Source organism: Hakea prostrata, chromosome 1, assembly GCF_041222555.1.
Source record: "Hakea prostrata isolate BN-2017 chromosome 1, UWA_Hpros_2, whole genome shotgun sequence".
NCBI classification, from domain to species: Eukaryota; Viridiplantae; Streptophyta; class Magnoliopsida; order Proteales; family Proteaceae; genus Hakea; species Hakea prostrata.
This window is the reverse complement of record NC_142600.1, coordinates 69,320,892-69,465,070: the sequence shown is the minus strand read 5'-3', so window position 1 is coordinate 69,465,070 and position 144,179 is coordinate 69,320,892. Positions and strand designations below refer to the sequence as shown.

At 37.0% G+C, this 144,179-nt stretch overlaps 4 protein-coding genes, 14 non-coding genes and 1 pseudogene across 20 annotated transcripts; 2 read left to right on the top strand and 17 right to left on the bottom strand.

The window, feature by feature from the left end:
* The first annotated feature begins 7,803 nt into the window (after positions 1 to 7,803).
* LOC149029645 (uncharacterized) lies at positions 7,804 to 18,861 on the top strand. The gene is made up of 4 exons (XM_089141988.1): positions 7,804 to 8,468; positions 8,939 to 9,175; positions 9,305 to 9,522; positions 18,167 to 18,861. Exons 1-4 carry the CDS (start codon positions 8,223 to 8,225, stop codon positions 18,339 to 18,341), a joined length of 876 nt encoding a protein of 291 aa, XP_088998114.1. The 5' UTR covers positions 7,804 to 8,222; the 3' UTR covers positions 18,342 to 18,861.
* A 1,758-nt stretch (positions 18,862 to 20,619) lies between these two features.
* Positions 20,620 to 28,111, bottom strand: LOC149029644 (putative aminotransferase ACS12). The gene is made up of 4 exons (XM_089141987.1): positions 27,395 to 28,111; positions 27,132 to 27,269; positions 22,195 to 22,355; positions 20,620 to 22,096 (listed from the first exon to the last, which is right to left on the bottom strand). Exons 1-4 carry the CDS (start codon positions 27,893 to 27,895, stop codon positions 21,250 to 21,252), a joined length of 1,647 nt encoding a protein of 548 aa, XP_088998113.1. The 5' UTR covers positions 27,896 to 28,111; the 3' UTR covers positions 20,620 to 21,249.
* A 6,377-nt stretch (positions 28,112 to 34,488) lies between these two features.
* Positions 34,489 to 42,458, top strand: LOC149029643 (protein TPX2-like). Of its 2 annotated transcripts, XM_089141985.1 has the most exons (18): positions 34,489 to 34,905; positions 35,581 to 35,730; positions 36,681 to 36,770; positions 37,100 to 37,268; positions 37,803 to 37,905; positions 38,530 to 38,580; positions 38,740 to 38,837; positions 38,949 to 39,024; positions 39,144 to 39,206; positions 39,341 to 39,424; positions 39,594 to 39,646; positions 39,902 to 39,977; positions 40,061 to 40,126; positions 40,335 to 40,397; positions 40,507 to 40,581; positions 40,694 to 40,738; positions 40,840 to 40,946; positions 41,886 to 42,458. In XM_089141985.1, exons 1-18 carry the CDS (start codon positions 34,734 to 34,736, stop codon positions 41,902 to 41,904), a joined length of 1,560 nt encoding a protein of 519 aa, XP_088998111.1. In that variant the 5' UTR covers positions 34,489 to 34,733; the 3' UTR covers positions 41,905 to 42,458. The 2 variants fall into 2 exon arrangements, with proteins under 2 accessions (XP_088998111.1, XP_088998112.1); XM_089141986.1 differs by lacking the exon at positions 41,886 to 42,458 and having other exon boundaries at positions 40,847 to 40,939.
* A 1,434-nt stretch (positions 42,459 to 43,892) lies between these two features.
* On the bottom strand, positions 43,893 to 50,129 carry LOC149029642 (uncharacterized). Its single transcript, XM_089141984.1, has 27 exons — positions 49,801 to 50,129; positions 49,344 to 49,482; positions 49,145 to 49,216; positions 48,986 to 49,057; positions 48,807 to 48,878; positions 48,639 to 48,710; positions 48,453 to 48,524; positions 48,294 to 48,365; positions 48,046 to 48,117; positions 47,887 to 47,955; positions 47,718 to 47,789; positions 47,526 to 47,597; positions 47,374 to 47,445; positions 47,215 to 47,286; positions 47,037 to 47,108; positions 46,889 to 46,960; positions 46,724 to 46,795; positions 46,574 to 46,645; positions 46,406 to 46,477; positions 46,246 to 46,317; positions 46,079 to 46,150; positions 45,934 to 46,005; positions 45,782 to 45,855; positions 45,550 to 45,681; positions 45,135 to 45,473; positions 44,668 to 45,035; positions 43,893 to 44,575 (listed from the first exon to the last, which is right to left on the bottom strand). The coding sequence occupies exons 1-27, from the start codon at positions 49,895 to 49,897 to the stop codon at positions 44,222 to 44,224; spliced, it is 2,940 nt and encodes a 979-aa protein (XP_088998110.1). The 5' UTR covers positions 49,898 to 50,129; the 3' UTR covers positions 43,893 to 44,221.
* An 8,317-nt stretch (positions 50,130 to 58,446) lies between these two features.
* LOC149029641 (growth-regulating factor 7-like) lies at positions 58,447 to 59,966 on the bottom strand (annotated as a pseudogene). Its single transcript, XR_016172738.1, has 3 exons — positions 59,803 to 59,966; positions 59,371 to 59,724; positions 58,447 to 59,212 (listed from the first exon to the last, which is right to left on the bottom strand). The product of XR_016172738.1 is annotated as a growth-regulating factor 7-like (transcript).
* A 12,604-nt stretch (positions 59,967 to 72,570) lies between these two features.
* On the bottom strand, positions 72,571 to 72,642 carry TRNAG-UCC (transfer RNA glycine (anticodon UCC)). The gene has a single exon. It is a non-coding gene; the product is annotated as a tRNA-Gly (tRNA).
* Positions 72,643 to 79,313: 6,671 nt separating this feature from the next.
* On the bottom strand, positions 79,314 to 79,384 carry TRNAG-GCC (transfer RNA glycine (anticodon GCC)). Its single transcript has one exon. It is a non-coding gene; the product is annotated as a tRNA-Gly (tRNA).
* A 3,382-nt stretch (positions 79,385 to 82,766) lies between these two features.
* TRNAG-GCC (transfer RNA glycine (anticodon GCC)) lies at positions 82,767 to 82,837 on the bottom strand. The gene has a single exon. It is a non-coding gene; the product is annotated as a tRNA-Gly (tRNA).
* A 284-nt stretch (positions 82,838 to 83,121) lies between these two features.
* Positions 83,122 to 83,193, bottom strand: TRNAG-UCC (transfer RNA glycine (anticodon UCC)). The gene has a single exon. It is a non-coding gene; the product is annotated as a tRNA-Gly (tRNA).
* Positions 83,194 to 86,378: 3,185 nt separating this feature from the next.
* Positions 86,379 to 86,449, bottom strand: TRNAG-GCC (transfer RNA glycine (anticodon GCC)). Its single transcript has one exon. It is a non-coding gene; the product is annotated as a tRNA-Gly (tRNA).
* A 1,049-nt stretch (positions 86,450 to 87,498) lies between these two features.
* TRNAG-UCC (transfer RNA glycine (anticodon UCC)) lies at positions 87,499 to 87,570 on the bottom strand. Its single transcript has one exon. It is a non-coding gene; the product is annotated as a tRNA-Gly (tRNA).
* Positions 87,571 to 96,185: 8,615 nt separating this feature from the next.
* On the bottom strand, positions 96,186 to 96,256 carry TRNAG-GCC (transfer RNA glycine (anticodon GCC)). The gene has a single exon. It is a non-coding gene; the product is annotated as a tRNA-Gly (tRNA).
* Positions 96,257 to 97,508: 1,252 nt separating this feature from the next.
* TRNAG-UCC (transfer RNA glycine (anticodon UCC)) lies at positions 97,509 to 97,580 on the bottom strand. Its single transcript has one exon. It is a non-coding gene; the product is annotated as a tRNA-Gly (tRNA).
* Positions 97,581 to 100,363: 2,783 nt separating this feature from the next.
* On the bottom strand, positions 100,364 to 100,434 carry TRNAG-GCC (transfer RNA glycine (anticodon GCC)). The gene has a single exon. It is a non-coding gene; the product is annotated as a tRNA-Gly (tRNA).
* An 11,816-nt stretch (positions 100,435 to 112,250) lies between these two features.
* TRNAG-GCC (transfer RNA glycine (anticodon GCC)) lies at positions 112,251 to 112,321 on the bottom strand. The gene has a single exon. It is a non-coding gene; the product is annotated as a tRNA-Gly (tRNA).
* An 884-nt stretch (positions 112,322 to 113,205) lies between these two features.
* TRNAG-UCC (transfer RNA glycine (anticodon UCC)) lies at positions 113,206 to 113,277 on the bottom strand. The gene has a single exon. It is a non-coding gene; the product is annotated as a tRNA-Gly (tRNA).
* A 13,687-nt stretch (positions 113,278 to 126,964) lies between these two features.
* Positions 126,965 to 127,035, bottom strand: TRNAG-GCC (transfer RNA glycine (anticodon GCC)). The gene has a single exon. It is a non-coding gene; the product is annotated as a tRNA-Gly (tRNA).
* Positions 127,036 to 127,913: 878 nt separating this feature from the next.
* TRNAG-UCC (transfer RNA glycine (anticodon UCC)) lies at positions 127,914 to 127,985 on the bottom strand. Its single transcript has one exon. It is a non-coding gene; the product is annotated as a tRNA-Gly (tRNA).
* Positions 127,986 to 132,436: 4,451 nt separating this feature from the next.
* TRNAG-UCC (transfer RNA glycine (anticodon UCC)) lies at positions 132,437 to 132,508 on the bottom strand. Its single transcript has one exon. It is a non-coding gene; the product is annotated as a tRNA-Gly (tRNA).
* Positions 132,509 to 144,179: the final 11,671 nt, after the last annotated feature.

Genomic DNA, 144,179 nt, shown 5'->3' with positions numbered 1-144,179 from the left:
CAATTAAACTATAGAATGTTCCATCATTCAATTTTAGCTTAAAACTTCAACTCCTTCAATTGATGTTTTATCATCATTTCCCATATATGTATAAATAGCTTCTCCTATCACCTATTCTCTTTAGCTCCTTGAACCCCTGCAAGGTATTGGAAACATGCACAATTGCTCCAGAATCAGTCCACCAAAATTCAAATTTAATAATTGTAGTATTAATTTCATCTAGAATCAATGTTGCAAATATACCCTAAGGTTGCTCACCATTAAATCTTAGGAAAAAATAACATTGAGACCTTTTACATTTAGGCTTCTTGCAAAAATAGCATGCAACCTGCTTTGACTTAAATTCGATAGCCTATCTTACATTAGCTCTCTTATTATTTTTCCAATCATGCCTCTTGTTGTTAAGTCTCTTCTTCTAGCTTTTCTTTAACAACATGAATTGCATATTCTTTCTTCCTCAATTTAGCATCTTCATGACCAGTAACATTAGATAAAAGATCATTTACAATCCAACTTAACCTAGACACAAGATAGATTTGTCTTACAGTTTCATAAGAGCTAGACAAAGAAGATAAGACTGTAGAAATCTTAGTTTTTTCATCTAACTGGTCTTCCTTGCAAAGCTAACTCATCAGCTATTACAATCATACTACTCACATGTTCTCTAACATCTCCATCTTTAGACAATTTAATTCTAATAAATTTCTTCCACAAACCCTCGATGTGTTGGCTAGATTTCTTGCCAAACTTTAATTCAAGACTATCTAAAATAGCCTTAGGAGAGGGACTGTTCATATAACCCACCATACGATGAATCCATCATGTATCCCAACATCAAATGTTTATTGTCAACCTCAATTCAGAACTTATGAACATCCTTTATTGTCTTAGAAGAGTATGCACCAAACATAGCAAGACAATTCTAATTATATAATCCAATAAACAAGTCAATTAAACGCTTCCATTCAGCATAATTGAGTCCAGTTAAGATACAATTTTTCATAATATCAGACATATTTAGAGAGCTAGAAGAACATGTCATCTATCTATAAGTATAAAACATGCAACATAAGGAGAAGACTATGACCAACTTGCACAAAACCATAAAACTAACATTAGACATATGCAACAATCACAGGTCCTTAGATGTCTCAAACTTTTCCTATATCCAATGGGCGCAAGGAAAAATTCGATAATCCAAGAACCACATCAATCAATTTTTTTTTAAACATTCCAATAGTCGATGAGCGTAAGGAAAAGAATAAAATTCAAATTCATTCATGTCTTATCTGATGGGTGTCAACATAAAAAAACGATATACTTCTCAATTGTCGTAGCTCATTCATGTGATTTACCGATAGATGTCATTATATCTAAACATTGAATAATCAACAAAACAAACAAAACAGATATATCTAAATGTTCAAACCCCTGCTCCCATTGAAAATAGTTAAATTGGGTACATGTAGCAATTTAGAAATCAAATATGGTCCATGATTACATTAACAATTGATATGGAAACAATATAAATTCAGTTTATATAAAAGAAATAATAAAAACAAAAAATTAGGAATATCATGGGTTGTGTCATTCACATAAATATAGCTTTGAGTCAATATCAATTTGGCTTGATGGCTTGGCTTGACTCAAACCAAAAAAGTGGCTCAGCAATTAAGAGACAATTATGGTGAATACGTACAAGAAGTAGCCTTTCATTTTCATTTGAAATGATTTTTTTTTTCTTTCATTAAACTAATACTCTCAAATTCCAATAGAACATTTATTACAATGAATGATAAGACATTGAATCAACACAATTCTTTAAACTATTATTTTCAAACTCCCATTCTTATGACTCTTGAGTTCTTTCTTTTAACCAACAAACAAAACCTACATGACAAACAATTATACCTTTGGATCAAAATAAAGAATCTTTAAAGTTAAACAAGAGCAACTTATATAAAAGAAACACAATTTTTAAACCATTATTTTCAAACTCCCATTCATATGATTATTAGATTCTTTCTTTTAACCAACAAACAAAACCTAAAGGACAAACAATTTATTACCTTTGGATCAAAATAAAGAATCTTTAAAGTTAAATAAGAACAACTTATATAAAATAAAATAAAGAAATCTATAAAGAGCCATCATGCTTGTGCTATTGGAAAAGCTAGCTAGAATACGATATAGAACTAAGATTATTTAGTGTAAAAAGGAAAAAAAAATTTGTGATAAAATTACTATAGAATCAACATACCTCTTTGAAGATGTATTCCAACAATGTAGAATTGATATAGAAGAAGAGAGAAGACCTTGCACAAGTGAATCAAATCAATGTGAATGATTTCCAATCTCCAAGATTGTCTAAAAATGTATTGTGAGGCAAGTGGGTAGGAGATAAATTTGAACAAGTCCAGTGTTACCTTTAGCCCTAACACGCCCCCTAGAATTAGAAGATGGTTCTCATGGGTGCTAAAGGTGAAGTACGGGGATGGACCTTCTAAGTATCTTGGGCTCCCCACGGAGTTTGGGGTTTCTAAGAAAGATTTGTTCAGAGATATTGGACTGAAAGTAGACAGAAAGATACAAAGGTGGAAGCAAAGAATGCTAAGTCAAGTTGGCAGGGAGGTTTTAATTAAATCTGTTGCATGCTCTATGGCATCTTATGCAGGTTCTCACTTTGATCTTCCAACATCCCTCCATGATGATGTAAGGAAGTCGGTCTCAAACTTCTTTTGGGGTCAAACTAAGGAGGAAAGAAGGCAACATTGGGTCTCTTGGTCTAGGCTATGCAAATCAAAGGAGAAAGGGGGATTGGGTTTTCGAGATTCTCTTCTTCACAATAGAGCCCTCCTTGCAAAAGTTGCATGGAGATTGTGGAAGGAACCAAATTCTTTATGGGGGAGAGTTATGAAAGCTATCTACTTTCCTAATTCATCCTTTATGGAAGCGAGATTGGGTAACAAACCTTCATGGGGTTGGAGAAGTGTGCTGAAAGGTAGAGAGGTGCTAGAGGCAGGTTTAAGATGGCACGTTGGTTCGGGGGAAAACATTGATATTTGGCAAGCTAGATGGATTCCCAATCTCCCTGAATACAAGGTTCAATCGAATAAACCTCTTGCATGCAATATTAAATGGGTATCCGAGCTGATTGAGGCAGGTAATCACAGGTGGAACAGACGGCTTTTGGATCAGTTGTTCAGTCCTAACGAAGTGGCTGCGATTATGAGGATTAGGATCCCTATTACCCCCCAAATGGATGAATGTGTTTGGATTGGTGCGCGCAATGGTATCTTCACAGTGAAGTCGGCATATCACCTTTTGTGCAATCTTCGAGATCAAAAGATGATTAGTACTGCCTCCTCTTCTCGGATCCATAGTTGGGAGCAGGTGTCATCTGAGGTGTGGAGAAGTGTTTGGGATTGTAAAACAGTGCCCAAAGTGAGATCTTTTCTTTGGAAATCGCTTGCTCAAGGTGTGGCGACAGGTGAAAACATGAAGAAAAGACAATATAAGATTGATCCAAGCTGTAAAACGTGTGGTGCCTTAGTTGAATCAATTGATCATGTGCTTCTCGATTGCCCTTTAGCTCGTGCTACGTGGTTTGGAAGCAAACTCTCATTTGTGGCCCCTTCCCATGTTCAACCAACATTGTCTGAGTTCATTCAAAGTTGGAAGAAGATTCATTTTCCAAACAAGAGAGCTAAAGTAGAAGCCCTTAGTCTTGCTGCATATCTTTGTTGGAACCTGTGGACTTGTCGAAATGATCTTACTTTCAATGGGAAAAGATGGACTCCTCAGGAGATAATCAGCAAGTCTGAAAGGATGCACTTTGAGTTTTGGGAGGCACAGACAAACACACTTGGAGCGGTGGTCTCAGGGATCCGTATAGATCGGTGGGTTCCTCCGGTGGTAGGTGCTTTTAAAATGAATATTGATGCAGCGTGGAAGGAGGATGGGCAGTTGGGTGGGCTGGGCGCAATCCTAAGGGACCATATGGGTCGTCCTATTTGGGCCATTTCAAATGTCGCCCCTTGTGGTTCAGCCCTAGAGGGTGAAGCCCAAGCCTTGCTGTTGGGCCTTCTCGAGTTAAACGGGATTCAAGATGTCCGGATCATTGTGGAATCGGACTGCGCTAAGCTGGTGGACTTAATCTCCAAGACTCATTTTCCCCCTCCTCTTGACTTTCGTAGTGTTATTGAGGATGTGAGAACCATGTGGTCTATCTCAAATTTGGAGATTCACCTTATTTCTAGAAACACTAATTCTGTAGCTGATGCTCTAGCCCAGCGGGCCCTGCCTTTGGCAAGGAGGACAGTTTGGCCCTTAGCTACTCAGTGGCTTCTTGATCTTTGTAATCTAGATGCTTCTTGGTTTTCTTGCCCTTTGGCTAAATAAATTAGTTTTTAACCAAAAAAAAAAATCAATGTGAATGATGAAAGTTGAAGATGATCACCATAATATGAACCACGAATGATATCAAGGATCTCACAAGCAATCAGGGTGTTTACCCTAATTGGACAAATATATCATCACTTGGTATTTTGAGCTTCTAAAACAAAAGATCCATTTGCCTGTGTGACCTTGAAATATTTATATCTTTAGGGTGAAGATGACCAATCATAAGTTCACCCTAAGTGAGAGGCTAGCCCCCTAGTGTTCATATCCAGAATGCATTTAAAGCTTACCTTGACAATTACTAGAAAACCCCCAAAAGAATTAGGGAATAAAATTATAGAACTATTATTATATAAAACAAAACAAGATTGGTTTTGCAAAAACAAAGGAGAAAATAAATTAGTTTACAAATAGATAAAAAATAATTTACAAAACTACTTTATCAATAAATCCTTTCAAATGGCAGTGTGCGTTCATAATTGTTAAATCACTAACAATGTAGCACTAGTCACTAAAATCAACATTCAACATACACATAACTTTACATGGATGAACTCCACAAACTCAAAGTGTACTAACCATAGAGAGACTAGTCTTCATATCTCCCATTGTCTTAGCAATTTTAACTTGCACCCTTTAAACTCATCAAGTCCAACAATGTATGTTTACACAATAATAAATTATAATGGGTGCAGTCAAATCAACGACTACAAAGTGGTTCAAATTGGATGATCATCCATAAAACCAATCCAAACAATCTAACGGACCAAATAACCACATAAATCATCATAAATAATAAGTGCCACATATAAACAAAATAACCTTACAAATGTCCAATGTGAATGTACAAGTAATATAATGACATCTTTTAGGCCACACAATTCCTACAAAATTCAGACAATAACAGAAAAGAATTGATAAACATAGAAAACGAAGCAAAGAGTGTCCCCTGTCTCACCATTCGACATTACTAGAGACATGAATAGCCCGAGTAGGAAGGGAAAGCGCATTATCTGGTTTAATGAGCTTTAACAACTGTCCCCACAAAAGGAATTCAACAGTAGAAGTAGCTCCACAAAAGGTTATGGTGAGACTTACTCCGATGAGAGCTATTAAGGACCTTTGGTTGCACAAACATTACCGAAATTAGTTTTCAAAGGCTTCTTGATTTGACAAAGTGTGGTTGTCGATAGTAGTGAAAGGTGAGTTGAAGTTCGTTGGATTGACGAGTTGTTTGTCCATGACTGATGATAAGGTGCAAAGATTTTGTGAGAAACTGAAAAATCGCTATTGGCATCGTTGGAAAACCAAAAACTCGCATAAGTGGGGACAACATGCTTAGGATTTATGGACAATTTGACGTGCCCTGCACCAACTCCCAGGCCAGTGGAAGTTAGGTGTGTTAATTCAAAGACTGGTCCAGGCCCACCTAGCTAGCCCAATTATTGTTAGCTTACTTTATACTGGGTTGACTAGTGAAGACCACTATAAATACCACAAAGAATGTCAATCTGTGACCCTCTTCATCAAGAAGTGTTGGTCATTACCAATTGAGCCATCATCCTTCACTAAAAGTTGATACTTTTGCCATTCAATCATTCCAATTTAGTGTTCTAACCCATACAAATGTGCAACCTAACTCATCTAATTTACATCCTTAACCCCTCCTCAAAATTTTAATTTAAAGTTAACTTATGGCACACTCTTAAACGTTCAAAAGTTATAAATAGGTCCACAAAATTAACACCATCATAAACTCTCTTGGGTCTTATTGCCTTTACATAGAAGGTTGCCACTACTATGCTAAAAGCACATCCAATCTCCGTTTAGATAAAGAAAAATTGCATGAAACAAATAAGGAGGAAAAATTGCTCTCAAGTTTCTAAAGGTTCGAAATGTCCTTTCACCTGTTGTATCAATTTTACACGGATTTGCGTGATGTTTCAAAGATGTCCCTTCGTATTCCTATTTCAAATTTGGTTGGAAATAAAAGTTTCATTTACCCTAGGAGTCCCTATACTTGCCATTGTGATGAATTCGCCGAAGGAATCTCTTCACACACACTCTCTCTCTCTCTCTCTCTCTCTCTCTCTCTCTCTCTCTCTCTCTCTCTCTCTCTCTCTCTCTCTCTCTCTCTTAATTTCTAGGTGATAAGTTAATTTGTTAAGGCGATAAAGCCGAAGAAACAGTGTTACATAGGGACTGCAACCAGGAAAAGGATGTGGGCCAAGAAGTCAAAACCAACTCGATAGTCCAAGTAGAATGATCAGCAACTCTTTTGATTCAAGATTCCAAATGCTACCCCAGATCCATTATGTCAAGGATAAGGGGCATCTCTTCACACACTATGATGATCTCATGTTAGTTACAAATCTTACTAGGGAAGGCCCAAAGTATGCTTTCCTCTAGGAGCTCCATTCAACTGTAGAACCTCATGTTGAGCAAAGCATTCATCAACTTGCAATTGTTAATCCAAATTCCTCCACCATCACTACCATTATTTGGTCTGAAACTTCCAACCTCCTTCTATGCTAGCTGTGCTTGCCATGGCGTGTATTATGAATTTTAATTGCTCAGTCAAGGAGGTAAAGTCCTATCTCAAGCTTAAATCCAGCTACTCTTTTTGTTCAATGATTTAGATAGATTCGACTTGAAACTTCAGTGCATGTAAGCCAGCATGTTACATGTTCGACAATATTCCTCAACCAACCATGATTCAATTTAAAGGGGCTTTAAAAACTTTAATAGACCTTTCACCTTTATTCTCCTCATTCTTCTTGCTTTCAGTCTTTCAACTTGTAGAAGGTAGAAGATAGAAGATATTCCTTTCAAATATCTACCACTATTTAACCGGATTAATTAGTTGATTTCATACAATCTAATCGACAATTAAGATACTAATTAAGAGCGATTATTGTTTGTTAATGTTAACAGGGAGTGAGTGAGTGACGCTAGAACCGATATCCTTGTGAACCTGGACCGAAAAATGACCTTCTAAGTCATGTGCGACCACAAGTACTATAGGCGGTGATCAAACGTTAGATGCCAATCAGACGATTCTAAATTGGTTGGTCTTACACTTAGCGGTAATGCCACGTGTCAAGTTCCCCACGTTTCAACAAAGTAATACAGCCTGGCATTGTATGGTGAACGCGCAAGCTGTGTTCCAGAGATCGACACGTGGACCTCGTTTTTTGGATCGAAAATTTTAACATTCTGATCCGGTGGCTGTGATAGATAACTTATATATCGATACGTGTTTTTTGCTTTTATTTTATCAAATCTCGGTTGTTGGAAATATTTGTATCCAACGGTTTTTGTCAATCGTTTGTTTTCCTTGCTTTACGTAATAAGTTAAAAAATAAAAATAAAAATAAAAATAAAATCCATCTAACAGTCTTCTCTCTCTCTCTCACTTGCTTTGTCCGCTTTCTTTAAAGCTACGATTTCTCGCCGGTTTCTGCTTCTATTCTCTGATGATCAGAATGTTGGATCTTTGCGATTATTAAAAGCGAAGATTGATTCTTTTTGTGATTCTATGGTCGGATTTATGGTCTCTTTTTCCTTCTTGTGAAGGAGACGAACAAATTGTTTAGTGTTAATCTTTCCGGAGATTGAAGTGCCTGTGCATGAGGCAAATCAAATTGTTTCTTTAATTTCTTTTTAGGGTTTCTTCTGCTTCTTCTTTAGAGATTTTGAAGGTATCGGTTTTACATTCTTGGGATGAATTTATAGCTGAACTTATTATTTATTGGGATTGGGGTTTCGTGAATCAAAGAGAAATTGAACTTGGTACTGGTGGTGCTGAATTTAGCGGAGCAATGACCTATGAAAGCGATGATACTGTGGAACCGGAGCTGAAGCAGAAAATGGTTGACGGTAAAGGAGATTATGTGAGACTAGGGTGCTACGATGATCGTGAAGACGAAGAGTACGGGGCGGAGCCTCCATGTCCTAAGAACAGATGCTTTATCTGGTGGTGGGTGAAAGTAGTTTCTGTTTGCATTTTTTTGGTGGCGCTTGCCGTTGTTGGCATCATCTGGGTTGCTCCTGTTGTCTTGAATAAGGTAATTGTTAGTCTTCTCTCAAAAAAGTTCCAATATTCTTCAATTTCGTATATTCGTTGTAATTTATAGTTCTCATGTTGTCCGTAGTTGTGCTATCCTCATGTTATATGTGCAAACATTTGCCAGATGTTTTTTTCGATATATTTTATATTATCCCAGTTTTAATTGTGAAAAGGAAATCTCTTCGGTATTTCTCCTACAGAAATATATCATCGATTACTGTTAAGTAAGGTGGAAAAAAGCGTGTTGTGGTAAAAGTATGATTCTTTGCGCGCTTCCTTGATGCTGAAAATTAGTTATGAGCAATTTCTTTCAGTTGTTTCAATTATATAGATTCACTTGATCTAATTATCAAAGGGGAGCCTGTGACTTAATTTCCCTATTGTGAGCTATAGTAGATTTCTACTGAATGTTAGTTTACTTAATTTATAATTATCAACAGGAATCCTTACTTATTTTGTCATTGATAGGAGGTTATACCAATCCTAAATTGGGAGATGAACACGTTCAGCACACCAGTACTTGTGGTTGTACTCTTTCTTTCTGTGGCCTTTTTTCCTGCATTATTGTTGCCATCTACACCTTCTATGTGGGTTGCTGGAATGACTTTTGGTTATGGATATGGGTTCTTACTAATAATGGCAGGAGCCATTGTGGGTGTGTCATTGCCGTATTTCATTGGTTCTTGCTTTCGTCATAAAATCCATGTGAGTATCTAAGAGACTGTATACTGAATATTTTACTTGCACCAGAGAAACAAAGTTTTGTTTGGTTTTCTTGTTAGTATTATCCTTTTTTTGAGGGGTGCAAAGTTAATAGTGATGAGTTTTATGCAGCGGTGGCTGGAGAGCTGGTCAAAGAAAGCAGCCTTTATTAAACTAGCCGGTGAAGGAAATTGGTTCCATCAGTTTCGAGCCGTCACCTTACTCAGGATTTCCCCATTTCCTTACATTATATTTAATTATGCTGCTGTTGCAACAAATGTCAAGTATGGTCCTTACATCTTGGGGTCGTTGGTAGGAATGGTGCCTGAAGTTTTTGTTACAATCTATAGGTACAATATCTCTTCCGTGACTTTCTCTTTAGCATAAAGAATCTGTGTAAGTCATCCCCTTTATAGGAATATTGGAAGTGACAACCTTATTTTAATTATTATATGTTCATGCTTGAGCTAATGTTCCTTATGCTATATGCATAGATAGTGCAAACATACTGCATAAATGCTTACACTTGAGTAAACTGCACCTTCCCACCCCTTTCTCCTTTTACAAGTATGCATTTATACCGAACAAAGATGTACAAGGGGAAGTAATCACTTGAATCAATCTGATACATGTTATTGGTAGGATAAACTCCCTCTCCTTTCAGGTTCCAACTATTCCAACTACTTTATGTTCTGTGAAACCAAGATGAGTTCACCAAGGACCAATTTTCTGCGAAGAAATCCATTATGGGCTCTCAGGGGTCAGGAATGCTCAATGGGGGATGAGCCGTGCGAACGGTGTCCAGGCACTTTGCTCAACTGGGGCCTTGGATTCCTTGCTTGTCTTCTTGGTGTTGCCTTGATTGTTAGCCCTCTCAGTGCCTCGGCTCCCCTAGATGGTGTGGCAGTACTGGCTGAACTACTGTCAAGTTTGAGATTTAAGAAAGTTCAGAAAACAGGGTCTTCTGTGTGATGATGGAAGTTAGCTTTGTATGTAATTTTGGTAAATCTATCTTTTACTACCTCACTTTAAAAGCAAGAAAATGATAAAACCCAGCAGAAACCAACTTCAGTTCAGGTGAGAAATCCCCCTTAATAGGAACCTTTCCATATGAACAGAGAGATTCCCAAGCCTTATGCCTATTGGATCAATTCAATAAGCACCCAAAATAACAAGCAAAAAGATAATATTTAGTAGGTATGGGTTTATTTCTAGTTGCAGATCAAATACCCTGACTAGGTAATGATTTGGGTTGTGGGACTGTAGGGCATAGGTTGCCTATAGAAGGGCAATATATGCAAGAATGTTTGGCCAAACTGATGAAAATTGATTGACTCCTTTGTAGTTTGATACAAAACAGCAACAGAAAAGGGGGGAAATTAAAATAGGAAAATTAGAGAATTATGGAGTCAAAGGTAAGGATGTGGATCAACTGTACCTGAGAAGGGAGTTCAGAAAAGGGAGAAAAACCTTCGCACACAGCTTTGGACAGCCACAGGATAAGGAGTTCCATTGAATTCCATAGTCCAACTGAGAATTGTTGGCTTAAATGTTTCATGGTATCAAACAAGAAGTCAAAATCCTATCCCTAAAGCTTAAAACAAAACTTGACTCTAACTCTATTTTACCTAGTTCAGAAACCGGATTTATGTATAACTGGAGTCTTACTTTCCTATGATGACTCTATTAACTTGAATGAGGTAAATAAAAGAAGAAGAAAAATAACAAGACAATCCCTAGTTAATCATTTGTGGAACTGCATGATTTCGTGTTTGAGCACATCAATTATGTTACTCTGCCTGAGTTTTCTGAGGCAAGAGGACCATGTCTTGACGATTACATCCTTACTAATCATGAGCTATGGGTAGTATTTGTTTGGGAAGAAGTTTATATTCATTATACTCCATTGATTCCTCAACTTGTTGAAACTTAAGATTTAGCTTTTTGTTTTTTGAAGTGATCAGAGCTGATGCAGTTCAAGGGAGAGAGTTGTTCATGTGTAGGACTGCTTATGATACTGTTCACGTGAACAGTTGTCGTAGACTCACAGTACTGTGCAGGACTGCGTATTGGTCATGTTTAAGCCCACTGTCTCAGCCTTATTCTGCCATTGAAGTATCCATTGATCAGCCTATTTAGAAAAATAATTTTGACATTTATGTAGGGGCCCCAGGAAAGGAGTCCATAGAGGAGGTTTTGTAGATATAGTTACTGGTGGGAGCCATCATCTGCCATTTCATAGGAAATGATTCAGGATTTGCTGCCTTGGGAGAATAGAAACTTTAGGAGATATTTGTGGGGTCCATTGGAGATATTTAATTTTAGATTTTATTGATGTCGAGATGCAATTGCCTTAGCCTTGCTGGACTGACATGAGCCACTTTGGAGGCCCAAAACAAGTTATGATCCTAAACTGGTTTGCTGTCTGGCAAGGGCTGGTAGTTACATAGTATACAATATTCTTTTAGTTGATTTGAAATGGGTAGAGTATATTGGAGCTTGATGCAAATTCATTACCAAATTGGGCTTCTTTCCTTGGAAGTTAGGACTAAGTTTAGGATTTGGTCGTTTTTGTATTTGGCCTTAGTCCATGTAATTTGCCACTTTGATGGGCCTAATATATGGTACAAGGCAGAAAATGGGATTTACTTCATTAGTTTAGTTAGAGCCATATCTTGAGTCTATTTCCTTCATTATTCACTTTCCTAGCAGTTTAGGTTACTAGTGAGTTGAGGATTGGGTCAGGCCTTTCCTTTTCAATATAATAGTCTTTTAGAGTTATTAAGAATCCTTTTAGGGGTCAAAATTAGGAATTTTAGAAGGTCTGGTATATATAATGTGACTTTTTATAAGAGCTTGGTGCTATTGAGCAATGTATACGGGATTGCTGTCACAGTTTTGGTTTCTTCTCTTCTCTTCTTTTCTTTCCCCAAGAATATTTTTTATCGTTCAAGGCTTCAAGCTGATGTTCAAGAGTCTCTTCGACAATAATAAGTTAAATTATACACAACCCCAATTCTTCTTCCTTTTCTAACCTTTTAAACAAAACCCTATGTCTCCTTTTTTATATGTATTTTCGTTTTCCTTGAACCCTAATGATGCAGCCCCAATTTGATGAAGGCCACTTATTCTAAGATCTTGTAAGAAAACCAACTCAACCAACTCATATGGGACAGAAAAACAGTTTCTTTAAAATTTTGGTTGTGGGTTATGGGATGGATTATGGCGTGATCTCAACTGGTTTTGGACTGGTGGACTTTGAATTCCCTGGTTAGGGTAACCGGGAAGAATTGATCTTAAGGATGATAGGTGCTAGTTTTTGAGAGATTCAGAATGGTGGTATATATGGTGGGATGGGGCATGGTTCTTGAGATATGGGATAAAAAGTTATTTGAATTGGGCAAAGCTTGGAGGGAATTTGAAATTGGATGCTCAAGATGGGTTTAAACTGGAATCTAAATTCATTAGGGTTGGGGGATGATGTACCTCAAGTGTGGGATGGATCCAACTGTTAGATTGTTGTAGACCTGACCTTCAATTTGGGGACTTGGGAACTCCAAAACTTCAAGAAAACCCAAGAAAAATAGATGAAGATGTGATCGGAGAAGGGGATTGGCGTAGGCTGCCAGTAATATCTGAATGGAGCCTTAGGCATGAAATTATAGATAGATAATGAAGGTTGAAGTCTGTTCTTCGACCAACCACAGTTGTCTAGGCTTGATTTCACCTTTAGAGCCTTTCTCAGCCTTGGATCTTTTATTCCCAAATTGATAGAACCAGAACTTACAAACATGAGGAATTACTTGAAGAGAGGCTTCTTGTTCAGTTTCAATTTTGTCTCTCCCCGTCGGTGCTAGGATCTATTTATACATAATATGGAGTCCTAATCTAATTTAGACTCCAAGATGGACTCTAATTTTAATTTATATATTAAAAAAAACACTAACTAAAAATAGAAATGCATCGACTTAAGACACCTAAAATAGGAACAAAAATATAAGAAAAGACAATGTTGCTCTTATAACTTAAGTTAGCCAGAATTTACATTAATAAAAATAATTATTTAACCTATTTTCGTAGTAAGCCTGGGGATAAACTTTTGGGCCCATGGTATAGGCTCTTGACCACAGAAACATATCAAACAAAGGCCCAATACCCGTATCTACTAACGACCCATTAAAACCTAGCCAATTTTCTCTTGGATCTGAATTATCTAGCCATTAAAACCTATCTCCAGCTTAAACCAACCATTAGAATCCATTTAGAATCCATTGGAAATTCATCCCACAGAATATCCCTATACACATTATTCCTTCTCCCTACCAAGATTATACATCTGATGACATCCATGATCCTAGGTGTTAACCCCTTTTTTGAATTTCCAAATTCCCCAAGAAGCCTAAAAGTCAGACATCCATGCCAATCTAACCATCAAAAGTGTCCCAAACTTTAGGGTTCATCCCCATATACCGTTATTTAAGTTACCTCTAAATTACAACCTGATCCAACCAATACACAGTCTATTTCCTCATGTATCCCAGCCAACTACCCAAATATCCTAAAGCTGTATCCTTTTTAATAGAGTGGATGACTGGCTCCTAGTTGAATATCTATCAATCTAGGACTACATTGGAGCGTCTTTTGTAATTTATGACTTATTTCGGAAGTTTCTTATTTGGGTTGGTTCCATCTTAGTTAGGTTTCGTAAGACTATTTTCTTTTTGTTGATTGTCTTTGTATTAAAACAAAGATATGAAGCTTTGAAGAAGTGAGTTTGAGTTTATGTGTGCGGCTGGTTTTGTGTTTCTCTCCCGCTGCAACTCTGGTAGTCCTAGATCCCCTTCTTCTCTTAACCGCATCCCCACCAAGTCATCATGTAGTTTTTGTGGTCACTTTACGAACTAGGTTTTATTTCTTTGTAGTTCAATACTAGGAGTTTCTGTTTTGTTTCATTTTTTTTTTTTTTTTTTGGTTCTATTTTTGGCAAGAGGAGTTTCTATTTTGTTGCAATGCTATAGTTTTATAGCATTCAAGTAGCCCAGGGATGCTATAGGTTTACTAATTTATAATCTGATTTTACATTATTATAAGTAAAGAAAGGGTGATTCGTCTCATCAGTTTTAGTAGCTAAAAGAAATGGCTTGACCATGTGTGCTGAGTGTTTCAGTTGCTGTGAGAAGCATGTCTGGTGAGAGACCATTGGTGGGAGGCCCATCCCTATTTTTTCTCTTTTCTTTGTCTTCCAACTGATATTTTATCCTGCAAAGTTCAGCAATCATATCTCCTTTGCCATGGGCTATTTTCAGGTAATAATGCGCTTGCATTTATGTTAAAATATCTCATTAGTTACTGACAAGCACTCAAGCACACGCAGCAAAGAGTCTAATTACAGAGAAGCAAAATGCAAGAAAAAACAGTAAAGTGAACTATTTACCTAGAGAGCAGCAGTCCCCAACCTGAACCTGCTACAGCAACGTCACAAATCTTCCTCGAGTCTCCCCGAACTCCTCCCCTGCCCAGAAGAGAATTACATAACAGAATGCCCCTGTCCAGTCAATTCGTACTCTCCACCTGTCCCCTTATTCTCTCCCCAATTGAATATGAATAGCTGCCTAACTGCTTGCCCCCTTTCCCAGCCCCTCAAGTGTAAACTCGTGTCATCAGTGGCTCATCAGTTACTGTGTTGGAATATCTGTTGTTTCTAGTCCAGAGTAGTGCATGCATTAGGGTATTTTGACAGTAGCATCCATTGAGTTTCATTTTTTGACTGCAGATTATATGCCCATTGGATTTGGAGTCCTTTTATAAGTTTTTCCTTCTTTGGTTTAGTCCCTTCTTTCCTAGTAATTCCATCACATCTGGATCATGAGCCATAGATAGTGCAGTCTTGCATACAATTTTCTATTCTTCCTATCTTACTTTCTGATCTGTTATTTCTCTCAATTGCTAATCAATAATACGTGAAGTTGAGCATTCAATAAGCATCTCAGGACATATTCATTCAGTGTGAACTTGAATCCCAGTTTCATCTGGGGATTTAATATTAAGTCAATCGGTTGTTCCCTAATCTGTCCAAGTAATTCTGCTACTGGTTTTCAGTAGATTTGTTGGTGTTATTCTTTTCCAGCTGTTATTGCTGCATCGTTTGGTATCAAGAGCAAAACCCAAGGATGCAAGAAATGCTTGCTGGGAAAGGAGGGTCCAACGGAGACTTAATCACAGCCCCAAAAAAACTGTGTTTAACATAGAAAATAGGGAAGTTGGTTCTGATTGGTTCCCAAATAACCAGAATGGCATATACAAACCTGTCATAAATACTTAAATCCCTGAAGAAAAGCTTTCCTCTATCCTTCTTGAGGATCTTTGTTAGTGATAGCCAAGTTTCGGACAGTTTTATTCATGAAGCTCCTTGAGGCCAACCTTTCTTTCTTTGCACCATTTTCAGTTGGGGTTTGGACGCTCAAGTGGACAAGGAGTCCAGATTATAATACCCAACAGATTGTCTAGGGTAAGATACATTTAGTTCCAATAATAACAGTCTTTCTCTTGTTGTAATTGGATTTGGGAATATCATTTGTATTGTCAGCTGAAAACAGCTGCAACACATATTCTTTCTACAACAAGCACAAATATATGTTTTTAGGAATCTGATTATTTAATTCAGATTATGAACCTTCATAGAGAATGAAAAATGATATAGAAGTATGCAAGATGCAACAAGGATATCCATATGTTTATATAGACATAGAAAAGCCTGAACAGAGTGCCTGGAGGCTTAATCTTGCATATGCTAGAGAAAGTTATCATGTAAATATGTGGACATAACTGAAGGAACGTATGATGCTGTGGCAACGATTGCAGAACTACATGGGAGTCAACACATTGCAAGAAGGCTTCATCAAGGATTGGCCATATGCGCTTACCTATTTGCGCTTATCATGGATGATTTGAATAGAGACATACAAGACAAGGTCCCTTGTATGGTTTTTGCTTTTGATATTGTGTTGATGAATGGTTACTAGCAGAAAATAATGCCACGTTGAAACTTTGGAGGGCAACCTTGGAATCAAGAGGTCTAAAGAAAAGTAGAACAAAGATGGGTGTATACTGCATAACTTCAGCCACACTAGGATGGTTGATGATGATGAGATGAAGATGCCTCAAAAGTGAATATTTTAGATGTCTGGGTTCAATCATAAATAAATAATATGATACAGAGGATGATGTTAATTGGAGAAGGTTAAAATAGGATGGATGAAGTAGAGAGCATTTAGAGTGTCGTGTGATTGGCGTAGTTGTTAATGCTTAAAGGGTTATTTATGGGGCTGCCATACAGCTGACTGTAATATTTGGTGTAGGATATTTGGCAGTTCAGAATCATAGATAAACAAAGTCTAGGAGATCTGAGGATGTTTTGATGGATCTGTGACAAAACTGGAAAGCATATAGTACGGCATGACAATATTAGGGCTGAGTCAGGAATAGCTCCAATACATGATGAGTTATGACAGAGTTGCTTGCAATGGCATGACCATCTTGAATGGAAGCCTCTGAAAGCTCCAGCCACTCAGTTTGGAGGAGTAACTAGATTCAAATTGAACGAAATAAAAGTGCCAGGGACAGACCTTAAGTAACTTGAAGTGAAGAGGCGAGGAAAGGCATAGAGCTTAGGTCTTATATGTTGTATCATTTCATTTAGAGCTGATTGGAGAGCAAGGATCTATGTAGCCTACTCCGTTTAGTTGAGATAGCAATGTTGTTGTGTCTGCTAATGTTGATGCTTATTCAATGAGCGTCTCTTAGAATTATATAAAAGAGTAATAACATTGGTTCAGATGAAGTGTAGACAAGTTTAACCTTTAAAGCATGAGTTCTATTGAGAACTTATGTATGCTTTAAGATTATTTTATAACAGCTTCAATGCATCAGCGGTTTGTATTTTCTTTTTGTTATGTATAAACAGAAAATCATTCTGCTTGTTATGTGAAAACACAATTATTCCTTTTGTTTTGGAAATCTTTCCTAGAAGGCTAGAATATAGAGAGTAGGAGCAAGAATACAAATTCAAATAACACTTTGTATGTGGTTGGGTGAATATGATTGGACAGAGCTTCATCTGATTCTTATTAAAATATACCTACTTATCGCCAAAATACTTCAAAATTCGGCATATGATCTTTGCAGAGGATACTTATATATGGATTACTTGTAACTGGGAGAGTAGTTGGAGCATTTGTAGATGACCTTGGGGTCAGCCATCTAGCAGACTTATCAATTTTGTTGGACTTCATGGTGTCCCCTAATTCCTTTCCAGTTTCCAAAGAATTTATTCCATGATGCCCAGTCCAATCTAGGGTTCCTCTATCTGGGGACCCCCTCCACCTGGCTGCCAGCTATAAGAAAAATTCAAGTCTGAAAAATACCGTATGGAGAAGACTTGCAACGGAAATAGGAGACTGAGAAGTTGTCTCTTCACTGCACCAAATGGCGTATCCAGTGCACAAGGCTCCTGCCACTGAGGAGTCTTGGGAGGGTCATAGTGTGTGCAATGTTACCCCTTCTTCATGAAAGTCATACTCATTCAAACCTACAACCAGTAGGTAGCGATGGAGCGTACCCTTACCATTGTGCCAAGGTCCATCCTCAGATTATTACCACGCCTACACGGAAAAGAAAATTTGTGTGCCAAGAGAGAGAGTTTCAGTGATCATTTTTTGCCTCAGGTTTTATGAGATTTTTTTTTTTTTGGGGGGGGGGGGGGGTGGGGGTGTTGGTGAATAATACCCTTCTCATTTAAGTCTCAGATAGATTCTTATATTAATGAATGTGTCTTTTTTATTATTATCGCCCTCTTCTAATGTTTTTGTGCTAATGTGGTTTAGTCTGAAAAAATGTGACAGCCACTTCTGTAGGTGTGATAATCATTGTTAGTTTTGTTATGAAATAATATCTTCCGTACATCTCTCTCAACCTGTGCTTGTATTTGTTTAACAGTGGCATCCTAATACGGACATTGGCCGAGGCATCCCAGGACCAGAAGTCCCTTTCGGCACAGCAGATCGTCTTCAATGTCCTTGGTTTCTGTTTTACGGTGGCTACTACCATAGTTATTACAGTTTATGCCAAGAGGAAGCTGAAGGAACTGCAGGATGAAGAGGATCTGTCATAATAAGAGGGGCCTGGCTTCACTTTTGAGAGAATTTCTTCCTTGGAAGTTCAATCTGTTGCTAAAACTAATTCTGGGCACATGCTGGGTCTAATTTTTTTCCTTCAATCACCTGGCTTGGCCTCTTGAGCGGCATTGCCAATTTGTTGTGGATGGTGAACCAGAAATGCCTGCTGGGAGAAGGCATACGTTGTGTAGGTGTATATAGGCATATTATTGTAAACGTTCAAAGTGAACATGGCTCACCTCTTCCCGTCAAGGAGTGGGAAAAGCAATGAACTTGGTAGGACGTTCAATGTTCCACAATGTAATTCATGAAAAAAAGTTTCATTGTAGTCAAAGCTATAAATAGAAATTCTCTGGTGTTCTTCAAGGGCTTGGTTCTTGTATATCACAGCGTCACAGGGAAGATAACTTAGGAAGTTCAGCTTCATCAAAGTATCAAATCTGTCCTTTTTAATGGTTTTCTGAACCATATGAAATGGGTCGTTTCAATTGTATCAACCCATCGTTCTACTTTTGGCGAAATAGGGAAGGGGAAAGGAACAAAACAACCCAGGTGGGGTGGGGTGGGGCTAGGCTAGAAATTTAATCTCGACTCTAACCTTAACGGTGTCTCTGACTCTAACCCTAACCCTGATTGTAATCAAACAGTACATAATGTTATATTCTCATCACTTATTAGAAGATTGGTCCAAGTGGTAAGCAGCTTGGTCAATGCAAAAAATCACTGCTGGGAGACTCACCCACCACAGCCAGGTGTGCGACTCGGGTCGAACACGGGATTAGTCAGGGCAAAGCCTTGGAAACCGAGGTTGGCAACCCAAAAAAAAAAATAAAAAAAAAATACTACTGGTCATCAACAATGTAGCTAATTCTGTCTGAATTCGTTCTTGATGGGAATCTATATGAGCATCTTAGTTACGCTGGCGCCAGCAGCAGTGGCAGAAGAAGGGAGCTGTACTGATGTAGGAGGATCCAGATTGCTCTTGAAACGGCAAGAGCCCTTGCTTACCTTCACCATAACTGTAAACCTCAACTGCTGCATCTTAACATCAAGTCCTACAATTTACCTTATGGAAGGTTTGAGACCAAATTGTACGGATATGGGTTGATCAACCTACTGGTGGATACGTAGCACCAGAGCTTTAGGCTTAGTGGCAAATGTCTATAGCTTTGAAGCCATCTTACAACAAACTGTTACTGGGAGGAAATCAGTGGAAAGTACAGTAGCTACTGAGCTGGTGATTCTGTATGAGTACGTTAAGGAATTGGAGAACGGGACAGCTTCAAAGTGTTATCCATAGAACTTTGCAAGGGTTTGTAGAGAATGAGTTGATTCAGGTTATTTAAGTTGGGGCTCATCTGTGCCTCTGCAGTTCCTTCCAGGAGACCCAGCACGACAGAGATTGTTCAAGTTCTGCAATCCACCAGAATTGGACATGGAATCAACGATTATGAAGTTGGTATAGATTAGACAAGAGAAATATTCCTTTTAATTCTTTGTGTGACCATCTGACTTAATATACCAAAAGGCCAGCAAGAAGATGTTGCATAAGCTGAACATTTTCTGACATTGATGTTCACTACATGACGCCAGAAAAAGGTTAAGCCCAATTACCAGCAGCCAGCTGCAAGTCCGGGTACTAGGTTCATGGTTCAGTTTCATTTCTATGGGAAGAACCAGGATTCCAAGATATGGTAGGAGTATAACTCTCAGGCACATGCAGTCAGTTGTTTCAGTCACCTTCAATTGGGCAAAAAGCCTGGTATACCTTTCCCTTTTCTCCCCCAGAAACAAGAGTCCCATGTTGGAAATAATGTCTCAAAGGAGAACAGATAATGGTGAAGAGAAGGAGAAGGGATGTCTGCGTTGCAATCCTGATGCGCAGATTTTGACACAGATGCCGATTGCTGTTCCACAGCAACAATCCCCAGCAAATGGAAGTCCTTCACATGGAATCCTAACCTTATCATCATCCATGACTGACAAGAGTTACAAGTAGCCATGGGCAATGAAATATACAAGACTCAAAGCTTCTTGGAATTCCTCGATTACAGTCTTGAGGTTGACTACAACTTACACACGATATGACTACCATGCTTGGCAATTGACAGAAGGGAACAGAACCTAGCTTTGCTCTAATATCCAAACCAAACATCTATTTTAATACCACTCAATTCTGTTCTTGATTTTACCTTTATCAAGTTCCATTCCATTGAATAAATCAAAAGGTAATTCAGTTAGCAAAAATAAATAAAAGAATCATAAGCAAATTAATTTTTCAATAGTAACTGCAGAGCAAATTCTATTCTTCTGTTGTCACCTATACAGATTGGTCAGCATTCATTCACATCAAAACCTGGTGGTGCAGGGGGCTACTAAAACTGTCTGCCCAGAAAATAACTTAAATGGCTTACAGTGAACAGGACAAGTAAAATCATCTATATTACTAAAAAATCATCAAGTGAAATGTGGAAAAGGAATCCTTTTAACTCTTGCCCAATTGCATCGATGGTAGGAATTCATGAAGAGTGCTTTCCAATGCTGCTGCTCTGGGACCAGTGGCAACAGGATTTATGACCTCCGGAGGAGAAAACAAAGGTAGGTGCTGAATCAATTGTAAATATATCCCTTCTAGTTTCATGCCCAGATGAAATCAGCTCTTGGTTATAATAATCACCCAACTTTCAGTGTTTTGTCACTGGACCCACCTGTACAAAAGCTCCGACTTCTATAATGCAGTCATTTTTCTAAATTCCTACCTGGTTTCTTATGTTGCAAATTCAGAAGCAGAAGTTACATTTGCACATAAAACTTCCAAACCATCAATAGCAGTTTTTCCCACAAACTGATATCCATAGGTGAAGTAATCCCATAGCTTGCATATTTCAACCAAAAGCATTTCAGCTATGACTTTGTTTTGGAGACTTTCTGAATCCGTTCCATAACTACAGGAATATCCTTTTCAGCTAAGGTAGTAAAACAACAACGGAACCATCCAGGTTCAATACAATGGCAAGATGATCCAGGAGTTACATTGATCTTAGCTATATTCAAAAGCTTATACCACAGCTCGACCTCCCCTTTCTCACTGTAAGATCGTATTAACCCACTCATATTTGCCCAACAATAGAAGCCCCCACTGCTGTGCATGCACTCAATCCCCAACTGCTTCAACCCTTCCACAAATGCTAAATACATAGTTCGAATCCTCTTCCTATTGGTGTCAATATAATGCTGGATAAATCTTGTGTCTGAAAGCATTGCGACCAATAGACGTTGAGTGGGAGCCGAAATGGAAGAGAACCTTGATAGCTTTTTCGCTGCAGCGAGCACATTGTCATTACAGGAATATATAACCCCCACTCTAAAGCCAGGAAGGGAGAGATCTTTGGACAGCCCATATACTATATGAATCCTGCTCCTATCAAAGTCTTCTGAATCAAGAAACCTGGCTATGCTCACAAATTCTTGATCTCCATGGGTGGAACCTGCAAATATTTCATCGGAGATGATATGGATGTTCTTTTCTTTAGCAAAGTCCATGAGGCGATACAGGGTTTCCCAACTCATCAGATTGCCAACAGGATTTGAGGGGTTTGAAATAAGAACTCCACGGACTTTTAACCCCCTTTTCTTTGCCTGGTCGTATGCAAGGTCAAGAGCAGTGATACTCAAACTAAAATTATCAGTGCTGCGACAAGGGACGGGAATCAGCTCAACCCCAGTTCGCGATTTTATATATCTGTCAAACCTGCAGAACTTGAATCCAAGTCAGTTTCATGACACAAACACACATAAAAGAAGTGTTTAAACCATTTGAGAAGTTGCAACTGGGAAAGAGACAACTACCCTGAGTAATATGGCGAGGGGACAAGAAATGCATTTCCAGCATCAGCCAGGCAGAAGCTTAGTATCTCTAGAGCAGGAGCTGCACCAGATGTTAATACAATCCGCAATGGGTTAAAAGAAACTGATCCTTCCATGACTTGGGACATGAATCCTGCCACAGCCTGCAGACCAGAGAAATTGGTTACAGTATGGAGACTGAATGTTCCATAGCAGGAATACCTCTAAAGTTACAGCTTATCTACTCAAAGCAATTTCATGCATTGTGAACAGAACTCATCCCACTTTGATTGTAAGGTAATGATTACTAGATTCTGACAGAGTCATAATGTTGAAGCTGGCGAACAACCAAAAAAATAAATGCAGACACTGAACTATATTTAATAAATAATAGCAATAATAAACCTCAAAGAAAACGGTTGGTTTTGCATCATTACAAGTATTATTTTGGATTAGAAGGAATATCATGAATCGTGTTTTTATTTATCTATACCAACTAGATCAGTTCCATGTAGCTCATGACATCTCTTCAGTATAAATTCACAGCACTTGGGTTTTGGGGGAAGGAGATGGACCTAAATCTAGAAAGTCCCACAGCAAGTGATGGAACCTGATAATCTGACTCAAGCTTTTTCGTCTGGTTAAAAAAGCCCATCCAGCATGTTCACTTATATTCCTGTCAGTAATAATACCCGACACTCCAGCCTTTGCCCAAATAAAATGACAACAGCGGTTTGAAATTCCAGAAAAATATTTCAAATATTTCACATGATTGAATTTCCACTAACACATTGCATATGACCTCCTAATAGTTGTTGAGTTTTGTTGGAACATGACAGCTCTTACTCATTTGAGATACTAAGCTTCTGCCTGGCTGATGTATGACTGACTCTGTCAGAATTTTTAATCATGCTAAGTAAGCTTCTACCTAGCTCATGTATAACTATAGAGGCATAAAACTGATGAGTCATACTATGGAATTACGGAAGAGAATAATTGAAACTCGTTGAGACTAGAACCGCTATCATGGAGAACCAATTTGAGTGTAAGTAAAATCTTCATATGGTCTTTATTGACATAGAAGAAGCTTATGATAAAGACCCTAGAGCATTAATTTGGCAAGTACTAGAGAAAAGAAAGATTGGAAGTAAAGTGGACATAGTTAAAGATATTTATGATGGTTCAGTGAAAAGTGTAAGAACGGTGGGGGGACAAGGTGGTGAATTCTCAATTATAGTAGACTACATCAAAGAACAGCTCTAAGCCCACAATTATTTTCACTTATAATGGGATAATTTGACCAAAAACATCCAAATGAGGTTCCTTGGTGTATACTTTTGCTAATGATATTGTATTGATAGATGAAACGCAAGTAGGGATGCATACCAAGTTAGAGTCATGGAGAACAACTTTGGAATCAAAAGGCTTTACAATAAGTAGAACAAAGACAAAATATCTAGTGTGTAGCTTTGGTTGTGATAAGACGGATGATGAGGCGGGTGAGCTTGATGAGAAGGAGATTCCACAGAGCAATTATTTTAGGTACCTTGGCTCAATTATAGATAAAAGAAGGTGATATAGAAGATGATATTTTTTAAATAATTAAAATAGGGTGGATGAAGTGGAGAGGTGTGTATGGGATCTTATGTGATTTTCTTATTTCTTTAAAGATCAAAGAAAATTTTTAGAGGACAATCATATGACCAACTAGGTTGTATGGTGCAAAGCGTTCGGCTGTTAAGAAGCATCATAAAGATAAACTCAGTGTAATAGAAATGATGATGCTAAGATGGATGAGTGCCAAAACTAGGAAAGACAATGTAAGAAATGATCATATTAGAGCTGGTCTGGGAGTTGCTCTAATAAATGATAAGCTCAAGAAACTCAATTAAGGTGACACAATCAAGTTCAACGGAAGCCTTAAATGCCCCTGTACAAAGAAGTGATTTAATCCATATTGAGGGAATTAGAAGAACTAAGGGCAGACCTAAGATAAACTTAAGAGAAGTGGTGAGAAAAGATTTGCATAGATTAGGCTTTGTATATAGTATAACCTCAAATAGAGCTGATTGGAAGGCAAGAATCTATGTAGACGACCACATTTAGTTGGCAAAAGACTTGTTGCTGTTGTTGATGACGATGATGACAGCTCTTACTCTATTCAAGTTGGATGTTCAATGTGCTGGAAGACAAAATCTCTCAATTGAAATAGCAGTAGTCTCCCTTCCATGTGGATATAAGCTCATTCCTTTCTGCTAATGTAGAGAAAGTTCATTGGTTGGGGGTAGACAATATGAATCCTAGGTCTAAACCAATCACCTTCCTTACAAGATCCCAAGCAAATCCAAGTAAAAAGTTTGTCAGAAGTCAATATCTCAGATTAAGGTCAAACTCTGAAAATTGCTCAAATAATTGAAATAGATGATATTAGAAAGTAATTAGAGAATGCCAACAGCTGAAACAGAAATTACAAAAGAGGAGAAAACTTGTTGCTCAAGATCAGAAAATCCAATCAGCCTACAAAGCTGGTTATGTGCCTCTTTATGAAGTAAATCAGCAGATGAAAATTTTGACCAGCTCCAAGCAGACACATCTGCTGATGTTGACGAGTCCTAATGGAAGTAAGGATAAATCAAAACAAGTAAATCTAGGAGCTCCATGACTGACCTTACTACAGATCTAATACACCCAACAGAGACTCAGTATATGTCTATCAGAACAAACAGAGCAGCAAATAACAAAATATCAGGTGTAGAGCAGCCTTCAGAATAGCAAGAATTGAATCCAACTTGTACTAGGAGTGTATCATTCAGGCAGTAGATTCAGAAACCTATAAACAAAATGGTATTTAGAATCTTGACCATGAAGATTTTCTGGAATCAGAACAACATGAATCAGACTCGTGGAAGACTAGATTCCAGCAATCCTTGTATAACTAGGATAGCCTTATTCCAAGGGGGTGGGGGGAAAGAAGGATGAGAACCATGATTTCCCACCAAGAACAAACAACAAAATCTCACAGGCCCCCCAAGGATCCAGGATCTCAAACCTCTAACTGAATCAAACAGCACTCCGTTCAAAGAGCTAAACACTTATTCATCAAATCACCTGCGAGCAAAATGCTCTTACAAGCTATTTAAGACAAAACTTAAATAGTCTTCATTTGAATAGGAAAGTAAAATCCTATTTCTAAGCAACATAGATAAGAAGTATACTAAATTTATTTATGTATGAATTAAGTAGGCACCGTTCAAAGATGCCTTACAGAGAGAGAGAGAAGAAAAAAAAACTTTCTTAGCAGTTCATGTTATTGATTTACCTATGCATTATACCGGAACTAGTCACCTGCAGAACTAAATCTCATAAATCAATGAAGCATAGTTCAGGCAGTATATAGTCATTAGAAGGTTGGGCCTTTTCTTGAACAAATTACTTAAAACAGTAAAGAACCCAAGCACATCACATCAAGACACAAGGAATACAGACTTCTCATATATTATTCAAGGAGAAACATGACCTTGAGATAGTAAAAAGCACATAAATCTCCGATTTTAATGATGATTGACTGGGTCCCCTTACATAACCATAATATGGCTCAGAAATGAAGAACAGTAAAAATTGCGTGGATGTAGAACCTGCTCCAGCCAGACCCACCAGAATGACTAAGGTGATGACCTTTAGGTGCTTCAACTGTGGTATAGGTAGAAGAAATGACACTTGTCTTACAGTAATCCTAAATTCATATGTTAGTCCATGGTTATCTCCTCACAAAGTGATGAAATCATCTTCATCACCGATATGATCAAAGAGACAACCTGAATCCTGCAGTGAGTCTCATCTCACAATTAACAACGTCAGTTACACAATTATTTTTTCTTGTCCCTCCCCATTCACACTCTGGTAAAACACATAATAACTATCAAGGTGTCAAGATCAATAGTGTTCCCAGTGGTCTAAGCTTTTTATGCCTATGATACTGAACACTTCAGTGTACATATATTCACAGGCAATACAACATTAGTATCCAAGCACATGGCAGCAGGGACTGATTCCTGTGGTTCCTCCATCTGCTGCGGGTGTACACCTAAGCCACCAGGGGCTTATCACCTTCTTCCCCGAATTATTTTCATTTTACCAACGAAAAGTATATAATAATTCACAAATCCAGATTGGTAATTGTTCTCCGATAGCATCCACTCCTATAGAGAAAGCTAAATCATGCCTATAGAAGTTGAAGATTGTGCTAAAATAAACGACAAGATTGAAACAGAAGAAAATGACTGCAGAATGAATAACCTTTTTCCCATTTTCTCTTGTAAGCATAGTATCCTACCAAGCAACCCAACTCTGATGCAGCAGACAGAATTGCAACTTGTAACTTAATTTCTTCTACACCAAGATTTAAGGTTTCAAGCATTAATCATTGCTTGGACAGATCATTTCCAATATGCATCTTGCAGAAAACTCACCTAGCAGACACTAGATCAGAGAATTCAGCATTAATGATGTTGTCCTCTCTTATTCTGGGTTGTTTAAGATTTTTTGTTTTAATTGTGTCCAACACATTACTTAATCTATTACTGATAGGAAGTTGTCAAACAACCTAATGGAACATCAATGAACAAAAACAGGTGATGGTTAAACTCACCATTCATATTTCTGCAAGTTTAACTTGTACGTAAAATGGTGAAGTTAAATAAGAAATCTGATATTCGTATCCAATTGGGAGAACAACTATCCAAATCTTCAGACAGGGAAACACAACAATACCATAACAGGACACTACAAATTTTAAATAGCAAGTTCGAATTGATTAAACCTCCACAAGCGCCTCTTGGATTTAAACTGCATCATAAAATGAACTCAAGCACAGAACAGTGGAATGATTGGAGTCCAATAAAAAAATCCAAATAGTACACCATTGAACATGTAGTTCTTACCACTTTCAATTCCATCAATCCATCAAACGGCTGATACGTGGCAATCCCATGAATACTCAAATCCCCACCTCCCTCTGCACCTATTATTGAATCTTTAACATGCTCTGCCAGCCAATCTCGAACCAAATCCAAGGACAACTGCAACACGAAAAAAACGAAAATATAAACTAAGAATTTGTCCAACTCCAAATATACGAAACTGAATAAGCCCAGTAACCGATGCGGAAACCAAAGCAAAAAAAAAGTAGACAAAAAAGGAATACCCTATTCTCCGCCAATCCGAGCTGAATAACACCATTTGGATTCTTCACAGCGTCATACGGATCGTCCATCACCTTCTTGGGTCCCGCAGAGTATGAAGCATCAGCAGATTTCGTAAGCGAATTAGCTCGAGAAGATATATAAGCCGGGCCAGTCGATAACCTTAAAAAGAGATTGGACGGAGATCTTTGCAACCCAGAAACCTCCACAAGCTGTCCCGGAGACGGAGACGGAGACGGGGAAGGAGGAGCCGAAGACGGAGACAACGGAGACGATGACGGAGAAGACGAAGGTGGAGGAGAAACAGAACGATTCCTCCGAAAGTATAGCTGCAAACAATAAAATAGAGCGCAAGGGATAATTGATCCAAGAACCAGGCCACCACTACCTTGAACTAACCCCTGTAAGGGAACTATTATCCTCATGGCCGTTCCTCCTCCACCACTGTTACTAGCGCTGAGACCTTCGTCGTTTTCCGTGCTTTGCTGGAAACGGGTCTTCATATGATCAGTTCAGTTGCAGAAACCATGGAGAATTTCTTTCACCAGATTCAGATGCGATCAAACAGAAGACAACAGTAGCAGTAGCAGAAGGAGTGACCACTGAGCAGCGAGAATTTTCCCACTTGCTGCTTCCAAGTGTTGTCGTAGGAGAAATGTGTGTTAATGGTGGCCGAGAGTGAGAGTGAGAGTGACATTCGAGAATTTTGAGCCGTTCTCTTCGGAGAGGGAGGATTGGTTCATTGGACGGATTCTGTTCTTTGATATTTTCATATTTTGAGGCTGAGTACATTTACTTATATACCCCTCGTGCACTTCTTAATTAACCAGGTTGGGACAAGTTAGGTAGGTAAGGACTGGGCCTTGTTACGCGCCATTAACAAAATTTTGAATCTCTTTTCGGCTGCTCCCTCCAATTCCAAAGCCCAAGGTTTCAGAAATCAGTGCAGCGAGCTAAAGCGGTCCACACGGATTCCGGTTTAAAATTATTGGAATCCAAAGAACCGGTTCATATATGGAGGGCTTTATGGTAATTTTGACCAGTGTTTAATTATTAGTTTATTTATTACTTTATTAGGTAGACAAGGATCTCGTTCTCCGCTAGATTAAGATCCCAATGAATCTGCTCCACAGACAAGAAGAACAAAGAAGCTGGCTACACGTGTCGAGGAATATCATAATAATATATGGACCATATGGTCATCAGGTCATGTGGATTTAAGTTTTGGACTCTTTCGCCCTCTTGAAAGTTTCTTCCCGTGTACGTTTCCAGTCATAGACGCTCGCTCGTTCTTAACAAAAATAAATAAATAAATAAATGGAAAGGTCATAGACGCTCCGAAGCTAGATGCCAAAGCCTAATTTTGTCTTTTCCTATGGGCCACTCTTAAGTCTTAACCGGTAATCACACTAAGACTGGCCCACATTATTTTGAACCAGCCATTAAAAAATAAAAACTCAAACACCAGAGAGGTTATTTCTTTTATCAGAGTAATAATAATAATAATAATTCGTCTAGGATCCTCACCAGACCACAAAAGCTCATTGTCATCTAGGCTAAATTTAGCTACCCAATTTTTTAACCAGATTTGGATTCGGATTCGGATTCAGATTTGATTGGTCAAGTCCAGCCAAAGAAGTCATCAACGGCCAAAACAAAATTGAACAATCTACTGCCAACGGGCCAAGAGCCAGATTTGACTGGCTAACCACTCAGCACTGTTGGCGAGGTTCCCATCATACAAGGTGATTGGGGGGGTGTCATTATCAATAATTGAGATTTTGACATGGTAATGAGCTTTCTACACTTGTATGGTCCAATGGATTTGGTAACCCCACAGTGGTGTGAGGCCCAATATGTTCCATGGCCGTCTAGTATTCAACAAGATAATCCTCTAATTGGTAGTATTATATTAGGGAGCAAGAACTATTACTTATATTACACAGTTATGTGACTTCCTCACTAAGAGGTGCTCGTTATTACCGATTAAACGACTCTTTGATAGTCTCTCTGTTGTTGCTTTTGTTGGTGTTTGATTTGTCATTCAATGGATATCTGGTTTTGTTTCTTTTGAACTTCCAACTGAAACTGAATCCAACATTATAATTGACATATATGTGAAGAAAAATGACACATATAGAATTGCATATTCTCTTGTTTGGTTAAAACAAGGGTTTCATACCATACTCATTTGAATCAAGATCCTACTATTAATTACCTTGATATTCCTTTCATCATATATTTAAAAGGTGAGCCTACCTCCTAACATGAGGTGGACTTGACCCTTTTTTTCTTCTTTCTTTTGTACACCATGGCGTCAAGTCACTTATACTCTTCTCCGTATGCAAACCTAAACTAATTTCGCATCGACTTTGTTAACCTTCTTGTTCAAGATCATGAGATGAGAGATCTTCCTTCGACTCCAAAAAAACAGTCAAGCAGGAGGCTCTTCTTCAACTATAAGAAAATTTTAGATTGTTGTTACACATTGTTGCGTAAGATCGTGTGAAACCACGGTTTGACCACCGGTCCATATATGAACCAAATAAAACCATTAGTTTGGCCCCGTATGTCGGTACGTGTGTTTCTAAGCAATCACTATTTGGGGCCGAGCAACTACAAATCAGAACTTCCCCTTAGGACCTCCACGACACTGCCTAGTACATGCATTTGATGTGTGCGAGCCAAACAACCCATATCACACCCTTTCAACCTCATCAAATCACATCCTACATGGTCATGGACTCTAAAACTTTCCCCACTTGACTGGGACACTATGAAGGCATCAACTCCTTGTAAAATTTGGTATAAATACCTCCACCCCATGCATTAATGAGATCCATTTCTTCTTTATTTGCAACAAAATATTTTCTCTAAGCTTCAGTAAAAAAAAACATGTTTTTTTTGGAGAGAGATACTATTTCACTACTTGAGCCACAAGTATCTAACAAATTCATACCTAACGATTTTCCACAAAGTGTAATAGCAAAACGTATAACTTGCATAATTTTTTCCATTTTCCAATTCGATCAGTTGAAAATATATGTCGTCATGAAAAGGGATTAAGTGAAACATAATTGATAAGGTGGTTGAGTTGTGGAAACACTTGTTTTTTCCATATTTTGTTAGAACCAGAATACTAGAGGCACCGTATAGACAGATCAATATCAGACAATAAGAAACATAATCACAAAGTAGTATAATCTTATGTCAGAAACACTTATCCGAATGAAACAGAATAAGTGAAAATCATAACAAGGGAACTCGAACAAGGTGAGTTGAGATACATGAACAATACTTTTCCTTAAGGTATTTGAACGCCCCCTTAAGTGTATATCAGATTTGACCTTGGTGTCCAGATGCAAAGGTTTGCACTCCAACAAATTCTACTTACAAAGTATATACGAAGGTAGTGTACAACACAGGGAGGGAAGAAAGTAAAATTGAATCACTCTTCAAAACACGAATTTTTCTTGCTAAAAACAAAGAGTAAACTCTTGCTTTAATTTCTCATATATATTCCTAAACTCGCCTCATGCATGCGATATATATTTAACTCTCTATCGGCATTTACCCCACTTAGGAGCAATCAATGTATATATACTTTATATTATCATTAGCTCCATCCGATGGGGACTAAACAAATATGGTAAATTATGTTATATTATATATGTCAAATTACCAAAATCCTTGGATTGGAATCTTTACATCCAGAAAAGTCATACATAAGTAAGAATCAAACAAAAGTTCTAAAACAAAACTAGAGAAATAGAGTTTTAGCATTTTTGAAACTTATCTAAATAGTATATTATATTATATTATTTGTTTTTTAAAACCAAAATCCAACATATTTTGGACCTTAACTCCATGGAACAATAAGCTATTGCTAAAACATGAAATAATTGAAATTGAAATCCTAGATCAAAACATTATGTATGAATGGTATGAATTGCCTAAACGAAAATTAAAGAACCTGTGGATACCGGAAAAACTACAAAAAAATTTTTTGTCTGAGGTTCATCCGAGCCAGCTTGCGCACACCTCGATTACATCCTTAGGGGGAGTTTTGTCGTCTACAAGGGTCGAATCCATGACCTCTCCACTAAGAAGTATGGATCGATCTTATCATTCTACCAACTCTGCATTGACAATTATTATCAACCAGGTAAAAGAATTCGTTGTAAAACAAAATATGTTTTGACCAGAAAAACCTTTACTTGAAATTTTCTAAGTTCTTTTTCCATACTTCATTCTAATTCCATTAAATTTTAAATCCTTAAGTCTTACAACTAGGGTTGGTCTTGATTCCTTATCTGACTTGGGTGTGGGAAGTGATTTCTTGATACATAATGGTCGACTCATCAGATTTAGTAACAACACACATGTACTCAAAATGTCCCAATACATTTCATTTGAATTTCCAACAGCCCCTACAACTTACTAGAATATGAGAAGACAGAGAAATAAATGTCATTAATATTTTCCCCTTAAGTTGGTCTTTGGACTTCTTCATTTATGGAAAAGCTCAGTTTTTGGTTGAAAGCTATTAAATTTCAGGTACCACAATTGGGTTTGTAATGTACCAAAGAATCCAAGGAACCAAGCAAATCTTTGTCACTTGAAGCTCACGTTTACTCTTATTCAAATGTCCAAATAATGCCCAAACCGTTCCCTTCTTTCACGTTTCATTTTTGTATGGAATCTCACCTGTTCTATGCAAAACTAGACAACAAAGTCATAAATGTATGCATGTTTGTATCTCCATTTATTTCCCATTAATCCAATTCCCATGTTTGGAAAGCAAGAAATGGATAGGAAAAGAGACAAAAGAAAAATAATACCAATACTTAAAGGTGATGCTTGATATATAGTAATCAACCCCATTGATTTTAGAATTAAACAAACAATAGTTTTGCTTAAAGATGGAGCCAGGTCACATTTTTTGAAAAGATACGCAAGAAATTTCTTTAGGGCCTGTTTGGTTACATGAATACAGAGATTTCAAATTTCTAGATTCATAAATGCGAGATTTATACCGGTTTGATTGTGAAAATCTCTATATTCATCTTTTACACTAAGAACGTGAATCTGTAGATTTATGGATTTCATCCCTACTTTAAAAACGCTAAATATTTGTTTATTCACAAAAATCATAGATGAATCCACATATTTCATTCAACATATTTGGTTAACCAAACATTTAGTTTTATAAATTATGACTTCATAAATTTGAAATTCATAGATTTGAAATCTCTAGACTCATCTAATCAAACACACCCATATACTCTTTCAAAATATTTAGATTTCAATTTTCATTTTAAAAAAATCTCTGATTCATGTAATCCAAGCAAATCCTTAAGACTTCAAGTTACATTTACCCAAAAAAAGAAAAAAAACTCAATTTCTTTCCCATGCGAATCATAATATTTTCGCATTTAACAAACACCCGTTTGAATAGAGCACACCAAAACCATATTTTCAAAATTTAAACCGGAATTTCATGGATGTGGCCGGGAGGACACAAGGCAATATCCACAAGTCAACTAATTCTCACCCCTTAATACCTGACCGACTGGCCCACCTTTGGAGTTTTCTTATGTCTTTTTATTTCACATGTCATCTGGGAAGTAACGTAGCTTTTTACGGATACAATAAATAGGTAAGGACAAATGCGTCATTCGGTGCCCTACAAAAGGCAATAAAGCCGTTAGGTGGAAATTTTCTCATTTCAAACTATCGATAAAAGTACGATTTCGCCCCAGGAAAGAAAGTTTTAATAATCTTTTTTCACGACAAAATAATTCATTCTAATCACTTAAAATTACGATTACGTCCTTATTATCCTGTTCCCATCTTAAATTAATTAAATTTGAGAAAATTTGAGGGGCATTCTAAAAATATATCAAATTGATAAAAATATTATAAAATATCTCTTAAATTTATACAATACTACACTTTATTAGTAAATTTCCTTAGGGTTTATTTGGTTACATAAATCTAGGGATGTGAAATCAAATAAAATCTTAGATTTATGGTTCAAAAACTTAACTGTTTGGTTAACTTCAAATCTATCGAAATTTGTAGAGATCTTTTGGATTATAAATCCGCAAATTTCGTCCACTTTATACTTAGGATGGAATTTATAGATTTCACCAAATACCCAAGAATGATTTAATTTACATTTTTAGGCAAAAAAGTGAAATCCTTGAATTTCATGAATTTAGAGATATTTTACAACCAAAACTGTATAAATCTCCCATTTATAAATCTAAAGATTTAAAATCATTGAATTCAAATAACCAAACAAGCCCTTAAGTTATGGTTGGGTAATTTCATAATTTTTATATTGCTCCTTAATCTTTGTGACTTTATAATGTTATTTCTAATAAAATAAAATCTTTGACAATTTCCCATCCCAATACTTCAATTTTTGTTTGAAAAGTTAGCTTTAAATTATTCCGAACTAATGGGAACGAGTAATGCAACTCAAAATTATGGATGTAAGTGTTTTTAGTTTTAATGAAGTTTTTTTTTATTAAAAAAGAAGAAGATAATAATAATGATAAAATAAAATTTCAACATTCATCTTTTTTTTTTTTTTCATGAGTCCTTTTTTTCATTATTTTATATTATAAAAAATACAATAATACAATAAAGTATATGTTCATTATTTTCTTTAATTAATGATTCTAATAGAAAAAGAGGTACCTGTCAATGGTTTGGCAGATTCCCTATCTAGTAAGTCTATTTCGAGTGAGACAGTATGGTCATTATCCGATCCCTGATTGTGTTGTGGTTTTGCCAACTGGGTGGTTTCTTGGTACTTTTTCTGCTTTTTAATAAAATATCTATTTACCCAAAAATAAAAATAAAAAACTGTCAATTTGACATAATTTCGAAATTTTGAAAATGTATCCTGGAATTATGGGAAATAGGGAAGGGTACATACGTCAGTAGAGATTGCGAATCGAATACGACGAATGGAACACTATCCGATTTTGGATCGGAGTATTATTTTAATAATTTCGGTGCCCGTTATTCAAATTTTGGAATTGTTTCTTCTTCTAACTACTCAACCTCGGCGCTATAAAAGCTGTCTGTTCCCTGCCACCTTTCTTACCATGTATGCCGCTTCACATTTGACGAAATCATCGGCTTTGCGCCGGTAGCTTCGATATGGTCTTGTCTCGCATTTGCTAGATTTAGGGTTTATTCATATTCATCGCCAGAGAGCTTTGGAAGCGACACTGTGGAAGATAACAGATTCAGCAAATCAATGGTGTTCTTCTTTGGTTTCTTGGCTTGACGCTCTTCACTTACCGGCATTGTGGAGAGAGAGAGATGGACGAAGAAATGGCGGATGTTTCTGAAGGAGGATTTTCGCCTGTGGAAGTAGATTTTGATTACGAGTTTGATGCTTGTCGTTACTTCGATTTCGCCAGGAATGAAACATCTGCGGAGGCTCGAGAAACAGAGCTCTGGTTCGAAACAGCTGGAAGTTATCCCCCTTCTCGTATGTTATTCCTGCACATTTTCTTGTTTTCATTCAGCAAATGTCTTAAATGTGATTTCGTTGGCCGTAGTTTTTATCTAATCTTGATCCTTTGTTTTTTTGGTAGTCGTCACTGTTTGATTGTTATGACCTTGAGCATTTGTGAGCTCGGTTTGATCTTTCATTAAAATCTTTTTGCCGCTGGTCTTATTCTTAGGTAGAGATTAGAGTGATTTCTTCTTCGTTAAGCTGGCAATACTTGATATTATTATTTGGCTTGTTTTGATTCTTCTCTCGAAAAAACTCAACTTCTGAAAACCATGTTGCTCTTCCACCCGAAGCTCCGAATAGTTCGACAAATATTAAGAGAGGTTTTACTCAGTCCAGATTTCCAACTCACTTCTTGAGAAATTTTGTGACTCTTTTGATGAATAAATAATCTGCAGCATTGCACCTTACATATATGAATCGTTAATTTTGAACCCTACAGCAGAAAACACAATCTCGATAGGCATTTTGCTTAATATCTGACAGTGTATTGAGTTGTCACATTTTCATTCCAAATTTAAAGCATGCAGAAGTTGATGTACTAATATCTATTTCGTATTCCACTTCCTCTGCATTTTTCTGATAAATACTGGTCAACTCCGCGAACTGATTCTATTCCGATCCTTTTAAAATCCGTTTCCCTTTCAGCTTTCGTGGAGAGACTAAATCTTTACGAAGTTATCCTCGTGGAAGATTCCTCTCCAGAACCTATAGAAGTGGAGAACAAGGGTTCTACTGCCAACGAATCCGATTATGCCATGGGTGCAGAGTGTTCTGCATTAAATGAAAGCAACCAAGGTACTTACAATCCTCAATCTCTTCGGGTAGTTAATATTTGATTTGCTGTTTCAAGTAATATTGGATATATGAATGATTTTTCTGAAATGTATTTCTAGCTATGGTTTTATATAATTCATTTGCTGTAAACTTGTGATTGTACTATTCTAGTAACATTTCAGAGTGAACACTGTAGCTCTCTTCAATTCATTCGTAAATAGATAGACTCGGCAACACAACTATTGGAAAATTGTCAAAAAATATTATTGCAAATTTACTAGTATCTCAAATAGTGGCTCATAGTGACAATGAAAACAGAAGGTTTATAATTGCAAGAAGCTCTTCGTGTGCCGTTGCATAAATAACTGGCTTGAAATGGTTTTGAATTTTTCAATATATCCTACCACTTCTTTCCAATTTGTTTGTTGGCATTAAGTGTAGGGCATCATGGCTCCAAATGAGACACCTAGCTGCTTTATAGTTTCCAATGCTAACCTTCCACCCTATGATACTCTTTTGAAGACCTCCCCGCCTCCCATACCACCAATAACAAAATAATTGTAAAACACAGACCACCTAAAATGCTTTGCAGCCAGAAGGCTTATTCTCAGTTGGTATTCCAATATATATCTCATTTGCAAACCCTTCTGTTTCAGAAGACATTTTGTGGGTCAGGAAAGTGAAGAGCCTTATATGCATTAGCGTCTTTAAAGAAAAATTTATCCCCTTGGATTTTGATTCCCTTGTTTTAGAAAGAAGCAGAGGGCATATTCTCATGCTGATAATATTAAATTGTTTATGTATTTTTCTTGCTATCATGAATGAGTGACTGATAGGATTTTCAGGAAACTTAAGGGTCTGACATAATAAGATCTATCCCTATAAATACTGATAGTGATGCTTTCAAGCAGCAGCAGAGGGCAGATTTCTATGTTGATAATATTAAAAGATTTATTTATTTTTCTTGATAGGCCATGAACAGATGAGTGACGGAGTCTTCAGGAACTCAACAGGTGGTGTCTCACAGAAGACTCAAAATGGTCAACAAGCGTTGACAACAGGTGCTTTGGTTTTATCCTTACTATGTTAGCAGTCTCATGCAGCAGACAAATTTCTTAGGAATCCAACTATTCTGTAGTAGGAATTTCTAGTTTTAAAAGTTTTGAAATAATATATTTGATTAGTCTCACAATCAAGTTTGGTTAATTTTGCGTCCTCTTTCCTAGAATTCTTCATACTTTCAAGTGTAATAGTATGTCTGGACCAGACCAGGTTTCCATTTAATTTGCATGAAAACAAACTAAATTTGAGTGCAATTGTGTAGTCACTTTCAACCTTCTTAATATATTCTTCTCTGATTTCTTGTTTGTGTTGGTTTTCAATTCTCTAGGGCTGTCATTTTATAATCACATGGCTGAAGGCATTCCTAAAGCAAAAGTGAAGCATGCAAGCAAGGGACCTTCTGCCAGGAGTTCAACTTTAATGAAACCGACTGCAAGTCATCTGGCAAAGCAAAACCAAACACGGGATGCCTGTGTTTCCAGCCAATCTTTTGGCAGGTTTTAATTTTTCTCTTCCCACCTGTTAACAGCATAGCTTCTTGTCTACTGCTGGCATATTGTACTCTAATTATGAGATTTATATTTATCAAGGATTTAAAACTTCAAAAGGAATCGAGATTATCCACTAGGAACTATGCCAATCCCAAGTTCACTCAATGGCGCTCAACTAATGCCGCCAAGTTTTTCAGAAGAAAAGAGAGAAACAGATCTGACCAGGCAATTCCTTGCACGTTGACATAGCTTACATGCCCAGACCACTCCAATCCTTGAAACTGTGATTTGCGTTGAGTTAAACTTTTAGGAGTCTCTGAATATCTTTGTATTAAGATGATAGTTGTGTTTTGGCATCTATTGAGAGGATTCTAGACTCCATGATCCTCTTGAGACTTTCCAATACTATTTTGAAATCTGCTATGCTGGAACATTGGAACAATTTCATCTATGATCCTGCTTCTTTTGTGTTTCTCTTTTTGCAGCTTCTTGATTCCATTTTTTCTTCTGTTTTCTCATTCTGTCGAGTGTTATATGTAGGTCAAGGATGTCACATAACAGTGGTCGAAGCTTTGATACTCTCCCAGGGGTTGAAAGTCAAGCTACCAAGAGACAAAAGCTTGAAGGAGGTCACTCAACGAAGGTAGGTCTGTTTTCATAATTCTATCATAAATGGATACCTGTGGGTTTTCTTCTATAGATTTTTGGTGAAATTTTGTTATGGTAGTGTTGGCTGTAAGTTTATCATGAACTAAATTACTTGGAGTCAGACACAACTGCTATTGCTGAAGGGGTGCTATGCTTTCTTTTCCTATTCCATTAGAAAACTATGTTAAACTGGAAACAAATATTACACATAATTGAAAATTTCTACTTGTTTAGGGATTTTTTTCTAATTGAATACTGCAACAGATCCCTTCCTGACTTGAATTTGAAATATGTTGCAGGTACTTGGATGTTTACTTTTATATTTGACCTGTCTTTATTCAAACGTTTATTACATATCATGCTTGATAACTCCATTTATGTAACTCATTGATGTGTGATTTATGGAATATTCTTTTGTTTTTGAAATACTTGCAGTCTAATAATAGAATCAAATGTTAATGAACAAAATCCTATTAGTTTGAGATGTATGTTCATTCTAATATGTTAAGCAGCTGGTGAAGTTTGGTACCCTATGGGTACAGTATGTATGCACAACGGGTTGGATTTAGGTGCTCAAGCCTGAAGTGATTACTGAACACTATATAATCTTGTAAAACAGGTTGCTGGAACAAAGCCACATGCTATTCTGGCACACAAAATACCAAAGAAGGTAACCTTTTAACTCTTCTGGTGGCAGCTGCCTTTTTTGTGCAATCTGCGTGGTCTTTTAATTGTCGTGGCATCTTGTTTTCTTCTGACTTGGCTTTTGTTCCATTTTATACCATCAATGCTAATAAATTTAATTTAATTCTTTTGGATGAATTACTAGGACAAACCTGTTGATGGTAATGTAGTACATCCAAAGCTTAAACTCACTGTTCCAAGAGAGCCAGAGCTAGAGACAGCAAATAGGGCCCAGAGGACCAGGTATACTACTTACGTTGAAACTGTGGTCAATTTTTATTGAAGGAATTGAAATTTATAATGCATTAGTATTTCTTTTACTGATTTTGGTTATATTTTTTCCATTACTTTCAGATCAAAATATAATGTTGAGTTAGAAGAGCACCAAAAGGCAACATGTACATTCAAAGCACTTCCTTTGAACAGAAAAGTTGGTACTACAGTTATTAAAAGTGCTTTCTCTTGGGGGAAGGGGGTGGGCAACTGTTTGTGTGTGTGCAGTTATTTGCTTCCCAGTTTACTAATTGTTTTGTTTTTGGTTTGATTCAGATTCTCAAGGCTCCTTCATTGCAACTTCCACAAAGAAGCACACCACGGTTGCCAGAATTTCAGGTAAAGATTTAGGATTTCTTCTATGCCCTTGCCTTTTATTAATTACTTGCATTGACAGTGGTGCAAGGTTCAGTTTACTTGCCTTTAAATAGCTGCTGGTGTTCACTATTTCCATTTGTAACATTGTGTCTTAGGAGTTCCATTTGAAGACATCACAGAGGGCTTTGCAACACTCTTCGTCAGCTGCGTCTTCACAATCTCACAACCTATCTCATAAGGTAGGTCATGGAATTTACTTTCATTGAATATGATTACCCAAGGTTTAGAAGGTACCATTGCTACATTAACAACAGTAAGACTATCTCATTGACTGTTTTATCAAAGTATAAATGATATTTATGTCATTTCAACTGTTAGAAGCTAATAATAATAAGCATTCCATCTTAGGTGGCAGCTAATGGTGGGAGTGTTGCTCATGATGCAATTATGGATTCCAAAAGGTACCATTGTGTGTGTCCATAGACCATTGTGGCCTTAAATGTTTATATGTAAACAGCTATTTTCTTTTCATTATTTTTTATTTGTTTCCTTTTATTTTGACATAAATGAATTTACTTTTTTAGTTTTAGGGATTTAGCTTTTCTTCATGTCTTTGAATGGATCTGATTCCATATAAAACCAAAGAATTCCTAGAAGCTTCTTGCATTCTCTTTTGTCTGAAATAACTTACGTGGTTGTTTTTGGGATCTACTCAGGTCGGATTCTGGGGATAATCCAAAGGAAGAGTCTCTAGTAGCCAAGCATTTTAAAGCTCGACCCTCTAATAAGAAGGTAGAGTGACAATTTGCATATGACTGTTTTTTTGTTTGTATATAATTCTAACAGTAGTCATTTATTAACCTTATTGGCTCCAGATATTTTCAAGTAAAGGAGAGATTGGTGTTTTCCGGAACAGGAAGCGGGAAGTGACAGCACCGATGGTAATTAAATATATTTATGCCTAGTGTGCTGCCACCTATATCTTTGTTTTCTATCTTCTTGCATAATGAGCTGTGATCTTTCTTTGCTTTTATGCGGAATTGTCCTTGATTGTGAATATCCTTACATCCATTGCTTAATAGATATTTTGTGTTGTTGATGCCTTTATTCCTTATTCCTTACCATGTTTTTTCCCCCCATTTTTCACAGGAGTTTCATTTTTCAACAGATGAGAGGTCTCAGCTTCATCCACCTACAGAGCTTTTTAACAAGGTTATTTTTTGCTTCTTAATAAGAATTAGTTGGTGTCTTCTTTATTATGTTCTTTGCATTCTTGTTTCAATGAACTCATGCCTTTCTCCTCTTTTGTTGTAAATCTTAGCTGTCACTGAGATCAGGACTCCAGCAGAATAGTGCACCTCAGCCAAAAGTGGCTTGGTCTAGTTCTTATGCTAAGGTTTTTCTCATTCTTTGTTGCACCGGAAACCTTTAACTATTTCACAGTTTAATGCCTTTAGTTTCTTTTCTGCCCCCCAAGTATTTATTTTTTTGTCTTTGTTTGGTTAAAGGGCTCAAAGGAGAATACTCCAGGTCCTTTAGAACAAGAACATGTGGTATGTACGACAACTTTATATGCATCCTCTAGTAGTCTCCATGTTGTTAGGAAGTGATTTTGATTTAACCAAACCTCAATCTTATGAAATCCAACTTGAAGATTACAGCAATAAGGAATGAAAAGCCACAGAGGGTTGGAGAGAAGCAGGCTCAGTGTTGCCATGATAGAAGGATCTTGGAATTCATACCCCAAGCCAATACAAACAGGTATATCATTCGGTGCTAAAGTTATAGGCCAAATTGATATTTTCTAGATGTTGCAATATTTGCCGTGTATTCAAGTTGAACTTGCTTTCTACCAAAAAAAGAAAAGAAAAGAAAAGAAATTGAGCTTGCCAACTTTCATGCCACTTCCCCATCGAAGCTACATCAACATTTTGTCCTGCCAATAAAGTTACAAGTAAATTCATGATTGATTTGATGGCATGTTGTAATTGCTGACAGAGGATTTGGTTTTGGGTGAAAATCTTTTGTGGCGAATCTCTTTTTCATAAGAAATTGATAGCCAAAAAACTTGGACTTAGATTATTCTGCTTTCAAGTGTGATATTAGCAATTGTAGCCACTTCTATGTTGCACTCTCACATGCGTGTGTGAATGGGTAATTAGTAAGCCACATGCCCGCTGGTGAGGATAGGTTTTAGAGTGCAGATTGTTTAAGACATGGTCAATGTTTTCAAAACTGAGAAGTTCTGCAAAAAGGATGTGATCAATTTGCTTCTACATAATGCTTAGCATACAATTAATTAGGAATTGCAAATTAAAGTGGATTAGTGAATGATAGGAGACATTTTTGAAAAGCTAGTTTGCCATATTTGAACTAATGAAGTCTGTAACCCTCACCTTCTTTGGAAATAGCTGGGTATGTAGACAAATTGAGGCATTCAAGGATGCAGTGGTGAGTGGCTTCTTTTCTTTTTCTGAGGGGGGGGGGGGTGTAATTTATTCAAATAAAACTATGTTGGTTCTACTTGATGTTGCTTTATCAGTAGTTCAATATGCCAGCTTTGAGTCCATTTTTTTTGAATGATGGTGTAAATGCCCAGGTTTTTGAGGCTATTGGAACTTCAGTTTTAAGGGTAAAAGTTAATTGAGTGGTCTCTGCTGATTTCACAGAATGTCTGAAATTGTGGCTGATTCACTGCAGGAATTTGGGCATCCATTGACAGTGCATGATGGCTTGCACATTATCGACTGGTAATGACAATTTTTGAGTGCGTGTACCTCCACGAAGTTTGATGGAATAAGCAAAGCCAGGCAGAGCTGTTTCTCGGGAGCACGAGATTCGGTGAAATTTCATATCGTGCTGTGCAATTTTGTAAATAAGTTACAGAGTAGTAGAAAGAAGTGATTTGCGTTTTAGTAATTGTAGCAGGGGAAATCTGAGGCACAAATTTAGTAATTTAGAAACAGATAGTATTTTCAAATTCTCAATAAAAATGTAAACAGGCCAGATTTGTATAGTGGTCAGGGCCTTAAAGGTTTCAATCATAGAGTGTTAGCCCCATCTGTTCATATGTATAATGTCATCATTAGAGACTGCGGAGCAAGTAGATTCCATCGAAAAAGTTCATTTCTGTACTTTCTTTTCTTAAGGTCTATGTATTTGTAAGAAATTGTGATAGTAATCCTCACCTGTTTCTCACCTTACGGTGCGTAGCACAAAAATTTACGTGCTTTTGTTAAGCTGCACTTTTCATTCTCAAGCACAGGTACGTGAAAAGTTAAATGCCATACCAATTTATTGTCTTTTGCCACTGTTTGTTTTGGATTTAATGGGATCAGCACCGGAAAAATGTTCATAAAACAAAAGGTTATTATTGAAACAAACATCAAGAAATAGCAACTCAGAAAAAAAAAAAAAAATTTAACGTTTGTTTATGCGCCAATATGGTATACTACATTCATAAACAAAGAAGAGAAGTTTTTCCAATAGGTAGAAGAAGGACAAAATGAAATTTTACAATCAATCACCAAAAACAACGTTAAAAGGACTCTCACCCAAAACCCTAATCGAAAATCTCAAATCTCTCAATAATGTGGTAAGGAAATATAAGATACATATATATGGACAATAATTGGGTAAATGGGTCGACTCGTCAAATCAGATTGTATTGTACCGCAGGGGCTTTCCGCAATGGATACAGGGAAATATTGATCCTCAGTTTGTGTTCTGAGAGGCCAATTCTTATGCAAATTCATTTTTTAATGTTTCTATACTAGAAGACCGTTCTTTGCTTTGAAATTGAAATTTGATAAATTCATTCTGAAAATATTTTCAGAACACTATTGAATAAGTTTGGTGTTTGTTAAACTCATTCTAAGATTTCATTCGGGACCAATTTTATCACTTCCGTTTTTATTCTCTGGTAAAAACATTTTTTTTTATGTTTGGCAAAAACGTTCTTTAAACCATTTTTTAACTGCTCCATTCTTAAAGAACAAAATAACGAATCGTTTTACAACCGCCCGTAACCCATTTTTCCACTCCCAAAGAATGAAAAAATACCAAAAACGTTTTATAAGGACTACCAAACGCGCTTCAGTAATTTCTATTCAACAACTAGTGGCTCCAAATTAGACTTTCCTATTTAGGAAGAGCAGAGCAAAAAATGGAGCAGTAGATTATTTTTTTTTGGGTTCCTGTGATTCCGTTTTTGTACCAACCAAAAAAATAGGTGTAACCGAAGGTCCAACAAGTCTTTTTTCTCTCCTCACCATACAAAGCATTAAAGCTGCTTCTTCAATGCATAAGCACCCAAAGTGTGAACCCAAGACCATCTTTTTTCTAAATTCTGAAACAGTAGCAATAAAAGAGAAAAAAGGGCAGAAAGACAACCATAACCTCTCTCAGCTTACAAATATAATTTAATGAGAGAGACCCATCATTTAAAACACAACAGAGCAAGGTCAGCAGATTTAAGGGAAACCCCTAGGAGTCTAGGACCTATTAAATAACTTGTAAAACCCGTGAATGCTCAGAAGCTCAGATCTTCAGAGCAAGCAAAAGCATAATATAATAGTAGCACCAGCATATTTACTCAACCATTGAAAGCCATTCAGACTTTTCCAGTCATAGTCCATAGGCATCAAGGAGTGAGTACTAATCCATATAAAAACTGGGCAAAGATTATCATAGAATATATACCTCCATAACTCTCATAATGAGCAAGTACAATTCATCATCTCCAAACCCTAAATTCTCAGAATTTATTGTACAATAACTGCATAAAGCAACTTCCTACTGAACCCTGTATATGAAAAAATAAGCTACATTTAAGCTTTTCCGGTTTTTAATTCCTATTTTTCTTGCCTTCTTAAACCTACCTTTATACCAACTTCCCATTCGATCTCAAAACTTACACTGAATCAAAAGTTTAAAAGTTTGGATTTGCAAACATATTCAAGATAGTAGAGACCCAGCTGGACCACAACCTGTAAAAAGCATAGTGCCATTTCCGGGCAAGTAATGAAGCCTGAACTTCATTGGGTGTTCTTTGAGATTACTTCACCAAACTTGACAAACCACCGTGCGTTGGATGAACTGTTGTCTTGCAAATGAGTATTTTCCTGCTGCTTTCCATCTGAATTCACCAAGAACTGTGCATAGTCGAAAACCTTGGGCACATTGTATAGCTTTGCTGTAGGCGGTGCTGGCATCAAAGAAACCAGCACCTTCGCAACCTCGTGCATGTTTGGTCTCTCTGATGGGTGCCTCTTTGTGCAGAGCAGAGCAAGCTGGAATGTCTTCCTCACCTTTACCAAATCTATGCATGTCACAGATACCTCTGGATCAACTGCCTCCATCACAGTGTTATCATTTGCCTTGGACAATATCTGAATCATAAACATATAACCATTAGAAACCGGACAGAGCAAAATACTCCCTAACGTTACTAGTTGGACTTCAAGATTAAGGGTGCACAAACCAATTGATGCAAGTTCAACTCGTTATCCACGGCCTTCTTCCCGGTGAGTAGCTCCAGCAGGACAATCCCGAAACTATAAACATCAGATTTCTCATTTAGACGAGAGGTTCGTGCATACTCTGGGTCTATGTAGCCAATGGTACCCATTACGAAAGTGGAGGCATAAGATTTTGAGCCTGAGATGCACTTAGCAATTCCAAAATCAGAGAGATGAGCTTCAAAGTTCTCATCCAGCAGGATATTAGAAGATTTGACATCCCTGTGAATGATCCGAGGATTGCAATCTTGGTGCAGGTATGCAAGGCCTTGGGCAGCTCCAACGGCTATCCTCAGCCGTGTGTCCCAGTCCAGTTTCACCTTTCCCGGTCCTGTGTTTCAAAAACAAACATAACTGTTAATGTCAATACTCTTTTAACCAGAAAGTCTACCATAAATTATCTATTACACCAAGGCACAAGAAAGCCTACCATGCAGAAGATCCCACAATGAACCATTTTCCATGTAATCATAGAAAAGAAGATTTCCATGTGGGGAAAGTGAGTATCCATGCAAGCTAACAAGATTTCTGTGCTTGATGCTACCAATGGTCTCAAGTTCAGTTTCGAACTCCCGCAAATTTTGTGGATACTGTGTGTAGAATCTTTTGATAGCTATGGGTTTCGAGTTCTTGAGCACACACTTGTAAACTGTGCTTGATGCACCATAGCCAATTATGTATTTCTCACTAAAATCCTCAGTAATCCTCATTATGTCATCATAGGTATGAATAGCCATGTCCATATGAAGAATTACCAGTTTTGGTGGACCTGATACACAAGGTAACTTAGTAAGGGAACAAAAGGCCAATGGTTACAAAGAATGTGTGGAAAAATGTCAAATTACCTTGAAGAACTGTACTGGAACCCTTCTCATATTGCTTCTGCTTTATGGATTTATAAATTGCCACCGTGATCATCAAAAGCAGTGTAACTGAGCCCAACGCAATGCAGACAGCAGCAGTGCGGGGAATGCTCTCTGTAACAAAGATGGAAAGCAGTTTATAGAGCCAAAATAATGCACAAAATAGAATAAGCTATTTTTAACTTGCTGCCACGACATTTATTAAGCTATGTACCTCTGGATATATGCTCATATGGCCCACAAAGTGATCCCGACCAATTGCCGCATAACAAAGAATTACCCAAAAAGCTGAAGATACAAGAAACTAGATTAGCATTTTAATTGTAGGCAAAATTAGGAAAGGTTTCTGCTGGAGCGATTGCACACCTTTCCGGGGGAAACCTCGAAAAGTTTTTGGTAGGAGGAACAACACCGGACAAATTGTTATAAGAGAGATTCCTGAACCCCAGAACTGAATGTTAGCGTCTAATTTTTAATACTTAACCATAATGAGTGACAGAAAGAAACTTACAACATGGTGAGGCTGAAACAGTTAGTTAATGGAACTGGGATCCCACCACCAATATTGTTGTTGTTAAGAATACTGCATTAATCCATTTATTGGTAAGCTCATCCAAGGATTCTCAAATATAGATGAGCAACTATTCTCACTGAAAATGAATGGATGGATAAACTTACAGAGACGCAATATTTTGCAACTGACCCAACTCTTCAGGAATACTGCCTGAAAGCTTGTTGAACGACACATCACTGAAAGATTTAAATGAAAAGTGAAAGTAATTTTTCTTTGCCAAGGAAATAAATAAATAAAATTTAAAAATAAAAAAAAAAAACTCACATGATTTGAACACTTATCAGATTTCCGAGTTCTGGAGGAACAGGTCCGTTAAGAGAATTTTTACTCAAGTTCCTATGAAGGAGATGATACAAATTTAAAACCATCAAATACAAGGAGATTACTCAATATTAAATATTGCAACCCACTTCAAAATGATCTGGTGCTTACAAAATAAGAAGATGTTCCAGAGCACCAAGAGAAGCAGGAAGGGACCCTGAGAAATGATTGTTTGATAGATCCCTGGATATATATCATATTAGAACAGGCACCATCAAATATGGGGATCAAAGAAACTATCCATGGCATTACAACACTTACAGTGTATCAAGATTGACAATGCCCCCCAGCTGAACAGGGATCCTACCTCTGAAGTTGTTTGAAGAAAGATTCCTGCAGAATAAATTTAAGGTTATGCATGCAACAAAGTAAATTGTAGTGCAGGAAACTAAGAAATGGGGGTTTAGAAAACCACTGAAATCTTACAAATAAGTCAAGCTCACTAAATTCTGGAAACTAGATGGTATGGTACCGTTCAGCCGATTGCCATGCACATTGCTGAAACAGAGTAGCTACAAATAAGCAGAATTCACAACTTTACAGAAAGTCAGAGAGCAAAACCTAAAATACTCACAATTGATTCAATGCTGTGCAAGAGCTGATATTCTCTGGAATGGGACCTTCAAGTTTGTTATTGGCAAGGTTCCTACAATGCAGACGAAAATATTTTACAAGGCAAGCTACAATCCTGAGGAACTGACAGATACATGACCTAACATATAGAGGTTGGAACACTTAGAGCTCTAACTCACAGTTCAAACAATCCTTCTAGGTTCCCAAGTGTTTCTGGTATCCCTCCATCAAGCTGATTGTCATTCAGCTGCCTGTATATTGAATCAGGTGACAACCATAAACAGTAGAAATATTGGACCAACAAGGAACAGTTTATGCATGTGCAAAAGAAGCCTTACAGATAGCTAAGTTTTGTCATATTCCCCAGTTCTCGGGGTATGGGTCCCGTAAGTTTGTTACTATGCAAGTACCTAAAGGGGTGATTACACAATAATGTTAGTCAAGGAAACATGTATAGATACTATTAAGCTGCTCAAAGCGAAGAACTTACAGTTTGCCAGTAAAAATTAGATTGCCAAGTATTGGTGGAATTGGTCCAACAAGTTCATTCTCACTTAAATCCCTAAGAGAAAAAAACCAAAGGGAGAATATCTTTAAATGTGTATGCTAGTGGAGCAATGAATTTTCTCAATTAACCATTGTAAGATGCTAAAAATATTCAAAGAAACGAATAACTGCTTACAAGACAGCAAGGGCTTGCATAATACCAATGACGTCAGGAATCTTCCCTGTGAACCTATTTGCCTGAAGGGACCTGATTAAAGAACACACAAGCTTGAACATCACGAAACCACAAGGCAGGAAATTAAATGTCAACAGTAGTTTGGAAGACAATAACCAAGTAAACTTACAGGGTAGCCACTTGTAGGTATCCAATATTGAAAGGAATTTCTCCAGAAATCTGGTTGTATGAGATATCCCTTATTTCAATGACAAAGTAGATATCAGGAAAGTAAGAATTAGAGAATAAGCAAACAATGCAAAATTCAAGATGTCAAAGAAAAACTTACAAAATCTCAAAGCTAGTGCAATTCCCAATGTTGTCTGGTATTACTCCACTTAGGTTATTCCCTCTAACATCACTGAAAATTTTGAAATGGTATCAGAGATTTCAAAAAAAGATCACACATCAATATAATGCTGTCTGGCATTGTTCCACTTAGGTTATCCACTCTAACATCACTGAAAATTTTGAGATGGTATCAGAGTTTTTAAAAAGAAGATAACACATCAATATAATGATTGGATAAATACTTACAAATACCAAAGACCTGTCAACTGACACATGTCTCTGGAGAGTGTTCCCGTCAGTGAATTGCCCCTCAAGCCTCTGCAGCCAGTTAAGCATTACAACGCATGAGTATACAACATTATCTGCAACACGAATCCATGAAAAATCTTCAAGAAAAAAACTCACAGATACTGCAATACTTCATTCCAGTAGATAAGCGGCGGTATTTCGCCTGTCAGGCGGTTCTGAGCAAGTTCCCTGGAAAAATGTTTAGCTAGTGAGCATTTAAAATACGCATCAAAGAAATTATTGGTAGACAAGTGATCAAACTTGGATGACAAAAAATAGTGGGCAAAAGAAATGAATTCTCACAGAGATTTCAGATTTGGTAGCTGAGACAAAGTTGAAGGAATTGGGCCAGTCAACATATTGCTTTTCAAAATCCTGCACAGCTCATTCTGTAATTGTTAGATTTCCTTACGGCCAACATACAACAATAAACTCAAACAAGAGGCAACATTTTCAGACCATGATGCTTACAGATCTTCGAGTTGCTTAAGTTTAGATATTGAAAAGGGTATATCACCATAAAGCAAGTTCATGGATAAATCCCTGCAGAGGTAAGTCACCCAACCAGAAAAGATATTAAGCTTCTTACTTAATCACTAGTCACCAGATGTGGAAACTTCATGAGAAAAGATTCTCGGGGTAACACTTACAGATATTTAAGGGAGACACAATCTCCAATTTCATCAGGAATTTGTCCAGTTAATTGATTTCCGTTCAAATCCCTGCACGTTAAAGTGAGTAGGACGCAGTGGAGCATCATAGGAGGAAATGGCTTTCAGAAGAGGAAGACAAGAACAAGTAATACTTACAACAATTGCAAGTTCGTGAGGTCTCCAACGGCAGGAGAAATCTCTCCACCGAGATTCAAATTTGATAGATTCCTTCCCAGTGAAAAAAACAGAACTCCATTACTACGACTCACTAGTTTCAGCCAAACTTAAAAATGGAGTTCGTGACATTTACATTTACTTAAATCAAAAGAGGAAAGCTTTGTAGTGATGAACATACAGGGAAAGAACAGAGAAAGTGACATTGTCGCAGGAGACTCCACGCCATGAACAATGGTCATCGTTGTGCACATCGTCCCAGTCAAGCAGCACATTAGCTATATTTCTAAAAGAAGCCTTGATCAACATCAACGCTTTTCCTGTAGAAACCCATGATTTTGAAGAGCAACGCTTTAAACCAATAAACTATTTTAACCGAGAAGAACTAAGATAAAGCAGGACCAAGCCATAGAAACTAAAAAAAAAACAAAAAAAAACCATGGAAGTTTCCACGTTTCCCTGAACGAAGAAGCAGAACAGAAGAAGGGGAAAAAGAGTTCCACAGTAGGTTATTTACGAAGCAGCAGAAGTTCATTTCCTACGTATGAGCTCCCCTCTATACAGAGTAGCTCTGCTACGGAGTTGTAAACACAACATGAAGAAGCTCCAAGGGAAGCAGAAGCTAAAAGAAAGCAAACCTTCGTCTGGAAGAGGTGAAACGACTTGAGCAAGGAACAGCAAGGTCACCATGAACACAGAGAAGAAACCCATCTTCGTCTTCTTCCCATGCAACATCCTCTCTTTTGCTGCAGCGGTTCGAAACCCGGAGAAGAATGGTTGGGGATGCAGACACCAACAGGAAAAGAAGAAAAAAAAAAAAAAAAGGACAATTGGAATCTGCTCAACGAGGAAATACGAAAAAAGAGGGCATTAGCTCAGTCTCCATTGAAGCGTAGGTCGAACTGGGTAATGGCATTATACTGTGAAAAAACGAAAGAGAGAGGGACAGAGAAAACAGAGGACGAGGCTTTTGGCGTGAATTATAAGAAAGGAGAGAGAAAGTGTTACTGACAGAGAAGGAGGGCCAGAGAGAGAGAGCAAACAAACGGCGGTGAAGGGACGTTAAGGGGTTGACGAGAGATAAGAAAAGCTGCCATAGCCGTACTTCCGTTTCCCAAAGCAGAAACTGTTTTTTTTTTTTTTTTTTCTTGGTAAGAAGCAGAAACTGTTTTTCTATTATTTTTATTTCACGCTTTTCTAACTGATAGGACCGTACGAAATGGATAAAATTAGAATCTAAAAATCACTTTCTATTTAAGTTAGAAAAATAAATAACACTTTATCCTGTATTAATTTATTATCTTCAATACAGTTTTTGAAGAATTTGAAGAGTCTTAGAAAAACAAAAAAGGTCGTAAAGCCTAATCTGTTATTATAATTTATCAAGAAATTAAGCATAGAAGAGCCAAGAATTGATGATTGGTTAAAATGGACATACTCCCCGGGACTCAAGTATGAGTCCAATCTCACTATGGGATTTTAATAAAATTTACAAGACAAGAGAGACGAAATATGTACAAGAGATGATCAGGATAAGCATGGATCATCACCAAACTCCCATCGAGTCTTCTTCTCCCTTCGCTGAATACATCCTGGTCATAGTGTCTTCGAGATCGTCCAAGAGCTCAGACACGACTCAAGAAACCCCCAATTCGATTTGCACACTTATGAATTGAACCAAACCAGAAACTACGCTATACAACACATGTGAACCAAGTCGGTTCAAAGAACTAGCTCAACCAAATAATTATAGGTAAAAAGATCAAATTACTTTTACAAAGGTTAAAAAAATATATATAAATTAAAAAATCCGAACTGTTTGATCTTAAAAATGTGGGAAAACAAATTATGAAATTTCTAAATTTAGATTAGTTAATTTAATAAAAATACTCTAAAACTAGTGAGACTATGGAATTTATTTATTTTTCCTACTCTTGTCTCATAGAAACAAATTAAATTAGTTCTTTTAATTTCTTAAAAAATTAGAGTAGGAAGCAGAAGGCTTGTGACCCAGGGAGCAGAGAAAGAAGCAAAGGTAGTAAATAAGGCAACAGAGAAAATGAGACAATGGACAGAGAGACTCAGAGGATTGCTTCATATAAAGGGGTAGGTAGGGATGAAGGTGGAAGGGATTTCTTCTTCAGAGATTTCTTTTGTAGGATTTTTGTGGGGTGCTCTGTATTTTGGACTGCTCTGTCTTTTTGTTCTGATTTTTGTGGTGTTTTCGAGGGCTCTTTTAATGGTAAACTCTATCTTATGGATCCATGCCAACCCTACAATGTTCACTGTTTCTTTATTGGAACTCAGAAAAGATTTCTGCCCTTTTCTCCAGCGATCCTGGCAGGGGCAGGCCAAGTGCTTCAATGAATCAACCCTGATGCACAGGCACAAGCAGGGTTGTTGTTGTTGTCCCAGGTCTTGGAGAGGGATTTTTATTTGCGGCAGCCACGGACGGTCCAGATTTCACCATACTTACAAAAATCAGATCTAACGGTTAGGATAAAAGATGAGTGGCTATAAATGTAAATAGGAAGTCAGAGTTCAAATTCCCTCAGGGCCAGAGGTGAAGCCCCGTCTATATTAATTATATAAAAAGTGTCTTGATGATGTAATCGTGGTGCGCCCAAGCTGGCCTGGATGAACCTCATTCCCAAAAATATACAAAGGTTTTTTATTTTAGAAATTTACAAATCCAACCCTCCATCTGCCGAACTGCTTCTCCTCTTCGATTTTCCGTTCAATGTTGTTATCAACGACACACTGCAATAGAACGAAAAATCCATAATCTACAATGAAGGAACAGATCATTGATCCCTTCATAGTTCTTTTGTTCAAATCGAACCCAATTCGACACGACCCATGAAGAATCAATCCAAACACAAAGACAAATAAAAAATAAAAGAACCTAGACAGATACAGAATCGAGAAATGTGGGATACAAACATAAATGGATATACCAATTCCCCAATGAAATATTTGATCCAAGGGGGAGAAAAAAAAAAAAGATTTCGTCTCTCCTCTTTTCTTGAATCTTAATTTAAAAAATTTATTAGATTTAGCATCTAATTGAGTCTTAATTCTGAATGTTGGATTATAAACTGACACATGTCATAATCCTATATATGAATAATAGAGAATTGTAGAGAATGTAAAACCTGTAAAGGTATGGAGATTCTATAGTGTGTATGTGAGCACGTGTACAGGAATTACGAACGATGGAACTAGTTAGGAAGGTAAATAATTAAAAAGAAAAAGAATGATGTCCAATAAGTGCCCCTTATACCCTCTATAATAGTCAACCATTGAAATTATTGTAATTATTTTTCTAATAGTCAACCATTGTGGATGCAATAATTTTATATGTTCAATGAACTTTATGGTCGACTATAAAATTTTATATTTTTATGTTTTTTATAAAGTGGATAACTTGCAAACATATTTATAAAAAAAATGAGCCTAAGTTTTTATTTTTTTGTGGGTGGGAAACCCTAAAAGTTAATATATGGCAAATACAAATTACAAATGATATAGTATAAATGTCCAAGATTATTACATCTTGCCACTTATTCAGGTCGACTCGTCAGTTTGTTTGTTTCCCTTTTTTTCTTCCGAACAAAAAAAAATTACATTAAGCATAGTGAGGATTATATCATGTTGTCTCAGAACTTGGTCGAGATATCATATGTCTTAGATTAGTCCTAGCATATCCATTGGCTCTAGTTACTTCTTTGATGGATAGGTTAACAAAAATTTGAAAAAAGTGGGGGATTGGAAAGGAGAGCAAGCAGTCACTTATTGGTTTTTCATTTTATATCAAGAAGACTTGTTAAATATTGTAGCTGCCACAGTGTTTTTGGAGATTTTGATAGTAGAGATGTGATACTATCATTGTTGCACCAAATATGAGTGATTGGAATATTTTTCTTCTTTGCTAGTTCTAGTCCCATAGTGGTTGCAAAAAGGGTAGCACCGATCTTATCATTGTCATTCATATCACCTGCCTCCACCGTCATAAGCTTACCATTTGCACTTATTCCTGCACTCCATTATGCTTTATTTAAAAATACATGCCTGCACAAAATAACACTAGTGAGTGAAACATATATAGATAATTCATGAGAAATATAATGTAATTGTTAGTCTAGAATAATATTATCAACAAATGGTGGGTGCATAGTTCAATATTATAACTAAAACTCCGTTATCCAAAAACAAATATTATTCATAACTCAAACTAAGTTGGGTTTTTGTTTCTTAAACACCACATTATTCTTTTCTGCCCATAAATACTAACAAGTAATACTAAAACAGTAAAATAACCAGTGAGAGGTTTCTTTGTCCAACAGTGTGCCAGCTAGAAAAGAAACCTAGAGGTGTAGTATTTAATCACTATTGGTTAAGTGTTAAGTTATGAGTCCCAAGAGTTCTGCTGCCCAAATCATTTGTAGTCCATTTGCAAGATATGAACAAATGCCATAGAGTCTCTGCCTTATCTCCACATAATTCAGCCAATTCCACGTGGACCATGATAAAGTACTTTGAGCGTTGTTAGAGAGAACACCCATCTTGAATTATTGATGTGTTCGAGGATACCCTATGTTGACATGATTGGAAGTGCGTGCTTTTCCTTACTGAGAAGTAATTTGTTCCAACAAAAAAGAGTTGACGAAGATACAAGAGATGGAGAATATAGAATGCTAAGTAAATATATGACCTTCCTTACGTGAACATTTGCTTGTGCATGAAGAATTGTTCCTCTTAGGTGATCAAATAGAATTGTAGAGGAAGGCCACACACTATAATTTAATTTGTTTCACCAACTAAGAATTTTTGAGGAGGAAAAAAAAAAAAAAAAAGACATGAAATCCATATTCAAAGTTCTTTGTATCTCTTGCCAAGCTCATTTTTTTGGGGTAAATCTTGGAAGGCTTATTGACACTTTGTCATCTGAACAAGAGTGCCCATGAGTTAATTGAGAAACCTCAAAGGAGCAGAACTGTAATAATGCGAAAATAATGGGGCAGAAAAGGGTATCTTCGATTCTCCCTGAACATAATTATTTTATAATAAAAAATAATAATAATATCTTTGATGTGGATTCACCGTACTCCAACTAGAAAAAGGGAATCGAAGAGGGGAATCTTCTGTGTCGTATTGTTTGCTTTGTAGGGGCACTCACCTCACGTAACACCAAAACCGCTAGTTTGCCAACTCAGCACCGGCGCAGGGAAGCGTAGGTAACTCAGCTTTCACAGATTCTTAGAGAGAGAAAAAGAGCACCCAAAACACAGAGGCAACTTGGTATGGGCACGCGACACGCATACCTTTAGTACTTGTCGGTGCCCTAGCTCGTCCCTACTCTACAACCCTAACGCCGGTACATCTCCATAAATGCGATGCTGACACGCTGCCAACTGGTCTTCGCCTAGTCTCTCTGCTTTGGCTATCTCATGTCCCTAGGGAATAGAGAGAGAGACAGATTTTTCTCTCTTTTACGGTACAGCAGGGACCGGCGGTTTATCCGCCGTCAATGTTACCATCATCTTTTGCCGTTACTCATCCGAACGGAACGGAACTCTGTTAAAAACGGCTTTTTCGTACTTTGACGGCGTATAGCCGTAAATAGCAAATCTTTATGGGGGACCACATTCAATTAGTATAATTAACGCGAAAAAGGAATTTCAATTAGCGGAAATCCCAAAGTACATAATATTTGTTGCCACGTGTTTTAATTCAGATACTATTTTGTAATAATAATAAATTAATTATTAAAAATAATTTTAATGGTGCACGTGATCTTTAGAACATTCTGTCTTCTCCGGGCGTCGTGGTGGGCCCCAGTTCTTTAAATGAGGAATTTAATCGAACACACATAATCCGTGACTCCGGGTTTGAATTAGAGAGTTATATAGCTGTTGGAGATTTAAATGGGCCCTTTGGCTTTGGAGGAAATGAATGCAAAATGTATGATAGGATCGTTAGGGTTAAGATGGAAGTTAGGTATAAACATGGGATTGTAACTACTAAAGTGGCATTTACTACTTGATGATAGATCATGCCTATAATAATGATATTCACCATTCAAAGGTCAACCCAATCTGGTCCCACCAAGTAATGCTCGATTAGGGCCAGAAGGGTAGGAAATAACTATACCCTGGCAGTGTGGGGAGTGCCAAAAAAAAAAAAAAAAAAAAAAAAGGGCTTTACCAGGTCCAAGATGGGCTTGGGCCCGCTACCCATGAGTTTAGAGAGTTAATGCATGAATTTTTTTTATATATGGGATAATTAATGTAGTATGGTAAAGGAAAATTATTATCAAATTAAGCATTTACTTATTGCAAGTTTGGTTCACTCGACCAAACAATTCCTTATTTCCCCTTTCATCTAAATGAATAAGTTAAAGGAAGATGTTTTCGTAATAGAAACGCTATAAAATGATCCTCCCTGGCCTTTTTTCATAATTGCAGCCACATTGCCCTCTGTTGGAGAAATGTCATGTTAGCATTGCCACATCAATACCACGTCAACGTCTATTAATTTTAATGATAACAAACATAAGATACTAATGGTTATATTGAGTTGTATATGCTTAATCCAACATGAGAGAAAATGGACCAAATCCAACTCAATGCCGATTGTCCAAGCCCAAGTCAAGGCAAATACTTAGTCAAAATGGACATAAAGGCTAAGTCAAGCTAAGCATGAAGAATAGAGTGCAAGAAGACTAAATAGGAAGAATGGAAATCAATTCAAGCTTAACGAGAAACACTAGTACAAATTGTATCAAACTCTATACAAGTGGAATTCAACAGTTTGACAAAAACAAAAGTCAACTAAAACACCAACCCGCGTATAGTTCAACTGAAACACCAACCCACACGTTTAGGGTTTGTAATTATTTCTACAAGTATGTGTTGGTGATTCGCATCTAATGGCTTGCATGGAGCCAAAGACCATGAAGTGTCTTGGAAAAAAAAAACATTATAAATCTTGGCCAACATACAAATGGGCTTGCTAGGGATGGGGGTTGAGGGAGGTGGGGAGAAACGAAAGTTCAAATCTAAGACTTCTTTGGTTTAAAGCTTCAACATACAAGGTTACGACTGCCATGTTAGAAGCACATCCTCTACTGTCACAATATCTTACTTAATAGAGGTCAAGAGCATTATCTATGATATATATACATGTCTTTGCTAACATCTTTAGCACAAGTACGCTTGCTTTTATTCTTGGGAGATGGATGCTATTGTTCACTTCCTAATATTAAAGGCCTTGTTCATACACACTGGACTTGCATTGGCATAACATTATATTGTTTATTTTTTATTGGGGGAGGTGAAGGGGGGGTTCAAGAAGGTGAAGGTGACTGTTGTGAACATAAATCCTTATCTTGAGAAGATGTATATTACACATTGTAAATTTAATCAAAAAAAAGCATCTATATTACTTATTGTATTTTATCATTGAAAAGCATCCTATAAGTTCAAGGAAGTTGTTTACCAAAAAAAAAGTTCAAGGAAGTTGGTACAAACCTCTGTCCCTACCACACCTTTCCCTCCCTTAGGGCTTGTGGGCCTCCAATCATTATGATTGATTTGATGAATACCAATAAAGAAAAAACATGCATTGATTATGAACATAACAAAATGTGTTCGTTATGAACATTAAATGTAAAAAGCCATTCACATGATACATGTTACTATTACAATTATATTCATTCTAAAAAAAGGGTATTCTCCTTTCCCATAAGAGTTTAAGCGTATATTGTTACAAGATGGAAAAAGATTATAATGATGAACCTTCAATTGATAACACTAAGATATTGGAGAAAATCATAAAAATTTAAGTATAATTGTAAGTATAAGATTTTTCACTTTAATAATAAAAGTTACATTATTAAAATGTATGCTGCATAGTTATAATGCACTTGCCAACAAATATGGATTATTTCCTTAGCCCATGTATCTTTCAATCAATTTGCTTTTGTTTCTTTGACCTGGAACTTCTGAAAAGAAATCTTTCTATCCTATACGTAATATATTTAAGTGAGTCTCTTGTAATCTTAAATTATTCATATTGAATATTTAGGGGAGACATAATTTATTCTTGTCATTAAAAATAGAAATTTAGAACACAAAAGGTTATCTTAGCAAGACCAAATCTGTCAACATTGCCGTTTTTTTGGGTTGTTTTCATAAGAAAGGTTTAATTTTCATGCAGATGACAAAATATGTAAATTAGAAGATATGAGAGAGAAATCAACCTGAATAGAAAATGAGGGGTAGAAGGTAAGCTCGACAAGATCTTCAAATAGTTAAAAATGTGGTACTGTAATAAGAAGGGTGGAACGGTCTCTTACGCTGCTAATTAATAGATGTCCTACGGAAATCCACCTAAGTTCCACCAACGATTGAGTAGGTGAGGTTGATCAAGGATTCTGAATACCATGTGATCAATAGTTTTGATGCCTTGTTTGAATCAAAGAGAAAATCTGAAGACCAAGTTAAAAGTTTTTATATGGGGATGGGAAAGATCAAGTACAAGGTTTTGGATCAAATGTGAATGAAGCATTAATATGCAACGGTAAAGTGTTTCGGAATGAGTGTGGATACAGCATCAATATGCGACTGTTGTAATCTTACCATAAGATTAAAATCCCATGGTGTGTCTTACAAACATGGTGGAATATAAAGCTTGTGCAATGGTGAGATAAACGCAGCTGCTTTGACTATGTATGCTGTTGGGGACTGCAGGTATCAATGCCTTTAAGAAGATGCCTTTGAAAATGTGGTTTCTTTCAAACTGAAATTTATAGAGGAGGAGAAAAAAATGATAAACAAAACATTTCAGTATATAAGCCATTTGTTGAGTACTTCTAAACTAAGGTTTTGTCGATATTTAGGGTCTCTTACAGTCTCTTACTCGCTGCTTGTCTTCTGTTTCTTTTTTTCTTGATAAAATTTTTTCTTTGGTTTCCATTGTATCAAATCTGTAGCCCAGCATTTCTATTTTTCCTTTAACATCAGCATTTTTTCCCAAGTTCTTAATGATTACAAATATCATAAAAATTACACAGTTCTTTATATGCACATGTATAGTAATTGATGATCTCATTAATTTATCAAACACTAGCAAATACTGGCCTGTTAACATTGTTTTCAACACCAGCATTGATATTAATGTAGATGAGAAGTAACATTGTCCTGTAGAATTTTCTCACTTTTAAAATGGACATATCTCATAAACATGCATTTTCTTTAGACCATTATGGCTAGTACAATGTTAGCATCTTAAGCATGTTAGCCACAGTACTAAAACTTGTTCAAATCTCATGATTTAACACAGTAAGGTAGGAGGAACATTGCTGCTATCACTCTGAGGGCAGCAGCCAATTATCCAAATGCCGTTCTTCTGAATCTTCTCATCTGGGTGAAGTAAAACTTTGAAGATAATAAAAACTTGATCATATACCTGATAATCTTTAGGAAAGTTGCTAAAATGGTAGAGGGGAATCTGATGGACTGTGCCTCTCCTGTCTGTGACAGAGTCTTTTAACAAAATGATCTCAAGAAATCAAAAAACCCCATGTATGCAAATTGCAAAACCCTCTCCGAATCACACAGGTGATTCTGTCTTAGAGATACTACTCTGAAGAACACTCTTTGGAGAGAAACCCAAGCTTGAAGAAACATTACTGTAATTGCTGTTGCTGTTCCCAGTGGAGTTGGTGATGCCATTTGTTGTTGTTGTTGGTTACCAGTTGAAGACTTTCTGGATCTGAAAGAGAGAGATTTGTGCTTGAACTTGACTTCCCAGTGCTGTTCTTTATCTTCTTTGTTGTAGTAGTAGTTGTAGATGTGGTGAGATGAGAAGCTTCCACATGCTTTCTTGAACGGTTGCGGCCTCTGTGCATATGCCGCTCACAGTATTTCTGATCAGGAACTACATCTTTCGAGCATCTCCATTTCTTTCCATCCGTTCTTCTACACCTCCCTGGTTCTGGTTCCATGCTGTTTCCGTAATCAAAGCAGATACTACCGCAACCTAAAACTGTAAAACAAAAAACAAATCCCAGATGAGAAACAGCTTTTTCTTTTTTTTTTTTTCCGATCTTCATTGGAAAAACGAAAAAAGTTAAACAAAAAGAGACCGAAACCACTGAACCAAACCACGCAGACCCAGATGAGTTTTGATTTTTTGAGACTTACAGCTAGGGAAATGTTGATAGATTCCGCCATTAATACCATCAAAGGAGCTCACAACACTCTTCCAGATAGGAAAAATGAGATGAAAAGGGACAGGAACGCCGGTAACCATGTATTTAAAGATGAGAGCTTGTAGTTCTAGCTCCTGCAACTGTAGAAAGGTGAACCCAGGCTTTCCATTTTCAAGCCCAGGCCCAAGCCCAAGTCCAAGCCCAATCAAGGATGACCCTTCATCTTCCATTCCCTCAAAATGAACAAAAAAATCTAAGATGAGAACATCAAATCAAGGAAAGCTTGAGAGTTGCATGCATTAGTGCAGTGGAGGACGGCAGGTGGGAAAGACAGTACCTGCAAAACCTGCAACAAGAGTAAATTTAGAAGGTGGGTTTTGAACCTACATAATTACATTACATAGCATCTGATTCAAGTTCAAACCCAGAAGATAGTTTTTGAGTTTGAAGACGCCAGCAGATGCAAAGAAGGACTCTGAACCTGCAATGGCAACAGATCTGAATTCTGCAGTTCACAGAGGGAAAATGAACAGGAACAGAAGAACTTATAGAAAGAAGAATAAAAGCCAAAACCACTTTAAGAAAGAATAAAGAGAGATTACTCTGGAGTCTTAACCGGTCTCTCAGAATCTCTACCCCTCCTCCCTTGAGAAGATAGCTATCTCTTGTCTCAGTGCCTCTGACATGCTCAGCTTTTGACGTGGCATCCGTGGGTGATTTTGTAATTCTGTATAGATAAGAAGAGAAAATACACGTCACTGATCATCATATGACGAAGCAATGTCTGACATGCGTCAGAAATTTGGTCTCAGAGGCAGGTCTGGCGTGGGAGCGTCACCATCCTACCCGTGACCGTTCGGTTTGCATTTTGGTATCTTTTCTTTAGAAATTGTTTGGTGCTATGCAATTAATGTGCAACACTGCAGTAAGTAAACGAGATCAAAATTTATACCGTAAAATTATTGCACTGAGAGTGAAGTCGAGCCCTTTTTCTTTGGGAGATGAGAAATGCTCGATATGTGCCCTTATTTTTTTTTTTTCACTTCAAATTTTGTGTGAAATTTAAGTAAAGTTTTCTGAAAATATTATTTTTAAATTATTTTTCTAATTTTAAAATGTAAATTTTGCGTAAAATATATGATAAAAATGTTGTTTTTTGATAAATTATAGTAAAAAAATGTTAAGGGAACACTATATGAAGAGATGATTTGGACCTAAAAATACAAACTACTTTTGTAGTACTTCAGAACTCTGGCATGATAGTTTCAAAGTCTATGACACTTCTATACAAAAAATGACTTATCAGAGGTTAAAATAAGGATGCCAATAATTTGGTCTAAAAGCACTAAATTAAAACATAGATTATTAACAAAATTTTGAATTTTGCTTGGATTTGAATTAGGTTCAATTGTTCAAAGCCTTGGAGCTTGTCCCTTGGGCTTAAAGCCAAATAAATCATTTTTTTAATAGGCTGGTTCGGTTTAATTTTATGATTTGATCCCAAAATTGACAATCCTATACTCATATAAGGACGTTTCAATTCTACAACTCAGACTTGATCAGAGTTTGGATTCTCTATCAGTTAAAGTAGAGGTCTGTATTTTTATGACACTTTCGACCACATATTATGAGGAGCTCGTGAGAGCCCATTGAAAGTTCCACCTCCGACTCTTTATCTAAACTCGAAGTTGAGGCCTCTCCTAATATCTCGTGAAAAATTATGAGAAGGGTCCAAATCTTTTATCCATCCAAACCAAGAACCCTTAAATTAGAATATTTTTTGGAATGTGAAATAGTGGAAGTAAAAAATTAACCCAATATGACTGTTGAGTCCGGATCATCTCCCCTAAGAGTGCTCTCCGTCGGTTATTAACCACAAATTACAAGGAGGCCCACAGGATTAAGGTGATTACTTATGGGCCCCATATAGTTTGTGATTGTAAAACCGATAAGAGATCATTCCTCAGGGAAGATGATTCACACTCATGAATGCTATGGTTGTTTTGTAATGATAATATCATCACATTGGGTCTTATCAATGGTTTAGAACCGTTGTTTCAAATATCAAAATGCAAAAGGGGAAAAATTCTAATTTAGATGTAATTCCAACACTTAATTCTAGGGTTTTTTTTCTTTTCTTCATCAAATCCTTTACTATTAAAAGATAAGAGATTATTTTTTCTTAATATAAGGGCGTTTTTTATATAAAAAAAATTAGATATGCAACCAAGAGGGCTGAACGCATGACTTGTAAATTCTTAATTATTCCATTAATCCTCCATTGCCATTAGAGTAATTTTTGAAAGGATGAAAATTATCCAAAGGGGCCACACGACTCACTCATTACTCGTGATATTGTCGGGTGATGATTATAATTGCAGATGGCCCCATCCATGATATTTCCGTATGTCAATCACTCTCGATTGATGGATCCTTACGCGACACTCTCATTTCCTGTCTGAGAAAATGAAGAAGGGAGTGGCGGTGGGAAGCAGTCCGTGGTTAACCCACACATGCAACTTTATTTGCTCTGACATGCAAGTTGGCAACGGGACCACCCAACACCAAACAAACCATACCGTACCATCTGATCATCTATACGATACAAAAGAATGACCATATCATATCATATCATACCATGCAATCAATGAATGTGTGTTTCTAACCCAACCACCTGGTCCACCTCCACCTCTCAATCATTAATGCCAGCCGTCTGATCCCTTGCCTACCAGAATTCCATTTTTACCTTGGAATAAATCTACTATCATGGAAACTCAAACATGAAATCAAAATTAGGGTAATGTTTTTTTTTGTTGGGAGGGTCAGTTCAAGCTTTGCCAGGTCATAAATTCAAATTTTAACAATGGTTTTAGTAATAATGGTCTTATGATAGAACTGGTGGATACCATCCATGCGAGCCGGAAAGAATGTCATTTATATTTCAACATCTTAATAGCTTCTTTCCACATATGAAGAACCAAAATTTAAGATTAAGATCGTTAGATGTCACTTTATCACATAAGCAACATTGGCGAGGAAAAATAAGAAACCAATGCATATTTGCATGAACACGTAGGTGCATGGGTTATTAGGCGTGATAAGGATGATTTTTCATCCTTTCCCTAATTGTTTTTGATTTGAATTATTTTCTCATCTTATTTGATATCTTTTCATTCATCCTTCCTCCCATTTGAATTCTTTCCATACCATCTCATCCTTCCATTTAATCAGTATCTTAATTTGGTTTGATTGATTTATCTATTGAAACCTTTTCAAGTATTGTACTTTCATACAAATATTTTTATATGTTGTATTTTCATATTTTATATATTTCTTTTTTTGTTCATTGTTACCTAACAATATGGTTTCTAGAGCAAGTGAACTGCATCGACAGTTCTGGAAAGTGAAAGAGGTTGCTATTGGCAGGGCACCTGTGCAAAGATCTAATGTGATTCGGCAATATGTGATCGCCTCTTCTCATGCTATTCCCATGGGCTGCTATTTGATTCAGAATGATGCTTCCCTCCTTATGGCCCATCATCGTATGGGCTTGGGCTATGTTTTTTACAATGGTAATGGAGTCATGGTGAAAGCTATACCTACACACGCTCAATTTGAAACTGCCATAGTGGGTGAAGCTTTAACACTACGATTGGCTATGCTGGATGCAATTGGAGAGTGTATCGATTGTGTGGTATTTCAATTTGATTGTGTTGAGCTTTTTAATTTGATTGTGTGGGGCTCCTTTGATCCTTGATCCTATAATTTCGGATATTAGAACACTCCAAACTGCTTTCCTTGAATGTCGGTTTGATGTAATCTCTAGGTCGAACAATGTAATTGCTCATGTCCTAGCAAGGAAAGCCCTGTCGATTGCGGGCTTGACAGTGTGGCCTCTTTCCACTCCTTGGCTGCATCCTTCAGCCTCGGCTTCTGCCCAACCTTAATGAAAGTGTTTACCAAAAAAAAAAACCCTAATAATATGAGATGTATGATGCCTATATATACTTGAGGTTCTCTCAAATGAAATTATTCAAACATTCTTCCTATTGAGGTTGTCTTAATATGGTCTCAGCCTAAAACATGATTTTGCATCTTAATTAACCACGTCTTCTTCAATGGCTACCAATACTAAGTCTGTTGATTTTGATTCCTCCTCATATTTCTTTCATCACTCAGACAATCCGAGTGCCATTTTGGTCACCCAACCATTGAAGGGTGATAATTATCTGACTTGCCGACGCACTATGCATATGACTCTCGAAGCAAAAAACAAACTTCAATTCATTGACAGCTCTCTTTCAAAATCTGTTTTTGATTCAGTTTTGCTTTCTTAATGGATCCGTTGTAATAGTATGGTTCTTTCATGGCTCATCAATGCTCTTGTTCTAAATATTGCTCATAGTATCTTTTGTGCCTCTACTGCTCATGAGGCTTGGGACAACCTTGAGACTTGTTATTCTCAATAAAATGCACCCCGTATCTTTGAAATTTGTTGTGCCATTTCCACCCATTAACAAGGCACGTATTCATTGGCTTCTTATTATACGGTTCTCAAAGGGCTCTGGGATGAGTTTTCTTTGTATAATGATCTACCATCTTGCACATGTGGTCTTCTAAATAAGCATTTTGATCTTATTCATAGAGTTCATCTTCTTGAATTTTTGATGGGACTTAATGATTCCTACGGCTTACTTCTTAGCCAATTACTTTTGATGGACCCTTTGTCGACGGTGAATTGTGCTTATTTTCTCTTACTTCAAGAGGAGTGTTATCGCACAATTCATGAGGCTATTGCTTCCGCTCTCATGCACTCTACCTTGGTTGCCACGTCTTCTTGTTATAGTTCCAAAAATAGTACCAAGAAACACTATCATTGTGACTTTTGTGGCTTGAATGGTCATTCAAAATCTCATTGTTTTAAGAAACATGAGTATCCTCCCAAATGTGATACAAAGTCCACCGCACCGTTGTCTCCAACGGTTCACTCTCTTGTTGCAACTGTGGTCCCTTATGCTATTGCACTATCTTTCACCACATATTAGTATCATAAACTCCTCTCTGTTGGAATTTGGTAACATTACACCATTCGCAAATGTTGTAGGTAAAGTATCTTCTCTATGAGTTATTGATTTTAGCACCAATCTTCATATGGTTTCAGATTTGTCTTTATTTCATTTGGATAGTCTTGTTCCCCACACTCAATCAATTCGTCTTCCAAATGGTGGTTTTGTTCATGTTACACATATTGGGAATTGCAACCCCATATCCACTTTACCTCTTAAGGACGTCATACATGTTCCTTTATTTGGTTTTAATTTGTTACCTATTACTCAACTTACTAAACAACTTCATTGTTTCCTAACTTTCTATCCTGATCATTGTATGAAACATAACCTACACACCAAGGAGAGGATTGGGCTAGGTAAGGGGTATAATGGACTTTATTATTTGGAGTTGGATCATGCCGTTGTTGCTGTTGTTTTTCCCGCCAAGGACCTTTGGCATTTTGTTTAAGCCATCTATCTTTAAAAGTTTCTAGTTATATTGCACTTTTGGATCCGAATATTTCTTTTCATAAAAATTGTGTTTGCTCTATTTGCCCTTTGGCTAAGCAAACTCGATTTTTTCCCCATCTAGTACAATTTCTACCACCTCTTGTTTTGAGTTGATACATTGTGACATATGGGGACCTTATTTCGTTCCCTCAATTTGTGGTGCAAAATATATTTTTTAACTATTGAATGCACTTGGGTGTTTTTGTTAAATCGTAAATCTGATGCTTTGTCTTGATTAAGGGAATTTTTTTGCTATGATTAAAATCCAATTTGGATATCAAATCAAATAACTTTGAACTGATAATGCTCGTGAGTTTTTTATTTACCATTCAAATGAATTTTTTTACAATTCATGGTCTTATTCATCAACATAGTTGTGTTGATACACCTCAACAAAATGGGGTTGTTGAACGCAAACACCGCTATCTTCTTAATATGGCCCATGCTCTATCCTTTCAAGCAAGTCTACTTCATAAGTTTTGGGGTCATTGTGTTTTGAAAGCCGCTTACCTAATTAATCATTTACCCACCCTACTACTACATGGTAAGTCACCACTTCAAGTTTTATTTGGCAAGATTCTTTCATATTCTTATATTCGAACTTTTGGATGCCTTTGTTATGGTCATAACCATTCATCAATTTGTCATAAATTTGATCTTCGAGCATTTTCTAGGTGTTTTTATTGGGTATCCATATGCACAAAAAGAGTATACGATTTATGATTTACAAACACATAAGGTTTACATTAGTCGTGATGTTACATTTGTTGAAGATTATTTTCTTTTTTCAAAATTACCATCTCCATTATTGCCTGTTTTACCCATTGCTGCTTTAGATATTGATAGTTTATCTATTTTGTTGGATCTACCCTTATCACCACACCCTCTCCCCAATTGGCTTCCCATCCACCACCATCTCTCGGCCATCTCGGGTTCATCAACCGCCACCCCATCTTAAAGATTATCATTGTTATGCCATGGATGTCCAAGTTCCTCCTTCCGCATAGGTACTCTCACTCTTACTAATTTTTTTCTAATCTTATTATAGATTATCCTCACTCCATTTTCAGGCATCTCAAGGCCCTAAATGCTATAACTGAACCTACAAGCTTTACTAAGGCTATTGTTTCACTTGATTGGAAGGAAGCAATGGATAGTGAAATTGCAGCTCTTAAACTTAATAAGACTTGGTCTCTTATACCTTTACCCCCTAAACAAGAAACCCATAGGTTGTAAATGGATTTACAAAATCAAATGACATTTAGATGGGTCAATTGAACATTATAAATTGTGTTTGGTGGCAAAGGGTTGTACTCAAATTGAGGGGGTTGATTTCCATGAGACATTTGCCCCAATTGCTAAGTTGGTTACTGTTAGAACATTTTTTGCCATTGTTGCTATCAAAGAATGGTCCTTGCATCAATTGGACGTTAATAACACCTTTCTTCATGGCGATCTTGATGAAGAGGTATAAATGACTCTTCCGCCTGGTTATCATTGAAAGGGGGACAAATTGGTTTGTCGCTTGTACAAATCACATGTATGGGCTTAACAAAACATCCTGTAATTGGTTTTCCAAGCTTTTTGGTGCCTTTATTGATCTTGGATATACACAATCTAAGGCAAATTACTCTCTATTTTCTTTACTTACAAATTAAGTCTTCATTTACCTTTGTACTTGTTTATGTTGATGACATTTTAATTGTTGGGTCTGGACACACTGTGATTTCCAACTTAAAATCCCTTCTTTAACAACGTTTATGGATTAAAGATCTTGGTTCGCTTAAATATTTCCTTGGTCTTGAGGTGGCACAATCCAAGAAAGGTATTTTCATCAACCAACGAAAATATACATTGGACATCTTAACTGATGTTGGTTTTACAAGTGCTAATCCGACTCAATTTCCAATGGAACAATACCTCTAGTTGACTATTTCTGATGGTGAGCCCTTACTTGATCCAACACCATACCGTCGGTTATTAGATCGACTTATTTATCTCATAATTACTCGCCTAGATATTGTTCATACTGTGAATGTTCTTAGTCAGTTCATGCACGAGCCTCAAAAACCTCATATGGATGTTGCTAATCGTTGACTACGTTACCTCCATAGCACTCCAGGACAAGTGATTTTTTTATCTACTGACAGTGAGTTATTTATTTGTGCTTATTGTGACTCAGATTAGGCAACTTGCCCTATGACTCGACAATCTACCACTGGATATTATGTATTCCTTGGTTCCAGCCTTTTATCTTGAAAATCTGAAAAATAAGCCATTGTGTCCCGCTCATATGCTGAGTTTGAATATCATGCTATGACCATCACCACTTGTGAACTCATGTGGTTAGTTACATGGCTCAAAGATCTTGGTGTCATGGTCCCTCGACCAATATCTTTATTTTGTGACAATCAAGCTGCTTTACATATTGTTGCGAAACTAGTATTTCACAAGCGCACTAAGCACATCGAGATTGATTGTCATATGGTTTGCGATTAAGTTTGAAATGGTCTCATTTAACCCACCTCCACCACTAGTGCTGCCCAAGTTGCTGACATTTTCACGAAGACCCTTGGAAAAGATTTGTTTCTCAGTCATAGAGGCAAGTTGGGAGTTCTTGACATTCACTCTCCAACTTGAGGGGGTGTATTAGGCGTGATAAGGATGATTTTTCATCCTTTTCCTAGTTGTCTCTGACTTGAATTCTTTCCTATTATTTTCTCATCTTATTTGAATTCCTTCCATTCATCTTTCCTCCCATTCGAATTCTTTCCATACCATTTCATTCTTCCATTTCATCAGTATCCTTATTTGGCTTGATTGGTTTCTCTATTGAATCCTTTCCATATATTGTATTTCTATACAAACATCTCCATATTGTTGTATTTCCATGTTTTGTATTTTTCTTTTATTGTTCATTGTTACCTAATAGCATGGGATGTATGTTGCCTATATATTTGAGGTCCTCTCATATGAAATTATTCAACCATTTTTCCTATTAAGGTTGTGTTTTAATAGAAATTGCGTTCACCTCATTTAAGGTATTGCTCTCTAAAAAAAAAAAGGGAATGAAGATACTAAGAGGCATCCCAATAGGTAACAATTTGGACTACCTGTGTATTATTCTCTCAGAAAAGTGATGCAACAAAATTTCATGTAAAACTATAACTCCCATGTAAGAATAGACATTCTCCTGGATCATATGATAGCCTACAGTCAATTATGATCATAATAGTATGCCTACATTCAATTATGATCATAATAGTAAACCTACAGTCAATTATGATTTTTTTAGTAATTAAAGCAACAGGAAAAGTGCGAGAATTGAAGGCTAAAAGCAATGAAATATTGCATCAACTAATACCCAAATAGTCAGGGACAGAGCCACGATTGAACATTGTGGTGGGGTGAATAACGAGTCTCGATCACTTCTCTATCGGGCGAGCACTGACACCTTTTTACAACACATATTGTGGGACCCATTGTGGGTCTCACTTCTGAATTATTTCACCATATTCTGACGTGAGGCCCACATTAAAAATTTAGGTAAATTAAAAAGATGACTAAAATATAGATAACACAATTATAAATAAATTATAAAAACTATATTGAAATAAAGTATATGGGCTAAAATTGTATGATTAGATTTGTAATCATTTAAAACTTTAAAAATCATGAAACAAAGAAGGTGGGAAGAAATTGTGGGAGAAAAGATGAATTTGAAGTCTATTAACTAAATATGCAGCAATTAATTTTCATAAATTAAGTTAAAAAAAAAAAAAGAATTTCAATGACTATGATTGGACTTGATAAAATCAATGGTTGAAATTCGAAACATCAAACTAATAAAACTTAAAATTTAAATTGCTATTAGTAATAATCAAAACTTTGCCAATGCAAGGTTGGTTGACTGGTAAAGATCCATACTTCTCGAGAGGTTTTGGGTTCAATCCATGCAGATGGCATTATATTTCTAATATTAAAAAAAAAAAAAAATTTAAAAACTTTAGGAGAAAGTTGAGGGAGTAAAAAATAATTCAATGATTATGTTTACATTTGATAAAATCAATAGTTGAAATTTTAAACAAGATTTAAATTGCTATTAGTAAAAATAGAAAATTTAACCAACGGGGGTTGGTCCAAATAGTAAGCAGCTTGGTTCGCTTAAGCAAGATTCCGGTATCGAATCCTTGTGGATGCAAAAAATCCCCGTTGGGAGACTCACCCACCACAGCCAGGTGTGAGACGCGGGTCGAACCACCGGTTTATAAAACCGGTTTTTGGCAAACCAAAAAAAGAAAATTTAGGAGAAAGTTTAGGGAATAAAAAAAAAAGAAGAAAAAAGATTATGATTATATGTGATTTGGAAATACACATCTTAATTTGAGAACCGATAAGAATAGCCGGTTCATTGGACCAACCCTCAACCACCATTCAAAATAAAAACCTAATCGATTATCTTCCCATGACATCGCTGCCATCGTGATCACCTACCGGCCAATAAAGACCTCGAAGATGAACTTGAACCTGACTTGTTTTCCTTGGGAGGAAAAAATATCTTGAACCTGACTCAGCCTCAAACAAGAGACGTTACACGGAAGATCCAAAACGATTGATTGTGAAAGTGCTCTCCTACTCTCCCACATCTTTGTTTACACTTTATGATTCTCCATTTTCAGCTTATTGAACAAGGAAAGCTGTTAATTTTGAAGCTGTTGAAGAGGATACAACATTCCAGACGAGGAAACGAGAAACAACGCCCTACTTCACATTGCTTTCTCTCTTCAATTCTGAGAACCTTGCATGTTTCTTCAACATATAAATTTAAGCCCACAATGAAAAAATGGGTTGATTGTTTTAGGGCCTGTTTGGTTACATGAGTTTGGAGATTTCAAATATCTAGAGATTTCAAATCTATGGAGTTATAATTTATAAAATTAAATGTTTGGTTGTGGAATGAAATCTGTAAATTCATCTTAAAAAATTATTTGATCGATGTAATTTTTGTGAATGTGCAAATGTATAGCTTTTTTGAAATCTCTAGATTTCACCCCTTACCCATAAATCTGCAGATTCACGATTTTAGTGTAAAAAGGTGAATCTCTAGATTTCATGAATCTAGAGATTTTTACAACCAAACATGTATAATTCTCAGATTCATGAATCCAGAGATTTCATTTGAAATCTCTGGATTCATGTAACCAAACAGGCCCTTAGAGGTTGGGAATTAAAATGGAATCTAGCTGAAACAATGGCAACTGGGTACTTGGATTAGCATTGTAGCACAAAATAATTAATTTCTTCTATCTATCTTCTACGTGGATAATATTAATAATAATTAATTTCTTCTATCCAGCTTCTACTTGGAGGTGGTCATTACATGAGCCAAAAAATTTGCAAAAAGGCCTATATGGCTGTCAAGATTGATTTGGAGAAAACCTACGAAAGGCTAATATGTGACTTTATTGAGGAGTCTCTCAGATTTGTGGGTATTTCAGATGTGTTGGTTAGGACAATTATGCTTTGTGTTCTTCCAGATTTAGCATTTTATGGAACAGGGTGGCCACGGAGTACTTGTTGACTTCTAGGAGCATAAGGCAAGGGTATCCACTCTCCCCTTACATTGTTGTGCTTTGCATGGAGCGTCATACTCATTGTATTCAAGATGCCGTTGAAGGACGTGGATGTAAACCAATTCGTTTGGGCAAGAAGGAAATGGTGATCTCTCATCTCATGCTTACAGATGATGCATTTCTTTTTATAGAAACTTCTCTTAGTCAAATGAGGGTAATCCTTGATTGTCTTAACAACTTTTGTGTTTCCTCAAGAAGCAAGGCGAGTGTGGAGAAGGTTAGGATTTTTTCTCTAAGGGCATCCTTCTTGCATAGGCTAAGGAAATTCTTAATCTCAGTGGCTTCTCTGAATCTAAAGAAATAGGGCGCTATCTAGGAGTGCCAGTGATGGGTGGCAGAGGGAAGAAGGGAATGTATAAATTTATTATTTCGAAGTTAAGGAACGATTGGCCAGGTGGAAGGTGTCTTCTCTTTCTTTGGCAGGCAAAGTGACTCTTGCAAAGTCAATTGTTATGGCTCTTTCTTATTACAATATGCATAGTTGTATTATCCCAAAGAGAATTTTGAGCAAGGTGGAGAAGCTTGCCTGTGGGTTTGTGTGGGGGGATACTCTGGACAAGAACCCTATTCATCTTGTTAAATGAGAACGTTTATGTTGCCCTAAAGAAAATGGAGGTTTGGGGTTTAAGAATTTATCGTTAATGCATGATGCTTTCTTGATGAAACTTGCTTGGGTTTTCTTACACCAAGATTTTATGTGGGCAAAGGCTCTCAATTCTAGGTATTTTTCTTCATGCCGGCGCTCTCCTTTTGAGGTGGATGTAGCAGATTCTGTCCTATGGAAAAGGATTTGCTGAGTGCTTCCTAAAGTTATCAGAAATTGTAAGTTTATTATTGGTGATGGTTGTTCTACGCTTTTTTGGTGGATTCCTTAGGTTGAGCAAGAGTGGTGCCCTATCAACACTGTTGAGTAGGCGCCTCCAAAAAAGATTTTGCTTAATTCAATTAGTGATTTTGTGGATGACTTTGGCGAGTGGAAGTGGGGAGAAGTGGAGAACTTTCTTAACCAAGAAGCCACTAGTAGACTTGAGCATGTTTATCCGCCTAAGACTTGAGATTGGCGTATGAGGTTCTGTTTGCGGAATCTGCTCACCTCATTTAAATTTGGGCAACAAGTTTTGGGAGGCGATTTGGAAGTTATGAGTTCCTTCTTGAATTTGTTTCTTTGTTTGGTTGGTTGGTCTGAGGAGGATAATTACAAATGAGAGGAAGTTCAGCATGGGGTTGGTGGCTGATGAGATATGTGAATTGTCTACGGCCATGAGAGAGGACACTATTAATGCTCTTAGGGACTATTGTGCCATTAAAGGAGTGTGGAGTCGTACAGTAGATGTTTGCCACCATTCTTTTTTTTGGGTGCTCGTTTGAGGAGTGGGTTAAGGGTAATATCTATGACTAAAGGGGGGGATGGAGTAAGGCGTGGTCGGAGTCTTTTGCTTGCGCCCTATATTTGTTTTGGTTTTGGCACTACCAAGAATATTATGATCATGAGTTTTTGAGACCGATTGATGTGAAGGGTGCTATTGATGGTCTTTATGCCTCGGTGAGGGGAGGCTTGGGAGCCATGCTGTTTGCAGGTGCAATGAAATTGTTGGCAAAGGAGTGCAACCAAGTGGGAACACCCTTGTGAGCTCCCCTTCAAATGCATTGTGGATGCAATGTTTGAAAGGAAAGGAGGTGACTGGGTTGGAGGGGTTATCCAAGATAGTGAAGGGATATTTTTGGGAGGTTTTGTGAAGAGGATTCAAGCTAACTTGGTGGTGGAGGCCGAACTGTTAGTGATTTTGGAGAGTGTGCGTTTGGTGGAGAGCCTAGGCATTCGATATATGGTGGGGTTGTGTGGGGGCTCCCTGCCCAACAATCATTGGTGTTCTTTTTGGATCCCCATGAGGATTTGAGGGAGATCCTTTGTGCTAATCTTATGCCAAGGTCTATTTAGTTCTTTCTTGGGTGTGTGACACCGCTTTTGCAAAAAGCAATAATACTTGGCATCTTTTTCCATGCGTCTGCCGGGAGTCGAACCCGGGTCTATTGCTTGGAAGGCAATTATCCTAACCGTTGGACTACAAACGCTATTTTATTTTTAATTGCATTTGGTATCAAAGTTAAAATATCATTTAGTTCAATAACATCCCATGTCTCAATATTTGTTCTAGCTTCACTTTGATTGCTGTTAAAGAGAAATGATAATTTGCACTTTAAAACTACTGTAACAAAAAGGGCGTATAACAATGGAATTTTTCATAGTAAAAGGTAAAGAAACCCATAGAATAGCCTATAGCTACGGATTACCTGAGCTTTACTATCTGTCGCAAACGCAGTAGTTACACATAAAATACTGCATGTACAAGATTGTTCATAGTTATAGTTTTTTAGTTACAAGTGTTTCCGTAGCTTTATCTAAAGATGCAGATTGTTAGTTGCAGATGTCTTTGCATCTAACTTCTAGCTACATATATTGTAGAGACAAATGTTTATTTGGTTATATATCCTCTAACAACAGAAAATATAACTGTAGATGTTTTTGCAGTTAACTTCTAGCTACACATATTATAGCTACAATTCTACAAATATTTCCACGGCTATCCTATAACTGTAAAAAAAATATAGTTATGAATGTTTTTGTAGCTAAGCTATAACTACAAAAATTGTAGTTATGGACATTTTCGTGGCTAATTTATAATGACGGATATTTTTGTCGCTCAGCTATAACAACGATATTTTAATTGTAGATATTTCCACAACTAATATCTACAGATTTTTTGTAACAAATTTATAATTTTATAGCGATATATTTTTAAATACGAGTTTTTTTTTTCCTGCAAATATGTAATAATATATTATTTGCTTTAATAAATTTATGGGTAATTTTCATATGGACCTCCTGAGGTTTGGTCTATGTCATTTTTAGTCCAAAAAAATTGAGACTTTGCATATACCTCCCTTGTAACTATAGAAAAAGTCAATTTAAGGACAAATTATTGTTTCTATGACCAATTTGCCATTATTATTATTATTTTTAGGCAAATTACATTTGGACCCCTTGAGGTTTGGGTTATGTCATTTTAGTCCAAAAAAGCTTAGACTTTGCATTTGCCTCTCCTATACTATATAAAAAGTCAATTTAAGGATAAATTATCACTTTTATGACAATTTGCCCTTATTCTTTTTCTAATTAAATTTTTTACATATACATCCTACCTAACATGAAACTTGTGACTCTCTTTTTAGTCCAAAAATAACGTTTAAGCTAAAGGGTACTTGAGTGATTTTAATATATAAAGGTATTTTGGTCATATTTTAAAATTTATTTGAATTTTAAGACATTTTTATAATTTTTGAACTAAAAGGGGAGTCACGAGTTTCATGGTAGGTAGGATGTATATGTAAAAAATTTAATTAAAAAAAGAAGAAAGGCAAATTGGTCATAAAAGTGATAATTTGTCTTTAAATTGACATTTTCTATAGTATAGGGGAGACAAATGCAAAGTCTCAGTTTTTTTGGACTAAAAATGACATAAACCAAACTTCAAGGGGTCCAAATGAAATTTGCCTAAAAAAAAAGAATAAGGACAAATTGATTATGGAAACAATAATTTGTTTTTAAATTGAATTTTCCTATAGTACAAGAGAGGCATATGCAAAATCTCAATTTTTTTGGACTAAAAATGACATAGACCAAACCTCAGAGGTGCATATGAAAATTACCCTAAATTTATAGTTGCGTTTATTTATCTGCAAACTTTTTTTATTATATACCTTTCATGAATCCAAATAATCCACTCAATATATAACACATTTCAAATCAAACCGATAATTAATAATAACAACTCATTCAATACAATAAATTGTTTAAAATCCAAATGCAATAAGTACTTAAATGCTCACCCAAACCCTATTACCTAATACATCAATAATCTTGTCCTTAAAAACTTAACTCCAACAATTCATATTTTGCAATCATTCATTCCTCCCCAAATCCTCACCTACTCCCTAAGAAAAAGCAATCTACTCGGTATAAGGGAAATAAAAAAATTCATGATTTGATGGTATGAAACCCATAATTGGAGTCAATGCATTATCAACATAATTATATAATTTGACTATATATATTGAGAAATGATAAAATTTAGGGTAAATATCACTTACCTCCCCTCTTAGCTAGACAAATAGCACTTACACCCCCTCTTAGTTGGATAATATCACTTACCTCCCCTCTTACCTAGTAAATATATCAAACACCTCCCCTCTGTTAACTTTCTCGGTTAAATTTAACTTTTACCGTTAAATATTTTTCAAAAACTCCAAACTACCATTGGCTAAATTTTTTTATTTATTTTAAACCCTAAATTACCATAATCACTCTAGTAGTTAAAATACTAAATTACCCTCAATTAAAATAATTTTAAAAAAATCAAAACACCATAGTTAAAACCCAAATTATCTTTAATTATCAAATCCCAACATACCCTATTTAAAAAAAGAAGAAGAAATTATCAAACAATTAAAAAAAACCCAAAATAGTAGTACGTGTTTAATTTTATCAACATACCTTTTTTTTTTTTTCTTTTCTTAATTGCATTTTTAATTTTACTTGATAGTAGTACGTGTTTTTTAAGTGTTTGATAATTAAAAAAAAAAAAAAAGTATGTTGGGCTTTTAATAATTAAAGATAATTTGGGTTTTAACAATGGTGTTTTGGTTTTTAATAACTATTTTAATTGAAAGTAATTTAGTAGTTTAACTGTTAAGGTGATTACGGTAATTTAGGGTTTAAAATAAAAATATATTTTTAGCCAAGGGTAGTTTGGGATTTTAGAAAATATTTAACGGTAAAAGTTAAGTTTAACTGAGAAAATTAACAGAAGGGAGGTGTTTGATAAATTTGTTAGGTAAGAGATGAGGTAAGTGATATTACCCAACTAAGAAGGGGTGTAAGTGCTATTTGTCCAACTAAGAGGGGAGGTAAGTGATATTTATCCTAAAAGTTATCTCGTTTATCATAGCTTCATTAGATATTATGATCATTATAATTTAACTTGGATAATTTATACTTGTCAAGTTTATCATTCTGAATATTTTCTTTTAGATTTGAGGTTTGTTTAGACCAACTTACTTGCATCTCGACTACAATACTCTTTTTTCTTCTTTTTGCCAAAACATCAACTAAATACCTAGGAATGCACCTTTTATAACAAATTTAAATACATTTAAAACATAGTCTAAAATATCTTAGTTTTGTTACAATTTTGAATATCATAGTTTAAAATATCTTAAATTAATGTAATACATAATTATAGTTATACTTCTACAGTTAGAGGGAATATGTTTACTATAATTTTAAACGGTGGTTCTATTTCCATGAGTAAAAAGAAATTGTTACTACAATTTCGAATAATGCAATTATTATATAAACTATAATACTACAATTAAAAAATGCAATTTTATTTTAGTACTTAAAAAAGTCGATGTTGTTACACTTTTAATTCCACAATAATAAGTTCTGCTTACTATTACAGATTTTAGCTGTAGTTATGTTTCAGCAGTTAAAGTGTTTTTTTATTACTACGGTTTTGAGTATTATAGTTAAATATCTTAAATTATTGCAACACATAACCGTAGTTATATTTTTGTAGTTAGAGTGAATATATTACTACGGTTTTAGATTCCATGTAAAAAATATTTTCTATTACTAAAATTTTTTGTTACACTTTTTACAATCACATCTATACATGTATTTGTTACTGCAATTCTCATATACTGCAGCAATAACGATTTTATATTACAACACATGGAAAAATAATAGTTAAAAGAGACTTGTAGCTTCGGTTAAAAAAGTCGTAGCTAATTATCTGTAGCTATAAGGGATTTTTATTATAGCTCTGCTGCAGTTTAAAGTCTATTAGCTATAACTTTTGCTGGTACTGAATATTAAAAGCTTATCCTCGGTAATATTCATGTTGTGGAAGTTGTGATTACCATAAACACAACAGATAGAGTTCCTCTATCGTGGAGTCTATATGTATTTCATTATGTCATCTTGTTAACATTCTTTTGCTAGAGACCTGCTCTAGTTTGGTTTTGTAGTTGCAATAAGGATGTGTTTTGTTTTGGTTTATTACTTAGTCTAGATAGGAAATTGGCTTGTAGTATGATTTCTTCTTATAAATAACATCTGAGTTGGGGGAGGGAGCGAGTCCGGATCCTCACCCCGTCGGGGGACAGACTGCTCCCCGATGGCTTCCCAACCACACAAACACGTGGGCCCCATAGGTGAAAATTTGTAGTTTTTTTTATAATTTTTTTCAAAAAGTGTTTTTCACTTGTGGGCCCCACGTGTTTGTGTGGTTGGGAAGCCGTCGTGGGCCCCACGTGTTTGTGTGGTTGGGAAGCCGTCGTGGGCCCCACGTGTTTGTGTGGTGGGGAGTCGGGGCAAACTGTGCTCCCGACGGGATGAGGATCCGGGGGGGGGGGGAAGCAACATCAGTTGTTGATCTTTTTGGCAGCCTCACTTTCTCTTCTATATTTCCCTTATTCCCTCTTTTGATTATTGTTTTTTAATTATGAGATTTTAACATGTGACTGAGGATGGACATTCATGCAATATTAAAGTTGCTCCATTATGACTAGCTTTATTGTTCATGGCTTGAGTTCGGAAACAACCTCTGTGTAAAAGATGGCCTAGTAAAGGGCTGTATACATTATAACCCTTCTTAGACCTATAGCGATAGGAGCTTCAGCCACTAGGTACACTATTTTTATTGTCCAAACACATACAATAGTTCAGCCTTGTCCAATTAAATGGGATTGATTACATGAACCTTTGCCTCCAATCCAAGGTTTAAAGTATCCCACGATACCATATGATACTAGCCGATACGTATCCATGTTTGACACAACCGATATGATACATCTCAATACGTCTCTCTATTGAATTACACTAAAATACATTAGCTAGAGCGATACAATACTCGATACAGGACGATACGTCTCTTAAAATCACCTGACCAATCCGATACTCGATACCGATACTTTAAGCTCGGCTCCAATCAGCTTTATTCAAGTTCTCCAAGTTTGAGCCATGCTAGAAATCCAAGCATAATTGTTATGGGTTCTAATGACCATGTCAACGACCTAGAAGAAAGGTGAAATCAACAAAGTGAACAGAGGTATACCTTGATCACTTCAGGGCAGCTCTCCTAAAATTCTTGCTGGACACTGATTCTCTTTCTACAAGTCTACAGTGCTTTTGATACTTTGACTATTTTATTTATTTATTTATTTCTTTGTCTGAATTATTCTAATAGCTAAATCCTAGGCCACCTTATGCTAATATGACACGTGTGAAAAGAAAGAAATTGGAGCAGTGAAGAGAAAAGACAAAGGAACACAAAGTTGGGATCGGAATTCCCAAAACCCTGATCTCCATTGTTAATTATAAGATATTATATGTGCTATTACAATTAAAGACCGGCTTATGCTTTTGCATGGGCATATCACATATAAGGCTACCAATAGAAGTATGTGACAAACAACCTCAGGTTGTGACACTTACCTAATAGTAATATTAGTATTAAGGAAAATAATACTTAAAGAGTTTGTTTGGTTACTTGAGTCTAGAGATTTCAAATCTATGAAGTCATAATTCATAAAATTAACTGTTTGATTAACATGAACTTGTGAATTCATCTGGAAAAACTATTTCGTTGACATGATTTTTGTAAATGAGCAAATATTTAGAGCTTTTAAAGTAAGTATACCAATAAATTTACAGACTCACGTTTTTATTGTAAAAAGATGAATTCTAGATTTCATGAATCTAGAATTGGAGAAACTCATACAACACTTACTTATGCTGTGGCACATCTGGTTAGCTTTCAATAATGCTGTTTACTCTAGACCAGTGAGTAATCCATATCATATATGGAGATCTGCTTGATCAATAGCTGCAGAGCATTTAGCCCTTCATCAACATAGCAGATCAAGAAAAGAGTTCAAAAGCATCAAATGGAGAGCACCTCCTCTGCATTTCATTAAAATCAATGTTGATGGAGCTGCAATCAGCAAGGGTTCCAACAACTTCCAGGCTGGATTTGGTGGTATTGCTCGTGATCACTTGGGTCATACTCTCTTCAATTTTTACTGTAAAGGAGGAAACTCACAAGCCATTCAAATGGAAGCTACTGCAATTCGAGAAGGAATGGAGCTAACTATCTCCCTTAATCTAAAGAAAGTAATTATTGAAAATGAAGCTATTGTTAGCCTGATTAAAAACAAATCAGATGCTCTACCTTGGATGATCAGTCATTACATACATGATATCTTTAGTCTTTTCTCACTATTTGATGTTTTAATTGTAAATCATACACATAGAGAAGGCAACTTTGTAGCTGATAGATTAGCTTCTTATGCTGTTGCTTCTCAGGCTTCTTCTTTTTCTTTCTCTCCCCCCTTTTGTTCTTTGGCTTTTGCATTTTGATGTTATTGGTACTTTGTATCCCATGGGTTTTTCTTTTAAATGAATTCAGTTCTTTACCCAAAAAAAAAAAAAAAAAAAAAAAAGATCAGGAATTTTCACACCAAACCAAGAAGAAAAAAAAGATTTCATGAATCTAGAATTTTCACCCATACCAAATGGATGTAAATTTCACATTCATGAATCAAATATCTGTGTATTCATGTAACCAAACAGCCTATCACCTGTTATGATTTTCTAGAAAAAAAGTAAAACGAAAAAAAAGACATGCACCAGCCGGGAATCGAACCCGGGTCTGTACCGTGGCAGGGTACTATTCTACCACTAGACCACTGGTGCAGGGATGGTTGCACTTCGATTGATAAAGAATTTTTCGTATCAATTCTAGAGGCAACGGTTGGATAACTTACAGAGTTTCAAAACCCAAACTCACCAAATTTAGAGAGTTAATTCATTCATGATCTAGTAAACCTTTTTCCAATTTACAACAAAGCTTCTAGTGTTGAGAGTCCTTGGTCAGATTTTAACAATGGTTTCAGTAGTAATGGTCTTATGATAGAACTGGTGGTCACCATCCTTGCAAACCAGAAAAAAGGTAATTCTGATTTGAACCTCTTTAGTCAATAGCTTCATCCCACATATGGAGAAACAAATCTTACAAGTATGATTATTATATGGGGTGTCACTTTACCACAGAAGTAACATCACCCAGAAAAAAGAGAGAAACCAATGGCATATCTTGGTGGAACATGTGGGTGCATGAGATGAAATTACTAAGAGGCATCACAGTAGGTAACAATTTGAGCATGAGAAGGAAGTGCTACCTACGTGTTGTTGTAAAATCCTGCTCGACTGCTCGATCAAGTGTACCTGCAAGAACGTATTTGATCAGGTTGGTCGAGAAACGTCTCCGTCGATCAAGTCAGTTGAAGAAAACAAGTTGCAACCAGCCAATAGTTAGCTGGAGTGATTCTCTCAAAAAAAAGCTTACCTCCTCTTTGGCAAAAGTATGGATATTTATATTTGAAGTTACCTTGGAAATGTAGTGGTTGAGTTTGACTTGGACTCCACGATCAAATGTTATCCGTTAGAGGGAAGAAGTGTCTAGTGAAGGACATGGTTTATTGGGTTTGGTAGATTCGATGACGTAAAAAACTGATGTGGATTGTGGATCAAGTAAAATAGGTGATTGATTCCCATAACCACGACAAAGAAAATCAAATCTACCAAATAATGAAAATTTGTAAAGATTGCGCCGTTCCTTGTTGGCTGATTGAGCTAGGGATGACAATATGCCTGAATTTTGCTGACTGAATTGGATTCGAAAGATTATCCATTGAAAAATTTGATCCTCCCCCAACAACCCCTTGCATAGGTCAATCTTCTTAAGTGGTGCCTGAGTAGCCCGTTCATCACCCACCTTCCCTTGCCAGAGCAACTGCTAGAAAAGTCTCCCTATTCTGAGCAGCGCTCCTCTTCCCAATATCTGGACCTTCTCTCTCCTCTTCCATCATTTGCAAACAAAATACTGCTTATTATGTCAAAAAATTGAAGTCTTTGTGACTGCTGGATCCTCTACTTCTCATTATTCCAATCATTATCAACTTTTCAAAAGAAGCTTATGGTCGCTAATGTTCACGTTGTGAAAATCTTGATTATCGTAAACACAACAGATGGATTCCTTCTATTGTGGAGTCTATACTTGTATCATTATCTCGTCTTGTTCTTTTCCTAGTTTCTTCTTGTAGTATGGTTCTGTTGGTCTCCTTAGTCTGGATAGAAAGTGGCTTGTACTCAGATTTTTCCTGTAAGTAACATCTGAGAGGGGGATGCAACCATCATTTGTTGTTCTCTTTAGCAGCCTCACTTTCTCTCCTATATTCCCTTAATTCTCTCTTTTGATTTTTGTTTTTTCAGTTTTGATGTTTTAACAGTGTGAATAAGGATGGGCATTGGCGCAATGGTGAAGTTGCTTCATTCGACCAATATAACTGTTCATGGGTTTTAAGTTTTGAAACATTCTCTCGGTAAAAGTAAGGCTGAGTATGTTATGAGTTTATGACCCTCCATGAACCTTGCAGTGGCAGGAACTTCATGCATTGGGTATGACTTTTGTATTGTTAAACACATATTACAACTCAGCCTTGTCCAACTAAATGGGACAGGTTTACATGGATTGTTGCCTTTGGGTCTGCTTTATTCGAGGTCATACTGGATTCAAAGCATGAGCCATGCATAGAAATCCAAGCGTAGTTTTCATGGGTTCTGGAAACCAGGTCAGTGTCCTAGAAGAAAGGTGAAACCCACAAGGCGAACAATGCACTTGGTTACCTAGGTGCCACCTTGACAACAATGAATTGAACTTTTCAAACATCTTCACCATAATAAGCTAGTGATCAACTCCACGGCAGCTTTCCAGTAATTCTAGCTCTCTTTCTACTAGTCTACAGTGCGAAACTATTCTCATGGCTAACTCTTAGACCCATGTTATGCTAATATGTCTCTACTCCAAGCAGGAAAATGAAAAAAAAGCAGTTCTCATGCCCTTGTGCTTGTGAAGTTCTAATCGTAGAATATCAGGAATAAGAAATTAGTACCTGTACATGTGTGGAGGAGAAGATGAGAAGGGAAGTGAACAAGGAATACACAGTTGGGATCAGGATGCTAAAATTGTGTGTAATATAATTCAAAGAAAGCATGTCAAAAGGAAAACTTGTCATTGACATTGGGATGACAGATTTGAAAGTGTCCATCAGTTATTTCAATCATGATAATTGTTCACACAAACTCCAAGAAAAGATGAAGAAAGGCAAGGACGCAATGACGATACTAATTTAATATGATTCACACACTGATATGATGTGCTACATTCATGGGCAAAGCTGTAAGATGATCCATCATATGATGGAAGAAAATACAGCAGGGAGCTCTCAAGAACACCCAGAGGTTGCTTTTAAGAATTCTTCCCAGAAACCTAGCTCAATATTCTGGACAGTGCATAAAAGAAAGAGAGAGTTTTAAATTCAAAAACATATATAACAGATAAAAAGCAAGGGATGTTTGGGAAGGCCTGGGTATAATTGAAATGCATAGGATTAGACCTCAAAGTCATTTTGGAAGTAAAAGATGACTAGCATGCAGGATCAGAAACTCAGTAGTAGAATTCTTGATTGGCTCTTTATGTTTCTGTTTTTGAATGTTTATTTTCAATCCTTTTGGCTCTTTAACCTGTAAATACTACACCAACTCCTCACCCAAAAAAATACTACACCTATTTCTTTCTAGGCTAGATAGGGCAGCTGAACAGGCTATCACTGCAGTTGAATAGGCCAAAACCTGCCTTGGTTGGAACATCAGCTGTGATACCAGAGTCCGACCACACTACACTTATTTACACTTCCAATTGTTCTTGTTTTGAAACAGAAGACATGCTGTATTGCTGTGACCTGTTTTGATTCTCTGTGTAAAGAAGGAAACACATTTTGTAGAAGCACTTCTAAATTTTGAAACATTGCAATTTATCACCAACTCCACATCCTCAAAGATTCACTAAACCAAAATGGGAAAAAGAAAATACTATTTCAGAAAACTTCATTTTAACAGCTAGACAGACCATATTTTGCCAGGAATCTGCTTTTCTGTTTATGAAAGCGAATTAAGATATAATAAGCTGTTGCTGCAATATTTACTTGGTGTAGAGAAAAACAAAAAACAGAAGACATGCACCAGCCGGGAATCGAACCCGGGTCTGTACCGTGGCAGGGTACTATTCTACCACTAGACCACTGGTGCAGAGATGATGATACAGAAGCAAAGGCTATATATTTTGAGATCTTTCTCCCTTTTACCTTATTCTTTTAAGGTAAAAGATCAGTATGTATTTATGAAATCAACTCAGCCATAAGCATGATACATCCATAGAATCTAAATCCTGCTTCCATTTCAGCTTCAAATATAATGCTTTTATATGGTCATCTCTAAAGAAAAATACTTCTAAGACAGCAAGCATTTCCTGGGTTTCCTAAAAACAGAAATTTTTATACCAAAAAAATAATAAAAAAGAAATTTTTACTCACTGCGTCTGCCGGGAGTCGAACCCGGGTCTATTGCTTGGAAGGCAATTATCCTAACCGTTGGACTACAAACGCTGATATGGTTTTTTTGCTTTTTTAATTTATTTATAAATATCTGACTAAGTGATTCTGAACCTTCTACGTTCAGTTTCACACAGATTGAAATATTATCTGTTTCAAAAGCAACCCACGTCTCAATATTTATTCGAGCTTCACTTTGATTGCTGCTAAAAAGAAATGACAATTGACAAGTTGCCATTTAAAACTAATCAGCTCTATTACTTTCTAGTATAACAGCATTAATGGTCTTGATCAAAGAAGAAAACCCAGATAGTTACTTCCCTCTGTTGCACTTAAAAGTTTATTAACTATAGTTTTAATTTCTGCTGGTACTGAGTATTAAAAGCTTATCCTCACTAATGGAGTCTCTCTATGGTGGAGTCTATACTTATCTCATTATCTCATCTAGTTAACGTTCTTTTCCTGGAGACCTGCTCTAAGTTTGGTTTCGTAGTTGTAGTTGGGAGTCTAGGGAGGAAAGTGGCTTGTAGATCTCTTCCTATAAATAACATCTGAGAGGTTGAAGCAACCATCAGTTAATTGTTGATCTCTTTGATAGGCTCGCTTTCTCTCCTATAGTCTGTAAACGTTAATAAGTCGAGATCACAGAATGGAAGTAGGAACTTTTAGGCACGTTACAACATCGTTTTCCTTAAGACGTAATTCGCCCTCACATCAATGTGCTATGAGGTACTACGAACCGTCTCCCAGGATACAAAGAAGCCCAACTTTGAGTTGAATCTCTCAAGTTTTACTAAGCACTCGCAAAACTCAAGAACAGAGAAGACTTCGGGATTTTCGTATATTTGCTGTTAAGAAACTTATTGAGGCTATTTATAAGCACTGAGGTACCTCTACTGAAAAGTTCATGACTTTGTTCATAAGGGAGCACCTCTCTGTAGGGTTGCAAATGCCTGCGTTCAGATATGTGCCGTCGAATCGTTCGGCCACACAATCTGACGGTCCAGATTGAACCATCGAATAGACATTTATGGATTTACTTCCATCGCCCTAGATCTGCCGCCGCCTGTGTCTCTTCGCCTCCTTCCCTTCTCACTTTCTGATTCTTTGCTTCCATCTTCTCCCTGCTTCTCATCTCCTCTCTTTCCTGATTCTCCTTTCTTTTCCATTTGCTTCTCCTCTTCTCGATCTCTTCTCCTCCCTATTTCTCTCTCTTGCTTCCATCTTCTCCTTGCTCCTCTCCTCCTCTCTGGCCGAAAAAATAAAAATAAATTGAGATTGGCCGTTCAGGTTTCTGTCTATGGATGTTGATGATTTCTGACTTCTCTGGTCTCTCTAGCTTAGGGGGAAAGCCTTGAGGGCCACTGTTGAGGATCTCTCAAATTCTGTTTCATTCCCAATTATGGTCTCTTCTCCTTCCTCTTCTCTCCTCTTTCCCTCTCCCCTTTCTACATCTAGTTTAGTTTCTTCGTTGTGGGTTCTTATCTTTAATGGCTTCTCTGGCGTCGGGGGAAGGCGTGAGGGCCATTATAGCTGCTTTCTCCGAATCTTCTCTGATCCAGTTGTTTCTTTCTCCTTCTATTTCTCCTTCTCTTGCCCGCGCACCTTCATATTTCATGGTTTCAATTTGTTCGTTGAGGATTCCAGCCTTTGATTGTCTCGCTAGCTTTGGGGGAAGCCATGAGGGCCATCATTGTTGAACTCTCCAAATTTTTTCCAACCCTGATTTGTTCTCTTTGATCATTTTCTCTCTTGTGTTGTTCCTAGCCTTTTCTCCCTTTGTTTCTCCTTCTCTTCTCTTCTCCTTTTCGGGATTCACTTCAAGTATTCGAGAGTTTAGCCATTGATGGTCTTTCTGGCTTTGGGGCAAAACCATGAGAGCTATCAATTTGGAACTCTCTATTTATTTTGGAGTCTAATCTGTTCTTTGTTCTTTATCCCATTCTTGTGTCGCTACCTACCCTTGCAAATGTGATGCTGCTGCGTTGGTCCATGTGCAAAGTGTGGCTATGGATCTCTTGTGCATGTAACAAGTTTGCTATTATTTTGCCCTTAAATTCTTGCTTGGCTCATTGTCTCTTCGTTTGACCTTGGGCCTCTTTGCTTTAATTGTTGTTAGTTGCTTGGCTCAATGCCTCTTAGGTTGCTTGTTAGTTGAGGCATTTTCTTGCTATGTCTGGCTTATCGGTTGCTTGTTGTTTGTGCTATTGTAATTTTTCTCTTTGGTAATGAATTATTTAATCATCCAAAAAAAAAAAAAAAAAGCAAACACCAAGAAAACATGAAGAAAAGATGAGACTGATTTAATATGATTCACACACTAACATGATGTGCTACATCCATGGACAAAGCTTTAACATAATCCATCATGTGATGGAAGAAAATACAGCAGGGAGCTCTCAAGAACATCCAAAGCTTGCTTTAAGAATTCTTCCCACAAACCCTAATTCAATGCATTCCAGACAGTCCTTAAAGAATGAGTGAGAATTTTATATAACAGACAAAAAGCAAAGGTTGTTTGGGATGGGTATCAGGAAAGTTTGGCTATTACCAAAATGCAAAGGATTAGACCTCAAAGTCATTTTGGACCTACAAGATGACTAGCAGGACCAGAAACTCAGTAATAGGATTGCTGACTAGCTCCAAATTGATGGTAAAACTCAATGTTAGTGTTGTTGATTATTTACTTTCAACGCTTTTAGCTCTTTTAACCTTTAAATACTACACCTTCTACTTACCCAAGAAAAATCCTACACTTACTTCTTTCTAGGCTACCTAGGATAGTTGCAGGCTCTCACTGCAGTAGAATAGGCCAAAACCTGTCTTGGTTGGAAGATAAGCTGTGATACTAGAGTCTGCACTCGCGACACTACACTTATTTACACTTCCAGCTGTTCTTGTTTTGAAACAGAAGACATGTTGTGGGCCTTGTGACCTGTTTTGATTCTCTATCCAATAAACACATTTCGTAGAAACACTTTTGAATTTAAAACATATACACTTGCATTGCAACTCACTCACTAAATCCACATCCTCAAAGATCCATTAAACCAAAATGGGGAAAAAGTAAAAAACTATTTTGGAAGACTTCATTTTAAACAGCTACACAAACACCATATTTTGGCAGGACACTACTTTTCTGTTAATATCACTAGAAAATTGTTTATAAAAATTGAATAAGATACAAGCCCTATGCTCCTATATTTAGGAGGTGTAGAGAAAAACAAAACAACAACACATGCACCAGCCGGGAATCGAACCCGGGTCTGTACCGTGGCAGGGTACTATTCTACCACTAGACCACTGGTGCAGAGATGATGGTGCCTTGCTAGATAAATTTACCCATTTTAAGCCAATTGAGGAGGCAATCACCGACTAACTTTCAGTATTTCAGAACTCAAACCCACCAAATTTATAAAATTGCTTGGGTGCTGCGCAATAACTGTGCTGCGGACGCTTGAGATCGAGATCTCGACTGTCCGTTTTTTAAAAAGTGTTCACACTTAGTCGAGCTCCCAAATTTAGAGGGTTTATTCATTCATGTTACGGGAAATTTGTTTCTGTTCATTGCAAAGCTTCAAGTGTTGATAGCCCTTGGTCATATAAAATCTGAATTTTCAGGAGAATCAGTTCAAGCTCTGCCAGGTCCGAAAGTCAGAATTTTACAGTGGTTTTATGATAGAACTGGTGGATACCATCCATGCAAACCAGAAGGAAGGTCATTCATTCAGATTTCAACCTCTTTAGTCAATATCTTCTACTCACATATGAAAAACAAATCTTAGTTAGATGTGGGTGTCACTTTATCACAGAAGCACCATTATCTAGAAAAAGAAATGAGAAACCAATGGCATATCTGGGTGGAACATGTGGGTGCATGAGATGAAATTGGATTCACCGCATTCTGGATATTGCTCTCTGAAAGAAAACAGGACATGAGGACACTAAGTGACATCACAGTAGGTAACAATTTGAACACGAGCATGTATTATTCTCTCAGGAAGTTAACAAAATTTCATGTAAAACTATAACTCCCTTAACTTCCATGTAAGAAGCTTATACATTTTCTCCTAGATCATATGATAACCTACAGTCAATTATAATCATAAAAATAATTAATGCAACAAGAAAGGGCGAGGCCTAGACGCTAAAAACAATGATTTGCATCAACTGAAACCCAAACAGTTTTGTCTTTTTCTTGCAAATATATACGGGGCCAGCTACTTTACTTATAATATGATTAGGGTTGCATCACATATATATTTCCTAGAAATTAAGTGAGAACTACTTCGAGATCTTTCACCCTTCAAAACACATTTTTTATACCAAAAAAATAATAAGAAGGACGTTTTTATTCACTGCGTCTGCCGGGAGTCGAACCCGGGTCTATTGCTTGGAAGGCAATTATCCTAACCGTTGGACTACAAACGCTGATATGTTTTCTTCTTTTTGAATTTATTTTATAAATAATTAACTATGTGATTCTAAACTTTCTACGTACAGTTTCACACAGATTGAAATATCATCTGTTTCAAAAGCAACCCACGTCTCAATATTTATTCGAGCTTCACTTTGATTGCTGCTAAAAAGAAATGACAATTGACAAGTTGCCATTTAAAACTAATCAGCTCTATTACTTTCTAGTATAACAGCATTAATGGTCTTGATCAAAGAAGAAAACCCAGATAGTTACTTCCCTCTGTTGCAGTTAAAAGTTTATTAACTATAGTTTTAATTTCTGCTGGTACTGAGTATTAAAAGCTTATCCTCACTAATGGAGTCTCTCTATGGTGGAGTCTATACTCATCTCATTATCTCATCTAGTTAACGTTCTTTTTTCCTGGAGACCTGCTCTAAGTTTGGTTTCGTAGTTGTAGTTGGGAGTCTAGGGAGGAATGTGGCTTGTAATCAGATCTCTTCCTATAAATAACATCTGAGAGGTGGAAGCAACCATCATTAATTGTTGATCTCTTCGACAGAGTCGCTTTCTCTCCTATAGTCTCTTACTCTCTCTGTCCATTTTTGTTTTTTCAGTTCTTATATTTTGACATGTGATTGAGGATGGACACTGGTGTAATGGTAAAGTTTCTCAATCATGACCAACTCAACTGTTCATGGGTTTGAGTTTGAGAGTAGCCTCTCTGTAAAAACAACTGTAAGACTGCAAACATTATGACCATCCTTAGACCCTGCAGTGGTAGGAGCTCCATGCGCTGGGTACAACCTTTTTTTTTTTTTAAATTTTTTTTAATTTAATTTTTTTATGGTTAAACACATACAACAACTCAGTCTTGTCCAACTAGATGGGATTCAAAGCCTGAGACATGCAAGAAATCCAAGCATAGTTGTCATGGCATCTAGTGACCAGGTCAGTGACCTAGAAGAAAGCTGAAACCAAGAAGGAGAACGAGGCACCTGGATATGTAGGTAACACCTTGACAACAATGAGTTGAACTTTTCAAACATCTTCACTAGAACAGTCTAGTGATCAACTCCGGGGCAGCTCTCCTATAATTCTTGCTGGACAGTGATTCTCTTTCTACAAGTCTACAGTGCTTTTGATACTTTGACTAGTCCATCTTTTATATATATTTCTTGTCTGAAACTATTCTCATAGCTAAATCCTAAATCCATCTTAAGTTAATGTGTCACTACTCCATTCATAGACCATGATACCCTTGGGCACCTGGTCTGTTGTATTTCAATTGCAAGGATAACTGAATCCACTTTTTTTCTGCTCATACTTGTCCTGTTGTAAGCACATTTTCTACTCCTCCAATAGAAGTTGCTTTTAATTACCAAAAAGAATCAAGCAGGAAAATGAGGGGAAAAGCAGTTCTCATGCCCATGAGAATATGAAACAACAGAAAGCTCTGCTGTGGTTGTGAGGTTCTAATTGTACAATATCAGTAATAAGAAATCAGTACCTGTGCATGTGTGGAGAAGAAGATGAGAAGAGAACAGGGGAACACAGTTGTGATCAGAATACCCAAAACTGTGATTCCTATTCTTAAATCATTAGATATTATATTAAAGGCAGGCTTATGCATATGCATGATTACAAATAAGCCTACCAATTAGAAGTGTGACTAAAACACCCTTAGCCTGTGACATCTGTCTAACAGTAATATTAGTGATGATGAAAAGAATACTCAAAATTCTGTGGGGTAATACAATTCAAAGAAAGCATGTAAAAGGAAAACTAGTCATTGACATTGTGATGACAAATTTTAAATGCAATCCAACGATTAGTTCAATCATGATAATTATTAAAGCAAACACGAAGAAAACATGAAGAATAGAAAACGAAGCAATGACGACATTGATTTAATATGATTCACACACCGAAATGATGTGCTACATCCATGGGAAAAGCTGTATGATAACCCATCATGTGATGGAAGAAAATACAGCAGGGAGCTCTCAAGAACACCCAGAGGTTGCTTTAAAAATTCTTCCCAGAAATCCTAACTCAATCCATTCTAGATGGTGCATAAAAGAAAGAAGCAGAATTTGAATTAAAAAAAAAAAATTATATAACAGAGAAAAAGCAAGGGGTGTTGGGAAGGTTTGGCTATAATTGAAAGGCAAAGGATAAGACCTGAAAGTTTTGGAAGTACAAGATGACTAGAAGGACCAGAAACTCAGTAGTAGGTTTGCTGATTGGTTCCAAGTTGATGGCAGAAACTCAATACTTTTGTTGTTGAATATTTACTTTCAATCCGTTTAGCCTAGTAACTTGTAAATACTACACTTACTACAGACCCTAAAAAAAATGCTACTCCACATCCTCAAAGATCCATAAAACCAAAATGGGAAAAAGAAAAAACTATTTCAGAAGACTTCATTTTAGACTGCTAGACAAACACTATATATCGGCAGGACACTGCTGTTCTGTTTATACAACTATTCAGAAGCCCTATACTGCTATATTTACTTGGCAGGGTACTATTCTACCGCTAGACCACTGGTGCAGGGACGGTGGCACTTAGCTTGATAAATTTAGCCATCTTGGACTCAATTCTAGAGGCAACGGTTAGATAACTTCCAGTGCTTCAGAACCCAAACCCTCCAAATTAGAGGGTTCATTCATCCATGTTTTAGGAAACCTGTTTCCTATTTACAGCAAAGCTTCTAGTGTTGATAGTCCTTGGTCATATAAAATCTGAATTGTTGAGAGGATCAGTTCCAGCTCTGCCAGGTTCTAAATTCAGATTTTAACAATAGTTTCAGTTGTAATGGTCTTATGATAGAACTGGTGGATACCATCCATTCAAACCACAAAGAAGGTCACTCAGATTTCAACCTCTTAAGTCAATAGCTTCTTCCCACAAATGGAGAAAGAAATCTTAGGAGCAAGATTGTTAGATGGGGTGTCACCGTGTCACTATCACAGAAGCAACATTACCCAGAAAAAAGAGAGAAACCAATGGCATATTTGGGTGGAACATGGGGGTACATGAGATGAAGTTGGGCTCACCTCATTCAGGGTATTGCTCTCCGAAAGAAAACAGGGCATGGGGACACTAAGAGGCATCACAGTTGTAACAATTTGAACATGAGCCGAAGTGCTACATGTGTATTATATTCTCTCAGGAAAGTGATGCAACAGAATTTCATGTAAAACCAAAACTCCCATTTAAAAAGCTTGCACATTTTCTCTTGGATCATTCGTTAACGTACAATCAATAATCATAACAGTAATTAAAACAACAAGAAAAGGTGTGACACAGAGGCTAAAAGCAATGATTTGTATCAACTAATACCCAAAGAGTTTTGTCCTTTTTGCAAATATATGCAGGGCCTCCAATTTTACTTACAATAGGTTTAGTGTTGCATCATATACATATATCTAGGAAATATCTATGTGATGCTTTCATTAAAATAAATATATATATTCACACACTAGAGTAGACGGTCTTTTGGGGCGTTCGCGGGAGTCAAACCCAGGTCTATTGCTTGGAAGGCAATTATCCTAACTGTTGGACTACAAACGCTGTCATGCTTGTTCAAGCTTTTGTAGTTCTTTTGGTTAACAAAATCAACCAAGTGAATCTAAACTTTCCACATCTAGTTTCACACACATTGAAATCTCATCAGGTTCAAAAGCGTTCCATGTCTCAATATTTATTCGAGCTTCACTTTGATTACTGTTAAAAAGAAATGACAGGTTGCCATTTAAAACTAGTCAGCTCTGTTACTTTCTAGTATAACTGCATTTGGTTTTTAAGAAAAAATCTAGATGGTTACTTCCCTCTGCTGCAGTTAAAAGTTTATTAGCTATAGTTTCTGCTGGTATTGAGTAGTAAAAGCTTATCCTCACTACTTTTCATGTTGTAAACACAATAGATGGAGTCCCTCATGTTGAGTACTTAAAGCATATCCTCACTACTTATCATCTCATCTCATTCTTCTCCTAGTTTCCTGCTCTAGTTCGGTTTCACAGTTGTAATAGGGTTCTACTGTTTTGGTTTATTCCTTAGTCTGGATAGGAAAATGGTTTGTACTCAAGACTTCTTCCTATAAATAACATCTGAGAGGGGGAACCATCAGTTGTTGATCTCTTTGGCAGCTTCACTTCCTATTCTATATTCCCTAATTCTTTCTTTTGTTGGCTTTCCGTTTTTCAGTTATGATACTATAACACGTGATTGAGGACGGGAATTGGTGCAATGGTAAAGTTGCTTCATTATGACGATCTTAACTTATCAAGAGTTTGAGTTTGGAAACAACTTCTCTCTAAAAGCAGGAGTAAGGCTGCATAAGTGTCACGAAGTCCATGGTGATATCCTACCAGTTGGCTACTGGCAATGGCTGTAGGCCACATTAAGGTTGTCTGATGGCCTTGGCTCTACCTAGACTCTGCAGTGGCAGGAGCTTCATGCATTGGGTACACATCTTTTATTATTAAACACATACAACAAAGCCTTGCCCAACTAAATGGGATTGGTTACATGGATGCCAGCCCTCCAATCTGCTTTATCCAAGGTCATACTGAATTCGAAGCCTGAGCCATGCATAGAAATCCAGGCATAGTTGCCATGGCGTCTAAGGCCAGGTCAGTGACCTAGAAGAAAGGTGAATTTGACAAAGTGAACAAAGGAACCCTGATACCTTGGTGCCACCTTGACAGCAATGAATTGAACTTTTCAAACATCTTCACTATAACAGGCTAGTGATCAATTCCAGTGCAGCTCTCCTATAATTCTAGCTGTACACTGATTCTTTTATACAAGTCTACAGTGCTTTTGATACTTTTAACTAGTCCATTCTTTTATATATATTTCTTATCTGAAACTATTCTCATAGCTAAATCCTAGGCCCATCTCATGCTAATATGTCACATTTGTGGAGGAGAAGAAGAAGAAGAGAATAGACAGAGGAACATACTGTTAGGATCAGAATTCCCCAAACTCTAATCCCTATTCTTAATTATAAGATATTATGTGTGCTATTACAATTAAAGGCAGGCTTATGCATATGCATGATTACACATAAGCCTACCAATTAGAAATATGTGACTGAAAGAACCCTAGCTTGTGACACCTGGCTAACAGTAATATTAGCAATGACAAAAAGAATACTTAAAATTGTGTGGGGCCGGTAATATAATCAAAGAAAGCATGTCAAAAGGAAAACTTGTCATTGACATTTTGATGACAAATTTGAAATGCAATCCATCAATTATTTCAATCATGATAGTTGTTAAAGCAAACACCAAGCCCTTTCTTCTACTTCCCCTGTTCTCCTGCTCTGTTCCTGAGCTCTGTTCGGCTGCTTGCATATTGTTTGCGAAACTTTCAAAAGTCCGTCTGCTTGCATATTGTTTGTGAAACTTTCAAAAGTCTGCCTGCTCAGACCGCCTGCTCCGACCGTGTTCTGTTGTGGAGAGCCTGTCCTGCCGTGAACTTCTAAAGCTTATTGCCTTAGGGTTTTGTAGCGGCTGCTAAGGCTTAAGTCGGTGGTCCTCCGTCTCTGCATCTCTCTCCCCTCCTCCTTTTCTCTTCTGTAATAGTGTTGGGTGCTCTCCGCCTCCTTCCCTTCTCACTCTCTGATTCTTTGCTTCCATCTTCTCCCTGCTTCTCATCTCCTCTCTTTCCTGATTCTCCTTTCTTTTCCCTCTGCTTCTTCGATCTCTTTTCCTCCCTATTTCTCTCTCTTGCTTCCATCTTCTCCCTGCTCCTCTCCTTCTTTCTGGCTGGAAAAAAAAAATTTGAGATTGGCCGTTCAAGGTTGTCTATGGATGCTGATGATTTCTGTCTTCTGTGGTCTGTCTAGCTTAGGGGGAAAGCCTTGAGGGCCACTGTTGAGGATCTCTCAAGTTCTATTTCATTCCCAATTATGGTCTCTTCTCCTTCCTCTTCTCTCCTCTTTCCCTCTCCCCTTTCTACTTTTGGTTTCAGTTTCTTCGTCGTGGGTTCTTGTCTTTAATGGCTTCTCTCGCGTCGGGGGAAGCCGTGAGGGCCATTATAGCTGCTTTTTCTGAATCTTCTTTGATCCAGTTGTTTCTTTCTCCTTCTCTTGCCCGCGCACCTTCCTATTTCATGGTTTCAATCTGTTCGTTGAGGATTCCAGCTTTTGATTGTCTCGCCAGCTTTGGGGGAAGCCACGAGGGCCATCATTGTTGAACTCTCCAAATTTTTTCCAACCCTGATTTGTTCTCTTCATTTTCTCTCATTTTCTCTCTTGTGTTGTTCCCAGCCCTTTCTCCCTTTGTTTCTCCTTCTCTTCCCTTCTTGTTTCTAGGATTCGCTTCAAGTATTCGAGAGTTTAGCCATTGATGGTCTTTCTGGATTTGGGGCAAAACCATGAGAGCTATCAATTTTGAACTCTCTATTTATTTTGGAGTCTAATCTGTTCTTTGTTCTTTATCCCATTCTTATGTTGCTACCTACCCTTGCAAATGCGATGCTGCTGCGTTGGTCCATGTGCAAAGTATGGCTATGGATCTCTTGTGCTATGTAACAAGTTTGTTATTATTTTGCCCTTAAATTCTTGCTTGGCTCATTGTCTCTTCGTTTGACCTTGGGCCTCTTTGCCTTAATTGTTGCTAGTTGCTTGGCTCAATGCCTCTTAGGTTGCTTGTTAGTTAAGGCATTTTCTTACTATGTCTGGCTTATCGGTTGCTTGTTGTTTGTGCTATTGTGATTTTTCTCTTTGGTAATGAATTATTTAATCATCCAAAAAAAAAAAAAAAAAAAAAAGCAAACACCAAGAAAACATGAAGAAAAGATGAGACTGATTTAATATGATTCACACACTGACATGATGTGCTACATCCATGGACAGAGCTTTAACATAATCCATCATGTGATGGAAGAAAATACAGCAGAGAGCTCTCAAGAACACCCAAAGCTTGCTTTAAGAATTCTTCCCACAAACCCTAATTCAATGCATTCCAGACAGTCCTTAAAGAAAGAGTGAGAATTTTATATAACAGACAAAAAGCAAAGGTTGTTTGGGATGGGTATCAGGAAGGTTTGGCTATTACCAAAATGTAAAGGATTAGACCTCAAAGTCATATTGCACCTACAAGATGACTAGCAGGACCAGAAACTCAGTAGTAGGATTGCTGACTGGCTCCAAATTGATGGTAAAACTCAATGTTAGTGTTGTTGATTATTTACTTTCAACGCTTTTAGCTCTTTTAACCTTTAAATACTACACCTTCTACTTACCCAAGAAAAATCCTACACTTACTTCTTTCTAGGCTACCTAGAACAGTTGCACAGGCTCTCACTGCAGTAGAATAGGCCAAAACCTGTCTTGGTTGGAAGATAAGCTGTGATACTAGAGTCTGCACTCGCGACAACAACAACAACAACAACAACAACAACAACAATAAGCCTTTTCCCAACTAAATGGGGTTGGCTACATGGATTTTTGCCCTCCAATCGGTTCTGTTCAAGGCCATGCTAGATACAAGGCCTAAGCTATACATATCCTTTCTCACCACTTCTCCTAAGGTTATCTTAGGTCTACCCCTAGCTCTTCTAGTTCCTTCAATATGGATTATATCACTTCTCCGAACAGGAGCATTTATAGGTCTCCGTTGAACGTGGCCGTGCCACCTCAAACGACTTTCTCTAAGCTTATCACTTATAGGAGCAACTCCCAGACCAACTCTAATATGATCGTTTCTTATCTTATCCATCCTAGTTTTGCCACTCATCCATCTTAGCATCCTCATTTCTGCTACCCGAGTTTATCTATATGATTCTTCTTAAAGCCCAACACTCGCACCGTACATCATAGCTGGTCGGACAACGTCCTATAAAATTTTCCTTTAAGCTTTAATGGAATACGCCGATCACATAAGACCCCGGATGCACCTCTCCACTTCATCCACCCTATTTTAATTCTTTGGGAAACCTCATCTTCTAAATCACCTCTTTTACTTATGATTGAACCTAGGTACCTAAAACAATCACTCTGAGGAATCTCTTTATCGTCAAGTATCACCACTTCATCATCTGCCCGATCATGACTAAAGTTACAAACTAGATATTCTGTCTTCGATCTACTAAGTTTAAAGCCTTTTGATTCCAAAGCTACTCTCCATGATTCTAATTTGGTATTAATCCCCACTTGGGTCTCATCAATCAACACAATATCATCCGCAAAAAGCATACACCAGGGGGCCTCATCTTGAAGTCTGCACTCGCGACACTTCACTTATTTACACTTCCAGCTGTTCTTGTTTTGAAACAGAAGACATGTTGTGGGCCTTGTGACCTGTTTTGATTCTCTATCCAATAAAAGTAAACACATTTCGTAGAAACACTTCTGAATTTTAAAACATATACACTTGCATTGCAACTCACTCACTAACTCAACATCCTCAAAGATCCATAAAACCAAAATGGGGAAAAAGTAAAAAACTATTTTGGAAGACTTCATTTTAAACAGCTACACAAACACCATATTTTGGCAGGACACTACTTTTCTGTTTATATCACTAGAAAATTGTTTATAAAAATTGAATAAGATACAAGCCCTATGCTCCTATATTTACTTGGTGTAGAGAAAAACAAAACAACAACACATGCACCAGCCGGGAATCGAACCCGGGTCTGTACCGTGGCAGGGTACTATTCTACCACTAGACCACTGGTGCAGAGATGATGGTGCTTGGCTAGATAAATTTACCCATTTGAACCCAATTGAGGAGGCAATGATTGACTAACTTTCAGTATTTCAGAACTCAAACCCACCAAATTTATAAAATTGCTTGGGTGCTGCGCAATAACTGTGCTGCGAACACCTTGAGATTGAGATCTCGACCAAGATTTCGATCTCGACCGTCCGTTTTTTAAAAAGTGTTTACACTTCGTCGAGCTCCCAAATTTAGAGGGTTTATTCATTCATGTTATGGGAAATCTGTTTCTATTCATTGCAAAGCTTCAAGTGTTGATAGCCCTTGGTCATATAAAATCTGAATTTTCAGGAGGATCAGTTCAAGCTCTGCCAGGTCCGAAAGTCAGAATTTTACAGTGGTTTTATGATAGAACTGGTGGATACCATCCATGCAAACCAGAAGGAAGGTCATTCATTCAGATTTCAACCTCTTTAGTCAATCTCTTCTACTAACATATGAAAAAACAAATCTTAGGAGTAAGATTGTTAGATGGGAGTGTCACTTATTCACAGAAGCACCATTATCCAGAAAAAGAAATGAGAAACCGATGGCATATCTGGGTGGAACTTGTGGGTGCATGAGATGAAATTGGATTCACCTCATTCTGGGTATTGCTCTCTGAAAGAAAACAGGACATGAGGACACTAAGTGACATCACAGTAGGTAACAATTTGAACACGAGCATGTATTATTCTCTCAGGAAGTTAATTGATGCAACAAAATTTCATGTAAAACTATGACTCCCTTAACTTCCATGTAAGAAGCTTACACATTTTCTCCTGGATCATATGATAACCTGTAGACTACAGTCAATTTAATCATAAGAATAATTAAAGCAACAAGAAGGGCGAGGCGTAGAGGCTAAAAGCAATGATTTCATCAGCTAAAACCCAAACAGTTGTCTTTTCTTGCAAATATATATATGGGGCCTGCTACTTTACTTATAATATGTTTAGGGTTGCATCACATATATATTTCCTAGAAATTAAGTGAGAACTACTTTGAGATCTTTCTCCCTTCTACCTTATTCTTATAAGGTAAAAGATCAGTATGTATTTATGAAATCAATTCAGCCACAAGCATGATACATCGATAGAATCATTTCAGCTTCAAATATAATGCTTTTATATTGTCATCTCTAAAGAAAAATACTTTTAAGACAGCAAGCATTTCCTGGTTTCCTAAAAACAAATTTTTTATACCAAAAAAATAATAAAAAATTTTTTTTCTCTGCGTCTGCCGGGAGTCGAACCCGGGTCTATTGCTTGGAAGGCAATTATCCTAACCGTTGGACTACAAACGCTGATGCATTTTTTTTAATTTTTTGGAGTTATTTGATTATAATCAACTAAGTGATTCTAAACTTTCCACGTTCAGTTTCACAGAGACTGAAATATCATCTGTTTCAAAAGCATCCCATGTCTCAATATTTATTCGAGCTTCACTTTGATTGCTGCTAAAAAGAAATGACAAGTTGTCATTTAAAACTAATCAGCTCTATTACTTACTAGTATAACTGCATTTGGTCTTAAAAAAAGAAAACCCAGATAGGCACTTCCCTCTACTGCAGTTAAAAGTTTATTAGCTATAGTTTTTATTTCTGCTGGTACTGAGTATTAAAAAGCTTATCCTCACTAATGGAGTCCCTCTATCGTGGAGTCTGTACTTATCTCATTATCTCATCTAGTTAACGTTCTTTTCCTGGAGACCTGCTCTAATTTGCGGTTTCGCAGTTGTAGTAGGGAGTCTAGGGAGGAAAGTGGCTTGTAATCAGATCTCTTCCAATAAATAACATCTGAGAGGTGGAAGCAACCATCAGTTAATTGTTGATCTCTTTGACAGACTCGCTTTCTCTCCTATAGTCTCTTACTCTCTCTCTTTCGATTTTTGTTTTTCAGTTCTTATATTTTGACGTGTGATTGAGGATGGACACTGGTGTAATGGTAAAGTTGCTCAATTATGACCAACTTAACTGTTCATGGGTTTTAGTTTGGGAGCAGCCTCTCTCCAAAAGCAGCTGAAAGGCTGCAAACATTATGACCCTCCTTAGACCCTGCAATGGTAGGAGCTCCATGCGCTGGGTACAACCTTTTTTTCTTATGGTTAAACACATACAACAACTCAGTCTTGTCCAACTAGATGGGATTCAAAGCCTGAGACATGCAAGAAATCCAAGCATAGTTGTCATGGCATCTAGTGACCAGGTCAGTAACCTAGAAGAAAGCTGAAACCAAGAAGGAGAACAAGGCACCTGGATACCTAGGTAACACCTTGACAACAGTAAATTGAACTTTTCAAACATCTTCACTAGAACAGTCTAGTGATCAACTCCAGGGCAGCTCTCCTAAAATTCTAGCTAGACAGTGATTCTCTTTCTACTAGTCCATCTTTTGCATATATTTCTTGTCTGAAACTATTCTCATAGCTAAATCCTAGATCCATCTTAAGCTAATGTGTCACTACTCCATTCATAGACCATGATACCCTTGGGCACCTGGTCTGTTGTATTTCAATTGTAAGGATAACTGAATCCACTTTTTTTCTGGTCATACTTGTCCTGTTGTAAGCACATTTTCTACTCCTCCAATAGAAGTTGCTTTTAATTAGCAAAAAGAATCAAGCAGGAAAAGAGGAAAAAAGCAGTTCTCATGCCCATGAGAATATGAAACAACAGAAAGCTCTGCTAGGGTGTCTGGTTGTGAGGTTCTAATTGTACAATATCAGTGAAAAGAAATCAGAACCTGTGCATGTGTGGAGAAGAAGATGAGAAGAGAACTGGGGAACACACAGTTTGGATCAGAATACCCAAAACTGTGATTCCTATTCTTAAATCATTAGATATTATATTAAAGGCAGGCTTATGCATATGCATGATTACAAATAAGCCTACCAATTAGAAGTGTGTGACTAAAACACCCTTAGCCTGTAACATCTGTCTAACAGTAATATTAGTGATGATGAAAAGAATACTCAAAATTCTGTAGGGTAACATAATTCAAAGAAAGCATGTAAAAGGAAAACTTGTCATTGACATTGTGATGACAAATTTGAAATGCAATCCAACGATTAGTTCAATCATGATAATTGTTAAAGCAAACATGAAGAATAGAAAAGGAAGCAACGAGACATTGATTTAATATGATTCACACACCAAAATGATGTGCTACATCCATGGGCAAAGCTGTAAGATAACCCATCATGTGATGGAAGAAAATACAGCAGGGAGCTCTCAAGAACACCCAAAGCTTGATTTAAGAATTCTTCCCACGAACCCTAACTCAATGCATTCTGGACAGTCCATAAAGAAAGAGTGAGAATTTTATATAACAGACAAAAAGCAAAGGTTGTTTGGGATGGGTATCAGGAAGGTTTGGCTATAACCAAAATGCAAAAAGATTAGACCTCAAAGTCATTTTGGACCTACAAGATGACTAGCAGGACCAGAGATTCAGTAGTAGGATTGCTGATTGGCTCCAAATTGATGGTAGAAACTCAATGTTGGTGTTGTTGATTATTTACTTTCAATGCTTTTAGATCTTTTAACCTTTAAATACTACACCTTCTACTTACCCAAGAAAAACACTACACTTAATTCTTCCTAGGCTACCTAGGATAGCTGCGCAGGCTCTCACTGCAGTTGAATAGGCCAAAACCTATCTTGGTTGGAAGATAAGCTGTGATACTAGAGTCTGCACTTGCGACACTACACTTATTTACACTTCCAGCTCTTCTTGTTTTGAAACAGAAGACATGTTGTGGGCTATGTGGCCTGTTTTGATTCTCTATCTAAAACAAGGAAACACATTTCATAGAAACACTTCTGAATTTTATAACATATACACTTGCATTGCAATTTACTCACTAACTCATCCTCAAAGATCCATAAAACCAAAACGGGAAAAAAAGAAAAAAACTATTTCTGAAGACTTCATTTTAAACAGCTACCACAAACACCATATTTGGCAGGACACTACTTTTCTGTTTATATAACTAGAAAATTGTTTATAAAAGTAGAATAAGATGTAAATAAGCCCTATGCTACTTCCTATATTTACTTGGTGTAGAGAAAAATAAAAGAACAAAACATGCACCAGCCGGGAATCGAACCCGGGTCTGTACCGTGGCAGGGTACTATTCTACCACTAGACCACTGGTGCAGGGATGGTGACACTTAGCTTGATAAATTTAGTTAGTCGAAAGCTTACTACGTGTACCTCTACACTTTTCATGTTACTTCCTTTTTGTGTGGAACTGGTGTTCTTGAGCCACACTTGCCATACCATTCAGAAAGCAGGAAGAATTGGAAGCATCAATCTACATGGTAGTCAAGTACTCTACTACTTTTGACCTTTTATATTAGAAAAGTTACTGACATTGAGATCCATCTTTCTCCTATCCATCCCTATAGTACCTCTGGAAAAATCAATCAGCCAACTTAGTTCTCCATAATCATTCCTCTGCATTAACATGAAATCATGTGATCCCATTGCTCATATCATTCCTGTGCATATGTTAGATGAAAATGCACACTTCTTTATTGGTTGATTAATAATGAATTTTATTAGCTTTTACTGATGCACCCCCAAGAATGCAAGTGTGCACCCTAGAAACATTTAACAACATTTTGTTCCAGAAGAGGATGGGGGCTGTTTTGTTAAGTGATTTGTTCAAGCTCTCCCAGGAATTTTTTTCTTGTGAAAAGTATGAGGCGATCTTCAAAACGAATGAGAATATTGGTATGGTTATATAAGTACAGCAATGAAAGCATATTGTAAATGATAGATCATCAGGTAATAACTGGCAGGCCACATTTGATATTCTGCACTTACAAGCTGAAAACAAACAGAATGCCATTCACCCATAATAATAATAATAATAAAAGACAAAAACAAACAAAGAAAGTTCATTGATATGCAGACCAAAGAAGACAGAAAGATAATTAGAAATATGTAGTTGAATAAAACCATAAAACTCAAACATCTCCCCCTCCACCCACACAAAATAACCAATCTCCCCCCCCCCCCCAAAAAAAAAAAAAAAAAAAAAAAAGGGAAAAAACATGATTGATAAAGCAAGTCTCTTCAAAAAAATGTCTTAGAGCTTATGGGTTTATTAATTACACTAACCAAAACAATTCCATGAAAGAAACCAGAGCTCCAAGATTAACGTCAAACAAGATTATACTACCAAGTCAAGTTCCTAACAGTATGAAACTAGGAAAGGAAAAACACGACTGATAATGAAGGTTAATATCACCACATAAATAATTACTCTCCTTCTGCAGAACTATATGACAAAGAACAAAGAGAGTAGAAAATAAATATAAGTCAAATGCCCCCTCTAAAGATAGACGCGCTATTTGTCACATCCACCCAGCCGGTACCCTACCTGGCATACCCGGGTATGTGATCCACAGTCCAAGGACAGAAGCGTCAATAGGACACTCCTAAACCCAGTTTATACCTAAGCAATCACATGCTTATTTCCATCATATCATATATCAGTGATACATCATCATATTGAAAAATATGTCATAACATCACATGATCAAGTGTATAAGTAAATGACAAGAATAAATTAATAGACATGATAAACAAAGTAATTAAGTATGGTTCTACTGTCATAAGGTAACTATAGTAGTCATATGATGTCTAAAATCAACTAATAAACTAAGCCTACTAAGTTGCCAACAATAGTGTAAAAGTCATACAGTCTATGATATATGGCGATAACCGTCCTTACCTTAAGCTGTGATGATGATGATCCAAAAGTCACAAAAGAATGATCCAATGATGGTATTAAGACCCTAGACAAACATAAATGAAAGATTAGAGAAGAAATCGGGAAAGTCGGAGGTCAAACGAGTCAAAACGGGTCAAAACACAGTTCAGCAGCATGCTTGGTCGATGCTCCAATGTCGATGGGATCGACCAAGCAGGATCGACCAAGGACAATCTCGGGCTGCAAAGTGTATTTTGGTGATTTGGTCCGAAATCGGTCTTTCGGGGCTCGAATCAATCCGAAACTTGGAGGGATGATTAATAACAGTATAAGAACACATCTAAGCAAGTAATCAACATCATCTAATGGTTTAATTAAAAAGCCCCAAATCGAAATACTAAGTTCTAGAGACAAGGATCATAGCATAAATGAGAAATCAATATAATTGAAAGGGAAGTTAGGGAATTAGTTGGGGAATGGGTTAGGAACAAGATTACAATCATTTACAAGCTATTAATTAGGCTAATCATACTCCACATTTCAGTTTAGGACAAGAAATCAAGTTGCTAAGCAAGTAATCATGGTAAGGCATATACAATGATTATAATGAAAGTGAGGTATAGCAAGAATGAAGGGAAAACAATGTAAATAGGAGGAGACACTCATGACAAGGTGTTTGCAAGGTTGCAGCACCTTGGCCATGGTCTCAACAGTAAGAATAAGAAGAGGAGTGTAGGATAGAGAGCAAGAGAGAGAGTCATACCTTAGGAGTTGATAATGGAGGCAAGAGAGAGTGATTTGCAATGATTAGAGTAGAATATCCTTCACCAATATAGGAGGAGTTTTGGGGAACCTTCTCCACGTTCTCAGGTGTTGCAATGATTAGAATAGGGTTCAAAACACGAGGCTAGCATAAATAGGGTGTGGAATATTCCAAGGGAATCATTAACTCGAATCTGGGCAGCCTTAGTCGATGGGATCGACCAAGCATAGTTCAGCAGAAAAATCAGCAATAGTTCAGCAACTTCGTACAGGGATTCGGAGGGCTATACGGGGTCAAATTGAGTGGGGTTTTCTTCTACAAGTCAATCAAGAAGTTTAGTTTCGGGAAATACCTTCGAATCGTGCACGGGAGTTCATTAGGTACTTCAACTAGTTTACCCCTCTTTGATGCACAGATTTTCATTAAACACTGACAATGTACTCAAGTAAGGGGCATCATCGTCAATGTCCATGGGCTTGGACTCCGACACTAAATCATCAACCAGTAGGGTCCACAAGTCTTTTCTATCACCGCTTCAGGTCTTCGGACCTACAAACATCAAGGGTTCCGGGTCAGGGTAAGGATAGGGCTGGATTTCACACTATTAGCTTCATAAAGAGAGCACAAAGGATGAAAATAATAAAGATGCAGCAGCAAGGAATGTTGCCAGGACCAGAAATCTGCAGGTGGAAAATCAACAATATCATTTGTACAAGGACGCTCCATGCAATGCACAGCACCAAACAAAAAACAGCAAAGAAAATAGTAGTGCCTCTAACAAGAAGTTTGTAACAGGATTTTAGAAACAACTCAATAGACTAAATCTAAATCCATATAGATGACATCATTGTAAGTCCACATGTCATGAGAACCCAAATAAAATATTAACAACTTACTCTAACCATGCAGAACACCTTTGGAGTCATCCCATGCAAAAGGCCAATATTTCCACCCAAAGCAGGGAGAAGAGAACTGTCCGCCAACAGCATAATCCTGAAATAAGCCAGCTTGAAGAAGGGGGATATCATGTAATCAAACAGCCAAGCTTTGCAAGTCATTGTATTCTTCACTTACAAATAATTAAATACAATTTAGAAATAGAGAGCTGCAAGACATCCCTGAAAAATAAGAGCTTCAATTGTGACATGACCATGAAGAATATTGCTGCCATTCCTCTCCATCAGAAATGTAATAACTTGGTACAAGGAAGAGGAACAACTTGAACTTGGTAAAAGATAGCAGTCAAGACAGAAAATGCAGAACATAAATTGGTTAAACAGATATAAAAGGATTACAAAAAGGAGCCAAAAAATAAGTCTAACAATTTTGCACCACATAGCTGCAACAGATATACAGGAATTTTGTTAAATTTGGAGTCTATTTTAATAGAAATATGAGCTTTGGATTTCTATATAGCTATTTCAGATATAATTTGCACCATGACACATCACATATAGAGTATTCCTCCATTGTAACTTGGAAATTATGCAACAGTAGCACATAAATTGATAGTTTTAAGCAGCCCTCCAAGAACAGCAATAGGTCCCACAACCTTCAACTGAACCAATAATTAGGGTTAGATTGACTTCTCCCAGAAAATGAAAGAAAAGAAAACAAAAAGGGAGCAAAAAATGCACTACAATTTAGATTCAGATTTTCCAATCACTAAAAAGCCATATCTATGCAACTAAAATGTTTGCTTGGCTCTGGTAACATTTTCTTCCCCTACCATATACAAAACCATAGGAACTCTAAAAATGAAAACAGATTCAAGGAAAAAATGGACAAAAAATAGAAATGAAGTATAATGTAACCCTAAGCTTGAGGTTGATCACCATCGTAAAATTCCTTTGCACCCTAAGCTTGAGGTTGATCACTATCGTAGAATTCCTTTGCAAGCACCATCTCAAAGATCTTGGTGATGCTCCTCTCCTCTGAATCAGGAGGTGAGGCATCCACAGTCAAAGACAAACACTCTTATGTAACTTGAATCATTCATAAGGCATTTTCTCAATTTAGATTTGAGGAAAGATTAGAAGTAAGAACACATTTGAGGGGGAACAGGGGATCAAATCTGGCCTACCGACCTTGATACAAATTGGGTCAAATTGGTTAGAATCAGTCCTAAGAAACCAAAATTCGACTTCAAAATCCAAAAAAATAGAGATTTTCAATGCTTTAAACATTAATCGGCCGTGACAAATCAGCAAGAATCATGGTCAATCGCAGCCAATGCTAGCATAGAGCACCATGAAGACCCTTCTGGGATTGATAAAGTCACAGAGTAATTGTTGTATTTTTGAATAGACTGCTAATTGACTTCGATTGGAATCAAAAGAGAGCTGCAGATCAAATTCCAAAAGTGTCTTTAGTTTCTCCCTTTTTAAGCCCAGGTTAACTATTAAGGATAAGATACTATCCACAAATTTGGAACCAATACATCACTCCTTTCTCAGTAACACTGCTTCTTAAAACCATAGTTTCAGATGTAATGCAACAGGCTGATTGACCATTTAAATCCCATATCTGCATTTCATATCTGGAAATTTACATAAACAACCATGTGAATACTCTTTGCATTCAAACCGATGGTTTACAATATAATAAAATTTCCCAGTACCTTGTTGCAATCTGCCTCTGTCACGGCATCTCAAACATCTGCTTCACAACCACGTACCAAGTCAATAGTAGTCCACAACTAGCAGAAAAGGAAAGGCAAAGAACTCACATCCATGAGCATCTCCTCTATAACTACACCAGCACTCTTGTCAATGTTTTTCAGGGTCATTACTTCACCAGCCACAGCAACCATGTTGATCACAATCCCATCTGCACAAATTTATTCAGTTAGTCCAAACGAATAAATCATCGAAACAAAACTAAGAACACAAACAGGATGCCATGCGCCTCAAGTATATAAATCATCGAAACAAAACTAAGAACACAACAATAAAAGTACCTAATAAACTTAAAATTTTGCTAAACAGGGGGGAGTCACTGTTCAACCACATGCACTCGGCAATGATTGTTGAAGGACGCCAAAGAAGGACTGGTACCAGTTATCCTTGTCTATGAAAAGCACAGTTGTTAGTTCAGAAGATTCAGTAAACCAAGTTGGAGAACCAATAATCATTGCACCAATTGATGATGAATAATTCATCAACTTTAATGGAATCACATTACAATGAATTAATTAACCAAGCTACTTTCACTTATTGGAGTGATAGGAGAAGAAGAAGCAGATGTAAAGTACTCTGAACAAGGGGCACCTGAAGAATAAAACCCAGAGGCATTATATGCAATCCATTTCACATCCCTATCTATTTTTCTTCTCAGTTGTTGGATGTGGGAATCATCTGGTCTAGAACGATGAAATATTTGATACAATGACTAAATATACAGCAGACAAGTGATCTGATTAATGTACAAGTTGCACAGATAACAACATGCAAGTCCTGGATATTGGCAAACTGTCCTAAACCAAATAAACGGCTGAAATGCAATCATGACAATTTCTCATACGGAAGATGTATAGAGATAATCCAATGAGCTTGGAAGCATTAATGCAAGTAAAATATACATATAAAACATGGAATATATAATCTGCATTTAACCTAGAGAAGCTTCACTTTTTTAGTTGGTAAGTCATGATTTATCGAAACATGAGCACAAATAGATGACTCCCCCAAAGGTACTTGAGGTAAGCAATCATCTGTTACAACAATCATAAACAGCTCATGCTCTTCATTTCCAGTTTCATGGTATACTTCCCCATTAGCATGAAGCTTGTGGCTCAATTTCACGGTTGCTTGATGGAATTTGCCCAATTTCAGCATGCGTTCAGCTTCAGCCAAGTCACTGTACTATAATGTGAAAAGAAAATATTAAAATACAGGCCAGACAATTATTCAAGAGCAAGGAAGGAGTTATGCTGGATAAGATTAAGTTGCCAGACCATATTTATCAGATCAGAACCATCAGCTCCACAAGGAAACATTTAAAGAACAAAATGCAACATCTGAATGAACTAAACATCTAAAGCTGCATAAAAATTATCAGGTACCAAAGGCAAAGGAAATCATAATTAAAGGTTAAAGTAAACTGGAAAACAGACTGGATAGTCTAGAAAAATGGGATACTTTCTTTTAACCACAAGCTCAAGTAGGTCATTCCAATGGCCTGAAAATTAGGTAGCTATATGAAGGCACAGGTAAGTAAAATGAAGCTAAGTGGATTCTGGTTGACGTAACTTGAAACCCTAAAACCATATAGATTCAAACCACTCACATGGTTGCATGGGCAGGCCAAGTAACCTCTGTGGTTCAGAATCTAGCAAAAAGAGAAACCCCAAAAAGTTGCAGAATTTACTTGTAAATGCATTTGTAGACTAACATTTATGAGTATTCGTGTAAACCCAAGAAGTTGGGACCAGTCAAAATTTAGTAGAGTTTATCACCAAAACGCTTTAAACAGTCAAACTCGTCGCATACCAGAGAATACAAGGAAATACTCGTCTAACTTGATCTTCGGAGGTGTTACTCACCAACCCAGTCGAGCACATTCTTGCAGGAACATCTGATTGTCTACACTTAGTATGATTTTGCAGCAACAGGCGGCATTGTTGGGCCAAACAGAAAAGCTCCTCTGAGGAGAGAGACATTGAGGTCTTCAAAGAGAGTGCCTCACTGCTAATAAAGCATTGAATCTATACATCTTTGATTCACCTTCTCCTTCAAATGTTAGTTTACACCCGCCCCCAATATTAGTCCTTCATCATAAGTTTTCGCGGCTACAATCACCATCAACGAGAAAGAATCTTCCATTGTGGAAGAGGAGGTACTCATGAGAAAAGAAACAGAGGAATGAAATATTTAATAATACTTCCCTAATATATATGAGTTAAAGCATTAATCTCAACGAAATCATTAAAAGATTCCCAGTGTATTTTAAGATGCGAGTCAAGTTCTTAACAAAACCAAAAAATCAACCAATTCTTGAAGAAATATAAAAACCAAAACATTTGTGTTTCGTTTTGTTTCAACACTTCAATAAACGAAGAGATTCTAAAAAACAAAAATACCCAGAACTATCGAGAGATTCTTTCATCTTCCATCACCACCGACACCCCTGCTGCTGCCGGTCTCTTCCCTACCGTTAAGCCCTTCAGGCAAAGTTTTTGAAGGTGGAGTCGTCATTGTCGGAGGTCTACAATGGGAGTTGCGAGAACATGGAGTTTTTTTTTGGAATGTCCGGCACCGGTGTCTTTGGAGTGAGCAGGGAGTTTTGTTTGTAAATTTGAAAACATTAAGTGAAGTTTTGTAAAATAAAAAAACCTTATATTTCTATTTAACCCATTGGTAAAAATAGGGGGCGTAAATGGATAATCGAAATCCGCTTCCCCATTCATCAAGGGGTATCCCTATTTGTCTAATTACTAATAGGATGCCCTTATAATGTACCCCTTGCTTATCGATTATTATCCGTCCGATTAAGTTACTTATTTAGATTTATTATTCTTATTTTTATAATATTTTTAATAATGATATGTGACTATTCTTTTAGATTTTCTACTAAAATAGCTATAAGTTGTTAAATTCTTAAATTTCAAACTAGTCCTCACAAATAAAAGGGTAAAGATGTAAATAGGTAGTCGAAAACTTGTATTCAATCTGTATTCATGCCCATTTAGAAGAATCTAGGTAAGAAAATAAATATCCGATTATCATCCAAATCCGATAGAATCCGTCAGAAAACCGATAGGATATTATCAGAATTCGTTTGAATATAATAGGATGCGGATATGGTATTACCACTCTCCGATCCGAATCTGATCCGTTTACACCCCTAGGTAAAATGGACATTTTAATTTCAAAATTAACTGAAAAGGACTTTGGGTGACTTGTAATTTCTCAAATTGACTAGTGTGAGCAACAAGTAATTTCGACCACCTAAGTGGGCAGACTAGAGTTTAGGTCCAACTTAAGTGGACAACATGAAAAAACTCTTCATTTTATCTTGGAGATGTAGATTCATTATTGATTTGGATGGTAGAATTAATACATGTAAAACCCTTAAGGAGGGTATCTTTAATGCAGCTTAAGTCTATCATATAATAATTTGTTGATTCAAGATATACTGATGGTTTCAATTTTTACAAGCAAATTTCCACATAAGTTGCTGTACAATTTCCCAATCCATCCCAAACCAATAATCCAACCAAGTTCATGCCCTCTACCAAGAAAGTCCAAATCATTTGGAGGGCTTGACTCATATCCTCAAGAGAATATAAAGATGGATTGGGACACCAACCTAATGAAGAAGACTTGAACCCTTTGTAGGAGCACTCCCATGAGGATGAAGCTCGGGAAAGAGCATTACTCGGGAACATCTAGAGCCATAACTGGAAGGGGCTCGAGAATCTAACACAACATCCACTTTATACGAGATTCTCGATGCCATATCAGTGTGAATGACACGTCAAATGAAGAATTTGCTATACTATTATGGTAGTTGAATATCAGGCTGAGACCTATGCCAATTAGAGTCCGATGTGTTAGGCTAAAACAAGATCAATACCAACGTGGAAGATCCAATGGACTTTCTACCACATGTTACTCTATATAAACCCTCTATCTACCTCTGTAGAAGGTAACTAAATACAACTAAACTAACTCGCTACAATTTACTTTTACTTTTGCTTGCTTTTTGCTCTTTCGTTTTTGTAACTTCTCAATTCTAAGCCCTTATTTACCCCCAAAAAACAAAAATATCTAAGCCCTTAGTCCCTCATTTAGTGGGGATGGTGTTGCTTTATTAATCTAACTTGACTATCGAGGGTGGCTACCTGACCACCATGGTTAGCTTGCTCTCACTATTTGTTTTTGTAAATAGATTCTAAATCCCTGAGGTTCGACTGAGATTCATCGAGAAGGTTAGATTTGAATGTGACACAAGCAGATACTTAATTTTTAGCTTATCATTTTCCCTAAAGTACATGTGATCTTCTATTGTCAAACATAACAAAACCGTTTAATTAATTTAGTTAATTAAATGGTATAAATTAGTTAATTATGGGTTAGACACCTATCTTAAGCTAATATGTCACTACTCCATCCTATAATACCCTTGTGCACCCTTGTAAACTATAAATACTAGGTGTACTTCCTAGGCTAGCTAGGGCAGCTGCAAAGGCTATCACTACAGTTGAATAGGCCTAAACCTGCCTTGGTTGGAACATAAGCTATGATACTAGAATCCACACTCTTTAACAAAACTCATGGAATAAGATTACAAAGACCAATTAATCATGAAGAGGAAATGTGCACTAATTTCATGTTTCCATCTAACATGGCCCTCCTAGCAAGCTCATCAAGTACTACTGTATTAGCTAACGAGAAATATGAGAAAAAACACAAAATTGAAGCTGAGACTGTAACATAAAGATATCATCCAAAATGGGTTGAAGAAAAAGATGAGCTGAGTAAGCATTTCTACTCAATGGACCAATCACCTCCATGCAATCAAGACTTCAAAATGATCTTATCCAACCCTTTCAGAATAACCTCTTGTAAAGCTCTTCATATAGAAAGAGATTCCCCTTCTCCTGCACTGAAAAAAGTTGCCTTCTCTGCTACAGCAAAAATAAGGCAGCTAAGTTCATTCCTACATATCACTCCAATGCCACCAATTGACTCTCCTTTTTTCCAAGAAGCATCACAGTTTACCTTAAGCCACTGTTGCCCAGGAGGAACCCAATTTTGCTCCCGTGGTGAGTGAACATACTATTGAGTACTGTTGGGCTTTCTTACTTAAGCATTCACATAATCCTCAATTGCCTTTTATGCTCTATGTAAATGTCAATTGGGTCTTCATTTTTCCCAGAAAAAAACCAGATTATTTTTTGCCAGCCAAATATTCCAAGCTATGAAACCAGCCATGCTTTTCAAATCTGATAATTTTTCTTTACCCATATGTTTTCAATCTGCCCAAGATTCTACCAATCTGTCCTCAGGAAAACATAGCAATAGAAAACTACCATACCAAATTACCTGTGCAAAAGGGCAATGTAGTAAGATGTGCTCTAGGGTTTCCACAAGATGATTGCACCAAGGATAAGAAGAGCCGAGAGAGAGAGAGAGAGAGTTTCCTTACAGTTAGGCTTTCTCCTGAAACTATACCTCCATCACAAGCCCTCCACAAGAACATTTTAACTTTTGGCAATATCTTTAAATTCCAGATTTCCTTCCAAACCGATGGTGGGGTCATCTCCCATTGACCTTGTGATGAAGTAGAAGGTTGCATAGCATTCTTTTTGGTTCGCTCTTCAAGTAACATTGTATATGCTGACTTAACTGAATACTTGCATATTTGAAAGCCCCCCAAACCAATTTTTTCATTTGTTACAAACTAAGGGAGATGAATTTTAAGGACAGTTGCAACTTCATTTGTTGTAAATAAAGCTTCCAGCAAGACTTTCTTCCATTTTCTTGTAACATGATCTATCAATTCCGAAATTTTTTGATAGGAAAGGTTAGTACCATCAGAATGTTGAACCTTATAGCCTTCCACCGATGGAATCCATTTATACTCTAAATATCAATATCTTCATCATTACCCACCTTCCATATCAATCCTTATTTCACCACTTTAAGACCTTACAAAATGCTTCACCATCCCCTCTCCCAACTGTGCTTCTAATACAGAGGTGCTAGGAAAACAATTAGTTTTCATCATCAGAGCCCATGCATTCACTAAGTTCTGCAAACAATCGCCGTGTTGCTCGAGATAATAGAGCCTTATTATGTAGCTCTGTGTCTTTAATCCAAACATCTATTAGCTTTACTTTGGACTATTTTATCCCATGCAATCCAATGTACTGCTTTACCTTCACTATTACCACCCTAAAAGAAATGAGAGAGCTGCTGTCTAGTTTTTTGATGAAATGACTTAGGGATCTTGTAATGCATTCCAACATAATTACTCACAGGTTGGGTTGAGGCCTTGATAAGAATCTCTCGACAAACATGTGTGAGATTGTGCGCATCCTGATAAGTTCTTTGTGTGTCTTTCCTCCAAATCATGAAACACCTAAGCTTTGTTCACTCCCACATCCATTGACATTCCCAAGTATTTAGTTGGGCCCTTCTCATATCTAATCTATAGAATGCGCCCAAACCACCTTTTAATTCTGGTAGGAGTATTAACACTGAATGTAAGCACTGATTTTTAATTATTGACTTGCTGTTCACTAGAGTCCCCACTCACCACACTAGACTTTGTTCACTAGAGTCCCCACTAACCACACTAGACTTTATGTACGCTTCCAATTATTCTTGTTTTGGAGATAGAAGACATGCTTTGACTTGGCTATCTAAAACAAGAAAACACATTTTGTAAAAACACTTCTAAATTTTAAAACACATGCACTTGCATTGCAATTTACTCACTAAATCACATCCTCAAAGATCCGAAAAAACATAAGTAACAAAATGCACCAGCCGGGAACCGAACCCGGGTCTGTACCGTGGCAGGGTACTATTCTACCACTAGACCACTGGTGCACAGGTGCTAGGAGTTAGCTTGATAAATCTTGCCATTCTTGAACTCAATTATAGAGGCAACAATTGAATTACTTCCAGTGTTTCAGAACCCAAACCCACCAAATTTAGAGGGTTCATTCATTCATGTTCTAGGAAATAGGAAACCTGTTAATTTCCTATTTACAGCAAAGCTTCTAGTGTTCATATCAAATCTGAAATTGTTGGGAGGATCGGTTCCAGCTCCTCCGGGTCTTAAATTCAGATTTTAACAAAGGTTCAGTAATAATGTTGTTTTGATAAAACAGTGATCTCCATCCATGGAAACCAGAAAGAAGGTCATTCAGATTTCAACCTCTTAAGTCAATAGCTTCTTCCCACATATGAAGAAACTAATCTTACGAGTAAGATTGTTAGATGCGGTGCCACTTTGTCACAGAAGCAACATTTCCCAGGAAAAATAAGAAACCATTGGCATATCCTGGTGGAACATGTGGGTGCATGAGATGGAATTGGGTCTTGTTCTGGGTATTGCTCTCTGACAGAAAACAGGTCATGAGGACAATAGCTAAGAGGCATCACAGTAGGTAATAATTTGAACATGAGGGAAAGTGCTACCTATGCATTATTCTCTCAGAAAAATGATTCCACAAAATTTCATTCAAGACTAGAACTCCCATGTAAGAAGCTTATATGTTTTCTCCTGGATTATATGATAACCTGCAGTCAATTATAACATAACAGTACTTAAAGCAACAAGAAAGGGTGAGACACAGAGGCTAAAAGCATTGAATTGCATCAACTAATACCAAAAAGTTTGGTCTTTTGTTGCAAATATATATAAGCCCTTTCACTTCTTATTTTCAGGTAAAAGTTCAGTTGCACCAAAAGACAAAAAGAAACATGGTTGCGTCTGCCGGGAGTCGAACCCGGGTCTATTGCTTGGAAGGCAATTATCCTAACCGTTGGACTACAAACGCTGATGTGCTTCTTCACCTTTTATTTTAATTTTTGATTAATAATCAATTAAGTGAATCTAAACTTTCCATGTTCAGTTTCACACAGATTGAAATATGAAATATCATCTGTTTCAAAAGCTACCCATACCTCAATATTATTCAAGCTTCGCTTTGATTAGCACTGCTAAAAAGAAATGACAAGTTGCCATTTAAAACAAGTCAGCTCTGTTACTTTCAAGTATAACAGCATTTGGTCTTAAAAGAGAAAAAACCTAGATAGGTAGTTCCCTCTGCTGCAGTTTAAAGTTTGTTAGCTATAATTTTGACTGGTACTGAGCATTAAAAGCTTATCCTCACTAATGTTCATGTTGTGAAAGTTGTGATTATTACAAACACAACAGATGGAGTCCTGCTATAGTGGATGCTATACTTATTATCTCATCTTGTTCTTTTCCAAGTTTCCTGCTCTAGTTTGGTCTCATAGTTGTAATAGGGTTCTGTTGTTTTGGTTTATTCCTTTGTCTGGGTAGAAAGAGGATTGTACTCAGATTTCTTCCTATAAATAACATCTGAGAAGAGGAAACAACCATCGGTTGTTGATCTCTTTGGCAGCCTCACTTTCTTTTCTATATTCCCTTCTTCACTCTTTTGATTTTTGTTTTTAAGTTCTGAAATTTTGCCATGTGATTAAGGATGGGCATTGGCATAATGGTAAAGTTGCTCACTTACGATCAACTTAACTGTTCATGGTCTGAGTTCCGAAACAGTCTCTCTGTAAAAGTAGGAGTAAGGCTGCATACATTATGACCCTCCCTAGACCCTGTAGTGGCAGGTTTCATGCACTGGGTAAACCTTTTTTTATTGTTAAAACACATACAACGACTCCATCTTGTCCAACTGAATGGATTGATTACATGAATCCTCGCCCTCCAATCAGCTTTACTCAAAGTTGTACTAGATACCTAGGTGTCACCTTGACAACAATGAGTTGAACTTTTCAAACATCTTCACTATAACAAGCAAGTGATCAACTCCAGGGCAGCTCCCCTATAATTCTAGCTGGATAGGATACTACCTCTCCTTCAACAAGTCTACAGTGTTTTTGATATTTTGACTAGTCCATTCTCTTACATATATTTCTTATCTGAAACTATTCTCATACCTGAATCTTAGACCCATCTTATGCTAATATGTCACTATTCCATCCCATAATACCTCTGTTGTATTTCAAATTGCAAGGGCAACTGAATCCCCTTAATAGGTTTCTCCCCCTTTTTTTCTGTCTCATACTAATCCTTTCATAAGCACTTGTTCCACTTGTACAATAGAAGTTGCTTTTAATTGCCAAAAAGAATCAAACAAGAAAATGAGAAAAAAGCAGTTCTCGTGCTCTTGAGCAGATGAAACAACAGAAAGCTCTGCTAGGACGTGTGCTTGTGAAGTTCTAGTTGTACAATATCAGGCATAAGAAATCAGTACTCGTGCATGTGTGGAGGAGAAGAAGATGAAAAGAGAAGAGAACAGAGGAACACACAGTCGGGATCAGACTCTCCTATGAATTTTTCTCCTGTGAAAAGTATTAGGTGATCTTCAAAACGAATGAGAATTTTGGTACAGTAAAATAAGTACAGAAATGAAAGCATATTGTAAATGATAGGTCATCAGGTAAGAACTGGCAGTCCACATTTGATCATTCAGAAAAAGATAGTACACTTTTAACTCCTGTGCATTGAGGGAAAATTGTTCTGCACTTACCAAGCTGATAACAGAATGCAATCCACCCCCCCCCCCCACCCCAACCCAAAGAAAAGAAAAGAAAAGGAGAAGCCTACCACAGGAAGCTGATAAAGTTCCTTAATATGCAGACAGACCACAGAAGAACAGAAAGCTAATCAGAAATATGTAGTTGAATAAAACCATAAAACTCAAACATCACCCCCTACATCAACACAGAACAACACCCCCCCCCCACCAAAAAGAAAAAAAAATGATAAAAACAAGTCTCTTCAATAATTTCTTATTACTTATGGGTTTATTAATTACACTAGCAAAATCAATTGTAACCCCCTCCCCTTCCATCTTCCCTCCTCTCTTGCCTTGTACACTCTTTTTCCCCTTCTTGGGGCTTTGGTTAATGAATTTACTAATTCATCAAAAAAAGAAAATGTGAGTCTCTGAAGATGGATGCATTATTAGCTTCAAGAAGAGAGGAAACAGGATGAAGATGATAAAAATGCAGCAGTAAGGAATGTGGTCAGCACCAGCAATCTGCAGGTGAAAAAACAAATGAAAAATGAAAAATCAACAATATCATAGACACTCCATGCAATGCATGACAACAAACTGATAAACAGAAAGAAAATAGAAGTGCCTAGAATGAGAAGGTTGTAACAGGTTTAGAAACAACTCATAGACTAAATCTAAATATTCATATGTTATGAGAACCCAAAATAAAATATCAACAACTTAAACTAACCATGCAGAACACCTTTGAAGTCCTCCCATGAAAAAGGCGATTTCCACCAAAAGCACGGAGAAGAGAAAACTGTACACACTAACAGTATAATCCCGAAATAAGCCAGCTTGGGGGGGGGGGGGGAGGAGGGATCATGTAGCCCAACAGAAAATCTTTGCAAGTCAGTGTATTATTCAGTTATAAATAATTAAATACAACTTGAAAATAAATAGCTGCAACAGATCCCTGAAAAATAAGAGATATGTGGTTGGCAAATAATAATAATAATAAAAGACAAAAACAAACAAACAAAGTTCATTGATATGCAGACCAAAGAAGATAGAAAGATAATTAGAAATACGTAGCTGAATAAAACCATAAAATTTAAACATCTCCCCCTCCACCCACACAAAATAAACATGATTGATAAAGTAAGTCTCTTAAAAAAAATGTCTTAGTGCTTATGGGTTTATTAATTACACTAACAAAAACAATTCCATGAAAGAAACCAGAGCTCCAAGATTAACATCAAACAAGATTATACTACCAAGTCAAGTTTCTAACAGTATGAAACTAGGAAAGGAAAAACACGACTGATAATGAAGGATAATTATCAGCACATAAATAATTACTCTCCTTCTGCAAACTATATGACAAAGAACAAAGAGAGTAGAAAATAAATGTAAGTCAAAGCCCCCCTCTAAAGATAGACGCGCTATTTGTCACATCCACCCAGCCAGTACCCTACTTGGCATACCCGGGTATGTGATCCACAGTCCAAGGATAGAAGCGTTAATAGGACACTCCTAAATCCCAGTTTATACCTAAGCAATCACATGCTTATTTCCATCATATCATATATCAGCGATACATCATCATATTGAAAGATATGTCATAACATCACATGATCAAGTGTATAAGTAAATGACAAAGAATAAATAGACATGATAAACAAAGTAATTAAGTATGGTTCTACTGTCATAAGGTAACTACAGTAGTCATATGATGTCTAAAATCAACTAATAAACTAAGTCTACTAAGTTGCCAAAAACTGTGTAAAAGTCATATGGCGATAACCGTCCTTACCTTAAGTTGTGATGATGATGATCCAAAAGTCACAAAAGAATGATCCAATGATGGTATTAAGACCCTAGACAAACATAAATGAAAGATTAGAGAAGAAATCGGGAAAGTCAGAGGTTGAACGGTCAAAACGGCGAAGAACACAGTTCACCAGCATGCTTGGTCGATGCTCCTTGGTCAATGGGATCGACCAAGGACAGTCTCGGGCTGCATAGTGTATTTTGGTGATTTGGTCCGAAATCGGTCTTTCGGGGCTCGGATCGATCCAAAACTTGGAGGGATGATTAATAACAGTATAAGAACACATCTAAACAAGTAATCAACATCATCTAATGGTTTAATTAAAAAGCCCCAAATCGAAATACTAAGTTCTAGAGACAAGGATCATAGCATAAATGAGAAATCAATGTAATTGAAAGGGAAGTTAGGGAATTAGTTGGGGAATGGGTTAGGAACAAGATTACAATCATTTACAAGCTATTAATTAGACTAATCATACTCCACATTTCAGTTTAGGACAAGAAATCAAGTTGCTAAGCAAGGAATCATGGTAAGGCATATGCAATGATCATAATGAAAGTGAGGTATAGCAAGAATGAAGGGAAATCAATGTAAATGGGAGGAGACACTCATGACAAGGTGTTTGCAAGGTTGCAACACCTTGGCCATGATCTCAATAGTAAGAATAAGAAGAGGAGTGAGTAGGATAGAGAGCAAGAGAGAGAGTCATACTTTAGGAGTTGATAATGGAGGCAAGAGAGAGTGATTTGCAATGATTAGAGTAGAATATCCTTCACCAATAACAAGGAGGAGCTTTGGGGAACCTTCTCCATGTTCTCCGGTGTTGCAATGATTAGAATAGGGTTCAAAACACAAGGCTAGCATAAATAAGGTGTGGAATATTCCAAGGGAATCATTAACTCGAATCTGGGCAGCCTTGGTCGATGTTCCTTGGTCGATGGGATCGACCAAGCAGGATCGACCAAGCATAGTTCAGCAGAAAAATCAACAATAGTTCAGCAACTTTGGACAGGGATTCAGAGGGCTATACGGGGTCAAATTGAGTGGGGTTTTCTTCTACAAGTCAATCAAGAAGTCTAGTTTTGGGAAATACCTTCGGATCGTACACGGGAGTTCATTAGGTACTTCAACTAGTTCACCCCTCTTCGATGCGCAGATTTTCACTAAACATTGACAATGCACTCAAGTAAGGGGCATCATCGTCAATGTCCATGGGCTCGGACTCCGACACTAAATCATCAACCAGTAGGATCCACAAGTCTCTTCTACCACCGCTTTGGGTCTTCGGACCTACAAACATCAAGGGTTCCGGGTCAGGGTAAGGATAGGGCTGGATTTCACACTATTAGCTTCATGAAGAGAGCACAAAGGATGAAAATAATAAAGATGCAGCAGCAAGGAATGTTGCCAGGACCAGCAATCTGCAGGTGGAAAATCAACAATATCATTTGTACAAGGACACTCCATGCAATGCACGGCACCAAACAAAAAACAGCAAAGAAAATAGTAGTGCCTCTAACAAGAAGTTTGTAACAGGATTAGAAACAACTCAATAGACTAAATCTAAATCCATATAGATGACATCATTGTAAGTCCACATGTCATGAGAACCCAAATAAAATATTAACAACTTACTCTAACCATGCAGAACACCTTTGGAGTCATCCCATGCAAAAGGCCAATATTTCCACCCAAAGCAGGGAGAAGAGAACTGTCCGCCAACAGCATAATCCTGAAATAAGCCAGCTGAAGAAGGGGGATATCATGTAATCAAACAGCCAAGCTTTGCAAGTCATTGTATTCTTCACTTACAAATAATTAAATACAATTTAGAAATAGAGAGCTGCAAGACATCCCTGAAAAATAAGAGCTTCAATTGTGACTTGACCATGAAGAATATTGCTGCCATTCCTCTCCATCAGAAATGTAATAACTTGGTACAAGGAAGAGGAACAACTTGAACTTGGTAAAAGATAGCAGTCAAGGCAGAAAATACAAAACATAAATTGGTTAAACAGATATAAAAGGATTATAAAAAGGAGCCAAAAAATACAGTCTGACAATTTTGCACCACATAGCTGCACCAGATATACAGGAACTTTGTTAAACTAGGCGTTTATTTTAATAGAAATATGAGCTTTGGATTTCTATATAGCTATTTCAGATATAATTTGCACCATGACACATCACTTATAGAGTATTCTTCCATTGTAACTTGGAAATTATGCAACAGTAGCACATACATTTGATTAAGTAGCCCTCCAAGAACAGCAATAGGTCCCACAACCTTCAACTGAACCAATAATTAGGGTTAGATTGACTTCTCCCAGAAAATGAAAGAAAAGAAAACAAAAAGGGAGCAAAAAATGCACTACAATTTAGATTCAGATTTTCCAATCACTAAAAAGCCATATCCTATGCAACTAAAATGTTTGCTTGGCTCTGGTAACATTTTCTTCCCCTTCCATATACAAAACCAGAGGAACAATAAAATGAAAACAGATTCAAGGAAAAAATGGACAAAAATAGAAATGAAGTATAATGTAACCCTAACCTTGAGGTTGATCACTATCATAGAATTCCTTTGCAAGCACCATCTCAAAGATCTTGGTGATGCTCCTCTCCTCTGAATCAGGAGGTGAGGCATCCACAGTCGAGACAAACACTCATGTAACCTGAATCATTCATAAGGCATTTTCTCAATTTAGATTTGAGGAAAGGTTAGAAGTAAGAACACACTTGAGGGGGAACAGGGGATCAAATCTGGCCTACCAACCTTGATGCAAATTGGGTCAAATTGGTTAGAATCAGTCCTAAGAAACCAAAATTCGACTTCAAAATCCAAAAAAAATTAGAGATTTTAAATGCTTTAAACATTAATCAGCCATGACAAATCAGCAAGAATCAGGGTCAATCGTGGTCAATGCTAGCATAGAGCACCATGAAGACCCTTCTGGGATTGATACAGTCAGAGTAATTGTTTTGTAGTGTTTTAATAGACTACTCATTGACTTCGATGTGAATAAAAAAAAAAGCTGCAGATCAAATTCCAAATGTGTCTTTAGATTCTCCTTTTTTAAGCCCAGGTTGACCATTAAGGATAAGAAAACCAACCATCCTCACAATTGGAACCAATACATCACACCTTTCTCTGTAACACCGGTTCCTGAAACCATAGTTTCAGATGTAATGTAATAAACTGATTGAGCATTTGAATCCCACATCTACGTCTCATTTCTGGGAATTTACATGAACAACCATGTGAATACTCTTTGCCTTCAAATGGATGGATTACATGGCCATAAAATTACAGTAATTCATGAAATTTCCCAGTGCCTTGTTGCAATCTGCCTCTGTCACGGCGTCTCAAAGATCTGCATCACAACCACGTACCAAGTCAGTATTAGTCCACAACTAGCAGAAAAGGAAAGGCAAAGAACTCACATCAATGAGCATCTCCTCTATAACTACACCTGCACTCTTGTCAATGTTTTTCAGGGACATTACTTCACCAGCCCCAGCAACCATGTTGATCACAATCCCATCTGCACAAATTTATTCAGTTAGTCCAAAGGAATACCACCTACCCAACTCAGGTCTGTTGTTGCTAGGAAGAGAAAAACGTGCTGCCAAACAGGTTGCCATGCGCCTCAAGTATGTTTCTTGCAGACAAATCATCGAAACAAAACTAAGAACACAACAATAAAAGCACATAATAAACTTAAAATTTTGCTAAACAGGGGAGTCACTGTTCAATCACATGCACTCGGCAATGATTGTTGAAGGACGCCAAAGAAGGACTGGTACCAGTTATCCTTGTCTATGAAAAACACAGTTGTTAGTTCAGAAGATTCAGTAAACCAAGTTGGAGAACCAATAATCGTTGCACCAATTGATGATGAATAATTCATCAACGTTAATGGAACCACATGATGATGAATTAATTAACCAAGCTACTTTCACTTATTGCAGTGATAGGAGAAGAAGCAGATGTAAAGTACTCTGAACAAGGGGCACCTGATGGATAAAACCCAGAGGCACTATATGCAATCCATTTCACATCCCTATCTATTTTTCTTCTCAGTTGTTGGATGTGGGAATCATCTGGTCTAGAACGATGAAATATTTGATACAATGACTAAATATACAGCAGACAAGTGATCTGATTAATGTACAAGTTGCACAGATAACAACATGCAAGTCCTGGATATTGGCAAACTGTCCTAAACCAAATAAACGGCTGAAATGCAATCATGACAATTTCTCATACGGAAGATGTATAGAGATAATCCAATGAGCTTGGAAGCATTAATGCAAGTAAAATATACATATAAAACATGGAATATATAATCTGCATTTAACCTAGAGAAGCTTCACTTTTTTAGTTGGTAAGTCATGATTTATCGAAACATGAGCACAAATAGATGACTCCCCCAAAGGTACTTGAGGTAAGCATGCATCTGTTACAACAATCATAAACAGCTCATGCTCTTCATTTCCAGTTTCATGGTATACTTCCCCATTAGCATGAAGCTTGTGGCTCAATTTCACGGTTGCTTGATGGAATTTGCCCAATTTCAGCATGCGTTCAGCTTCAGCCAAGTCACTGTACTATAATGTGAAAAGAAAATATTAAAATACAGGCCAGACAATTATTCAAGAGCAAGGAAGGAGTTATGCTGAATAAGATTAAGTTGCCAGACCATATTTATCAGATCAGAACCATTAGCCCCACAAGGAAACATTTAAAGAACAAAATGCAACATCTGAATGAACTAAACATCTAAAGCTGCATAAAAATTATCAGGTACCAAAGGCAAAGGAAATCATAATTAAAGGTTAAAGTAAACTGGAAAACAGACTGGACAGTCTAGAAAAATGGGATACTTTCTTTTAATCACAAGCTCAAGTAGGTCATTCCAATGGCCTGAAAATTAGGTAGCTATATGAAGGCACAGGTGGTAGTAAAATGAAGCGAAGTGGATTCTGATTGAGGTAACTTGAAACCCTTAAAACCATATGATTCAAACCACTCACATGGTCGCATGGGCAGGCCAAGTAACCTCTGTGGTTCAGAATTTAGCCCAAAAAAAACCCCAAAAAGTTGCAGAATTTACTTGTAAATGCATTTGTAGACTAACATTTATGAGTATTCGTGTAAACCCAAGTTGGGACCAGTCAAAATTTAGTAGAGTTTATCACCAAAACGCTTTTATCAGTCAAACTCGTTGCATGCCAGAGAATACAAGGAAATGCTTGTCTAACTTGATCTTCTGAGGTGTTACTCACCAACCCGGTCGAGCACATTCTTGCAGGAACATTTGATTGTCTACACTTAGTATGATTTTGCAGCAACAGGCGGCATTGTTGGGCCAAACAGAAAAAGCTCCTCTGAGGTGAGAGACATTGAGGTTTTCAAAGAGAGTGCCTCACTGCTAATAAAGCATTGAATCTAAACATCTTTGATTCACCTTCTCCTTCAAATGTTAGTTTACACCCGCCCCCAATATTAGTCCTTCATCATAAGTTTTCGCGGCTACAATCACCATCAACGAGAAAGAATCTTCCATTGTGGAAGAGGAGGTACTCATGAGAAAAGAAACAGAGGAATGAAATATTTAATAATACTTCCCTAATATATATGAGTTAAAGCATTAATCTCAACGAAATCATTAAAAGATTCCCAGTGTATTTTAAGATGCGAGTCAAGTTCTTAACAAAACCAAAAAATCAACAAATTCTTGGAGAAATATAAAAACCAAAACATTTGTGTTTCGTTTTGTTTAACACTTCAATAAACGAAGAGATTCTAAAAACAAAAATACCCAGAACTATCGAGAGATTCTTTCATCTTCCATCACCACCGACACCGACACCCCTGCTGCTGCCGGTCTCTTCCCTACCGTTAAGCCCTTCTGGCAAAGTTTTTGAAGGTGGAGTCGTCATTGTCGGAGGTCTACAATGGGAGTTGCGAGAACATGGAGTTTTTTTTTTGTGGAATGTCCGGCACCGGTGTCTTTGGAGTGAGCAGGGAGTTTTGTTTGTAAATTTGAAAAGGTTAAGTGAAGTTTTGTAAAATAAAAAAACTTATATTTCTATTTAACCTATTGGTAAAAATAGGGGTGTAAATGGGTAATCGAAATCCGCTTCTGCATCCGTTTAGATAGGATGTGGATATGGTATACCCATTTCTTACACGATTATTGTCGATCTAATTAAGTTACTTATTTAGATTTATTATTTTTATTTTTATAAATTTTTTACTAGTTATTATATGACTATTTTTTAAGATTTTCTACTAAAATAGCTACCAAAGTTGTTAAATTCTTAAATTTCAAACTAGTCCTCACAAATAAAAGGGTAAAGATGTAAACAGGTAGTCGAAAACTTGTATTCAATCTGTATTCATGCCCATTTAGAAGAATCTAGGTAAGAAAATAAATATCCGATTATCATCCGAATCCAACAGAATCTGTCTAAAAACCGATAGGATATTATCCGAATCCGTCCGAATATAATAGGATGCGGATATGGTATTACCACTCTCCGATCCGAATCCGGTCATTCTCAGTTAATTTCAAAATTAACTGAAAAGGACTTTGGGTGACTTGTAATTTCTCAAATTGACTAGTGTGGGCAACATGTAATTTCGACCACCTAAGTGGGCAGACTAGAATTTATGTCCAACTTAAGTGGACAACATGAAAAAACTCTTCATTTTATCTTGGAGATGTAGATTCATTATTGATTTGGATGGTAGAATTAATACATGTAAAACCCTTAAGGAGGGATCTTTAATGCGGCTCAAGTCTATCATATAATAGTTTGTTGATTCAAAAGATATACATGGTTTCAATCTTTGTTTCAACTTTTACAAGCAAATTTCTACATAAGTTGCTGTACAATTTCCCAGTCCATCCCAAACCAATAATCCAACCAAGTTCATGCCCTCTACCAAGAAAGTCCAAATCATTTTGAGGGCTTGACTCATATCCTCAAGAGAATATAAAGATGGATTGGGACACCAACCTAATGAAGAAGACTTGAACCCTTTGTAGGAGCACTCCCATGAGGATGAAGCTCGGGAAAGAGCATTACTCGGGAACATCTAGAGCCATAACTGGAAGGGGCTCGAGAATCTAACACAACATCCACTTTATACGAGATTCTCGATGCCATATCAGTGTGAATGACACGTCAAATGAAGAATTTGCTATACTATTATGGTAGTTGAATATCAGGCTGAGACCTATGCCAATTAGAGTCCGATGTGTTAGGCTAAAACAAGATCAATACCAACGTGGAAGATCCAATGGACTTTCTACCACATGTTACTCTATATAAACCCTCTATCTACCTCTGTAGAAGGTAACTAAATACAACTAAACTAACTCGCTACAATTTACTTTTACTTTTGCTTGCTTTTTGCTCTTTTGTTTTTGTAACTTCTCAATTCTAAGCCCTTATTTACCCCCAAAAAACAAAAATATCTAAGCCCTTAGTCCCTCATTTAGTGGGGATGGTGTTGCTTTATTAGTCTAACTTGACTATCGAGGGTGGCTACCTGACCACCATAGTTAGCTTGCTCTCACTATTTGTTTTTGTAAATAGGTTCTAAATCCCTGAGGTTCGACTGAGATTCATCGAGAAGGTTAGATTTGAATGTGACACAAGCAGATACTTAATTTTTAGCTTATCATTTTCCCTAAAGTACATGTGATCTTCTATCGTCAAACATAACAAAACCGTTTAATTAATTTAGTTAATTAAATGGTATAAATTAGTTAATTATGGGTTAGACACCTATCTTAAGCTAATATGTCACTACTCCATCCTATAATACCCTTGTGCACCCTTGTAAACTATAAATACTAGGTGTACTTCCTAGGCTAGCTAGGGCAGCTGCAAAGGCTATCACTACAGTTGAATAGGCCTAAACCTGCCTTGGTTGGAACATAAGCTATGATACTAGAATCCACACTCTTTAACAAAACTCATGGAATAAGATTACAAAGACCAATTAATCATGAAGAGGAAATGTGCACTAATTTCATGTTTCCATCTAACATGGCCCTCCTAGCAAGCTCATCAAGTACTACTGTATTAGCTAACGAGAAATATGAGAAAAAACACAAAATTGAAGCTGAGACTGTAACATAAAGATATCATCCAAAATGGGTTGAAGAAAAAGATGAGCTGAGTAAGCATTTCTACTCAATGGACCAATCACCTCCATGCAATCAAGACTTCAAAATGATCTTATCCAACCCTTTCAGAATAACCTCTTGTAAAGCTCTTCATATAGAAAGAGATTCCCCTTCTCCTACACTGAAAAAAGTTGCCTTCTCTGCTACAGCAAAAATAAGGCAGCTAAGTTCATTCCTACATATCACTCCAATGCCACCAATTGACTCTCCTTTTTTCCAAGAAGCATCACAGTTTACCTTAAGCCATTGTTGCCCAGGAGGAACCCAATTTTGCTCCCGTGGTGAGTGAACATACTATTGAGTATTGTTGGGCTTTCTTACTTAAGCATTCACATAATCCTCAATTGCCTTTTATGCTCTATGTAAATATCAATTGGGTCTTCATTTTTCCCAGTAAAAAACCAGATTATTTCTTGCCAGCCAAATATTCCAAGCTATGAAACCAGCCATGCTTTTCAAATCTGATAATTTTTCTTTACCCATATGTTTTCAATCTGCCCAAGATTCTACCAAATGCCTTAGCCTAAAGTCTTGGTCCTCAGGGAAACATAGCAATAGAAAACTACCATACCAAATTACTTGTGCAAAAGGGCAATGTAGTAGGATGTGCTTTAGGGTTTCCACAAGATGATTGCACCGAAGATAAGAAGAGCCAAGAGAGGGTTTCCATATAGTTAGGCTTTCTCCTGAAACTGTACCTCCATCACAAGCCCTCCACAAGAACATTTTAAGTTTTGGCAAATATCTTTAAATTCTAGATTTCCTTCCAAACCGATGGTGGGGTCATCTGCTGACTCCCATCAACCGTGTGATGAAGTAGAAGGCTGCAAAGCTTTCTTTTTGGTTCCCTCTTCAAGTAATATTGTATATGCTGACTTAACTGAATACTTGCATATTTGAAAGCCCCCAAACCAATTTTTTCTTTTTTGTTTCAATCTTCAAGTAGATGATTTTATATGCAGTTGCAACTTAATTTGTTTAAATACTTGAGCTTCCAGAAGACTTTCTTCCATTTTCTTTAAAAGATCTATCAAACCAATTTTTGTCATTTGTACCAAATGTGAACTAAGGGAGATGGAATTTTAAGAACAATTGCAACTTCATTTGTTGTAAATAAAGCTTCCTGCAAGACTTTCTTCCATTTTTTTTCATCATCAAAGCCCATTCACTATTAAGTTATGCAAACAGTCGCCGTGTTGCTAGAGATAATAGAGCCTTATTATGTAGCTTTGTGTCTTTAATCCCCAAACATCTATTAGGTTTACTTTGGACTATTTTATCCCATGCAATCCAATGTACTGCCTTACCTTCACTATTACCACCCCAAAAGAAATGAGAGAGCTTATGTCTAGTTTTTTGATGAAATGACTTAGGGATCTTGTAATGCATTCCAACATAATTACTCACAGGTTGGGTTGAGGCCTTGATAAGAATCTCTCGACCAACATGTGTGAGATTGTGCGCATCCTGATAAGTTCTGTGTCTTTCCTCCAAATCATGAAACACCTAAGCTTTGTTCACTCCCACATCCATTGACATTCCCAAGTATTTAGTTGGGCCCTTCTCATATATAATCTTTAGAATGCGCCCAAACCACCTTTTAATTCTGGTAGGAGTATTAACTCTGAATGTAAGCACTGATTTTTAATTATTGACTTGCTGTTCACTAGAGTCCCCACTCACCACACTAGACTTTATGTACGCTTTCAATTATTCTTGTTTTGGAGACAGAAGACATGCTTTGACTTGGCTATCTAAAACAAGAAAACACATTTTGTAGAAACACTTCTAAATTTTAAAACACATGCACTTGCATTGCAATTTACTCACTAACTCCACATCCTCAAAGATCCATAAAACCAAAATGAGAAAAAGGAAAAACTATTTCAGGAGCCCTGTGCTCCTCCTATATTTACTTGGTGAAAAAACATAAGTAAAAACATGCACCAGCCGGGAATCGAACCCGGGTCTGTACTGTGGCAGGGTACTATTCTACCACTAGACCACTGGTGCACAGGTGCTAGGAGTTAGCTTGATAAATCTTGCCATTCTTAAACTCAATTATAGAGGCAACAATTGAATTACTTCCAGTGTTTCAGAACCCAAACCCAACAAATTTAGAGGGTTCATTCATTCATGTTCTAGGAAACCTGTTAATTTCCTATTTACAGCAAAGCTTCTAGTGTTCATATCAAATCTGAAATTGTTGGGAGGATCGGTTCCAGCTCCTCCGGGTCTTAAATTCAGATTTTAACAACGTTTCAGTAATAATGTTGTTATGATAAAACAGGTGATCTTCATCCATGGAAACCAGAAAGAAGGTCATTCAGATTTCAACCTCTTAAGTCAATAGCTTCTTCCCACATATGAAGAAACTAATCTTACGAGTAAGATTGTTAGATGCGGTGCCACTTTGTCACAGAAGCAACATTTCCCAGGAAAAATAAGAAACCATTGGCATATCCTGGTGGAACATGTGGGTGCATGAGATGGAATTGGGTCTTGTTCTGGGTATTGCTCTCTGACAGAAAACAGGTCATGAGGACAATAGCTAAGAGGCATCACAGTAGGTAATAATTTGAACATGAGGGAAAGTGCTACCTATGTATTATTCTCTCAGAAAAATGATTCCACAAAATTTCATTCAAGACTAGAACTCCCATGTAAGAAGCTTATATGTTTTCTCCTGGATTATATGATAACCTGCAGTCAATTATAACATAACAGTACTTAAAGCAACAAGAAAGGGTGAGACACAGAGGCTAAAAGCATTGAATTGCATCAACTAATACCAAAAAGTTTGGTCTTTTGTTGCAAATATATATAAGCCCTTCCACTTCTTATTTTCAGGTAAAAGTTCAGTTGCACCAAAAGACAAAAAGAAACATGGTTGCGTCTGCCGGGAGTCGAACCCGGGTCTATTGCTTGGAAGGCAATTATCCTAACCGTTGGACTACAAACGCTGATGTGCTTCTTCACCTTTTATTTTAATTTTTGATTAATAATCAATTAAGTGAATCTAAACTTTCCATGTTCAGTTTCACACAGATTGAAATATGAAATATCATCTGTTTCAAAAGCAACCCATACCTCAATATTTATTCAAGCTTCGCTTTGATTAGCACTGCTAAAAAGAAATGACAAGTTGCCATTTAAAACAAGTCAGCTCTGTTACTTTCAAGTATAACAGCATTTGGTCTTAAAAGAGAAAAAACCTAGATAGGTAGTTCCCTCTGCTGCAGTTTAAAGTTTGTTAGCTATAATTTTGACTGGTACTGAGCATTAAAAGCTTATCCTCACTAATGTTCATGTTGTGAAAGTTGTGATTATTACAAACACAACAGATGGAGTCCTGCTATAGTGGATGCTATACTTATTATCTCATCTTGTTCTTTTCCAAGTTTCCTGCTCTAGTTTGGTCTCATAGTTGTAATAGGGTTCTGGTGTTTTGGTTTATTCCTTTGTCTGGGTAGAAAGAGGATTGTACTCAGATTTCTTCCTATAAATAACATCTGAGAAGAGGAAACAACCATCGGTTGTTGATCTCTTTGGCAGCCTCACTTTCTTTTCTATATTCCCTTCTTCACTCTTTTGATTTTTGTTTTTAAGTTCTGGAATTTTGCCATGTGATTAAGGATGGGCATTGGCATAATGGTAAAGTTGCTCACTTACGATCAACTTAACTGTTCATGGTCTGAGTTCCGAAACAGTCTCTCTGTAAAAGTAGGAGTAAGGCTGCATACATTATGACCCTCCCTAGACCCTGCAGTGGCAGGTTTCATGCACTAGGTAAACCTTTTTTTATTGTTAAAACACATACAACGACTCCATCTTGTCCAACTGAATGGATTGATTACATGGATCCTCGCCCTCCAATCAGCTTTACTCAAAGTCGTACTAGATACCTAGGTGTCACCTTGACAACAATGAGTTGAACTTTTCAAACATCTTCACTATAACAGGCAAGTGATCAACTCCAGGGCAGCTCTCCTATAATTCTAGCTGGATACTGACTCTCTTTCAACAAGTCTACAGTGTTTTTGATATTTTGACTAGTCCATTCTCTTACATATATTTCTTATCTGAAACTATTCTCATACCTGAATCTTAGACCCATCTTATGCTAATATGTCACTATTCCATCCCATAATACCTCTGTTGTATTTCAAATTGCAAGGGCAACTGAATCCCCTTAATAGGTTTCTCCCCCTTTTTTTCTGTCTCATACTAATCCTTTCATAAGCACTTGTTCCACTTGTACAATAGAAGTTGCTTTTAATTGCCAAAAAGAATCAAACAAGAAAATGAGAAAAAAGCAGTTCTCGTGCTCTTGAGCAGATGAAACAACAGAAAGCTCTGCTAGGACGTGTGCTTGTGAAGTTCTAGTTGTACAATATCAGGCATAAGAAATCAGTACTCGTGCATGTGTGGAGGGGAAGAAGATGAAAAGAGAAGAGAGGAACACACAGTCGGGATCAGAATATATACCCAAAACTCTGATCCCCATCCTTAATTATAATACATCATATCTGTTATTAGTTTATTACAATTAAAGGTAGCTTTACTGATTGGCTCCATATTGATGGTTGAAACTCAATGTTTTTGTTTTTGAATATTTACTTACAATCCTTTTGGCTCTGTAGCCTATAAATACTACACCTTCTGCTTACCCCAGAAAAAATACTACACTTTCTTCCTAAGCTAGCTAGGACAGCTGCACAGGCTATCACTGCAGTTGATTAGGCCAAAACCTGCCTTGGATGGAACATAAGATGTGATACTAGAGTCCACACCCGCCACACTACACTTATTTTACGCTTCCAATTGTTCTTGTTTTGAAACAGTAGACATGCTGTGACCTGTTTTGATTCTCTACAGTACCTCAGTTTGGAAAAACCAATTACAAACAAATTAGTTCTTCATAATCATTGCTCAGTATTAACATGAGATCATGTGATCCCATTGATCATGTCACTCCTGTGAACATGTTAAGATGAAAATGCACCTCAAACACTTAAAACTTCTTGTTCTGGAAGAGGGGTGGGGCTGTTTGTGTCAAGGGATTTGTTCAAGCTCTCCTAAGAATTTTTTTTCTATGAAAAGTACGAGGTGATCTTCAAAACGAATGAGAATATCAGTACAGTAAAATAAGCACATAAACGAATGCATATTGTAAATGATAGATCATCAGGTAAGAACTGGCAGTCCACATTTGATCATTCAGAAAAAGATACTACACTTTTAACTTCTGTGCATTGAGGGAAAATTGTTCTGCACTTACCAAGTTGATGACAAACACAATGCAATTCACCCCAACCCAAAAAAAAAAAGAAAAGGAGAAACCTACCACAGGAAGCTGATAAAGTTCCTTGATATGCAGACCACAGAAGAACAGAAAGCTAATCAGAAATATGTAGTTAAAACCATAAAACTCAAACATCACCCCCTACCTCAACACAGAACAACCAAACCCCCCCCCCCCCCCCACCACCACCACCAAAAGAAGAATAAAAAACAATAAAAACAAGTCTCTTCAATAATTTCTTATTGCTTATGGGTTTATTAATTACACTAACAAAATCAATTCCATGAAAGAAAAGAGAGCTCCAAAATTAACATCAAACAAGAGTATACTACCAGGTCAAGTTCCTATCAATAAGAAACTAGGAAAGGAAAAAATGATTGACACAACAACAACCAATAATTTTTTGTACCAACTAATGGGGTTGGCTACATGGATTCTTGCCTTCCTGAGAGATGCCATACTGATAATGAAGGTAAATCATCATTAAGAAAATAATTACTCTCTTTTTGCCAAACCGATGAGGGGATGCTCCCAACCGTGCTTGTAATACAGAGGTGCAAGGAAAATAAATAGTTTTCATCATCAGAGCCCATTCACTATTAAGTTCTGCAAACAGTCACCATGTTGCTCAAGATAATAGAGTCTTATTAAGTAGCTCTGTGTCTTTAATCCCCAAACATCCATTAGTTTTACTTTGGATTATTTTATCCCATGCAATCCAATGTACTACTTTACCTTCACTAGTACCACCCCAAAAGAAATGAGGGAGCTGCTGTCTAGTTTTTTTGATAAAAGGACTTAGGGATCTTGTAGTGCATTCCAATTGTTTTTGTTGTGAAACAGAAGCTAGACATGCTCTAACCTGTCTATCTAAAACAAGGAAACACATTTTGTAGAAACACTTCTAAATTTTAAGACACTTACACTTATATTGCAATTTACTCACTAACTCCACATCCTCAAAGATCCATAAAACCAAAATGGGAAAAAGGAAAAACAATTTCAGAAGACTCCATTTTAAACAGCTACAAACACCATATTTTGGCAAGACACTGCCTTTCTGTTTGTACAACTATAAAATTGTTCATCAGAAAGAGAATAAGATATAAGCCCTGTGCGAAAAAACTAAGCCAAAACATGCACCAGCTGGGAACCGAACCCGGGTCTGTACCGTGGCAGGGTACTATTCTACAACTAGACCACTGGTGCACTGGTGCTAAGAGTCAGCTTGATACATATTCCACTCTTAAACTCAATTCTAGAGGCAATAATTGAATCACTTCCAGTGTTTCAGAATTTAGAGGTTTATTCATTCATGTTCTAGGGAAACTGTTTCCTATTTACAGCAAAGCTTCTAGTGTTCATAGTCCTTGGTCATATAAAATCTGAAATTGTTGGGAGGATCGGTTCGAGTAATAATGTTCTTATGATAAAACAGGTCATCACCATTCATGGAAACCAGAAAGAAGGTCATTCAGATTTCAACCTCTTAAGTCAATAGCTTCTTCCCACATATGAAGAAACTAATCTTACGAGTAAGATTGTTAGATGGGGTGTCACTTTATCACAGAAGCAACATTACCCAGGAAAAATAAGAAACCAATGGCATATCCTGGTGGAACATGTGAGTGCATGAGATGAAATTGGGTTTTTGTTCTGGGTATTGCTCTCTGACAGAAAACAGGTCATGAGGACACTAAGAGGCATCACAGTAGGTAGTAATTTGAACGTGAGGGAAAGTGCTACCTATGTATTATTCTCTCAGAAAAATGATTCCACAAAATTTCATGTAAAACTAGAACTCCCATGTAAGAAGCTTTTACGTTTTCTGCTGGATTATATATTTATATGATAACCTGCAGTCAATTACAAACATAACAGTGCAATTAAAGCAACAAGAAAGGGCGAGACACATAGGCTATAAGCAATGAATTGCATCAACTAATACCAAACAGTTTGGTCTTTTGTTGCAAATATATATCTAAGGCCTGCTATTTTACTTATAATAAACAGGATTAGCTTTGCATCACATATATATCTCACAGATATTACTTCAGTAAACTGTGTTCTTGTAAGCTGGGTGCTTTCCCAGACCAAAAAATAATCAACTGCGTCTGCCGGGAGTCGAACCCGGGTCTATTGCTTGGAAGGCAATTATCCTAACCGTTGGACTACAAACGCTGATGTGTTTCTTTTACTTTTGGAGATATTTGATGATTAATCAACTAAATGATTCTAACCTTTCCATGTTCAGTTTCACACACATTGCAACATCATCGGTTTCAAAAGCAACCCATGTCTCTATATTTATTCAAGCTTCACTTTGATTAGTACTGCTAAAAAGAAATGACAAGTTGCCATTCAAAACAAGTCAAAAAACCTAGATAGGTACTTCCCTCTGCTGCAGTTTAAAGTTTGTTAGCTATAATTTTGACTGGTACTGAGCATTAAAAGCTTATCCTCACTAATGTTCATGTTGTGAAAGTTGTGATTATCACAAACACAACAGATGGAGTCCTGCTATAGTGGATGCTATACTTATCTCATTATCTCATCTCATTCTTTTTCAAGTTTCCTGCTCTAGTTTGGTCAGGTTCTGTTGTTTTGGTTTATTCCTTTGTCTGGATAGGAAAGGGGATTGTACTCAGATTTCTTCCTATAAATAACATCTGAGAAGGGGAAGCAACCATCAGTTGTTGATCTCTTTGGCAGCCTCACTTTCTCTTCTAAATTCCCTTCTTCACTCTTTTGATTTTTGTTTTTAAGTTCTGTTATTTTGACATGTGATTAAGGATGGGCATTGGCACAATGGTAAAGTTGCTCACCTATGGCCAACTTAACTGTTCATGGTCTGAGTTCGGAAACAGCCTCTCTGTAAAAGCAAGATTAAGGTTGCATACATTATGAACCTCCCTAGACCCTGCAGTGGCAGGTTCCATGCATTGGGTAAACCTTTTTTTATTGTTAAAACACATACAACGACTCCATCTTGTCCAACTGAATGGATTGATTACATGGATCCTCGCCCTCCGATCAGCTTTAATCAAAGTCATACTAGATACTAGGTATCACCTTGACAACAATGAGTTGAACTTTTCAAACATCTTCACTATAACAAGCGAGTGATCAACTCCAGGGCAGCTCTCCTATAATTCTAGCTGGATAGGGTACTACCTCTCCTTCAACAAGTCTACAGTGTTTTTGGTATTTTGACTAGTCCATTCTCTTACATATATTTCTTATCTGAAACTATTCTCATACCTGAATCTTAGACCCATCTTATGCTAATATGTCACTATTCCATCCCATAATACCCTTGTGCACCTGGTCTGTTGTATTTCAAATTGCAAGAACAACTGAATCCCCTTAATAGTTTTCTCCCCCTTTTTCCTGCTCATACTAATCCTTTCATAAGCAGTTGTTCCACTTGTCTAATAGAAGTTGCTTTTAATTTCCAAAAAGAATCAAATAAGAAAGTGAGAAAAAAGCAGTTCTCGTGCCCTTGAGCAGATGAAACAACAGAAAGCTCTGCTAGGACGTGTGCTTGTGAAGTTCTAGTTGTACACTATCAGGAATAAGAAATCAGTACTTGTGCACGTGTGGAGGAGAAGAAGATGAAAAGAGAAGAGAACAGAGGAACACACAGTCGGGATCAGACTCTCCTATGAATTTTTCTCCTGTGAAAAGTATGAGGTCATCTTCAAAACGAATGAGAATTTTGGAACAGTAAAATAAGTACAGAAATGAAAGCATATTGTAAATGATAGGTCATCAGGTAAGAACTGGCAGTCCACATTTGATCATTCAGAAAAAGATAGTACACTTTTAACTCCTGTGCATTGAGGGAAAATTGTTCTGCACTTACCAAGCTGATAACAGAATGCAATCCACCCCCCCCCCCACCCCAACCCAAAGAAAAGAAAAGAAAAGGAGAAGCCTACCACAGGAAGCTGATAAAGTTCCTTAATATGCAGACAGACCACAGAAGAACAGAAAGCTAATCAGAAATATGTAGTTGAATAAAACCATAAAACTCAAACATCACCCCCTACATCAACACAGAACAACACACCCCCCGCCCCCCCAACCAAAAGAAAAAAAAATGATAAAAACAAGTCTCTTCAATAATTTCTTATTGCTTATGGGTTTATTAATTACACTAGCAAAATCAATTGTAACCCCCCCCCTTCCATCTTCCCTCCTCTCTTGCCTTGTACACTCTTTTTCCCCTTCTTGGGGCTTTGGTTAATGAATTTACTAATTCATCAAAAAAAGAAAATGTGAGTCTCTGAAGATGGATGCATTATTAGCTTCAAGAAGAGAGGAAACAGGATGAAGATGATAAAAATGCAGCAGTAAGGAATGTGGTCAGCACCAGCAATCTGCAGGTGAAAAAACAAATGAAAAATGAAAAATCAACAATATCATAGACACTCCATGCAATGCATGACACCAAACTGATAAACAGAAAGAAAATAGAAGTGCCTAGAATGAGAAGGTTGTAACAGGTTTAGAAACAACTCATAGACTAAATCTAAATATTCATATGTTATGAGAACCCAAAATAAAATATCAACAACTTAAACTAACCATGCAGAACACCTTTGAAGTCCTCCCATGAAAAAGGCGATTTCCACCAAAAGCACGGAGAAGAGAAAACTGTACACGCTAACAGTATAATCCTGAAATAAGCCAGCTTGGGGGGGGGGGGGGGAGGAGGGATCATGTAGCCCAACAGAAAATCTTTGCAAGTCAGTGTATTATTCAGTTATAAATAATTAAATACAACTTGAAAATAAATAGCTGCAACAGATCCCTGAAAAATAAGAGATATGTGGTTGGCAAATAATAATAATAATAAAAGACAAAAACAAACAAACAAAGTTCATTGATATGCAGACCAAAGAAGATAGAAAGATAATTAGAAATACGTAGCTGAATAAAACCATAAAATTTAAACATCTCCCCCTCCACCCACACAAAATAAACATGATTGATAAAGTAAGTCTCTTAAAAAAAATGTCTTAGTGCTTATGGGTTTATTAATTACACTAACAAAAACAATTCCATGAAAGAAACCAGAGCTCCAAGATTAACATCAAACAAGATTATACTACCAAGTCAAGTTTCTAACAGTATGAAACTAGGAAAGGAAAAACATGACTGATAATGAAGGTTAATTATCAGCACATAAATAATTACTCTCCTTCTGCAAACTATATGACAAAGAACAAAGAGAGTAGAAAATAAATGTAAGTCAAAGCCCCCCTCTAAAGATAGACGCGCTATTTGTCACATCCACCCAGCCAGTACCCTACCTGGCATACCCGGGTATGTGATCCACAGTCCAAGGATAGAAGCGTTAATAGGACACTCCTAAATCCCAGTTTATACCTAAGCAATCACATGCTTATTTCCATCATATCATATATCAGCGATACATCATCATATTGAAAGATATCTCATAACATCACATGATCAAGTGTATAAGTAAATGACAAAGAATAAATAGACATGATAAACAAAGTAATTAAGTATGGTTCTACTGTCATAAGGTAACTATAGTAGTCATATGATGTCTAAAATCAACTAATAAACTAAGTCTACTAAGTTGCCAAAAACTGTGTAAAAGTCATATGGCGATAACCGTCCTTACCTTAAGTTGTGATGATGATGATCCAAAAGTCACAAAAGAATGATCCAATGATGGTATTAAGACCCTAGACAAACATAAATGAAAGATTAGAGAAGAAATCGGGAAAGTCAGAGGTTGAACGGTCAAAACGGCGAAGAACACAGTTCAACAGCATGCTTGGTCGATGCTCCTTGGTCAATGGGATCGACCAAGGACAGTCTCGGGCTGCATAGTGTATTTTGGTGATTTGGTCCGAAATCGGTCTTTCGGGGCTCGGATCGATCCAAAACTTGGAGGGATGATTAATAACAGTATAAGAACACATCTAAACAAGTAATCAACATCATCTAATGGTTTAATTAAAAAGCCCCAAATCGAAATACTAAGTTCTAGAGACAAGGATCATAGCATAAATGAGAAATCAATGTAATTGAAAGGGAAATTAGGGAATTAGTTGGGGAATGGGTTAGGAACAAGATTACAATCATTTACAAGCTATTAATTAGACTAATCATACTCCACATTTCAGTTTAGGACAAGAAATCAAGTTGCTAAGCAAGGAATCATGGTAAGGCATATGCAATGATCATAATGAAAGTGAGGTATAGCAAGAATGAAGGGAAATCAATGTAAATGGGAGGAGACACTCATGACAAGGTGTTTGCAAGGTTGCAACACCTTGGCCATGATCTCAATAGTAAGAATAAGAAGAGGAGTGAGTAGGATAGAGAGCAAGAGAGAGAGTCATACCTTAGGAGTTGATAATGGAGGCAAGAGAGAGTGATTTGCAATGATTAGAGTAGAATATCCTTCACCAATAACAAGGAGGAGCTTTGGGGAACCTTCTCCATGTTCTCCGGTGTTGCAATGATTAGAATAGGGTTCAAAACACAAGGCTAGCATAAATAAGGTGTGGAATATTCCAAGGGAATCATTAACTCGAATCTGGGCAGCCTTGGTCGATGCTCCTTGGTCGATGGGATCGATCAAGCAGGATCGACCAAGCATAGTTCAGCAGAAAAATCAACAATAGTTCAGCAACTTTGGACAGGGATTCAGAGGGCTATACGGGGTCAAATTGAGTGGGGTTTTCTTCTACAAGTCAATCAAGAAGTCTAGTTTTGGGAAATACCTTCGGATCGTACACGGGAGTTCATTAGGTACTTCAACTAGTTCACCCCTCTTCGATGCGCAGATTTTCACTAAACATTGACAATGCACTCAAGTAAGGGGCATCATCGTCAATGTCCATGGGCTCGGACTCCGACACTAAATCATCAACCAGTAGGATCCACAAGTCTCTTCTACCACCGCTTTGGGTCTTCGGACCTACAAACATCAAGGGTTCCGGGTCAGGGTAAGGATAGGGCTGGATTTCACACTATTAGCTTCATGAAGAGAGCACAAAGGATGAAAATAATAAAGATGCAGCAGCAAGGAATGTTGCCAGGACCAGCAATCTGCAGGTGGAAAATCAACAATATCATTTGCACAAGGACACTCCATGCAATGCACGGCACCAAACAAAAAACAGCAAAGAAAATAGTAGTGCCTCTAACAAGAAGTTTGTAACAGGATTAGAAACAACTCAATAGACTAAATCTAAATCCATATAGATGACATCATTGTAAGTCCACATGTCATGAGAACCCAAATAAAATATTAACAACTTACTCTAACCATGCAGAACACCTTTGGAGTCATCCCATGCAAAAGGCCAATATTTCCACCCAAAGCAGGGAGAAGAGAACTGTCCGCCAACAGCATAATCCTGAAATAAGCCAGCTGAAGAAGGGGGATATCATGTAATCAAACAGCCAAGCTTTGCAAGTCATTGTATTCTTCACTTACAAATAATTAAATACAATTTAGAAATAGAGAGCTGCAAGACATCCCTGAAAAATAAGAGCTTCAATTGTGACTTGACCATGAAGAATATTGCTGCCATTCCTCTCCATCAGAAATGTAATAACTTGGTACAAGGAAGAGGAACAACTTAAACTTGGTAAAAGATAGCAGTCAAGACAGAAAATACAAAACATAAATTGGTTAAACAGATATAAAAGGATTACAAAAAGGAGCCAAAAAATACAGTCTAACAATTTTGCACCACATAGCTGCAACAGATATACAGGAATTTTGTTAAACTAGGAGTCTATTTTAATAGAAATATGAGCTTTGGATTTCTATATAGCTATTTCAGATATAATTTGCACCATGACACATCACATATAGAGTATTCCTCCATTGTAACTTGGAAATTATGCAACAGTAGCACATACATTTGATAGTTTTAAGTAGCCCTCCAAGAACAGCAATAGGTCCCACAACCTTCAACTGAACCAATAATTAGGGTTAGATTGACTTCTCCCAGAAAATGAAAGAAAAGAAAACAAAAAGGGAGCAAAAAATGCACTACAATTTAGATTCAGATTTTCCAATCACTAAAAAGCCATATCCTATGCAACTAAAATGTTTGCTTGGCTCTGGTAACATTTTCTTCCCCTTCCATATACAAAACCAGAGGAACACTAAAAATGAAAACAGATTCAAGGAAAAAATGGACAAAAAATAGAAATGAAGTATAATGTAACCCTAACACAAACCCCTTGAGGTTGATCACTATCATAGAATTCCTTTGCAAGCACCATCTCAAAGATCTTGGTGATGCTCCTCTCCTCTGAATCAGGAGGTGAGGCATCCACAGTCAAAGACAAACACTCTATGTAACCTGAATCATTCATAAGGCATTTTCTCAATTTAGATTTGAGGAAAGGTTAGAAATAAGAACACATTTGAGGGGGAACAGGGGATCAAATCTGGCCTACCAACCTTGATACAAATTGGGTCAAATTGGTTAGAATCAGTCCTAAGAAACCAAAATTCGACTTCAAAATCCAAAAAAAATTAGAGATTTTCAATGCTTTAAACATTAATCGGCCATGACAAATCAGCAAGAATCATGGTCAATCGTGGCCAATGCTAGCATAGAGCACCATGAAGACCCTTCTGGGATTGATAAAGTCACAGAGTAATTGTTTTGTAGTTTTTTAATAGACTACTAATTGACTTCGATGTGAATAAAAAAAAAGCTGCAGATCAAATTCCAAAAGTGTCTTTAGATTCTCCTTTTTTAAGCCCAGGTTAACTATTAAGGATAAGAAACCAACCATCCACAAATTTGGAACCAATACATCACACCTTTCTCTGTAACACTGGTTCCTGAAACCATAGTTTCAGATGTAATGCAACAAGCTGATTGACCATTTAAATCCCATATCTGCATTTCATATCTGGGAATTTACATAAACAACCATGTGAATACTCTTTGCCTTCAAACGGATGGATTACATGGCCATAAAATTACAGTAATTCATGAAATTTCCCAGTGCCTTGTTGCAATCTGCCTCTGTCACGGCATCTCAAAGATCTGCATCACAACCACGTACCAAGTCAGTAGTAGTCCACAACTAGCAGAAAAGGAAAGGCAAAGAACTCACATCAATGAGCATCTCCTCTATAACTACACCAGCACTCTTGTCAATGTTTTTCAGGGTCATTACTTCACCAGCCCCAGCAACCATGTTGATCACAATCCCATCTGCACAAATTTATTCAGTTAGTCCAAACGAATACCACCTATCCAACTCAGGTCTGTTGTTGCTAGGAAGAGAAAAATGTGTTGCCAAACAGGATGCCATGCGCCTCAAGTATGTTCTGCAGACAAATCATCGAAACAAAACTAAGAACACAACAATAAAAGCACCTAATAAACTTAAAATTTTGCTAAACAGGGGGAGTCACTGTTCAACCACATGCACTCGGCAATGATTGTTGAAGGACGCCAAAGAAGGACTGGTACCAGTTATCCTTGTCTATGAAAAGCACAGTTGTTAGTTCAGAAGATTCAGTAAACCAAGTTGGAGAACCAATAATCGTTGCACCAGTTGATGATGAATAATTCATCAACGTTAATGGAACCACATTACGATGAATTAATTAACCAAGCTACTTTCACTTATTGGAGTGATAGGAGAGAAGAAGCAGATGTAAAGTACTCTGAACAAGGGGCACCTGATGGATAAAACCCAGAGGCATTATATGCAATCCATTTCACATCCCTATCTATTTTTCTTCCAGTTGTTGGATGTGGGAATTATCTGGTCTAGAACGATGAAATATTTGATACAATGACTAAATAAACAGCAAACAAGTGGTCCGATTAATGAACAAGTTGCACACATAACAACATGCAAGTCCTGGATATTGGCAAACTGTCCTAAACCAAATAAACGGCTGAAATGCAATCATGACAATTTCTCATAAGGAAGATGTATAGAGATAATCCAATGAGCTTGGAAGCATTAATGCAAGTAAAATATACATATAAAACATGGAATATATAATCTGCATTTAACCTAGAGAAGCTTCACTTTTTTAGTTGGTAAGTCATGATTTATCGAAACATGAGCACAAATAGATGACTCCCCCAAAGGTACTTGAGGTAAGCATGCATCTGTTACAACAATCATAAACAGCTCATGCTCTTCATTTCCAGTTTCATGGTATACTTCCCCATTAGCATGAAGTTTGTGGCTCAATTTCACGGTTGCTTGATGGAATTTGCCCAATTTCAGCATGCGTTCAGCTTCAGCCAAGTCACTGTACTATAATGTGAAAAGAAAATATTAAAATACAGGCCAGACAATTATTCAAGAGCAAGGAAGGAGTTATGCTGAATAAGATTAAGTTGCCAGACCATATTTATCAGATCAGAACCATCAGCCCCACAAGGAAACATTTAAAGAACAAAATGCAACATCTGAATGAACTAAACATCTAAAGCTGCATAAAAATTATCAGGTACCAAAGGCAAAGGAAATCATAATTAAAGGTTAAAGTAAACTGGAAAACAGACTGGACAGTCTAGAAAAATGGGATACTTTCTTTTAATCACAAGCTCAAGTAGGTCATTCCAATGGCCTGAAAATTAGGTAGCTATATGAAGGCACAGGTGGTAGTAAAATGAAGCTAAGTGGATTCTGATTGAGGTAACTTGAAACCCTTAAAACCATATGATTCAAACCACTCACATGGTTGCATGGGCAGGCCAAGTAACCTCTGTGGTTCAGAATTTAGCCAAAAAAAACCCCAAAAAGTTGCAGAATTTACTTGTAAATGCATTTGTAGACTAACATTTATGAGTATTCGTGTAAACCCAAGAAGTTGGGACCAGTCAAAATTTAGTAGAGTTTATCACCAAAACGCTTTTATCAGTCAAACTCGTTGCATGCCAGAGAATACAAGGAAATGCTTGTCTAACTTGATCTTCGGAGGTGTTACTCACCAACCCAGTCGAGCACATTCTTGCAGGAACATTTGATTGTCTACACTTAGTATGATTTTGCAGCAACAGGCGGCATTGTTGGGCCAAACAGAAAAAGCTCCTCTGAGGTGAGAGACATTGAGGTCTTCAAAGAGAGTGCCTCACTGCTAATAAAGCATTGAATCTATACATCTTTGATTCACCTTCTCCTTCAAATGTTAGTTTACACCCGCCCCCAATATTAGTCCTTCATCATAAGTTTTCGCGGCTACAATCACCATCAACGAGAAAGAATCTTCCATTGTGGAAGAGGAGGTACTCATGAGAAAAGAAACAGAGGAATGAAATATTTAATAATACTTCCCTAATATATATGAGTTAAAGCATTAATCTCAACGAAATCATTAAAAGATTCCCAGTGTATTTTAAGATGCGAGTCAAGTTCTTAACAAAACCAAAAAATCAACAAATTCTTGAAGAAATATAAAAACCAAAACATTTGTGTTTCGTTTTGTTTAACACTTCAATAAACGAAGAGATTCTAAAAAACAAAAATACCCAGAACTATCGAGAGATTCTTTCATCTTCCATCACCACCGACACCGACACCCCTGCTGCTGCCGGTCTCTTCCCTACCGTTAAGCCCTTCTGGCAAAGTTTTTGAAGGTGGAGTCGTCATTGTCGGAGGTCTACAATGGGAGTTGCGAGAACATGGAGTTTTTTTTTTGTGGAATGTCCGGCACCGGTGTCTTTGGAGTGAGCAGGGAGTTTTGTTTGTAAATTTGAAAAGGTTAAGTGAAGTTTTGTAAAATAAAAAAAACTTATATTTCTATTTAACCTATTGGTAAAAATAGGGGTGTAAATGGGTAATCGAAATCCGTTTCTAAGCATCCGTTTAGATAGGTATGTGCGATATGGTATACCCATTTCTTATCGATTATTGTCGATCTAATTAAGTTACTTATTTAGATTTATTATTTTTATTTTTATAAATTTTTTACTAGTTATTATATGACTATTTTTTAAGATTTTCTACTAAAATAGCTACCAAAGTTGTTAAATTCTTAAATTTCAAACTAGTCCTCACAAATAAAAGGGTAAAGATGTAAACTAGGTAGTCGAAAACTTGTATTCAATCTGTATTCATGCCCATTTAGAAGAATCTAGGTAAGAAAATAAATATCCGATTATCATCCGAATCCATAGAATCTGTCTAAAAACCGATAGGATATTATCCGAATCCGTCCGAATATAATAGGATGCAGGCGGATATGGTATTACCACTCTCCGATCCGAATCCGGTCATTCTCAGTTAATTTCGAAATTAACTGAAAAGGACTTTGGGTGACTTGTAATTTCTCAAATTGACTAGTGTGGGCAACATGTAATTTCGACCACCTAAGTGGGCAGACTAGAATTTATGTCCAACTTAAGTGGACAACATGAAAAAACTCTTCATTTTATCTTGGAGATGTAGATTCATTATTGATTTGGATGGTAGAATTAATACATGTAAAACCCTTAAGGAGGGATCTTTAATGCGGCTCAAGTGTATCATATAATAGTTTGTTGATTCAAAAGATATACTAATGGTTTCAATCTTTGTTTCAACTTTTACAAGCAAATTTTTACATAAGTTGCTGTACAATTTCCCAGTCCATCCCAAACCAATAATCCAACCAAGTTCATGCCCTCTACCAAGAAAGTCCAAATCATTTTGAGGGCTTGACTCATATCCTCAAGAGAATATAAAGATGGATTGGGACACCAACCTAATGAAGAAGACTTGAACCCTTTGTAGGAGCACTCCCATGAGGATGAAGCTCGGGAAAGAGCATTACTCGGGAACATCTAGAGCCATAACTGGAAGGGGCTCGAGAATCTAACACAACATCCACTTTATACGAGATTCTCGATGCCATATCAGTGTGAATGACACGTCAAATGAAGAATTTGCTATACTATTATGGTAGTTGAATATCAGGCTGAGACCTATGCCAATTAGAGTCCGATGTGTTAGGCTAAAACAAGATCAATACCAACGTGGAAGATCCAATGGACTTTCTACCACATGTTACTCTATATAAACCCTCTATCTACCTCTGTAGAAGGTAACTAAATACAACTAAACTAACTCGCTACAATTTACTTTTACTTTTGCTTGCTTTTTGCTCTTTTGTTTTTGTAACTTCTCAATTCTAAGCCCTTATTTACCCCCAAAAAACAAAAATATCTAAGCCCTTAGTCCCTCATTTAGTGGGGATGGTGTTGCTTTATTAGTCTAACTTGACTATCGAGGGTGGCTACCTGACCACCATAGTTAGCTTGCTCTCACTATTTGTTTTTGTAAATAGGTTCTAAATCCCTGAGGTTCGACTGAGATTCATCGAGAAGGTTAGATTTGAATGTGACACAAGCAGATACTTAATTTTTAGCTTATCATTTTCCCTAAAGTACATGTGATCTTCTATCGTCAAACATAACAAAACCGTTTAATTAATTTAGTTAATTAAATGGTATAAATTAGTTAATTATGGGTTAGACACTTATCTTAAGCTAATATGTCACTACTCCATCCTATAATACCCTTGTGCACCCTTGTAAACTGTAAATACTAGGTGTACTTCGTAGGCTAGCTAGGGCAGCTGCAAAGGCTATCACTACAGTTGAATAGGCCTAAACCTGCCTTGGTTGGAACATAAGCTATGATACTAGAATCCACACTCTTTAACAAAACTCATGGAATAAGATTACAAAGACCAATTAATCATGAAGAGGAAATGTGCACTAATTTCATGTTTCCATCTTACATGGCCCTCCTAGCAAGCTCATCAAGTACTACTGTATTAGCTAATGAGAAATATGAGAAAAAACAGAAAATTGAAGCTGAG

What these genes read in the sequence shown, in the direction of transcription:
- LOC149029645 (XM_089141988.1), top strand. Translation starts at nt 8,223, where the DNA reads ATGACCTATGAAAGCGATGATACTGTGGAACCGGAGCTGAAGCAGAAA. An exon ending in GCTTTCGTCATAAAATCCAT is followed by an intron (nt 9,176 to 9,304) that starts GTGAGTATCTAA and finishes AGTTTTATGCAG; the next exon opens with CGGTGGCTGGAGAGCTGGTC. An exon ending in GTTTTTGTTACAATCTATAG is followed by an intron (nt 9,523 to 18,166) that starts GTACAATATCTC and finishes TTTGTTTAACAG; the next exon opens with TGGCATCCTAATACGGACAT.
- LOC149029643 (XM_089141985.1), top strand. Translation starts at nt 34,734, where the DNA reads ATGGACGAAGAAATGGCGGATGTTTCTGAAGGAGGATTTTCGCCTGTG. An exon ending in TGGAAGTTATCCCCCTTCTC is followed by an intron (nt 34,906 to 35,580) that starts GTATGTTATTCC and finishes TTTCCCTTTCAG; the next exon opens with CTTTCGTGGAGAGACTAAAT. An exon ending in TCAACAAGCGTTGACAACAG is followed by an intron (nt 36,771 to 37,099) that starts GTGCTTTGGTTT and finishes TCAATTCTCTAG; the next exon opens with GGCTGTCATTTTATAATCAC.
- LOC149029642 (XM_089141984.1), bottom strand. Translation starts at nt 49,897, where the DNA reads ATGTTGCATGGGAAGAAGACGAAGATGGGTTTCTTCTCTGTGTTCATG. An exon ending in TTCACCTCTTCCAGACGAAG is followed by an intron (nt 49,483 to 49,800) that starts GTTTGCTTTCTT and finishes GGGTTTCTACAG; the next exon opens with GAAAAGCGTTGATGTTGATC. An exon ending in TTCCAGTACAGTTCTTCAAG is followed by an intron (nt 45,474 to 45,549) that starts GTAATTTGACAT and finishes CTTGTGTATCAG; the next exon opens with GTCCACCAAAACTGGTAATT.
- LOC149029644 (XM_089141987.1), bottom strand. Translation starts at nt 27,895, where the DNA reads ATGAAGACCCGTTTCCAGCAAAGCACGGAAAACGACGAAGGTCTCAGC. An exon ending in TCGGATTGGCGGAGAATAGG is followed by an intron (nt 27,270 to 27,394) that starts GTATTCCTTTTT and finishes TTCGTGTTGCAG; the next exon opens with TTGTCCTTGGATTTGGTTCG. An exon ending in GATTGATGGAATTGAAAGTG is followed by an intron (nt 22,356 to 27,131) that starts GTAAGAACTACA and finishes TCTGGTCTGCAG; the next exon opens with GCTGTGGCAGGATTCATGTC.